This window comes from Erigeron canadensis, chromosome 6, assembly GCF_010389155.1.
Source record: "Erigeron canadensis isolate Cc75 chromosome 6, C_canadensis_v1, whole genome shotgun sequence".
Classification (NCBI taxonomy): Eukaryota; Viridiplantae; Streptophyta; class Magnoliopsida; order Asterales; family Asteraceae; genus Erigeron; species Erigeron canadensis.
This window is the reverse complement of record NC_057766.1, coordinates 12,617,426-12,761,604: the sequence shown is the minus strand read 5'-3', so window position 1 is coordinate 12,761,604 and position 144,179 is coordinate 12,617,426. Positions and strand designations below refer to the sequence as shown.

The window sequence follows — 144,179 nt, the reverse complement described above, 5'->3', positions numbered from 1 at the left end:
CTGAGTTTCAATGACATCGGTTTTCTTTTTAACTCTTAGAACAATTCTCTATTGACAAAACAGTCATTAAAATTGGTTTCAGAAAGTTTTCTCTTTCTAGCATCGACATGAAAGCCGATTGGTGTATGTTTTGTGAAGGATTTGTTGCCTTTTACAAAACAGATTCAAGTTCAATTATCGGTATTTTCGATAATAAATCCTTAAGAAATTAATTACCCAATGTTTATAAAATAAACAATTAATTTCATTAAGGCTAGGATCCAATTGACATGCAACCATTTCATCAGTTGATCTGCTAGAAATAATTGCACTCAAAAGGTAAGTGACGAGCAATAATTGCATTACAAGTGCAATTCCTAGAAAGTATGGGACCTACGTAAGACACTCGATTAATCAAGTGATCTTTTGTAGTCATGTTTTGTCCCATCTTTTGCCACGGGTCAAGGTCTCACCGCTTAAGTCGCTTTAAGTCGTCCAACTAATACGCGCAAAATTGACCACCACTGTGTACCAGTGAATGGGTTTCGCCATACAACCGCCATTTCACCACTGTGTGCCAGTGAGTAAAACAACGACCCCATGTGTCCTTGACAAATTGGATGACAAATGACTTAAGTTTATTGGGTCATTCAATTTGATATGTGATCAAAAAGTTATGTTTCGAAGATTCGTGCATATCTTCTAAACATAATATTTAATAAAATCATTTTTATAGTCTTAACAACACAAGAGAGCTCGGTAGCTCCATTTGAACGCACAAAGAAGCGCAAGGGCAAAGGTTTGCGATGAACGCAATTAAAAACCCGCCCTTTTAGAAGGCTAGCGCACTCCGACTTATACCTCTCTTAGAGTTTGTTCAAATGGGTGAGCCGGTGTATCTCAACTTTGTAATACTCCAATTTTATTAAAAAATCTCTATTTCGATATTGCTTAGTCAAGTTATATCACAATAAATATGTAAAATCATAAACTATAGCTTTTAAGCATGCAACAAGTTATGGTAGGCCACCTAAAGATGTCACTATGGTTTATTCATGTCTAAATCGTCTCCCCCTTCAAAGAAGAGGACCACATACATCAAGTTGCCTTGATTGCGTAAGCCTTGAACACATACAACACAAACAATTATCACATAATCACTTAGTTGCTCACTGGAAATTCCAGTAGCTTCACGACCTATTTAGACCTATTTCTGGTCCGATTCAGACTTCGACCAGAACTACAAAGTTTTAGACCTATGTGTTGAGCATCTACAGTTCAAAGCACGATCTCTAACTCATTACGGATTAAAAGATATGATTTTTTTAGTAAACTGTCGCAAAACAGAAAATTTACACGAAAAATTCAAATTGTCACACAATTAATTATCCAATTATCTAGCATAATTAACCCTAATGATGAAGATTTCATATCAATATATCTAAGTAAGAATCATGAATGATTTGCATGAAAAATTCATGATTTTTACTTCTTTTTAACCATTAAAAATTAAAGGTACAACATATAATTACATACAATTTATCACATAAACATGTAATTAATCAAAACTTTGATTAAGAACCCTAAAAAAAACTTTTTTTTTTCTGGAAAAATTTTTCGATCCATATATATATATAAAACCTTTTTCTAATTTAATTAATGTAATTAAATTACAAAATCAATTTAACTATATATATATAATCGAAAATTTGAAGATCAAGAACCCTAACCCCCCTTCAAGTTTTGATTTATTGGTAATCAAAAAACATACATAGTAGGCTCGTGATACCACTGTTGGGTTATATAACTATTTATCAAATCAAATCACAAAGCACGCAACGGAAGACAAGATCTATGTAGTTTAATTAATTAACCAAAGTATAGAATGTGTACCTTAAATTGGAGAGAATATAAGCAAGAAACCTTAATAAGAAGGTTTGAATTAAACCTCTCTACGATTGCACACACAGCGTTGGAATGTATGTATGCTAGTACTTGATCACGAACCGAACAACCCTTTGTTCCTTGCTCTTGAATTTCGACCCAAACAAAAACCCAAAACCCTTTTCTTTTGTAGTAGTCGACCGAACCAAGAGAGAAAGAGAGAGAGAAGAGATTTTTAGGGTTTTAGAAAACCTAATAAATTGTGTGTTGAAAACAATTAACTTAGGCCTCTATTTATAGTGTTTAGGAAACTTGATGACCAAGTTTAGGGTTTTAGAACCCCTAGGTCGACCGTCCCCTCCTAGAACATTCTAGAGGGGTTTCCTAATTGTTTTCTAATTCCAACTCTTCTCTATTAAGTCCGTTAGTTAAGTACCGTTAACTTTTAATTCTTTTAACGGACCTCCGTTAGTTTTTCGTTATCAAACTAATTAATAAATTATATTTAATATATTAATTAATTTATAATTACATTTACGTTGAGGTGTGACCCCGTAAGCTTAAATACTTTTCGGACATATATTCATTTTACGTGATCATATTTTAACACTATTTGCATGTTTTCACTTGATAAGAAAAAAACATACGAGGGTTCAGAGTATTTGTTATTTCTTTTGATATCTTTGGTCTTTTGGGTGTTACGTTCCATATTTTAGTCTATAGACATTTTACTGATTAATTATTTATAATGGCTAATGTATTTCAATTTAATCATTTATAATGGCTAATGTATTTCAACTTCCGAACTTAGGCATGATCTCTTCTTTCAGCTAAATTGATTTGATTTCGACTTTGATTTTACTCTTTTTTATTGTGTGCATTGATTATGATCATGTCATTGATTTTGGGATATTTTATTGTTTATATGGTCATGGTTTTAAGAAATATTGATTTTAAAGATTTATAGCATGTGTTTCGGAAACAACAAACTTAAAAGAGGTCTTTATGTTTGTGTATGTTGCTTCCATATTGACGAATTAAACATATCACAACTGATTTCATGTTATATGTCTGGAATGCTTAATTCCGTAAACTAAATGCGCGACTACCATTTTGTTTCTCTACGATTCAGATTTGATTTTCCATAGTTGAGTGAATAATTCAGATTTGATATACTTCACTATTCTTTAATGTGCATTATTATCGAGTTTGTAATAATTACCATATTACTATTCTATTAATCATATGCAATGAACATGTGTTTAATTTAGCTATGAAACATGCACAGACTTCGTCAATGTAATACGATGTAAACGTTCAAATACGTGAAAATATCAAGAATGCGTTGGTGACAAGCTTTCGTATATTTGAATGATTCATGGAATCAAATTTAGGATGGGCGGATCATTTTAGTGTTTTGTAGTTGATTAAATGGTATTGTTCTAGCCTATCTCATTTTATGTTTTAATTTGTGTTTGGATAATATCTTTCTTTTGACATTGTGAATTATTCACATTTTTACATGTGTATATTATTACTTTTTTTTTACTTTTTTTTTTACGCTTCTGTTTAATTTTATGTTAAATTGATATATTTGGTTTCATTTTTTTTTTTTTCGTATATTATGACTTATAAATATACCTTAATAATTTCACAAGTATCTTAATATCCTAATTTAAATCATCCTAATAAAGTAATTCGGTTGTAAATATCTTTGTAACCCTTATGAGATATGTGGTGTAAGCCTCATGGGAATTGGGATAAAACCTTGTGAAAAATGTGGTGTAAGTAATAAATGTGTTTTATTTAGTGTAATCCGAGCAACGCACGTATCATTTTTTAGTTGTTATTAGGGGGAAGGGAATATGAGGCTGTTAGACAACTAAGTAGAGTGAAAAACCTCTCACGTACTATTTTTTAAACCATAAAAATCATGGAGAACAAACATTTATTCAAAATATTAAAATATTAGTATGTGAGACGTTTTTTCACTCAAGTTAAGTGCATAACAACCCCATACTCACTTTTCTATTATTATTATTATTATTATTATTATTATTATTATTATTATTATTATTATTATTATTATTATTATTAGGGGGAAGGGAATATGAGGCTGTTAGGCACCCAAGTTGGGTGAAAAACCCTTCACACACCTTTTTTTAAAAAGGTAAAATTCATGGGGGGCCATGTATTTATTTAAAATATTAAAATATTAGTATGTAAGGGGTTTTTCATTCAAATTGTGTGCATAACAGGCTTATACTCACTTTTTCCTTTATTATTATTATTAAATTGGAGTTTTAATTACGACGTGAACATGAGATTGCACTTGTAAGTGAAGATTAATTCATTCACGCTTGTTGCCATCCTAGTTTTCTTCTTGTCGGTTAGAACCTCAAGGCACACACAACTAATTGCAAGTGGTTTTTAATAGGGATAAGTGACTAAAAATGCAGTCAACTAATGCTCAAAAGTTATTGTGTGTATGAATCCTAGGTCAGCTTTATTGTGTTCATATACCTTGAAGTTTTGGATATTGTGAACATAAAACGGGATTATGGCTATGTGAGACCGGTTACTTTCACATTGACCGGTTGACTGCTTACGTGGCATGCGCACAATAACTTTTTTGGATTAGTTTATGCATACAATAAAAAATAACAGATAATTTTTTTCAAACTTGCCGGAAACTGCAGATACTCGCCGGAAAACTTAAAAATCCGATTAAACCTTCGTTTCTTTGAGTTAGACCACGAAATTCGCACCAAAATACTCAAAAATCAGTCGCGAACAAACCCTCAACAAAAGTTAAATCGATTGAGACTTGCCGGAAAATTCACCAACTCGCCAGAAAAATTAAAATCACCATAACATTGTTGTTTATTCGAGTTTCGACTTGAAACCAACACCAAACTGCTCAAAATTGTTGTCCGAAACTCGAAGAAACAACAAAGTTATGGTGATTTTAAATTTTCCGGCGAGTTGATGAATTATCCGACGAGTCTCAATTGGTTTAACTTTTGCTGAGGGTTTGTTCGCGACTGATTTTTGAGTATTTTGGTGCCAATTTTCGTGGTCTAATTCGAAGAAACGAAGGTTTAATCGGATTTTTAAGTATTTCAGCGAGTATTTGCAGTTTACGGCGAGTTTGAAAAAAAATAATCTGTTTTTTTTTTAATTGTGTGTATAAACTAATTCCAAAAAGTTATTGTGTGTATGTCACGTAAACAGTTAACGGGTCAACGTGAAAGTGGTGACCGGCTAACTTTTGACACAGTCACTTTTGCATGCTATAGGACTATTGAACAAGTTTTCCTGAATACAATAAAGTTGACCTAAAGTTCATGCACACAATAACTTTTAAGCATTACTTGACTGCATTTCTAGGTAATTACCCCTTTTTAATATATTAGTTGCGTTTTAATAAAAATTGAGGTATTAGTAGCTAGTTACACTTAAATCCCTAAGTTCTCTAACAATTTATATAGGCACTAACATTTTAATAAGAAAATAACACATTTATATTTGCTAACTTTAAATTATTATATCATACATAAAATATTACCGTTTAAAAACCGGAACGTTACATTATCCAATTAAAATAACAACATTAACAAAGGGAATGACAATTACAATCATTTAATGGCGTATTTCAGAACCATAAAAGGAGAAGAAATTTTTAGCGTAGAAAAAGCCCACATTAATGGCTAATAAGAAACACCATAGGATCACTAATTAAATGGGTACACTATGGAGGACCACGGTTTCAACGGTTAGTCCAGGCCCGAACCCAAACAGCACACCCCACTCGAGACCCTCTCCTGTGGTATTGAACCCATCTGTAGCCGAAGAACGTCTCATTTCGTTAAGGATAAAGAGTACACAAGCACTTGACATGTTCCCATATTCGCTAAGCACGTGTCGCGTGGCTCGCAGTTTATTGGGGGTAAGGGCTAGTTTTGCCTCCACTTGGTCCAAGATTGCTGGTCCGCCTGGATGTGCAATCCAAAAAAGTGAGTTCCAATCAACTACGCCCAAGGGTTGAAAGGCTTCTACTAAGCTTTTTTCGATGTGTTTTGAGATAAGGCCCGGAACATCTTTGAGAAGATGAAATGTAAGCCCTACTTGGCGAAGATGTCCATCAATTGCTCCCTCGCTATCCGGGAGAATAGTTTGGGAAGCAGAAGCAATCTCAAAAAGTGGCTTTTCAATATCTACTAATGGGTCAGACCCAACTATGATGGCGGCTGCGCCATCGCCAAACAAGGCCTGACCCACTAGGCTATCAAGATGGGTTTCATCAGGCCCACGGAAAGTTACAGCAGTGATCTCCGAGCAAACAACCAAGACGCGAGCCCCCTTGTTGTTCTCAGCCAAGTCTTTAGCCATACGAAGGACCGTCCCACCAGCAAAACAACCTTGTTGGTACATCATAAAACGTTTGACAGATGACCGAAGTCCAAGCAGCTTTGTGAGCTGGTAATCAGCTCCTGGCATGTCAACACCACTCGTGGTGCAAAACACGAGGTGGGTGATTTTGGATTTGGGTTGGCCCCATTCCTTTATGGCTCGTGTTGCTGCTTCCTTGCCGAGCTTTGGTACTTCAACAACCACCATGTCTTGTCTCTCGTCTAATGAAGGTGCCATGTAGGCACAAATATTTGGTTTCTCTTTTAATATATCTTCTGTCAAGTACATATATCTTTTTTTAATCATTGATTTGTCACCTGAACACAGATACACAATAGAGTACAAAATTCCGTCATGCATATAACTGTTTTTTTTATCTAGCTAGGTAAAAACTGCCCTTTTACTAAAAAGAAAAAAACAAAGGATGCAGATAACATGAGTAAAAACTTACACATGCGAGTAAATTTTTCTTTGAGGTCTTTCTTGTGCTCGCTTTTGGTAATACGAAAATAGTAATCTGGATATGTGGTTTGGTCTACACAATTAGGCGGCGTAGCAGTCCCTATGGCCAAAATCGTCGCCGGACCTTCAGCTCGTTGCGCTTTTCTTAACTCCTGAATGCTAACCATTGTCGCTGCACTCTTGTGGTGTTGATCGATCTTAGAATTGATGTATTGAGTAAAAGGTTATGTGTTATTTGACAATTTATAGAACGTACGTACTCATGAAGGTCTGGTACGTAGACTGGTGGGTGGGAATATCACATGTAAAAAGTACTCTCCTTTCATTATTTGATATATGGCACGTGAACCACACTTGCCTATCAAACTTAACAATCTCCATGCATAAAACTCATATATAATTGTTTTTGGTAAATTATTGTCAGTAAAACCGATACAAATTGGGTTTGGAATTTGAAACCGACGTGTAATATATGAGACTAACTTATTGGTAAAAGTCTACCTCTATATCTCATCCTGGACCTTTAGCTCACGTGGTAATGTAATATGTGTCCAAAAAAAAAAACCTAAAAGGTCATGAAAATCGATTTGTTATAGTAATTCAAATCATAATTGAGTTTATTTCGACTTGATATTACAAAACACAAATGGAATTGACGTAATAATAATCATTATCTTTATCTTTATACTAAACATTATAAAATTATTGTCTACAAGTATTTTTAGAAATTTTATAATGTGGCAACGTCATTTTTTTATCTTGACAGATTTTCATTTTAATTATGATATCATATAAACTTTCTGATATTTTAAAAATAAAAATAGCTGTTTAATAAAAATCCTATATAATATTATAAAATAAAGCACTTTTTTTTTTTGTTAATGAGATACCCTTGTAAATTATATTCCATTACCAAAAAACATTACAAAACAAATGGAGAAGTTGAATGCACCATTCATATATATGACATGTCATATGTATGGAATCTAAAAAGTACCAGCTGTATGCTATCTGGACACTATAATATTACAAGATGAGACTAAATCAAAATTATCATAAACAAAACTTCTGCTGGATACTCGCTTTCATCTTTTAATGAAGGCTATCTCTCGTTGCACCTTCCACACTTTCAACCAATGATCAACCACCGTAGTGTTCTTGAATCGAAATGTCACTAACTTGAGTCGGATAGTAGAAATAATGTGAATAATAATCACATTAGGTGGTTCGTCTGATGAGTGAACAGGCGTATATTCCTCTCTTGCTAAACAAAGTAAGCCGTAGCCGCAACAAGTAACCTCCCAATCACATTCTTGAAAGATCTTGACTTCGATTTGATGATCAGCCAATGTAGTACATCTTCCCATTTGTTAGAAACAGATGGAACTTCAGCCAATATCTTTACTCTGCTCCAAATCTGTGAAGAAAAAGAACACTAAAAAAATAAATGATTATGTGAGTCAGGACCTTTTTTACACAACGAGCATCACATGAGATTGAAGTTAGCATTTCCATTCTTGTTCCATTGCATCAACATATCTTGGGTTTTAAGCTTTTTTCTGACAATCAGCCATACAAGAAATGCATGTCTTGGTATACTTTGAGAAAACCAAATGACGTGAGTCCATGGAACTTCAGCTTGCCTCACTCTAATAGTATCCCAACATGCTTTAGACGAGTAATCCGTAACAATACCTGCAACATCAACCCAGCCAAGCTCGTCCTTAATGTCAGATTGTAGCATTGGCCCCGGTATCCTATTCAAGATAGGATAGTCAGATCGCCATTGGTCTGGCCAATTCCATACCCCATTGTAACACAAGTCAGCCACCCTAGAGTCAAGGGAGAACCCAGCTCGAACAATTTGCCTATCCGAGATCATTGGACTCAATGGACATTGCTCAGCCCATCTATCAAACCATATGGAAGTGTCTTTTCCATCCCCGAGTTTCGACCACACAAAAGGTGTGATTCGATGACGTAGTTGAAGCATTTTACGACATCCCCAGCGGAATAAAGCACCTTTTTTTAATGTATTAATGTAATAATTGCTTTTATTTTATAAATTAGTATATATTTTGTAAGTTGTTTCATTATCTTTATAACTTGTGTGTCAAATGTTTCATTAGTTTTATATCAAATTATAATGCATCAATAACAAACATTATATATATTGTTTTAATATACCATCTTATTTTAAAATTTTTATTCACGTATACGTTTGGGTTAGATCCGGGTTGATTGACTAGTTAATAATTTATTAGATTGATCTTCTTGGCTTTTTTTTTTTAGTTTATGTCATTTTCTAATTTTTATGTTTTTGTCTAATTTAGATTTTAAATTAAAAGTAATGTAATCTTATTATTAATGTATTTGTGTTATTTTAAATTAAATGTGTTTTTTATTTAATAAACCGTATAATTTTTAGTTAACTATAATTGATGATGTGTCGATTTAAAACTAAGTTTCTAGTGTAAAAGGCTTGAAGTATAATGTTCGGTGTCGTAAAAAGTTAGTATGAAATCTGACATGATAAATTAAAATCTGAGCTTCGATACGCATATATAGTTACAGATGAGCTGAATGGTTAAATTTGAAATATATACTTGTTTAAGATTATTGATGCGTAAAACACAATAACTCAAGCACAACGGAAATTAAACATAATGGAATTATATATTTTTGGTATTTTCTGGATTTTATGAAATAAACAACAAAACAAGACGATACACAAAAGGATAAATAAAAGAATCCACCACCAAGATTCGTAAAGGCCAAGCCACCAGAATCAAGGATAAAGGAAACACTCCACTCCACCACTATTTTTGATAAAGGTCTAGCCACCATAAACACAGATAAAGGAATCAAAGATTTAAGATCTCACCACTATATTTGATAAAGAACGAACCACCACAAATATAGATAAAGGGATCACTCTAAACCATCAAGATCAAAGATCTATAAAAGTAAATGAAGATTTTGGATAAGAAATAGATGATGCTCTATTAATTTCATTCAACAAGATAATCTGATTGACAATGAGAAATACAACCCCTATTTATAGCTACATAAACTATTTCCTAGGAGTTATGGATATAATAATAAAATAATATAAAAGTTGTCATGTGCAAAGGACAACCACTAATTTATTAGCGAATGGGAAATGAACAGATAAAGCTTCTGGAAAGATTCCTTTTGCAAGAGGGCCCACAAACCGTTAGAAAAAATGTGTGCACTCATTCCCTTGTTGTCATCTTCTTTGGAAAGTTGTCATCCTTCCTTTATTGGACCCCACAAGCTTGCGTCAGAACATTTTATTAAGGTAACTGGAAAAACTGAAATCTAGACTTCCATTGGAGACGTAAATCTAAAGCATTCATCTAGAAACTGGAACTGGTCATTGGAGAGCTTCAATGGACTGGTGGGCTTCAGTGGAGAACTTAACTGATGGATTTTTGATGGTTGTATCTAGAGCTTCTTGCCACTGGAGAAGTGTTACAACTGGTGGCTGGACTGGTTCAGTAAACACTTTTCTGAAGTGGGCTATCGCTGGCAGAATAAGCATGGCTTGTTCAGATGGAATCACTTGCTCAGAATTCTGATTCAGTTCAGATGACCCCTTCAGTTCAGAAATGGACTTCAGTTCAGAATTTTTTTTTATCTTGGAAATTTTCATCAGTTCATTTGACTCGCTCAATTCACTGGTATTGATCTGTTCATTGAATCTGGTCATTTCTGCATCAATTATAAATTTAGATTCTTGGTGGTAGCTTTTAATATCTATATATATTATAAATTTTTGTCAATAAAAGGTTTTAAATCCTATAGTTTATATAAATCGTGAGGTTATTAAAATGAATGATAGATGCATGATACACTAACAATCTAAAAACTCTCAAAATGTGTAAACTGGTGAAGATGTTTTTCACCAGGTGTTTTATTTCGAAAAATGATCCGTACTGTAGACCTTACCTAAGCTTAGGAATTGCCACTTTAAAAAATTTACAAATTAAATCTTTGAATTTGATAAACATACATAGCCCCCCCCCCCCCCCCTGAATTTTACATAATCTCCCCTAAATTTTACATAATCTCACATACTTTACCTAAGATAGGTACTGCATGCTTTACCTAACCTTTCCCAATATAACAATTACTGGCAACATCCATGACACGATGAGACATGTTGGAAACAAGGTTTGAATTCATAACATCTTCATTTTCTAAAGTGCTACAATGACCCTATGTATCTTTTAGATGTGGATACCTACTTGAGCCATGCTCAATTGATCATAAATCTAAAATTGAAACAATACAATTGAAATTTGGAACGTATGAAGAATGTGACCATCCAATTGGAAGGTTTAACGGAGGGGTGTATCACATATTTCCGAATGAAACCCAACAAACATGAAGCATTTCTCGCATTGGTGCCAGTATTAGTTGTATCTCCTTCCAATAAGGTGCTTCAATGGTCATAAAGTTTTAGCAAACATACATTATGCTTTTAACACTTAAAATAACACATTTACAACTCCCCACCCCAAATCTATCGCCATTAATTATATATATATATATATATATGGGTTAGGTATTGTAAAACAAGTATTAAAGTAAAACAAATAAGACAAGATCTTGACTCTTAGATCATGGTTTAAATGATGCACAATGATTTTTATGATGCACGATTACTTTCACTAAAGAGAAATTTATTGTTTTATCTGTTTTACTTTAATAATTGTTTTATTTTACCTAAAACCTATATATATATATATATATTGTTGGTAGAGCATAGAGAAAATATTAAGAATTCTCTTGATTCTTATTGGTTAAAAAGATGATTTCTTTGTGTTATGATTGGTTGAAAGTATTTAAGGCCTCTTTAAATATAAACAACATTACCATAGTAATTGCAAAGATATGGTTGTTTTCAAATAAGTAGTTTTTAAACTGAATTCAAATTTTCCTTTGTATTTTTCTATGTCGCTAGCCACGTAATTTAGAATGCACATGTTTTACGTTACTTTCAATTTGTATAAAAATACGGAAGCATTTTAAGATGAGATATGATATAATTACGCGCAAACAACAAAACAACAAAGCTCTTCTTGAAAACTTATTCATTATAAATGAAACAGACTAAATGTGTGTAATCACGAATGGATGTTAGAGGTCGATTAACCCAGATGACTAATTATACAAAATTATATATCGTCATATCAACAAAAATATATACTTTTGATTTATATATACATTCATTTTGTCTTGTAAATAAATAAACAATCAAAACATTTAATTTTAATAATACACACATTAAATTAGACATTTATAATATATAGAACCAAAATGAGTTAAAATAACCAAACAAGAAGTTTTATAATGTTACAATGTTACACTAACCTGAACTATATCATAATGGCGAATTTATGTCCTATGTTTTGTTGCGGATATGCAGTCAATAACGAATAAAAACTGGATATATAATTCAATCTCTGAAGGCGTGTAACACTACCAAATTGAATCAATTCGATTGTTCACCCCAAATTACTCAATCGGATACAATTAGAGTATGATTTGTGTTTGAGTATGTATGTGAAAAACGGGAGAGAATTCTGAAGGAATTCATATATCACAGAATAATTGATCCCAAGCCCATAACTGCTTTTTAAGCAGTCAAACACAAAGGTAGTTACGGGTCTGGGATCGATTATTCTGTGATATACGAATTCTTTCAGAATTCTCTCCCGTATGTCACATACATACTAAACACAAATCATACAGAAAACTCTGTAAACTCTGATTGTATGCGATTGAGTAATTTTGAGTGAACTACCGAATTGATTCAATCAGATAGTGTTGCACGCCTTCGAAGATTGAATTATATATCCAGTTTTTGTTCGTTATTGACTGCATATCCCCGACATGTTTACCCGTTGTTTGAGCATAACACTCGTAAAAAAAATTTATTTTTATTTTAAATATATTTAATAGAACCAAAAGGAGTTAAAAATAACCAAACAAGCAAGCTTTACAATATTACAATGTTAGACTGACCTGTACCACGCAAATCTATGTCCCGCGTTTACCAGTTGTTTGAGCATAAAAAATGTAAAAGGATTTTATTTTTATTTTTAATAATCCTACAAATCAAATTAAGGTAATGCTAAATTCACAACTTTTTGTTATATTCAACAATTACTGACTTAGAGAGTTGTATATCAATTATTATTTATTATTTATTAGCATACTAGCTTGTACTTGTGAAAAAAAATATGGCTAATTTATCACCATAAGATTATGCTTGTGTAGGGTGTTAATGATCCGAGTTGAATTATGCAACATAAATTAGTGGGCTTCGTTAGTTTGATAATTGCTACCAATCGAATTGTCTATTTGATATGACTTGCGGTCTTCATAACTGTTTTCAAGCTCAAGCTCGAACATGAATGTTGTGTTAATCTTTGAGTTTAATAATTATTAAGTTGATTTATTGAAAAAAGCATATCAATAATTTCATATTTGAGCTGCTCGTTTACAAGTTCTATGAACTCATTATATTGATAATGAGTTGATTAACATTGTTAAGGTTTTTTTAATGAAAAAAGGAAAATGGAAAGAAAAAATTATAAAATGCATTTTTAAATTCTTTAAAAGGTGGAGAGGAAAACGAGGAAAAGTTAAGGTATAAATTATTCCAACATTTTTCTTTTCAAAATTGTGCTTATTTGTTACTCTCCTCTTTGCTTTCTCCATTAACAAAAATTAAAGAAAAGACTGTAAAACTATTATATTAACGATACTTGTTTAAGGCGATTAGCTATATAGACCGTCAATAGTTAAGCGGGTTCTTGAGTTCACAAAACTCGTTTTAAGTCTAGCAACTATGCTCAACCGAGGAATGGCGAATACAACTCTTGTGTGTCCCTTATGCGAGTCCCAGCAAGACTCGCATTCTCACCTGTTTTTTGAATGTAAGTTTTCACGAGATGCGTGGAGCATTATAAATGTCAAGCAGGTCTTCCCAATGTTTCAAATATTTGGGATGATATTGTTGATATGCTTCTCCCCAAAGCTCAAAAAAAGTCTGTACACATGATTGGATCGAAGTTATTATTGGCTGCTGCTACTTATTTTTTTTGGCAAGAAAGGAATTTTCGACTTTTCAAGCATCAAAAACGTACAAAAGATCAAGTAGCTGACGTGATTTGCACAACAGTTCGTCTTAAAATGCTCACATTCCGGTTCAAGAAGACTAGACGTGTTGAGCACTTCTTAACATCATGGGATTTACCTTTCTCATTACTAAATTAGTTGGTATTACTTACTAGCCATGTTGCCTGTATGTAAAGGTCAAATCGGGTTTTAGAAATGATCTGTCATTTCTAAATTAGGGTATGGTTCGTTGCTTTTATGCATGTGTCTTGTAAAGGTCCATCTGTCATTCAGCTAAATTGCCTGAACTTTATACTTATAATAAATATTTTGCAAGGGATGACAGGCCTTTTGTTGAAAAAAAACTATACTCAACCGAGCATAGTAGAATATGACGATGATTTCTTTAACTAGTAAAATTAACCAAATAAAGAATAAGAAACCCACCACATAATTGTTTCGGTCAAAAATTACCTAAGATAATTTTAGAAAGGATTTTAGACGACTCTGTAAGTGAGGTTTGGTGTTCAAAGATCTTCAATTAAAATGAAAGTTTTCTTAACAAAAATAATTAAAACTAAGAGTTTTGACTAAAAAGAGTTTTGAGAAAGCCTTTGAGACAGAAATACTTTGAGTAATTAAGAAAACTGTTGAATATACTATAAAACAATGTAAATCAACACTAAGATTTTAAAGAAAAGCTGTAAAGAATAACGACACCAAAATCTTGTTAACGAGAAAAAACCCTTGATCCAATTAAGTGATCTTAGGTAAAAAAAAACCCAGGAGAATGCAATCGACCCTCCAGTTGTTCTCTTGTTATAATCTTTGTTTATGAGTGATTACAATGAAATGAATGAACGAATGAATGAATAATTGCTATGTAAATAAATTGTTGTTGGTGAGTGACTGAATGCTTGTATGGAGTGTATGTGTATTCTGGATGTGATAATCATGTCTCTCTTTCTGAATGAGAGCTTCCTCTATTTATAGAGCTAGACGTTGAACTATATTTTCGAAATATCTGGGATCTTCATGGACTTGCTCCTTTTGCTGAAGAATAGGCTTAGATGATCGTTGAGGTTTATTCTTCACATGGTAAATTTGTTATCAATCCTGATTCTTGTGGATAAAGTGGTAAACTATCCGTTGTAACATGTTTTCTTTGTGTAACACGTCTTTGACTTTAGTCCTACAAATAATATCCACTATACTGGACATTTATTCGTTAGTAAAATCATATATCTTAAAGATATCAAGATCCCATTGTATCAGGATAATAATGCAACGTGACCTGGAGCACTGAACTAAGTGGGATCAAGGATCCTCCAATACTGCATAGTATCAAGTGTTTATTACGGAAGGACTAAAGTGTAAATTATATTGAGGATCCTAGTAGTAGAAATTCTACCCCAAACAATTGTCCCCAAAAATTATTTTTCATAGTAAAAAAAATAAGTTTTCAAAGTCACTGTCGGCCACAGAGATTTCTTAAGGAGACGCTATCTTTGTTTTTTAGGTTTTCATTCTTATGTTCCCTTTTATTGACTTTTGCAGTCCAGACTTATCTCAGAGGGTGAAATGTTAGTTTTTTATTCTTACTCTTTCAATTTAAAAGCCATGTCTGAAATTGATTTTCTTATCTCTTTCAATTTTTTGTATAGTGTATACTTCTCAAGTGGCAAGAGTTACGGATCCAGCCAGAAGTATTCCGCCATAAATGATTACCACTGAAGTGCTCTAGTGACCAGCTCCAGTCACCAGATGGAAGCTCCAGAATTAAAGTCTCCAGTGGAAGTCCAGATATCACTTTCCAGTTTTCCAATCAAGTTTGTTTATGTCGTTTGTTTGTGGGGTCCAATAAAGGTGGAATGACGGTTGTCGAAGAAGAAGACAAGGAAGAGAGAGTGGTCACGTTATTTCTAACGGTTTGTGGATCCTCTTACAAAGGAATCTTTCTAGAAGCTTTGTCTGTCCATTTCCTATTGGCTAATAAGTTAGTTGTTGTCCTTTACACATAACAGCCTTTTATTATTTAATATTATTTTGTTAATTCCTACGAAATAGTTTTATCTATAAATAGAGGCTCATTTCTCATTGTAAAAGCAGATTATGTTGAATTGAATGAAATTAATAGAGCAGCCTCTATTTCTTATCCAAAATCTTCATTTACCTTTGTGGATCTTTGATCTTGGTGGTTTGGAGTGATCCCTTTATCTATAATTGTGGTGGTTCGTCCTTTATCAATTATAATAGTGAGATCTTAAATCTTTGATTCTTTTATCTGTGTTTGTGGTGGCTAGACCTTTATCAAACATAGTGTTGGGTTGGAGTGTTTCCTTTATCCTTGATTCTGGTGGCTTGGCCTTTACAAATCTTGGTGGTGGATTCTTTTATCTATCCTTTTATTTTATTTGTTTTGTTTTCACATAAATCCAGAAAATACCAAAAATAATTAATTCCATTTTGTTTAATTTTCGTTGTGCTTGAGTTTTTGCGTGTTTTACGCATCAGTTTATTTTCGATATTTCCCTACACATGGATAAGGAAACTAAGAAAGTCGATGGAAAGAGAAAAAAACGCTCAGTGAATGTTAGAAAACTTATTAAATTGATGGAGATACCAGCGAAGGCTCCGTTAACTGAATTAGTTTCCCGATTACCAAAAAATGTTACCTTCGGGAGTTCAGTCAAGGATATTTCGACGGTACCAAATATTGATTTATAATTAAGTCTTATAATAAAATTTTGTTTTGGCATTGCTAAGTTTAATATTTTGATTCACTATTCTTAGGCCATCGAACACTTGATTTTAAGTTTTGGAAGGTCATTGAATGAATGGGAATTAGATGTTGAAGTTCAGAAGAAAATGGTTAATGTTGAAGAAGCAAAGAATGATGACTTATTGGCAGAAATTGAGGGTTTGAACACAAAAATTATTAAGTTGAACTATGAGCTAAGGGAATTCAAAAAGAAGAGGAGAAAAAACTCAAAACTCAGAAAGAAGAATCTATTTTAAGTGCATCTATTGCAATTCTCAAAAGCAGAACTGAAATGGCAAAAATGACTAAGGACATGGGTTGTGAACCGGCAGGTTGGAACATTAAGGCATGGGAAAAAACTTTGGCTGGGTTGGTCATTGTTATGCCTGGAAAATTTCAGGTACCAATATCTTGAAAGCCCAAGATCTTGACATCTCAGGATCTTGACACAGCGGAACATCCGGAAGATTACTAACGTATTGTTACATATGTTATTATTATTTTCTCTTGAGTTATACATACAGGGTTGATATTATTCAATGTCCCACATAGAGAAATACCTCTAACGGTATCAAATCAAGGATACACGTAAAGAATCTCTTCAACATGCAAAGAAGACTTAGTCCCCAACATAATTGGACTTCAAGTTGAATTCAGCATGAGGTAATATACACTAACGGTCACTTGACCAGTCAAGATCTTCACCAACGTTCAAGAACTGAAGACGTGGAAGATCCCTACAATATCAGATAGTTAGTTTGTCACTACCATTATAAATAGAAGAGGCTTGATCGATCCTAGGCACTTACTTTTCACCTGCTATCACTCACTTGTGTTCACACACATTGCATTTTACTCTTTTAGCTACTCACACACTTAGAAAGATCGATCAACTTGCTTCCACCAATTGTATTCATTTCAACGATAATTAATATAAGAACAAGGCATGAACGATTGTTTCCTCCCGGGGTTTTTATGCCGGTGATCCTCTAAGGATTAAGGGCTTTTCCTCGTCATCAAATATCGGTGTTCTTGCTCTTTACTATTTACTTTACGCATTATTTTTGTTTGATTCTTGCTCAATATCTTTTTTTGAACATATCTTGCATTATTTGCATTAGTTTGCGATTACATTGACCTTCTTTATTGTTTAGTAGACATAATCTGTTTTCAAAAGTCTTTTTATCAACGCATCTTTGTAACTCAACATATTTTACAAGCACACAACCTCACGAACGAAAGTTTGGTTACTTAATTGATCTAAGTCTTCGACGTAGATTATCTTAGGTGATTTTTGACCAAAACAATTTGGCGCCCACCGTTGGGCAAAAGGTGCTTTTCCATAAACCAAAATTCAGTCATTCTCTATTAGATTATGTCGACAAAACACATAAAAAGGTTTCTCAAGAACAAAAATACAGGGACATCTCATATGAGGAATGAACCTGAATTATCCTATCCTTTCAATTATGCTAATGATAATTTATTTTCAATTGTTGCTCGAACTGAACAAGAATTGGAAGAAAGAAGCTCTGAAGTCATGAAGGATCTCAAGACGCTACAATTAAGATTCTTGGAGATTCTCAAATTACGAGCAATTATACAACGATCTAGGGATTTAGATCCACAAGCAATAGAAAGCTTGCGGATTGAAGATCTAAAACGACGGAGGATAACTCGTGAGTCAAGGATTGAAGAAACCCAACTTCAATATCCTATCAATGAAACAATAGCTACAAGGAAACTATCTAAAGATGATGCATCAAAGAACTCCTACCTTGAGGTATGGAACATGGGTATGCAAATTTACAAATCGTAATTTCTTTTTGTTAATTGATCAGCGCAATCTTAGTCTTGAAAAATATTCTTAGTTGAATTTTGATTCTATAGACATTTGTTATTGTAAATAGAATCTTTGTCTTATGATTATCACGTCAACTATTGGCTGAAGGTTTCCACCTTCTCCTAAGAACATCTCAACGGTTTGGCTCTAACGCCTACATATGGTTAAAGGTTTTCACCTTTTCATTATGGAAATTCTGTTGGACGGCTCTAACGCCAAACATTTAGTTAAAGGTTAACACCTTTCTTAAATCGCCCGGTGTCGCACGAGTTAATTAGATGGTTGAAGGGTTAAATTCCAAGATCATCGAAATTAATTCTATTGGTTATCAATGTTACCATTGATTCTCCGGATATTGGCTAACCACGCCATCATTATCCATCGACGTTTATAATGGGCTAACCACGCCACTTCTATCTAAGGTACAATCGAAAAAGGGCTAGAAACGCCATCACTATTCAATTGAAAGGCTAATCTTAACGCCAATAATTTAAGCATACCATGAAGAAGATTGGGATACCATACGTATCTCATGAACTAGACGTTCAATCATAGAACTCTAAGACCTATTGTCTTAGAGTTCATGTCTTTAAACTAACGCAACTATCTACTCTGGTTAGCTATATGCAATGAATGCAGGGAAATAAATACTAATCAAAGCATTCTGAAGAAGCAAAAGAGTGATCAACAGCTAAGGAACTATGGATTGTCTAAATCATAGCCTATCACTGGGATAATTTAATGTGAAAGGTGCACGTATCATAACTTTCTCACTATTTCGATTCGGATATATATATATATATAGTCATGTACGAACGGTATATCAAAATTTTATAAGTTAATGCTAAACTGTTAAGCATAGAAAATTTAAAAATACCTGGATAATAGCGTTCCGTTGTACCTGCAAAAGGGAAAAACAGCAATGCTAAACGAATAACAAAATTAACGCAACGAATATCCGAAATACTTGCTGAAATTTGAAAACTTGTGCAAGATAGCACTGGGACAGTCACCCACAGCAAATATAATCCTAAGCTACAGTTCATAAGTCTAAAAAGTAAAACACCACCAGGGTTAATTGTGCCAGATTAACCACGCCCCAGAGAAATTGTTTTGGTTACAGACCACACTCCAAATCAAAGTATTAAAAGTACTAATTACAGCTATTAAAAACCATCAAGATGTCTTGTCCTGCTCCTGCTCTTCATCCTTGTCAAGTTCTTCGTCATCCTCCAACATCTTGTCATCCTCACCAGCTGCCTCTAGACCCACCTTTTTGATTTCCTCATATGTATCATCAACTTCATCCTCATTGATCAAACCTTCGTCCTGTTTCTTCTTCAACTTGGATTCACCTCCCAAATTCACATACTCCTGGTCAAACTTTTTGATGTCCCACTTCTTGGGAAGAACAGAACCAGCTGCTTGAGCTTCAAGTGCCATCTGAACTCTAACTCCCGCAATCGACCTCTTAGTGCTCCACTGGTTTCTGGACAGTGCAGCTGGCAGAACCATGACTGGTCACCAGACCCTGCTAGAGGAATATAGGGTGCAAGAGGGGCCCTCAATAACTTTTGGGAATGATGAAAATGAACAAACTGAGGGATATGGTGTGGTGAATAATTGTCAAGTCAAATTCACAAAAGTTGCATATTTGAATGGTTTGAAATATAACCTGATCAGTGTCAGCCAACTTTGTGATGATGGCTTCAAGGTATTATTTAAAATTTCACAAGGCACTATATTCAACAGAGATTGGAAGGTAGTGATGATTGCACCAAGGAAGGGAAACATTTATATAATAGACATGAACAGTGCTACTTCAGAACAATGTTTCTACATAAAAGCTGATGAGGACACAAATTGGTTATGGCACAAGAGATTATCCCATCTGAACTTCAAAAATATAAATAAGTTGTCAAGAAAACAACTTACTGATGGGATACCTGCAATGTCTTTCAACAAAGACAAGCCATGTCCAGGTTGTGAAGTGGGAAAGAAGAAGAGAGCATCTTTCAAGACCAAGCAAAATTTCAGAATCACTGAACCACTTCATATGCTTCATATAGATCTATTTGGTCCTGTAAACGTGCAGACAAGAGCTGGGAAGAAATACACTCTGGTGGTAGTTGATGAATATTCAACATATTGTTGGGTGATCTTCCTCAGAACCAAAAGTAAAGCTACTGCTGAAATTATTGCTCTCATCAAACAAATTGAACTCAAGCACAAGCGAAAAGTTCGTCAGCTCAGAAGTGACAATGGCACCGAATTCAGAAATTCCACTCTGGAAACCTTCTACACTGATAGTGGCATATCTCAGAACTTCTCCTCAGCCCACACACCAGAACAGAATGGTGTTGTAGAAAGAAAGAATCGTACGCTGATAGAAGCTGCCAGAAGTATGTTGAATGAATCAGGTCTTCCAAAATGTTTTTGGGCTGAAGCTGTTACACCCAGAACCATTCAATTTATGGCTCAGAATCTGAGAAGGCTTCAGAACTTCAGAAAATAAGATGGTTCAGATTGCACTTACTAAAACTCTCTCAGAATTAAATAAATCAAATCTGGAGTCAATCAGAACCTTTTATTTTATAAGTGATATCTGGTTTGCAAGTGGACACAAGATTTTACTATACAAAGATACCTTTTTGCTTACGTGTCATACCACTTGCGCCGTAAAGAAAAATGATCATTGCTTTTGCATTAAACAAGGTTGAATACTTTTGGAAAATGTGGGGTCACGGCCGTTTGTAACCAAAAATTATTTCGGATTTCAAACCCGATCAAAATTACCTTTTAATAAAATCTTATTTCTTTTAATTGGGTTTGATTTTCAAAATTCTTTTTATTTTATTTTCCTTGGAAATCCTTTCGTATTCCCTTTGAAATTCTCTTTCCAAAAAATCGATCTCACATTTACTTCATTTTTCATTTACTCCCCAATCATTCATTCTCTCTCATTCTCTATTTTTTTTCAAACACTCAAACCCTAAATCACATTCTTTTCATCTTCATCTTTCCAAAATCAAATCATCATGGCAAAAACAACCATCCTAAGCAAAATCTCTCATTACTTTCGAATATAATCCTCCAAAGCCTGCAGTCAAGGCCAGTTCAAATTAGCCAGAGAAGTTTGAAGCCAAGGCCATTCGATTCAATATGAACAATTTTAAAGTCACCCTCAATGTCAAAAATAAAACTCTCATGGGTCGAATCAATAAATTTCTTGAGGAATGTCCTCTTTCTTTTGCCTTAACTGTAGATCCAGAGATTCTTTTCCATAGATATCTTTTAGAATTCTGGTACACAGCCGAAGTAAGCAAGGATGATAAATCCATTGCTTTCACTCTCAAGGATGGCACGAAAAAATGTGTCATCACTTTGGATGGATTCAGAGAGGCCCTCCATCTAAATTATTTGCAAGAATCTGCTGTCTTTGCAAAGAGGTTGAAAGGTGTAAACTTTAGGGAAATATTGGTGGAGATGGGGCATGACAATATGGTTGATAGTGAAGGAAAGTTGAAAACTTCAAGGCATATTTTCATCTCGGGGTTTAGAAACTGTTGGAGATTTTTCTGGACTCACATAGTCGAGTGCCTAGGTGGTAATTACGGTAGCTTAGACCAGGTCTCATTGATCCAAGTGGAGATGGGCTATTATTTATGGAATGGGATCACTGTGGACTATGTAGCAACACGATTTTATCATTCGAATTCACATCAACAATGGCGTTTGGTTAGTGTGTGTTCTTGGTGTTTGTGTGTGTGTTGATAGAAAATTGGGATCAAGTGTGTGTTATTCAGGTGTAATGGTATGAAAATTGTGTTGTTGTTATGCCAAGTGTTTTTGATTTCTAAGGGATTAAGGGCTATTTATAGTCTAAACAAACTAACAATGCTAATTATCACAATTAGCCCCTCAACCTTAGAAATCATCAACTCATGACTTAACAACAAGTAAGTCTATAACTTAAATTACAATGTATCACTATTCTTGGATTTCTAACATTCTCCCCCTTAGTGATATATTGTAAGGTCTGAAGTACGTGTTGTTTTGTCTTGTAGGAATGAATTTGATGAGCCCGGTGGTGAAGACAATTGGTGTGATGAAACAAGTCTTCAAAGCTATCTCATTGTCTTTGGAGAACTTGATTCAGTCTTGGTCTTAGACTTCTTGAAGTTAAATCATTTGTTGATTCTCAATGTTCTTTTTGAACAGAGAATGATGAGTGTGTGTGTATTAAATCTTCGAGGATTGTTGAATCACAGATCAGAGTGGTCTTTTGAAATGCGGAAGATATGAATTTGTCTTGAATTCTTTAATCTTCGAATCTTGAAGTCTTTTATTTGAAGTCTTGGAATGAATTTTCAGAGATATGTACTCTCCCCCTTTGAAGTGTGCAATGTAACTTTTGGTAAAGTGTTGATGTATGACTTTGAAGATCTAGTATAAATTGAATTGATGAAGACTCTTTTGAAGCTTTTCTTCTTTGTCTCATCATCTTCAATCTTTTGTCCTTTGAAGCTTTGATCTTTGTCACATCATCTAAAGCACTTTTGAGAGTAAACATTTGAATGAGGATTTGAAAAGTCTCTTATGAAGTAATCATGCTCCCCCTCAATTCATGAATAATCACAGTCTCTTCGATTTTTGAAAAATCTCTTGTTAAATCTTGAATGTATATCCTTTTTCTTTCGAGATGAATAATCTTCAAGTTGAATTTGGAACCCTTGCAGTTTGGAATGAAATTGACAAACAAACTTTGAAGAAGAATGATGAGTTGATGTCATAAATAAAAGAACTCCAAATAAACTTGAAAACTTCCAACAAGAAGCTGAATGACAATATCTCGGAAAGCAATTGAAACAACCAAACACAAACTTTTCTCCTTGTCCTTATCAATCATTCTAATTTCTTCTCCTAATCAATAACCAATCATACTATTTTCTCCCCCTCATAATGACAAAGTTCGGAACCAATGTCATTATGCAAACATTGATTGATTCGAATGTTAAAAGAAATAATCATGACTAACATCTAGACATTATGCACATGGAGAATTATCAATAAACCAACCCAACTGTTCCTATGGGTGACTAAAATGTAAGATTGAAGTTGTTGGGATAAACATTTTAGCATGTTGTTGGTGTTTTCTGTGTTGGGGTGATGAGAAAAGAAACCAGATAAGAATGATCCGTTTGCATTCAAAAATCGAAAGGATTAATGAAATGACCGAAAAAAATGTATATCATTTATCGGATTTCCTATGTATCATTGAGAAATGCACAAAGCAAACCTCTAACATAGTTCGGTCTTTTGGCTTTTCAACCTCAAGAATGCTTCAAAGAATGTAAACCATGGTCAGTGTCACCTAAGCGTTCGATAACCATGTTCTACTATCCTTAAAGACTTTTAGGAAAAATCCAAGGTCACAATAGACTTCTTGTTAACTCAATAATTACAAAAATGCAATTATGAGACCTACTTTCAAAGCTGGAAATGATGTTAGAAATGGTAGGATTTCCATTTTGATCATCGTGAAATATCAATTAAGATATCACTACAAATGTTCCGGCTATATCACAAAGATAAGCATGTATATCACAAAGATATGACGCAAATGTGTCCTAAAGAATGAATAATGATCAAATTAATGATCAAGTATGAGAGCTCTAGACACAAAGTGATCAAATGAAGTCGGGGACTGGAGCAGAGTATCACCCTTTTTCAATATTAACGTCTTCCAAATGAAGAGTCAATAGAAATGAGAAAATCTCCGTGAGAAGTAAAACAAGCATTTGTTAAGAAACACTTGAGTGGTTAAGGCATCTTCAATATCGAGATATCAACAAATGACATCCGATAGAAATGTGTTTTACCCGGCGAGTTGAGAATTTTAGGGAAGGGTATCAATGCTTTTAACCCTTTTCTCACAACATTATCACCATAACCTCTCACTTTTCGACTTTACTCTCTCCAACTTAGTTGCACAAATTCATCATCACTCAAAAATACCCTCACTTTCTAATGAAAAAAGTGAATACTTCGGGGTTAGAACTCATCAGCGATGATGAAATTCATGGAGTATATTTTTGAGAAAAACCTAGTCGCTCATGTGCAAACTAAACACCAAACTTCCTTTGAAAAAAATTTCATCAAATGTGAAAAAAATGTTTAAACAACACATTTGAAGTTTGAAAGAGATTTGAAATCACAAACTCCCTCTTAATCTATGCAAAGATAGATCAAAAAGATTTTCATAGAAAAAGTGGAGCAAAAATGATTTGTGTGAAATCAAAACAAGTTTTATGAAAAGTGAACTCAATCAATTGTTCAAGATGAGACAACTCAGGAGTACACAAACGCGTTCAATCCTTTGCTTCTCATATCAACAATTGAGAGTTTTTTGAAACAGGTGTAACAAAATTGCAATCAACATCTAGTATTACACATATACATTCATATAAGACCATTTGGAAGTACACAAAGGCATTCAATTCCGCGTTATCTTATATCAATTTATATGTATAACAACATGAATTAATTTCAATTTTGAAACATAAATAATTTTCTTTTTAAAATCAGGTTGCATACAGAGTATATGCAAACTATTTTGAAATAAATAACACAAATAAGCACGGGCTATACACTGAATGTGCATAAGCCATGAAGTAATAAATACATCATTTAAGTACGGGTTACATACATAGCATATGTAAGCTACTTTAAAATAAATAGTTCAATGAAGAACGGGTTGCATACAGAATATACGCAAGCCACTTTGAAATAAATGAAAAGAAAAAATCTTTTTGTTATTTTTCAAAATTTTTATTTTTGTATTTGATTTTTGTTTTTCAACTTTTGAAAAATGAATCAAGAATTCCTTCCATGGTAAAGTGAATCAAGGATCAAGATTTAGCATACCAAGTTTAGAGATTAAGAAATTAAACCTCTTGTCGTCTAGTGGTTTTGTGAACAAATCAGCGAGTTGGTAGTCAGTTCCCACGAAGTAGAGTTCGATGTCACCTTTCTCAACATGATCTTTGAGAAAATGATATCTCACATCAATGTGCTTTGAGCGTGAGTGGTTGACTGAGTTGACAGCAATTGCAATGGCACTTTGAGAATCACAATAGATAGGGACACGATCATATTTCAGACCATAATCGGTAAGTTGTGTTTTCATCCATAACACTTGAGCACAGCAACTAGCAGCAGCCACATATTCAGCTTCCGCTGTTGACAGTGAAACACAATTTTGCTTCTTGGATGACCAACTTACAATCTTATCCCCTAAGAATTGTAAAGTACCAGATGTGCTCTTGTGATCAAGCTTACAACTTGCATGATCTGCATCTGAATAGGCAGTTAAATTGAATCCAGTATCCCTTGGATACCAGAGACCAAGATTGGGTGTACCCTTCAGATAACGAAAAATTCGTTTCACAGCTTGGTAATGTAAATCAGTCGGAGAGGCTTAATACCTAGCACACATACATGTTGCAAACATTATATCTGGGCGAGATGTTGTAAGATACAACAACGAACCAATCATGCTTCTATACCTCTTTTGGTCAAATGGTTTCCCATTTTTATCAGCATTAATGTTTGTACGAGCAACCATTGGGGTTGAAATTGATGAACATGTAGTCATATCAAACTTTTTCAATATATCCTTTATGTACTTACCTTGTGATATAAAGATACCAGTTGGTAATTGTTTGATTTGTAATCCCAAAAAGTAATTCATTTCCCCAAACATGCTTATTTCAAAATGATTGACCATTAGAGATGAAAAATTTCGGTAAAAAGTTTGACTGGTTGACCCAAAAATAATGTCATCAACATATATTTGGACAAGTAAAACATGTTTACCTTGCTTACGAATAAACAGGGTAGGGTCAATAGTACCTTTGGTAAAGCCTCCTTTGAGTAAGAAAGTAGATAAGGAATCATACCATGCTCGGGGTGCCTGTTTTAAACCATAGAGAGCTTTGTCCAACCTGTAGACATGGTTTGGCCTTTTAGGATCAACAAAACCTTCAGGTTGCTCCACGTAAACTTCTTCTTTGAGTTCTCCATTCAAGAATGTTGTCTTCACATCCATTTGAAACACAGTGAAGTTTCTGAATGCGGCATAAGCTAAGAAAATACGAATGGCCTCCATTCTTGCAACAGGAGCGAATGTTTCGTCGAAATCCACACCAGGTTGTTGGCAGTAACCCTTTGCAACCAATCTAGCTTTGTTCCTTACTACAACTCCATTTTCATCCTTCTTGCTCTTGAAAATCCACTTAGTGTGAATTGGTTCTTCTTTCCTTGGATTTGGAACCAATCTTCATACCTTCAGTCTCTCAAACTGAGCTAATTCATCTTGCATTGCTTTAACCCACTCTGGATCACAAAGAGCTTCAGAGACTGTTTTGGGTTCGATGTTACTCAGTGAAAGTGCAATAAGACACTCATTGACTGTAGTACGGGTAGAAACACCAGCTTGTGGATCTCCGATGATCTGTTCTGTAGGATGATCTTTACGCATACGTGACCACTTGTTGTCATGAGGAAGAGGATCTTGTTGATGAATGTCAACATTATCATCATTAAATCCAGAGTTCTGTTGAGAAATGGAATCATAGCATGGAAGAACTCTTTCCTCAAAGTTTGGATGATCAAAATCCAGTGGCACATACACATTTGGAGTATTTGATGGATTTGTTGTTTGGATGATTTGAGAAGGTTGTTCTTGAACATTCTTTTGAGAATAAATATCACTTGAAGGTGATTCTTCTTGCTCTGCAGAATTTGAAGATGATTCATGATAGTTGTCAGGAACTGATTCATTTGTTTGAATAGGGTCATTGTTCGGAATTGGTTCATTGATGACTTGAGGTTCCTTTTCTTGAATCGGTTTTGAGTTGCAGAATTCTTCGAAAAGAATATCTAGCTCTTCACTTGTTGGAGTTGGATATTTCTTGAACTTTGAAGCTAATGTAGACGTCCTTGAGGAAGCACTTGAAGTACTTGGATCACTAATTGTGGGTAGCAAACTTTCTTGTTCAAATATCATGCCAGCCATCTCGTCAAACCAAACATTCATGGTTTCTTGAATCGTGTTTGTTCGACGATTAAATATGCGATATGCAATCGATGTCTTTGAGTAACCAACAAAGTAACCTTCGTCACCTTTCTTTTCAAACTTTCCAACATTTTCCCGATCATTCAAGGTATAACAGACACACCCAAAAATATGGAAGTAATTGATGTTGGGTTTGCGTTTATTAATAACCTCATAAGGAGTCTTCTCATGACGCTGATTAATGATGGACTGATTTTGAGTATGACAGGCAGTGTCAACAGCTTCAGCCCACATGTTTGATGGTAACTTGGAATAAGCAAGCATTGTTCTTGCTGCTTCCACCAGCGTACGGTTTCTCCTTTCAACGACACCATTTTGTTGCGGGGTACGAACAGCAGAGAATTGGTGAGTAATGCCTTTTGATTTGCAAAATTCATTGAAGATGGCATTTTTGAACTCAGTACCATTATCCGAACGGATATAACGGACAGGAAGTTGAAGATTCACTTGAGTGGAAGTGATGAAATCGATCAAAATTTGAGTTGTTTCATCTTTTGAAGAAAGAAACTTGACCCAAGTGTATCTTGAGTAATCATCAACGATAACCAGAATATATCTCTTCCCATTTCTGCGTTGTACTTTCATAGGCCCACAAAGATCCATGTGAAGCAAATGAAGAGGTGCCAAAGTGTGTGGAATTTTCTTTGGTTTATGAGAAGTTCTCTTGATCTTCCCAACTGCACAAGAAGGACAGACATGCTCACTCTCATATTTGTAGTCAGGCAAGCCTATAACAAGTTGCTTGTTGACTAAAGCATTGATGGTTTCATAATTCAAGTGAGAAAGCCTTTTATGCCACAACCAAGAATTCTTTGAAGTAGCTTTTGAAACAAGACAGATATTATCAGTTGGTTGGTTATCATCAAGAATAACTGTGAAAAGATTATCTTCACGATCTCCGCATAGGATATCAATTCCATCTAGAGTTTGGACTTTGCACAGAGATTGTCGAAAAAGAACTTGAAGATTGTTGTCACAGAACTGTCCAACACTGAACAAGTTATGACTCAGACCTTCAACATAATGAACTTTCTTAATGACAATTCCGTTTCTTTCAATATCTCCATAACCTAGAATTGGAGCGAAATTGTTGTTTCCGAAACGAACAATTCCCATGAATCTTTCAACAAAATTCTTGAGCAATGATTTATTGCCAGTCATGTGCTTTGAACGCCCGGAATCGAGTATCCATACACAGATGGTTATTTCCTGCAATCAAAATTTAACCAACTTTAGGTACCCACTTAAAGACGGGTCCTTTGTGGTTAGTTAACACAGGCAGGGGGTATAACTTAGGAGATGCATACAAACATGCTTTCGAATCAACATACTTATTAACTAGCACATTATCAACAAGCATATTTGGATTAAGCAAATGAATATTAACACACGAATCAAAAGTAACATGTCTACCACCATTGAAACCATACAAATAAAATCGAGAATTAACATTGTTTACACCATCACAAGGCATTGCCTTGGCATTATTAACATTTGTTTTCAAAGATGACTTAAAAGATAAATTGTTTGAAACATCAGAAACAAGCTTCTTCTTACTACCCGCTTTTCTCCTTTGCCTTTTCTTCATTTTCTCAACTTTAGTGATCTTAGGTACTAATGACTTAGCTACCCATTTAGACTCACTAATCAAGCTCTTTCCACCTGTTGGATTGGCACTAAGAAGATTAGAACGAGAGTTTTGAAGCACTTTTATCTTTTTAGACTCTTTTGAAGGTGCAGAAACTTCTTGTTTCTTAGGTTTATCATGAGAAAACCAGCCATATCTATCCCTATATCTAGTTGCACCATTTGTAGTATCCCTAGTTAGCAAAACAGAACTAAACCTAGATACTTTAGAAGTTGAACTAGAATGAGAGCTAGATGAAGAAACATTTTAATTGATTTCCATAAGTTTCACTTTGTTGTATTTGATTTTGGGAATGGTCTCAACTTGTTTGGTTTTAACATGCTTTTCCGGGGTAGGACATTTTGTTTTTAACTTATTGATTCTTGGTGTAGTGACAGTCTTAAGTTCAGTCTTGATGAGTTTGGAAATAACCCGTTTCTTTGAATAATATGAAGTTGGAGCTTTGAAAAACGATTTTGGAGATTCCTCTTTTGATTCAACTTTGATTTTGGTAGATTCAATCTTTTTCTCAATTTCAGAATCAAAAACATATTCTCCCTCCATGAATTTATCAAAATCATTTTTGGTGAATGGTGAAACTGGAGAGATTTTTGAGAAATCAGGAGTCTTGTTTTCCAATTTCACACTATTGGTAATCTCAGGAATGAAATCAACTTGGACTAAAACATCCTTGGTTTCACAAGAAAATTGAGTAGAAGTATCAACACCTATACTAGCACAAAACTTAGGGTGAACAACTAACTCTTCAGGAAACTCACAAGTGAAAAACTTAAAGTAGTACCATATCAAAACTAAACTATGCGCAAGTTTGTCATAAGATAAATCAGATTGCACATAATCATCAGCTATTACAGTAGCAGCATTTTGACATGAACACTCAAGAGAATCAGTCAAGGTTTGGGTGGAGGAAACAGTAGATGAAACACAAGTAGTCTGAGTGGAATGGTCTACTAAAAAACTGAAATCAGTTTGAGTAGAAACATTAACACAAACTTTCTTGATATCAACAACAACTGATTCATTCTTTGAATTCGGACTTTGAGACTGTAGATTAGTAATAAGTTTTTGTTGAGATTCCACCTTTTGTTCTAAACCTTCTATTCGTTTTTCCAAAAATATGGATGGAACATACAATTTAGTTGGTTTCGGTGGGGAAACGACAGATTATTGGTTTTGAAAATTAGATGCAATCTCTTCTAATTCAAAAATTGATGACTTTTTTGTTTCGTAAGAAGTATTGATGGCATCATAATTAACCAAAAATTCATTGTTTTGAATTTTCTCAACTTCATCAGTCTCAAATTCGTCATCCAATGGACGAATGAATTGTTGAACCATACCAAGTCTCAAAAACTTTTCATCATACAAGGGTTCGATCTTGTCTTTGGCTTTTTGCAATGGAGTGATATTTTCAAATCCCAACCCAAGAAGAAGTTCTGATTTATCAATCTTTGACTTATTGAAATAGGCAGTGAAATCCAAAAGAGGGTTTTGTTCAACTTTGTACAACTTTTCTTGATAGAAAAGTATATTCTTTTTATGTTCCTCAATTTGTCTTTCAAGATTTTCAATTTCAATGCCTTTTAAAAAACAGTTATGATTTGAATCAGAAACTTTTCTTTCAAGTTCAATTGTTTTTGGTGTAGCATCTTGAAGCTTCTTATTCAGAATATCAACATCCATTTGTCTTGCATTTGCACGAAGCCATTCATTGGTCTTTTGAACTTCAAGATCTTGATTGGCTTTTTCAAGATCAAGAATGGTCTTTTCTAAATTATGACACTTTTCCAATAACTTAGAGTCAGGAGACGCATTCATTTCACATTCTTTAACCAACATTTGTTCTTTATATTTTTGAAATTCTTGTTTCATAGCATCATACTCAAAAAGTAGTTTAGAATTTTCTTCAAAAAGTTTTGTGTACTCCCTTTTTGAAAATAAAATGCTATTTTTCAATTTCTTGTTTTTGTTGGCTAAAAGTGTAATGATTCGTCAAGTTTGATAAGGCAATTCTACAAGACTCTTTATCCTTAATTCATGAAAAAGTAGAGTCGAGATTTACCTCATCATCGGGATATTCCTCGTCAGTGTTGTCAGCCTTCAACACTTTGTCTTTGCTCAACCTTGCCATGAAACATACATTGGCAGACAGATCTTCATCTTCATCATCAGTCAGTAAAAGCCACTTGTCATCTTCAGCAATCAAGGCTTGACCGGCTTCAACTTGCTTTGCCAGGAGCATCTTCTGCTTGTAGTATTCATAATTCTTCTTGCGAGGCAGCTTGCAATCCACAGCAAAATGACCAGGAATTCCACAGTTGTAACACTTTTTGTAAGATGTTTTTCCTTTCTCCACGATTTGTTTCTCAGTTTCTGCTTTCTTATCTCCTTTCTTGGAACCAGTTGTTTCACCTTGTTCAAAACTCTTGTGATGATATTGTTCCTTCTTTGGAAATGCACTTGTTGATGAAGTTCGAAGATTGTTGTTAGTTGGCCTTGCTTTGAAATATTTTTTCTTGAAATGCTTAGTTACAGCGGCAAGAGCTTGGTAGAATTCATCAGGAACACCATCTCTTGGAGCCAAGTAATCTTCTCCCTCCTCATCAGACGAAGAAACAACAGTCATTTGTCTTTTAAGAGCCTCAGAAACCTTTCGTTCAACAACCAATGCCAAAGGATCAGTAGATACAACTTCTGGCACTTTGTTGAGTGAATATTTGCTTAGAACTTGTGGCTCATTCAACTTGAAAGATTCATAAAGAGTATGAATGGTGAATTTGGTCAGATCTTGATGTTGTTTGATTTGAGTCCCATAATCTTCCCATTCGGGACCAAGTGCTTTGATAAATTTGATGTTCAGCTCAATCTCATCTTTCTTGACTTTGTTCTTTCTCAGTTCATTGATCACATTGCAAAATCTGTAGTAGACGGACTCAAGAGATTCATTTGGTGATTTCTGAAAATTGTCAAACTCAGTTAAGACATTTGTCAGTCGAATTGTTGAGGTTACATCAGAACCTTCCATTTGTCTAGCAACTTCATCCCAAATCTTCTTTGCTGTGTCATAAGAATCAACTGAGCCATAGATCTCATCAGGAAGTGCTTGATATAAGCATGATCTAGCTCTGTTGTCAGCAGCAGTACGATCTCTTTGTTCAGCATTCAAAAGATCAGGAGTCAAGATAGCACCGGTAGTAGGATGACGATGCATAGCAAGTCCATTGATGATTGAGTCCTTAAGCATGTGACCATTAGTCTGACGTTTCACATAATCCATGAACCTTTTCTTCCAAAGTCCATAATTACCACGATAAAGAACTGGAGGTCTTGTATCAGTACCTAGAGACAATGCTTCACGAGTAGTCATTTGAAATTGATTTGAATTGAGAATTGAATTGATTTTTGAAGAAGAAATTGAAATGATCTAATTTGGAATGAAATGAAACGATCTGAAACTATCTGAATTGAAATTGTTTTAAGAAAGTGAAATGAAACAATTTAGAAGAAGTGAGAATGGAACGATCTAAATGTGCAGGAATGAAATGATTTGAATTGAAACGATCTAAATGTAGGAATGAAACGATCTAACTTGAAATGATCTAAATTGAACTAGTGGTGAAACGATTTAAAATTGAAACTATCTTGAGAAGAAGAAAAATTCTAAGTATTCTGAAATGATTTGGGCAGAGTTTTGGTATGAATTGGAATGAAATGAATTGAGCAAAACCAATCACGAAGATCAGTTACCCAAGAATATTATGATTCCCAAACACAACTCTTCACAAATTACTCAAACCTGAAAGTGTTCAAGTAAAACTTGAAACGATCTAAAAGAGATCGTTCTGGTTTCAAAGAAAACTGAAACGATCTAAAAGAGATCGCTTTGGTTTCTAATCTGGATTTCTCAACAACTTGAGTATTTTCAAGAAATTGAATTGACCAAAACCGATCCAAAGGATCAGTTAGCCACAATCAACTCTTCACACTACAACCACACTTGTCAAAACGATCAAATTTGAATCGTTTTACAAGCCACACCACTGAAATGTATGTACCAAGGAAAGAAAAACTAAAACGATCTAAATGAGATCGTTTAGCTTCACACAGTCGTCTTCAACCTCTGAGAATGAACAACTCCATTGACGATTTTTAAAACTTCAATATCTTTTGATTTTCTGAGAATTGGAACATGAAACCACTTGCAAACAGTTTGTTTTCACCTCAGTAATGATCCGATTAACACAATTTATCTTATAACACAACAGAATCAAATCCCAAATTTTAGTGCCAAAAACTCAAAATTTGAACTTTTGATCTAGATCAAATTAGAACACGAAACTTCAGAGAATTATGTTATTAACTATGAGAAATCGATTGGTGAACAAACATTTGTGATTTTATGTGATTTGAGAGGTTATAATTGAATTTTCAGTGAAGAAAAAAAAAAGAACAGAAACAGGATGAAAACAGAATTAAAGGTGAATGTGTGATGATTTGTGATTGAATTCAGTTATGGATCGAGATCAAAATGATGTTTAGCTCTGATACCACATGTAGCAACACGATTTTATCATTCGAATTCACATCAACAATGGCGTTTGGTTAGTGTGTGTGTTCTTGGGGTTTGTGTGTGTGTTGATAGAGAATTGGGATCAAGTGTGTGTTATTCAGGTGTAATGGTATGAAATTGTGTTGTTGTTATGCCAATTGTTTTGATTTCTAAGGGATTGAGGGCTATTTATAGTCTAAACAAACTAACAATGCTAATTATCATGATTAGCCCATCAACCTTATAAATCATCAACTCATGACTTAACAACAAGTAAGTCTATAACTTAAATTACAATGTATCACTATTCTTGGATTTCTAACAGACTATGCTGAGATGCTTTTCTCTCAGCTGGTGGCTAAATTGAAAGGAAAGAGAAGTCCACATATCTCATTTCCCAGATTTCTGAGCGTCTGCTTTATGCATATTCTGGGAGACGCATATTCTGAAGGGGGACTTGAGCAGTCAGCCACAGAGTTCTGCAAGGATCTATCAATGCTTTCTACATCTGATCTAGAACCTGAATTTCTGCTGCAATGCTTCAGGTATTTACTAAAACTGACATAGCATGACCGGCTGGCTCAGAAAAGTCACTGGGCGGGTCGCAAAAGAATGCGAGACCCACCGGTGCACCTGGTGACAAATTATTGAGGTTGGTTAAACCCAAACCAGCCTCAACTACCCAGTCACAACCCCCATCCAATGACCAACCTGAGGATCTCCCAAAAGATCCCTCAGGATCTCCAAAGGGAGTTTTAAAATGATGAAAGTTTAAAAAGTCCTCACAGCCCAAGGATACTACTAACGAAGCACACCCTTCTGGTACCTCCCAAAAGGAACCAAAAGAATCGAGTCAAAGGGAAAACCCACAAGCAACCATCTCCAAAATTTCTGTAGGAGGAGATGGTAAAGAAAACTTAAGTGTGTTAGCCCAACACACAATAGAAGTTGAGTCTGCACTTGCACCCCCTAAAATTTCACAAATCTTACACTCTTATATTGCACAAACTGTTGATGTTTCTCAGGTGATACCCAGAGAAACTGAGGTTTCAACTTTTGCGGCCGATGAAGGGATTCTTGGATATAGCACAAGAATTACTGAGGCAACCCCGGTATCGACTATTGCAGGCGAAGATGCTACGTTGGAGCCTATCTCTATAATTGGTAACGATGCATCTACTCCTGAAGTAGTTGTTGAACCAGCATCTGGAATTGGCACTAGTGGTCAGGTCCAGGGCATATCTGATCAGGGTGAAGTCTTGACTTCATTCTGGGATGAAGATAAGCCACTTCGGGGAATCTTGATTCCCTTGCTGACTTTGAGTTTGAATAGGACTTATTGGAGGATAACCAGTCGTCTGGTTCTGAGCCAACCTTCAACCTCGCAAACGTCTAACCTCCCCCAGAAAATCCAAATATTTTTTATGAACAACCATATCGCCCACCACCAATTTCACATACACACCCTTTGTATCCTGAAGGCTCAACTCCTGCATTTATTACATCACCAACCTTCCAACCACAACTTCAACACTTACACCCACAAATTCACAATGTTCCACCACAAAGGACATATGATGTGCCAGAAGAGCAAGAAAAGTAATTGGACTCAAAAACTGAATCTGAGGGTCCAACTGATGCACAATTAGAAAGAACTCTTGCTGGCCTTCGTACTTTGCCTTTTGTTGCTTCTGCTTCTACACAACCACCACCTCCTTTGAATGTGGAAGCACAGTTAGAGAAGAATCATACCGAAGTCCAAAACCTACTTCTTAAGGTGGAGGACTTATCTAAATCTCTAATTGCCAACATTAGGTCCTTGAATGATGTGAAAGGTGAACAGATATTTCTTGGAACTGAGTTCACCAAGGTAGCTGGTAATGAAGGACTGGTGAGTGGGAAGCTGAATGAACTTGTGATGGATTGCAAGAAGATCAGTTCAACCATCAGAGAAGCTTTCAGACTGACCAAACGAGATGTGCAGAGTTCATTGTTGCGAATCTGACATCTAGTGTTGAAACTATGAAACAAGAGGTTCTGGCAGTCGGAAAAGAGGTATCTGAATTGGTGAAGCAGCCAAGTGTTGATGATATGCTTGAAAAGGTGCATTTGGAGTTGTCTTAGAATTTGGTTGCTCAACTGACAACTGCCATTGCATCTAAATTTAAGGATAGAGTCAAAGAGATGGTCGAGGGCTTCACCACCAAAGCCAATGAAAGAGTGGACAAGGCTGTTGAAGAAATTAAGAATTCTGTGTCCACTCTAAATAAAACTGTCCAAGACCACTCTCAGAAAATGGATGATATTCTGACCATCCTCAGAAAGGAACCAGCAGCTGTTACTCCTCCTCCTCCATCATTCAATGAAGCTGATAGAAAGATGTTGAAAGAGGTTTTCGAGCATGAGAAGTTGAACCTTAACTCATCATTCAGGTTAAGGGCTCAGTTTTCAACAATGACGAAGGGAATTTCTGACATTATGACACAACAAAGTTAGGAACCTCTGCAGGGCCTGCAAAAGGCAATTGAATTATAGAGATCCCCAAAGGGGGAAGTGAAGTGCCGATTGGTTTGCTTGCCAGCTCACAAGAATTAATTGAAGCAACCAAGAAGCATTCTGAAGCTGAGGGGAACTTCAGAAGAAACAAGCAGAACCACAACCTTCTGAGCCTGCAAAGAAAGATAAGGGAAAAGCTCAGTTGGTTGAAGAACCCAAGAAGAAGTCAAAAGGTTCTGGTTTAGTTGTTGGTGAGAATGTGGATGAGCAAGGTTTTCTGCTTACTGATCTTAAAGCTGATGAAAACAAGTTGAAGATCTTGCAGAAACAAGTGTCAAATCAGTTCATTGCCTTCAGGGAAAACAAGCTGAAAGAAAGAGAACAACATCAGAAGATGGGGACTCTTGATCATGTTGATGCTGCAGCTCTTGGTCTTTCATTAGAAAGATATCAGAATATCAAAGGAGATGCAAGAGTGCAGAAGGCTTTGGCTGAAATGACTGAATATGAGTATGGAGTGAATTACTCAACTCTGGAACAGAAGTTGGACCATCTCACCTTTCAGATGTCCATTGAGGGCTTGGTGAAAAATATAGCAAAGGAGATGGAAAATAAAAAGAAGAATATTATGGCTGAAGTTCTGAAGGTTGAGAAACAATTGTTGAAGCCCCCATCTGTGCCAAAAGTGACTGGACCAAGGAGTTCAAGGAAAAATGTTCGTGATGCAGATCTCTCCACTTTCAAGCCAATTTCTGAGGATGTTGCTGCAGCCCAAAAGAAACAAGAGTTGGCTCAGTATGAACATTATCTGAAGCATAGATCCCATCCTGCCAAGATCATTGATATGGAAATTCTGAAAGAAGATGGTTTAAAGTTGTTTGATCTGGTAGTGACAAGGGAAGGGAGAGCCCCATCAGAATATAACCAGGTTTCAGTTCACGAGTTTGGGATTTCTTAACAAAGAGAGATGATTCCCATTCTGAAGGCTAAGCCTAAGTCTCATCTGATTGGAGCATGGAGGAATGATATGGAGACAAGATTATTTGGGGAGAAAGACTCTTCACTGAAGAAGAAAGCTGCTGATGCACCTGAGGGCTCCAGGGCTGCAAAGAAGTAGTCTTTTACTCTGAAACTTTCATATACTTTGATGTGACTAATTTATACCCATTGTTCACATCCTTATTGGCCTATTTCCTATGCTTTTTAAGTATATTTTGTATGCATTTGGCACGTTTATGGTGTTTGTTAGTATTTACAGGCTCTAAACAGGTTACGCGTTCATTTGGTGCAATTACGAAGGGTTATTGGCCTAGAAGTTCATCTGAATGATTGATAGTTGATAAAGTTTGGAGGATTGAAGAGTTCAGCAAGCTTGATGATCGAAAGACAAATCTTGTCACCAAGCTTGTGACTGCGCCGTAGTGGAGGTAGCCATGCCCACTGCGCCGCTGTCCTTATCCACGGAAAAAATGAAAAACACCCCATTGCGCCGCAATAGGGGTCGCACTAGGCTGACTGCGCCGCAGTCAGGAAGGGATAAAAGAAGGCCGAGGAAAATTACTGTGCCGCAGTGGTGGTCACACAAGCCACTGCGCCGCAGTCAGCTGGAAGTCAAAGTCAAGATCACCTCACTGCGCCGCAGTAAGGGAAGGCTCAACCCCACTGCGCCGCAGTGGGTGCACGGGAAAAAGAAACCTAGGTCGGTTTTGCATCAGATTTTCAGAGGGTATATAAGCAAAAACCTAGGTCGAATTTCAGGCATCAAAACTCTTTCTAGGAGCTGTTCTACAAGGTTTCTTCACCCTCCAATCAAGATAATTTCTTAGGCGGATTTGTTGAAGATTCACGGGCACCCATCTAGATCGTATCTACTTACTGTCTTGCAATTTATTTTTCATCAAACGATTGGTACATCATGTTTCTCTTCTATTTTATTTATTATTGTGGATTGATCATGAGTGGCTAAACGTTTAATCATCCACCTTGATGAAACGAGACGGATAATGTGATTGCAATATTTCTAATTCAAAAGAGTTTATTTAATTATCGTTGTTCTGTGATCTTGATGATGTTAATTCTTTTTATTAATTAATTTTGATATTGGTTGCATATAATTCTTCGTTGGTGGTACCAGTTGAATATGTATGTGATTTTAAAACGGTTACTTGTCTATAAGTAATTATCACTAGTTGATGGTATGATAGTGAATATCATTTTAAGAAAAGATTAATTTTGTCAACGTGATTGATATCGGTTGGTGGTACCACGTTATTGTCACATAGGTTCAATTGATAATTTGAAGTCAATAAAACTGATTGTTAGAAGAATTGTCTTTGCCTTGGTGGTACCGGTTTGGGTAATTTAACTAGCAGTTAGGTGATTCGGTATTTTGATCACGGGTGGTGGTACCACGTGAGCATCTTAATCTTGTCACGATTATCTTTAAACTCTAGAGAATTTTTTCTTAATTAAATGCAATCACATTTGAAGTCAAGGGAAGTTAAGGTGGATGACTTTTAATTATATTGTCTGAAGTTCTTTACAAATTTATGCAATTATTTTGCAAACCAATTTTACTTTAATTGTCAAGAGGATTTTCGAAGCAACACCCGTTTTCCAAACCATTTCATAAGCAACTAGTCATTTCCAATCCCTGAGAACGAACTCAGACTTATCTCTTAACTATATTACAAACGATCGGGTCCGGGACATGGAGATGTTGTTGATGCATGGAGATGTTGAGAAATTGTCCGGGACATGAGTTAACTAACGAGAAGTATGTGGAATTATTCTTTGATGGTTTGAATAAGGGTTCTAAAAGAGAGATGGGGTATGCTTTCGGTGGAAGTTTTAGCAAGATCACTCCAAATGAAGGTTATGACATTTTGGAGCGTATGGTGAAAGATAATGCAGCCATGGATGATAAAAGATTTTTGAAGAATGAGGGCCGATTTAAGCAAAGTAAGGTTGCAAGAGCAGATGGAAGCAACAGTTCTAATGCCATTGATGAGATACAAGCTTTGTCTGCACGAATAGATAAAAGTTTTGCTAATCAAGAATCTCGGTTTGGATATCTTGAACGTGATGTGAAGGTCCTTGCTGATGGGTGTGATCACTGTGGAGAGACACACTATTCTGAAGAGTGTCCCAACCGGGGATCTGAAGATGTTAGTTTTGTGCAGAATCATCAAGGAGGTTTTCAGAGAAGCACCGGTTTTCAGAACCGGTCATCAGGTAACAATTCTTATAACTCTTCTTTTCCTGCTAATACTTCTCGTTTTTCTGGTAACAGGTGGCAAAGGAACAATTATCAAAGTCGGCCACAGTAGCAGGAGACTCAACAAAGCCAAGGATCGGGTTCTTCCTCTTCTACTACCGATCCTAATGCTGAGTTGAGAGAAATGATGAAGCAAATGATGAGCAATCAGATGGAGACAAACACAAGTATCCAGAATATAAGGGAGGATACTAGGCAGTTGAGTGAGAGGCTAGATAGGATTAATGGTAAAGTGGAGATCAATGCCAAAAATCAGGATATCAATTTTAAGGATCTTGAAAGTAGGATTGCTGCTATCACTAGGCCCCAGGGTGCTTTGCCTATACACTCAGCAGAATCCGAAGCAGAATCAAGGGTCTAACAATGCTCAGAAGTACACTCCACCGCCTGTTCGTCAAGAGCAAGCGAAGGCCATTACTACTCGTACAAGTAGATCCTATGCCCCTCCTCCTAATCCTAATGATATTGTTTCAGATGTGCAGGATACAGGAAATGAAGAACCTGAAGATGTTGATGAGGAGATTGTGATGGAAGATCAACCGACTGTGAAGACTCCGTTTTTCTCCACCAAAACCAGCTGTGACACCCGAGGCTAAGCCATATAAGCCTAAGGTTCCATTTCCACAGCGGTTCAGGAAAGCTAAGCTGAAGGAACAGTATGATAAGTTTGTCAATATGATTAAAAATGTTCACATTAATGTTCCTTTAGTTGATTTGATACAGGGAATGATAAACTATGCCAAGTTTATTAAGGAACTTGTGACGGATAAAGGAAAGATGGATGGGGTGAATGCAACTTATTTGAATGCCGAGTGTTCTGCTATCTTGCAGAACCAATAGATTCTACCCAAGCTTGAGGATCCAGGGAGTTTCCTTATCACTTGTTTTATTCGTTCTTTGACTTGTAAGGCACTTGCCGATTTAGGTGCTAGTATAAACTTGATGCCTTACTCGGTATGGAGTAAGTTGGCTTCCGGAATTTTGAGACCTACTCGCATGACTATTCGTTTAGCTGACCATTCTTTTCAGTACCCCATTGGGATTGCTGAAAACATGTCTGTCCAAGTAGGTCATATAGTTTTTCTTGTTGATTTTGTGATCCTCGAAATGGAGGAAGATACTAAGTTACCTTTTATTTTAGGTAGACCATTCCTTAACACCGCGGATGCTATCATCCGTGTGAAAGATAAGGAAATCTCTTTGGGTGTGGGTACTGATAGAATTGTGTTTAATGTTGAAAGGTCTATTAAGCATTCTTACTCTAATGATGAGTCTTGTTTCAGGATTGATGTCATTGATGATGCTTTGGATCAAGAATTTGAAGAATTGATGGAGACAGAGGTTGATGAGGAGCTCACTTGTTTAGGAGCTAGTGATATTGATGATGATGAGTTGTTTGCAGAGGTTATGGCATTGAGTTTGGATGTGACACCTCCAGAGGATGAGAGCTTTGAAAAAGTAGTTGCTGATGGAAGCTCAAGGGTACCAAATTTTGTTGATGTACCCCCTACTGACCTGGAGCTTAAGCCATTGCCTGCCCACTTGGAGTATGCTTACTTGGCAGGTAAATCCTCTCTACCAGTTGTTATCTCGTCTTCACTCTCGAGTGACGAGAAAAATCTTCTTTTGGCCGTGCTCAAAGCTCATAAGCGGGCTTTTGCTTGGAAGACTACCGACATTCCAGGTATTAGTCCAGATTTTTGCATGCATAAGATAGATTTTGTTGATGATGTTAAGCCCGTTGTCCAGCGACAAAGAAGGCTTAACCCTAATATGAAGGAGGTAGTTAAGAAAGAAGTAATTAAACTATTAGATGCAGGGATCATTTTCCCGATTGCAGATAGTTCATGGGTAAGTCCCGTCCACTGTGTTCCCAAAAAGGGGGGCATGACGGTAATTGAAAATGAAAACAATGAACTTTTGGCTACTAGAACGGTTACGGGTTGGCGGGTTTGTATTGATTACCGTAAACTTAATGATGCCACCCGTAAGGATCATTTTCCCCTCCCATTCATTGATCAAATGTTGGAAAGATTAGCAGGCAATGAATATTTTTGTTTCTTAGATGAATTTTCAAGGTACTTTCAAATACCCAATGATGCAAAAGACCAGGAGAAGACTACATTCACAAGCCCCTTTGGTACTTTCGCTTACCGGCGAATGCCCTTTGGTTTGTGCAATTCCCCGGGCACCTTCTAAAGGTGCATGATAGCTATTTTCCAGTACATGCTTGAAATCTCAATGGAGGTTTTCATGGATGATTTCTCGGTATTTGGGGATTCTTTTAGGTCTTGCTTGCATAATTTAGATAAGATGTTGACTAGGTGTGAAAGGGCTTATCTTGTTTTGAACTGGGAGAAATGTCACTTCTTGGTGACCGAGGGGATTGTTCTAGGTCATGAAGTGTCTAGGGCCGGGATAGAAGTTGATAGGGCCAAAATTGATGTAATAGCTAAGTTACCCCCGCCTTCCAATGTGAAAGGGGTACGTAGTTTCCTTGGCCATGCCGGTTTCTATCGTAGATTCATTAAGGATTTTTATATGATTACTCGTCCGATGACCCACTTGTTGGAAAAGGACGTTCCTTTTGTTTTGATGAATCTTGTTTAAGTGCTTTTCAGGTGTTGAAGGAGAAGTTGACTAATTCTCCCATTATGGTTGGACCGGACTGGAATTTACCATTTGAGTTGATGTGCGATGCAAGTGACTATGTCGTTGGAGTCGTGCTTGGGCAAAGGGATGATAAGCATTTCAAGCTTATTTACTATGCTAGAAAAACTTTGAATCCCGCCCAGCAAAATTACACTACTACAGAGAAGGAGTTGCTTGCGGTAGTCTTTGCATTCGATAAGTTTAGGTCATATCTAGTATTGAGTAAAACTGTTGTTTTCACTGACCATTCTGCTTTGAAGTATTTGTTTTCTAAGCAAGATGCAAAGCCTAGACTTATTCGATGGTTTTTGTTGTTGCAAGAGTTTGATATCGAAATCAAAGATAAGAAAGGTGCCGAGAATTTAGCAGCTGATCACTTGAGCCGGTTGGAGGATCTAAACCGGGAGGAGCTTCAAGATGGGGAGATTAAGGATAACTTCCCCGATCAATATTTAAATGTCATTTCTAACTCTGATGAAGGTCCTTGGTTTGCTGATATTGCTAATTATTTGGTTGCAGGTGAAATACCAAATGATTTCTCGGGTCAACAAAAGAAGAAGCTCATATCGGATGCTAAGCACTATTTGTGGGATAACCCATATCTGTTTCGTACTTGTGCAGATGGTATGGTGAGAAGATGTGTCGCGGGAGCTAAAACTAGGGAGATATTGGATACTTGTCATTACGGGCCAACTAGAGGTCACTATGGTCCGTCGGTTACAGATAAAAAGGTTTTTGATGCAGGTTTCTATTGGCCTACAATTTTCAAAGAGGCTCAAACATTGGTCGAAACCTGTGACATTTGCCAAAGACAAGGAAGCGTCACTAGACGGGATGAAATACCTCAGCAAGGAATTCAGGTATGTGAAGTATTTGATATTTGGGGCATAGACTTCATGGGACCATTCCCACCATCTAACAAGTTTCAGTATATTCTAGTTGTTGTTGACTACGTGTCTAAGTGGGCCGAAGCCAAGGCTTTGCCTACAAACGACGCAAGGCTAGTCATTGAACTTTTGAAGTAGTTATTTAGTGGATTTGGTTGCCCTAGAGCCTTAATTAGTAACCGTGGAACACATTTCGCTAATCATCAACTAGATAAGGTTCTCAAAAAGTATGGTGTTTGTCATCATTTTTCAACCTCTTATCACCCACAGACCAGTGGTCAAGTGGAGAATACCAACAGGGCATTGAAAAGAATTTTAGAGAAAACAGTCAAGGATAACCGCAAGGTTTGGTCAAAAAAGCTAGATGACGCCTTGTGGGCATTTAGAACCGCGTTTAAGACGCCGATTGGCACTACGCCATACAAGTTGCTCTATGGTAAGACTTGTCATTTACCGATTGAATTAGAGCATAAGGCGTATTGGGCGTTGAGAAATTTGAACCTAGACATGATGGAGGCCGGTGAACATAGGTTGTTGCAACTACATGAGCTCGATGAACTTAGGTTGGGTGCATATGAAAACTCAAGACTTTATAAAGAGAAAACCAAAGTTTACCATGACAAAAGGATCTGTAGAAAGGACTTTAAGGTTGGAGCAAAAGTTTTGCTATTTTTATCGAAATTTAAAATTAAACAACCAAAGTTAACTTCTACGTGGATAGGTCCTTTTGTGATTAAACATGTGTATCCGTCCGGTTATGTTGAACTTTTTATAAGGGATGGAAATGGGTCTTTCATTGTCAATGGTCATAGGTTAAAGTTGTATTTGGAAGAAGAGCAGGAGGAGGGGATGGTTGAAGAAATCCCCATTTTTGATTCAGAAGCTTGAATATGATGATCGAGTCTAGCTCACGACTCGTAAATAAATTAAGCTCTTTTCGGGAGGTAACCCGTGTTTAATTTTGTTTTGTCAAATTTGATTTTCATTTTGTTAGATAGTTTTACTTTGTTTTGTCAAGAATGTGCAGGTTCAAATGTGGTGTGAAGCGGATTGAGGTAAGTTTGTGTTTAAAAACAAAAAAACGAAAATTTTTTTCTGGAAAAGTCCCCCACTGCGCCGCAGTGGGGGTGGTCACCTTGACTGCGGCGCAATCCATTTCCTCGTCCAATATTGATCATCACCCCACTACGCTGCAGTGGGGGTGTGAAGAGTCGACTGCGCTGCAGTCCAAAAGCTCGGCATCACTCGCATTAAGCCTCACTGCGCCGCAGTGAGGAAGGCCTTAGCCCACTGCGCCGCAGTGGGCAAGTTGACTGGTCATAGAGGGGAGCGGGGGTTTAAAGTAAAAAAAGGAAAGAGGGAGTTGTTTTCACCACAAACTCAAATCTCAAACTCTCTTATCCCTTTCTCTAAAAAGGCAAAAACGAAAATTTTTCAAAAACCTCCAAGGACTCCGAAAATCACCCTCTAATCCACCAACATCTTGCACTTTTCTTTCTCTATTATCTTAGCTTTTCATCTTTCAATCACTACCATGGGAAAGAATGTAAGTTTCCTTGTTTATTTTCCTTTTAACATTTTAACTTTGATTTCTTGATTTTTAAGGTTTAATTGTTAAATTGTTTGGTGGGTTTCGTCAATTAAGGGGTATAGATGCTAATGTGATGTTTAATTTCACGAATCTAACACTTGTTCATCCGGATTTGAGTCGAAATCAAACCTAGGGTTTCAAAAAAATTAGGGCTTTTTGATGAACAAGTGTGGGGGAGGTTAATGGAAGAATTTGTAGTGTTAAATTGCTGAAAGATTGCTATTCAGTTGGTTTGTTGCCTCCCTTAATCTGGAAATTCATGATGAACACCAAGAACATGCCCAGAATCACTATCCCACTACGCCGCAGTGGTGAGGGGTCTAGCTCACTGCGCCACAGTGGGTGGCTTGTGACCCGCACGTGTTTAGAACTTCACTGCGCCATAGTGAGGGTTGCCTCAGACCACTGCGCCACAGTGGTAATCCTCGACCCACAGTGACTTTTGCCTCACTGCGCCTACACTTAAGTTCTGGCCAAGACAACAAGGGAGGCGGTTGAAGCGCCTACACTTAAGTTCTGGCCCAGGCAATTGAATGAGAAACACACGTGGCTTGAGTTCAGCAGGTTGAAACAACCCCATAAGAACAACTTCCTTAATAAGTTGTACTCCATCCATAAGGAGGTGGTTTGCCCTCCCAGGTATCTTGCTTCTACTGCGGCTCAACATTTCGGCATTCAAGCCGATATTAATGGATGGTTCAGAATAGAGGCTCAAGTGGGTGATCGGTTGGTTGTCAGTGACATGTGGCATAACGTGTTTAATAACCGGGAACCTGTATATAGGGAGCTATGTTTAGAGTTTTATTCAACTTTGAAGGTTACAAAAGAGTTGAATAAAGTTAAGGATATTTTTGAGGAGAGATGTGTGACCTTCTATTGTGGAGGTGTTGCTAGGAAGATTTCTATAGCCCAGTTCGGCTATTATAGTGGTATGTATACGTTGGATTAATTGAAGAGTAGTGAGTTTAGGAGTTTGTTGAGGCAGGGGTTGTATGTTAAGCAGGCTTTTGATGGTGAGTCCATTCCGCAATATTGGACTCGTATTACTGGTGGTGAAGCTTGGCCATCTGGGGGGTCGGGTAGTGTTTCAAAGATCAGGAGTGTTAGGTTGAGGATGCTCCATCGCATGATTGTTACATTTCTGGTACAGCGGTCCACTCACTGGGACAAGGCGTACCAGACTGATCTTTGGTTAATGAAGCTGTTTTCAGAGGGGGCGCCTAGGAAGTTTGCTTTGGCCCCCATTGTTGTTCTTGACAGGATGTGGAACCACTCCGACTCGGAGTTGGTATTGGGGCATTTCGTCACGATGATTTATCGGCGTATGGGTATCTTTGATACGTATGAGTGCCAGACCAATCTTTCTCCCCCGATTTTTCAGGAGACATTGAGTGAGGCTGAGTTGGTTAGGGCCAAGATTGTTAAGAAGATGACGCAGACTGAGAACTCTAGACTGTTTGATGACATTGGGTTTATTGCACCGCCTCCCCTTGTAAAGGAAGCTGAGGACGTGGAGATGAGGGATGCTCCACAGGAGCAACCTAGGAGCGGGCTCATGCAGGTATAGACTTGACCCCTTTGAGCACCCAGCTCCAGCAGATCTATGAGGGGCAGCAGGCCAGCCGCCAGGCTTTTGATGACTATCAGTGGCGTATGGATCAAGAGGTGACATGGTTAGGGTCGCAGCAGGCCCATACTAACTACACTCATGATTATTACCAGCCGATGTGGCAGGCCCAGTATACAGGGACGGAGTTTGTGAGGCCTGACCCGATTCCATGCTTTAGCCCACCACCTATCCGTGTTCCACCTTATCGACAGGATGGTGGTTCTTACTTCTTCACGCCATCCCAGATGTCCCCACGGCCCCATGACTTGGGAGGATCTCCCCGAGGGCCAGTTCAGTTTGGTCGATATATAGGTGGCGATGCTGGGATTTCCTCTTCCATGCCTAGTTTCTTTGCAAGTGCCAGCTCGGGGTTCGCGGATTTTGCTGGAGGCTCTGGAGGATTTGCTGCTGGTGGTTCTGGAAAGGCAGATGATCAGCCGGGAGGCGGCTATGGCGGTTCAGGTTCAGGAGGCACGCCAGAGCAGGCCACTAGCTGGGTGGATGATCTCTTTGGCCCACCTGGTGCTCCTTATGGCTATCATGGGCAGCAGCAGTGATGACAGTGATGATGATGACCTCCATCCGGTACTGTGGGATGGGGTCATATGTTGATTGATATTCACTCATTTTGGTAGATGGATGACTATACTAGATACATTATTTCTTATCTTCTTTCTTTATTTCTGTTGATATCCACCCTACGGGGTGATGAAACATTGTATTTGGTTATTTTTCTTTTTCTTTTGGTTGTTGCATGAACAGTAGGTATAAGTATTGCTTTGAATTCCTATGGTTTGTTTTGATGCAATATGGGCAGGTTGTTACATTTGATGGCTATAGCGCAACTCAAGTGTGGGGGGAACCCCTTGGATTCTCTTCTCATCTATTCTCTGGCATCAGTGTGTTGATTGTGTGATGGTGTGCGTATGCTGGCAGTAAGTTCAACGCCATATTTGTTATTACTATGTTTGATGCACACACAACTCCCGCACCTTCCGTTTTGGTTCAAGTTGTTTATCCTGCCAACCAAAGTGTCCTTCCTATTTTGGAAGTGCCATTTGTGACACAGGTTCGATAACTTGTTTCAAAACGGAATGTGTCCTTATTCCGGTATGTGCTCTTATTTTTCTATGTCGCTTACCCCTATTTACTTTTGTTTGACTGAATATGGACATTAAGGGCATTGTCCATCTTCAGTGTGGGGGGGTGGCAAATAGGTTTAAGCTACCGGGTTTATCATTTTTGTTGTTTTGACATTGAGGTTTCTATCAGTTTTGTTGATATGTCCATCTCGTAGGCCTTTAGATTCTATCTAGGGGTATGAGTTTCTATTTTGAACTCTTAACTGTGATGTGCATGTTTAAAACTGGTGATATTAATTTGGCGAAATAATAGAAATTGATATGAATTTTAAAACTTGAGTTGAACTTGTCCTTATGGTAAATTGCTTTTGACACTTAATTGATTACTTATTAAGAAATTTTACTACAAAATGTTTCCTTGACAAAAATTTTAATTGGCGAAGTGTGTCCTGAACGGTTATTTGGCTAGTCCTTCGGGATTGATAACATTACTTGCATACTCATATATGTCCAAAACACCCAATTGTGAGATTTCATCATTTCATATATAGTGTGTTAGGTGACGGTCTTGGTTTGTTTGCCTCGTAAATATGTCCCTCTCTTAGGCTCTTGGATTTATTCAGGAGTAAGGATTTTCATTCTGATGCCCTGTACTAAGATGTGTGTGTTTGAGGTATTTCTAAGCCATTTCCGGGTTCTTTTCTTGATAAGAGTATACCGGTGATGTGGTGATTCTAGAACTTGGCCTGGTGATCGTGTCGAGTACATTGGATGACAAATTGGCATTTAGGTTTGACCATACTTTTTATTTCTTTCTTTTCATTTTTTTCTTTTGTATATCCATATCCCTAGTATACAACCTTATACATATACTTGTCTATATTCACACAATTTTCTTTTCTTTTATACCTTAGCAATATATACACATATACATCACTATAACTTACCTTTCCATTGTATAAACCCACCTATTCATGTAAACTTGACCTAATTATACCCATAGTCTAATCTGGGGGGCCATTGATTGTCATTGGTTTGTTTGAATGGTTTGGGAGAGTTTCAGTAGGTTGATTTGTGGAATATTCTTGTCTATGAGAATATGTAAATGGGTTAAGTTATTGAAGATTGTCTTGGATTGTTCAAACAAAGAAAGTGAAGTGTTATAGGCATGTTTATCATTGTAAGAGGATATCTACTAGTAGAGTAAAAATGGTTCAAAAAGAATTGAAAAACATAAAAAAAAAATATAAGAAAAAAAAGAAGAAAGAAAGAACTTGGGCTACTAGTAGGTATTTTCATTTTTAAATGTCTAGAAAGTTGTTGTATCATTAAATTTTGGAAGATTTGGTTGATTGTAAGTTGTTTGAAGTTGATACACCACAATGGTGTCGGGCTTGCTTAGTACTTCGGAGGTGTCTGCGGAATAGCATCTTATGGGTTAGTGGTTCATATTTAATATAACTTATACTATAAATTCTTACCTTTCACTTTCATCCAATAAATCTCCCATATTTTATTGTACATATCCATTATACATAGCCTTAGTTTAACTAAACAACCACCCTTAATGCCTATTTTGACGATGTACATGATCCTTGCGCCTTAATTGTGGAGTGACGATCCTGGTTCAAGCTTATGGTAAAAGAGTATACATCACGACTGAGCTATGAATGATTCTTCATATATGCAACCCCGAAAGTAAGTTTGTTGGAGTAGAATGATATTGATAGGATCGTTTGTTTTCATTTATGCTTAGTTGATTATCGTGGCTTGCGGATTGTTCAGGTATTGTCAAACATTTCGAGTTTTCATTTAAGATTAAAACTGCTTTACCCGTTTCTTTGTCATTTGACATGCATGGTATTGTTTCTTTTTGATACTTGTCACTTGTTTGACTGATTGTCAAGGGTTATTTTTTCTTAAATGTCGGATTTGCTTGAGGACAAGCAATGCTCAAGTGTGGGGGGATTTGATGTGACTAATTTATACTCATTACCCACATCCTTATTGGCCTATTTCTTATGCTTTTTAAGTAAATTTTGTATGTATTTGGCGCGTTTATGGTTTTTGTTAGTATTTACAGGCTCTAAACAGGTTATGCGTTCATTTGATGCAATTACGAAGGGTTATTGGCCTAGATATTGATCTAAATGATTGAGAGTTGATAAAGTTTGGAAGATTGAAGAGTTCAGCAAGCTTGAAGATCGAAAGACAAATCTTGTCACCAAGCTTGTGACTGCGCCGCAGTAGAGGTAGCCATGCCCACTGCGCCGCAGTCCTTATCCACGAAAAAAATGGAAAACACCCCACTGCGCCGAAGTGGGGGTCGCACTAGGCTGACTGCGCCATAGTCAGGAAGGGAGAAAAGAAGGCCGAGGAAAATTACTGCGCCGCAGTGGTGGTCACACAAGCCACTACGCCGCAGTCAGCTGGAAGTCAAAGTCAAGATCACCTCACTGCGCCGCAGTGAGGGAAGGCTCAACCCCACTGCGCCGCAGTGGGTGCACGGGAAAAAGAAACCTAGGTCGGTTTTGCATCAGATTTTCAGAGGGTATATAAGCAAAAACCTAATTCGAAAATTCACGGGCACCCATCTAGATCGTATCTACTTACTGTCTTGCAATTTATTTTTCATCAAACGATTGGTACATCATGTTTCTCTTCTATTTTATTTATTATTGTGGATTGATCATGAGTGGCTAAACGTTTAATCATCCACCTTGATGAAACGAGACGGATAATGTGATTGCAATATTTCTAATTCAAAAGAGTTTATTTAATTATCGTTGTTCTGTGATCTTGATGATGTTAATTCTTTTTATTAATTAATTTTGATATTGGTTGCATATAATTCTTCGTTGGTGGTACCAGTTGAATATGTATGTGATTTTAAAACGGTTACTTGTCTATAAGTAATTATCACTAGTTGATGGTATGATAGTGAATATCATTTTAAGAAAAGATTAATTTTGTCAACGTGATTGATATCGGTTGGTGGTACCACGTTATTGTCACATAGGTTCAATTGATAATTTGAAGTCAATAAAACTGATTGTTAGAAGAATTGTCTTTGCCTTGGTGGTACCGGTTTGGGTAATTTAACTAGCAGTTAGGTGATTCGGTATTTTGATCACGGGTGGTGGTACCACGTGAGCATCTTAATCTTGTCACGATTATCTTTAAACTCTAGAGAATTTTTTCTTAATTAAATGCAATCACATTTGAAGTCAAGGGAAGTTAAGGTGGATGACTTTTAATTATATTGTCTGAAGTTCTTTACAAATTTATGCAATTATTTTGCAAACCAATTTTACTTTAATTGTCAAGAGGATTTTCGAAGCAACACCCGTTTTCCAAACCATTTCATAAGCAACTAGTCATTTCCAATCCCTGAGAACGAACTCAGACTTATCTCTTAACTATATTACAAACGATCGGGTCCACTGCCCGTGAGTGCGTAGTAGTGAGGTTTTAGGTAGTTTTAGTTTTATAAATTTAAAGCTCGATTTTGCACATCATACTAGTAATTATTTTTGAATTGTATGTACTTGTAACAAATTCTGAGATTCTGTACTGTATATATGTTGCAAGTCCCTAATTACAAGTAGATGATAGTTTAAGTTAGAACAATTCAAGTTAAAATTCTAAGACATCAATGATCTATAAGATGTCCTTAGAAAATTTTTCATATAGCTTAAACAAAACTTGCATTTTAGACTTACAAACCTGTATAGATAGAAGTCTAAAAATGCATGTAATATTTCAGAACAAATAGGGGAATTTGTTAGGTCGAAAATCGACCAAGTATAATTTGTTCAGAAATATTGAAGCTCAGAGAAAATACTTGTACAGAAATTCTGAGACATCCCTCAGAATTAGTTCTCTAAAGCTTCACCTTAGATCAAGATCAACATATCTGAAGACGATCATTCTGAAGTCGAAGACTAAAGACTGAAGAAGGGAAACTTCTAAGGAGCAGAACTCTGAGAAGATTCCATCTGATTGAAGATCTGAAGGCTCTCAGTCAAAAAGTATTTACAACACTTTTTCACTGATTACGAGGAAGTCTTTTTGCAGGCTTTAAACTACCTTTACCCGGTTAATAACTTTATACCTGGGATTGGGGTAGTTTTAGCAAAAGGTTGGGAATAAAGTATGTCAAGTCACATCAAAGAAACTTACATACTTTACCTTAAACAAACATGTTATGGATTTGTCCTACAAATCCATAAATGCACTCAACCATATTTGTACGACATTTGCCATGTCATCAAGACATGTTTTCCTATAAATATAAGACTTCTCACACTTGCAAAAATGCTTGGAACTTTGGCATTGCAACGTGTGATATATACTCTAAGTATTCTTACGAGTATTTCCTTGTTGTTTAGATCATTTGTATTTCTAGGTTGTTTACATATTTTCACAAGTGTGATTATCTTTGTTCCGCAACAACCTTTGTATTTTGTTTATAGCAATAAATAAAATACTTGGAAAAATACATCTTGACTCTTTGCCATAATACTTGATTATACATAGTATTTATATAGTTTCAAGCACTTGTTCTTATTTGTTCATATCCATATCTGGATTGTAATCTAAACTAGTCTTTATATAGATTAGTATTACTTGTCAGTGGGGTTACTTAATATAATTGTTATTATTATTTACACTTATTATATCCTGTATTCAAATAACATCTTGTGTAGGTGGACTTACATATATACATATAAAAACGAATTGGAGAGATTAAGAACAAACCTTACACAAGTTTTTGATGAAGAGAATGATAATATTCACTTGTTTCTTGATCAAAGATTGAAGCCTTGATTGATTGAAAGCGTTTAGAACCGAAATCGAGAGAATGATTTAAGAGAGGATTTGAAAGACAAACTCTTTTCTCTTCTTGTCTATGAAATCTGGATTTTTGTGATGAAAAAGTATTTTTCAAAGATAACCTTAGAGAGAAATCTTATGTGTGTAAAACCTTTTTGATGGAATGAAAGAACAAACTATATATAGGCATGAATATGGTTGAATTCAACCATGGTCGAACTCAACCAGGTCTAACTCGACCAAGTCGACCTCAACCAGGTCGAACTTGACCCATATCAGTAAACTAGACTCTTTTACGAAATTGTGGCCGCTTGAATCGTCAAAAACGGAGTTACGGTTAAAAAGTTATGACCAAAACAAAATCAGCACGTTTTTCAGTTGCCGACTTGTTTAATTAATTACATATACCATTTTTTGTAGGAACGACACAACTTAAAGCATGGTAAATGATATCCATTGATCCCCTTAATATTTTAAAAGTTTATTTTAGCTTTGTTTGGCATTTCTATTAGGCAACTAGTCTTCCTCAAACCCTCGTTCCAAGTCCTAGAAAGTCGAGAACACCAATACCCAATAAACATGTCTTGTCTTATTCATACTCTAACTCATACAACCACACGTCTAATGACTTAAATTGACAATCATTGACCATATACGAACAAAAATTATACTCCGACGAAGTGCTCCGATGACGGTTGTTACAATAACCGATTCCACCCTAGTTAATAAATATAATAAAAGGTCTATCAATTTATTCTATTAGGTTGTTTATAACTACATTGAGATTGTTTTGCCATACCATTTTATATATTTGGAATACACGATAAATTGGAATACATGATAAAGATAATAACAATATATGTAACTCTCTATATAACTAAAAGATGAAATGTTTATTTTTAGATGACATTTTTAGTTTTTTATCACATTGGATTTTTAATATGTTGTCATTTTTTCTTTTTGAATTGTTATTTTTTTATATATTTTTATTTTATTTATGTTATCATGTATGATTTAAATCATAAATTCTAATCCTAATCATCAAGTATAATCCTAATCATTAATACTTATTTTTCTACTTTTTATATACTATCTAATTAATAATCGATTTGGCCCTATGTTTTTAAAATTATTGTTCTTATTTTTCTAATTCGACATATTTGAATTTAAGATATGCATATGTATTTTATTCAATTCATATTCATATTTTCATATCCTATATATATATATATATATATAAGAGATGATGCGTTTTATCTTAGTTGATCATATTGGTGTTTATATGACTTGTCAATTTCTCATTAAATTGTTATATTTGAGTTATCTTCATTAATCTTAATCATTATCTTTAACTTTAACTTATAATATATGATTATTTTTATTTTTATTTCTTTTAGAAGAACGTGTTAGTTAGTTTGTTAATGGTTCGAACCCTAACAGTGACATCCAAGCGGACAGTATGCTAGTGATTGGAATCTGAAGGCACTTCTGAAACCAAGGGTGTCATAACACAGCCCGCACGCATCCGAAAAGGTAAATGCCCAAAACCATAGAGAATTGTGATTCGATCCCAAGTCTCTCAACCAACATCTCCTCCAGTAGAACTCCTAAAGAGGGAACAAGTGGCCACTTAATCTAAGACCAAGTGATTAATATATGATAATTATTGTTTTTTCAAATCTATTATTTACTTACTAATATACAGGTTTGATGATAAGCACGGATAACTTTATGATGATTCTTTTATAGCGGACAATATTGCAAAATTAAAATTTTGTAGTTCGTATTTTGATAATATAAGAACTCATAGATGTTTATATACTTTATAATGTGTCGTTTAAATTTAATGATAATTATCTTTTTTCAATTGAGATGGTTTATTATATTATGTTTAGTTTTTTAAAAAGTAATTATTATATAATATTAGCTAATTAAACCCGGGTTCAACCTGGGTTTTTGAAGTTAAATCAGCTCTGACCCAGACATTTTTCGTTCAGATCAATATTAGGAAGAAAAAAGTTGAAAAGTTCAAAATTTTTTGAAAAAAATCCGTAAAAGGTTTAATGTTAATGTTGATTAATATTCATTTATCATTGTATATATGTTTTAAAAATTATTTATATGAGGATAGAAAAATGGATGAAAGTTTAAGATAGTTAAAGGAATTAAACATGTTTAAGGTAAAAAAAAAGCAATAAGAAAATAAAAATACAAAGATTATAATGTCATATCTATTTAAATATTATGTTAGCAAAATATGAGGGTTTGTCATGTCATTCTTTTTCTAAAAATAGTTTTTGAAAACAATTTTGTTTTATTAATATAAGAGATTATAAGAGATTTAATAAATATATATTTTTTTTATGATTTATAAACATTATGTTTCATTAGTCATGTTTTAACATATTTAACGTATATCATATATTCATAAATTAAAATTTTATTGGTTGTATCAATAGTAATATGACAGTTATTTATGTTATCATAAATTTTAAATAATACGGTAATATAACTATCAGTTACTGAATTTTTTTTATTTATTACTGCATTTTTTTATTTATGTTTTTACTCAGTCCCACACAACATGTTAATTTTTTAATATTTTTAATAAATGATTGACACTTGTTTTTTATGTATTAAAAATTAATATGTGAAAACTTTTTCGTTCAAATTGGGTGCATAACAGCTGTATATTCACTCCCTTTATATATAGACAGATTTTATAAGTTTTTTTTAATTTGTAATTTGTAGGTGTAAAATTTGGTTTATGATAGAAGATAGATACATGCGGAATATAGAAATAAACCGATAGCGAAAATAATGTATTTAGTCTAATTCTCACAAAGCAAACAATCGAGATATATCAATTGCAATGATACATAGGGTTTTATTTGGAAACTAAATTTTTCGAAAACTAGAAAACTGTCAAAACACATTGTGTTTTGAATTTAACACAATGTGTTTTTAATATGTTTTTCGAAAACACATTGTGTTAACTTCATATCACAGTGTGTTTGAACAATTTTCTGATTTACAACGCTATCAAAAACACACCGTGATTTAAAACTTAATACTAAGTATTTTAGATTATACAATAAAAACACAATGTGTTTTATAAAAAACACAATTAAAACACATTGTGTTAAATTCAGTTCACAATGTGTTTTGACAGTTTTATAGTTTTCATAAAAATTTAGTTTTCAAATAAACATTTCACATGATACATATACTCGATCAAAATTAATACTATTATCTTGTTGCACATATCTTGTTATATTTATTTGAAATTAAATCATAGTTGCGTTTATCATATACTCGTAATGGCTTTTTCCACATATAGCAAATTAGATTTATAGAATAAAGTTATATTTAGTAATTTGCAATTAGTAGTAACAGTAATTAGTTAATAGTAATTAGTCATCTTAACAATCCTAATATTAGAATTTAAATTTGATTCTCACCCAAAGGTTGTAGTTTTTAAAAAAAAACATTTTAAGATGCTCTTAAAATTATTGTTAGACTCTAATGCCATCTTTCATGAGTTTTAGGTCTTAATATTGTTTTTGACGGTGTATAAGAGAGGTTGATATTTAAATGGTCCCAACGTTTCGAGAGATAAAGGCTCCTGATCCAATCTATAACGTGTAAATATAAGAGCATCTTCAATACTATTAAGTTATCAAAGACTTTATTTCAATATCCTATTATCAATATATGATATTTAATTAAAAGTGTTAGCAGAAATTATAAACTAATATTTAATTAAATGTGAATGTGTAATAAAAAGTGTATGATTAATGTCAAGTTTTCAACCAAAAAACCTTATTGTGTCCGAGTTATAAAGCTATTGAAAGACTATGGCAAAAATCATTTCTATCAAACTACCGAGTTGCTCTAATATCTATACATCACCATTATCATCATGTATTTCCCCCAAATATCTAGCCACCACCACTGACCGCCGGCTACCTACTGCCGCCGCCCCTCAGCCACCGGAAAACACCACCAGCGGCGCTCCACCACTCATCCACACCCAACCGTCGCCTTTTTTTCTCTATCTAGGAACCGTAAAAACGGATCTCCACTTGCTTTCTTTGCACAGCCGTGACACACCACCGTTGTGACAGCCTCCGAACGCCGGAGAACAACCAGCAGCGCCGACCACCACAGGATCTTTTTCCGGTCACCACCCATCCACCCTCTAAAACCCCATCTTCTTGGGAAATGATCATTTTTCAATAATAAAATTCGTGGGTATAGATCTCAGTCAACATATAATCTCGTTCTCTATCCTTTTCATCCCAATTCATCACATATTGAAGGTAATAATTCAATTCACATATATGCACTTAAGGTGTTTGATAATATGTCTCAATGAAATTGTTGTTTCTCCTTGTTTTGTCGAACATATTTTGTGCCTGAATGTGATGATTAAGTGATTTGGCATGATGATTGATTGAATACATGATTAAATCTTGCTGTCTATCTGCTGAATCAATGACTTACGTGCTCATATCTGCCATAGTTTGCTTACACATGATGGATTTAGATTCATTGTGATAGATATGGAAGAAAAAAAAATGGGTGTTTTAACTTTTTGTTGATTTTGAAAATGGTTGGAGTTACACTGCGTTGCTTAAGATTTTGGATTCATTGTGATAGATTTGGAAGAAAAAATATTGTGATAGCTTTGAAATAAAAGAAGTTATTTAAGTTGTGTTTGAAGATGGACTGATTTTAAGAATTGTTATAGATATTGAAAATCTGGAAAACAAAAGAGATGATGATGATAATAGCTGAAAGTTAAATCAAGTTTGGTTCTTTAGCTTGTGAAAAGACTCAAATACCCCATGTGTAAGTCACGTGAAAGGTTGATCGGAATCCAGCAAACGGATGTTATCTTAAAGGACTAACCTTGACCCTTATCCGCCTGTAAATGACGACGGCTGATAATATTAAAGTACAGGGACGAAAGGTGGTGATGTTGTGTGTAAACCACTGGGACGATCCGTGCATTTAACTCTATTAAGAATAGTCAAAAGTTAGCAAGTTATTGTGGCGGTGGTGGTGCTGTAATCGGCTAAGATCAAGAAAAAGAAAAGAAAAGGAATTTAGTTTTGGTAGCATAATCTAGTTCAATATTCCAATTAAGGTATGATTTCACTAGGGGCGTTCATAAGGTGGTCCAAACCGAGAAAACCAGAAAACCGACCCGGTGTTGGACCGAAACCGAATGGGACCGAATATATCGGTCCGGTCCTCGGTCCTATATATGATTGTATTTTGGTTTTCGGTCCGGTTCGGGTGTAAACCGTGAAGACACGTGTTTGGACCGAAGAACCAAGAAAAAGCATACAAGTTTAACTAAACTTGGAGTGAGATTCTAATTTTATGTATTATGAGTAGCATACAATATATACATTCTCTGTAAATAGCCTAAATAATCATATAGTCATCAATGACTAATCATTGTATTATTATCTAACTTTCATGATTCTTATATAGTAGTACTATTATTTTTCAAATTTCTAGTTTCTAAGAACCTTAGCAGTTGCGTGTTGTCATCATAGAGTCAGATTACAGTTTGTAACTATTTAAGTATGTATTTTGATAGATTCATAGAAATTACAATCACATTATTATATTATAGCAGAAACATAGTTAATAAGGTGTATGCACATGCCATGCTGCCATAGTTGTAATCTGCTATTACACTTAAAAGCTTGCATATTTTTCCAGAAGATAATATGAGCTTTAATGAAAAAATTGAGCTTTTAATTATTCAAATGAATTTGAAGCTCACAAACGACCTAGAAATTGCACAATAAGCGTGATTTTTGTGTGTAATATGTTAACGATATCCAATATTTACAATACATTTTCGGTCTCGGTCCAACCATGAAAACCCGAGAACCGACAACAAACCGAACATGAACCGAACCGACTTACTTGGTCCGGTCCTCGGTTCTACATTTTGTACATTTTTGGTTTTCGGTCCGGTCCTCTAAACCACCGGTTCTTGGACCGTGAACAGCCCTAGATTTCATTATATTGAGTTTAGGGTTCTTAAGTTATAGAAATAGGGGTTTTGCCAATTCTATGAAAGTGATAAAGAACCCTAGCGATTTTGGTAAGAGAAATGCTTTGTTGATGTTTTTGACATCAATTTAGATGAAAACCCCTTAGTTAACTAACTCATGTATATCATCTATTGCGTTTGGCTAATAATGTTATTTTCATAAGAAATAGCAATGAGATGTTATGATGCGATGAAATTATGGATGATGAAATGAATGGCGTATTAATGAATGAAATGACTAAGGATTAGCCTAACGCATTATCGAATAAGTTAGTAAAATGATCATACGGTTAAAGTCTTATGAATTTTTTAACTAATGAATTATGTGCATTGTAAGAGATTTGTTGTAAAAGAATTGTACTAATCGGTGTCGGTGGGAAACTCCCACGAACCCCACTTAGTCTTGACTTCACTAACTTAAATTTTAAGTCCAGTTATCTGGCCTTAAGTTCACTCCAGCTGTCCAATCTAGTGAAATCATTTTATGCATTTTTGTAACAAACTTTCTGGTAGCGAATGTTAGTACTAGAAACAAACTTTAACATTATGATCATATGCCATCTGCACTAAACTTTTAATATGGGATCAGTCAGTTGGGATATGATCAATATATATATATGAGGAATGGGAATATGTGGCTGTTAGATACCCTAAGCTTAGGTATAGAATCATATCTTGATTTTTTTTAATTTCTAAAAAACATGGGGGTCCTATTATTTATATATTATACAATATTTATTAAAAAATTAGTATGTGAGGGGTTCTACACTTAAGCTTAGGTATCTAACAATTCTAGTATAGGCCAAAATATATCGGATGTATCAAAGTCTCATATATTTTATATTATTATTGTATGTATCTGGTGCTACTTTTGTTGATATTGGTTGCCACGGCCCACGTGACAACTTATATGGCTGCCACGTCAGCATGAGTACAGCTGGATACATACAGTAACAAGCATACATACAGTAACAAACAGTTGAAATTTGGATTAAAGAAAAATGAATACCGGATAGTATTTCTGAATAACATACGGCAGAGGTGATAATGATATTCTGATAATTGAAATGCAAATGGATTCTTCTACTCTATACTGTTAGAAACCCGAAAGCTCAATTTTAAGTGTCACGTGTTGTTTAAACGTAGAAATTGTTTTAAAGCAAAATAGGATGGGATCCGGCGAAGTTTTGAAAGCTGTGAAGGTTTATAGAGAACTATTGAAAGCAGTGAAGAAACACATTGGGAAAGAAGAACATAAAATGCATTTCAGAGATTTCATAAAGTCAGAGTTTAGGAAATGTGGTGACGGGTTAGAAACATCGTTAGTCCAGCAGAAAATACAACTTGCCCATGATTATACTTGCCTTTTGAATAGTGTCCATCATCACCAGGTACACATTCTCCATTTTGTTGTATGTGCATGTTTACTTGTTTTCACGTTATGTCTTTTGTGGATATAGCTTGGTTTTAAAAAGCGATAGGGTCCATTTCGGAAGTGCAAAAGCGACGAGCTTTTCGTACGCAAGGCGCACACTTATGAAGAAATTTTATAAATTATTTATATAGTATAACACATAAAATACCAAAACAACATCAGTAAGATACTCGTTTAAGTCCGGTTTTGATCAAATTTGGTATTTGAAAAGAAATTCTCAAAAGATTGTTGTTCTCGTTGAGGAAAAAGAAAGAAGAGATCAATCTTGTTGAGAAAGAAGATGTAAGAAAAAAAAATTACTTATTTCTATAAATTAATCATCTTGTGTACAAAAAGCTCACGCTTTTAGCGCCTAGGCTCACAAAAAAGGCGCAAAAGTGCGCGCTTTCTGGACACCCTGCGCCTTGAGTACCAATTTCGGTGCTCTTTTAGAATTTCAGTCCAAGTTTTTGTCCCTAAATTTTTGAAATTTCTCTGATATTTTGACTTTCAAATTTCGATTGTTTCACCGATATTATCGTTTTGTTCTTTTTTGGGGCCAAACATAAACTAAACATGATAAGAAACCTAAACTTTTTAATAGCCCATAAAACCCAAACCCTAGAAAGCCCAACCAAACTCAAACAAACATTATAAACACAAACCTAATGATTGATCTGTTTTCTCTCTTTTCAACAGCGGCACCTAAGGTACGACATTGGTATTTTTTCAGCTTAAAATCTGTATATATGCTTAAAATCACTGATTAAATAAATATATAAACTGTATTATATATGATACTTGACAAAATAAACTATATTATGTAATTATTATTAGTATATTAAAATTACTCAAATCTCACCTAAATTTCACCGAGATAACCGATATTTCAAATATTGGTCCTTGACCGAAACCTACAAATTTCGGTAATACAACTACATAGGTATCTAGTAAGTTTGAAAGAATAGTTGTATAACTTTTCTTCTGAATGCACACCATTTTATTATTGACCTGAATAATTGTTTGTTTACTTTTATGTTGAACAAACAATCTGGGCAAAATTTTTAGGCGAACAACTACCATTATTGCATTACAAACATGAAGTATGATACATCAATACTTACATGAGTTAATAGTTTCATAAATATTGTTTGTACATCTTTAGTTACGAAACAAACTATCAACATTCAAGAATGACAGAAAAGTCGAATAGCACAACAATCTTTATAATCTAATGGCTGAAAACAGTTGCCATGTTATACAACTTCTTCACTCTTGTATGTTGCTACTTATAATTCTATCATCATTGATGACACTTGACCTCCTTAAGCATAATAGTAACACATCAAGTTTACTGCCATACAGCTTCATTGTTATCACAATCACAGAAAACCACTTTCTTCATTGAAAGCTATATGAGATCCTGCCATTTTCATATAAGTGATTTGATAAAGAAATTTACCAGTATTTCTTCAACAAAAGGTTAGACCAAGTGGTAAAGGAACTTTAGGTATAGAAACTATTAAATTGTTGTGATGGTGCAAAATATAATGCATCCTTTTTACAAATACATAACTGTCCAGTTATTTTACAGGATCCTTGCATTGGAACCAAACTAAATCGTACAGTTTCTTCTTGCAAATAAACGTTGCCACAGTTCTGCGTATCTCATGTTGGTTGCTTCCCCTGAGCTTAGAAATTATAAAAGATTACGTAAATACTAATTCCCCTACTCGTGCTAGCATGCCATTTACACTTTAACCCGATACATACTTAATTACCAAGATTCATGTTTTCCATGCTTTATAGTAAGTGTTGGCGTACGTTATCTACAGTCATTAAGGCTACCAGGTTCCAGAAAGTTCTAAACTTGGTTTTAAAAAGCACGCCTCACGCGCAACCTTAGAGCTTTTTTGTGAGCCCAGACGCTAAAAAGCATGAGGTTTTTGTAAACAACAAGATTTTTTTCATAAGTAAATTTTTTTTCTTACCTTTTCTTTCTCAACAAGATTGATCTCTTCCTTCTTCCTCAACGAGACCAATGGGGATCTTGTTCACCAAACATCAAATTTGATCAAAGCCGGACTTAAGGCTCTTACTGATGGTGTTTTGGTATTTTATGTGTTATACATACTATATAAATAATGTATAAACTTTTTTTCATAAGTGCGAGCCTCGCGTACGAAAAGCTCGCCGCTTTTGCACTTTGAAAATAGACTCTATCACTTTTGTGCGCCTATCGCCTTTACAACGAAGCTTCTAAAGGCAGCTGGCCTTTGCTGTTAAGACTAAACAAACCGGCCCCTTAGTCATTAAGACCCTGTTTATTAAGTTACTTGGAGAACAAGCTTTAGGGTTAAACCCTAGTTGTGTCGCTTATATATTCATCTCTTGTACATGTAATTATCATCACTCGATAAAAGAAAAACCCTAGCTGCTGCCGCCCCCTCCCGGTGGATTAGTTCACACACATAGTGTGTGTGAGATATCACGATAAATCTTGGTGTTCTTTATTTTCTGTATAAATTCCAGTTTGTGTGTAGTGTGTGTGTACTACTCAGTCTGAGTTCTTAATAGTAAGCTTAAGGGGTTGTGTGGCTGTGTCATATTCAACATGGCCTTTCATCTGATATCGAATTCATTATCTATATCAGAAGATATAAAAGTTTACATTCCCATATCTAATACATCTCGACAAGTATTTTCAAGAACACAAAATGCATTAGTCGTCATAAAGCAAAATGTTAGTTTTAGTTTCCGCTACACATAATTCAGTAGAAATTGGCAGTAACCAGAATATGTTGAAAACATTGAATGGATGAATCGACCAATTAGATGAGGATATTTATCTGATGAAAGAGTGTTGAAGCAACATTGGCAGAGGAGGAGCGCCTGAATTTCAATAGATGAGGAACCAAAAAGCTCAATTAACGAGGAGCTTTAGAGCAACATCAGTAAAAAGGGTGTGGGGTGGAAAGCGACATACGGAAAAAAGGAAGGGCCGAAGGGGTATTAAAGCGAAAGTGAGAGGTTAATTGTAGCACTGTGCCTCGCCGCCACTGCCTATCTTTCGCCGAGCAAACAATCCTTGGGCTTTACAGGGCTCAAAAATAAGACCTAAAGAACCAAGAAATCAAGAATCAAATCGAATAATCATTTTAAGCCGTTAGGCTCGAACTAAATAGCACCTAAGTTTGATTTCCATACGATGTTAACAATTCCTAGTTATCAGAAATGTCAGTTATGCTTGCATATTATAGTTGGGTTTTTAATTGCTTGAGAAATAGACGGGTTTGGTGACTTGTTATCCTTGTCTTTAAGAATGATAGGTTTAACAATGAGCAAATTAGTTATTTTAACATTAGGGCGAAGGCATAGCAAAAACTTAAACAATATAGAAACAGTTTCATCTCACATCACACCAAGTGAATGAGAAAAACAATGCCAACGGAGTAGTGTTTTGAGAGTTGCTTTATATTTTATGTGACACTTATAACTAGTGCTTGGTTTAACATTGGTTGATTTATGCAATAATGGCACAGCATTTGAATGCTCACCTCAATTTTGGGTGTGGTGGTGATTTTTTGTAGGATTTGCTATTTTCTTACAATATTGCAGTAGATAGAACAGAGGAAATGAAGAAAGTACTTGGAAAGTCTGCTGCAAGTGTGGGTCTCCAGCTTCCTGAGGTTTATCAGGCTTGAAATTTGGTATGATGTTATCCTTCTCCTAATTTCTCAAGTCATGCCTCTTATGCAAGAAGTGAAGTCTAAAAGTGATGTAATTCTAGTTTCAAGCTTCTCTCTTAAACATGATTTGTAGCTTGTTCTTGTCATCCTCTTTTTACCCATCGTTCTTATATGACACTGTTTGTGGACAGAAACTAAGTCTGAGTTTCTTGTTACCACTTGTGCAGAGAATGAAGATAGTATGGTTTGAATGTTTTGGAAGCACGAGCAATGATGATGAAGCTCAAATACATTATAATGCTGCCAATAACCACCCTTTGCATGTTAGTGGGAGTACGTATTGCAGTCATGAAGCTACTTTGATGTCATGAACTGAAGATTTTTTATTCTCTTTTTTATATGCCATCTACAAATTTCCTCCATTAACGAAATTTACATTACTAATAGGAGGTGTTAGCCTTGGGATCTTGAAACTCAAGTTACAAAATGTTTTGGATGTTTGCAATTTAATTTGTTCAATCGCTCTTCTATTTATCTTGCGTGATTGACACTATAAACAACTTTGTATTTTAAAAAAGTTTACTATTGATCTTTTAGAACTTTTTAACTCTCAATCATAGCCTCATAGGTGATGTTGAGCGAGTTAATTGTTACAACCAACAAGTATATTCAACTTGTAGTTGTTTATTCTATAGCTCCTATGTGCTTATCTATGATCCGTTAATCCAGCTTTTTCTCGCATGTTTTTGAGCTCTTTTTCCGTAAAATCTTCACATCAAAATGGCATATGACTGTTTGGTGGTTGCTCTAGTAATGCTCGAAATGGAACCTTGTATTGTAGTTCCTATAACACATATGGAGTACTTGCAAAGCTTCTAACTTTCTGATTTGAAGCTAACTGTTATACCAATCTGGTAACAAAGTTTACATGATTTCACCTGGAGATAACGCACACAAAATGACAAAAAAAAAATAAAATAACATGAATGTGGGTTCGTCTATCAGGTGACTGAACAGCTGATTGTCATCCAAAAAACATTACATGAATACAAATACCTATGACTTGGTATGAGGTCATTAGAGCCTGTTTGGCTCTAACATCCGAGTTTAAGCCGCTGAGTGCTGTGTGGTACACGGTAATTGTTAGGAACAGCCTCAGCTTTAACACAGCGGAAGCAATTAAACAAGAAGATGAAACAGAAAATATAGATAAACGCCCCAGTGGGGGGCCTAATCCACCGGCTGCGAACTAGGAATCTTTATTGATGCTTTGAACCATAAGATTTACAATTACATATGAGAGGTATATATAGGGGGATAGCTAGGGTTTCTTGCTTGTTGACCAAGGAACCCTATTTGGGCTTCCTAATCAATAAACAGAACCAGCAGGCCCATAAGGCCTTCACAAACCCAACAATCTCCCACTTGAAGGCCTTGCAATAAATTTCAGCCCGCCATTCAAACAAACAACATTCCCGTCATCTAGTAACTCCAGTAATCTTCGGATAAGCGAAATCCTCCAAGCCTTCGGTTCCAAGAACAAACTTAAACTTCAAAACAGAAGTTTCCCAAGTCTTCAGTTCTACATGAACAAGCTAAGATTTCAAGAAAAACATATAGGAACAGAAGTCTTCACCGGTCTAGTTCCCAAGAACAAACCAAACTTCAATCCATGCATCCAATGTATACCGAGTTGCAACAGCCCTTTTCATCAGTTACCTGAAAGGCCCATTGAAGCTGGAATTCGCTTCAATACAGTTAGACACAACTGACTCAGTCATGGCAAAGTCCACCGATGACTCATCCTCAATCTCAACCGGCTCCTACTCATTTCAAATACCTGCTCCAGATACTCCAAAGGAATAACAACACTCTCCACTAGCGGTAACATCACAGGAGAGATTTCATTCGGAACCCTGGTCTTGAGAACATAACTTCGATTTCAACATATGTCAACACACTCCTCGTGCTCCCACTGTTACAAAATCCCATCCAAGTTCAACCTCTGAATACGCTCAAACAGATCACCTAAAAGTCCCAGAGTCCTCTACCGCGAACCAGACTCGTATAACGCTCGAATCCGCGAGCCAAGACTTTTCTTCAAAAGTTGGTTCAATTCTTCCGGCTGCACAATCCAAAAGTCTAATCAGCAGATTAGTGCTTCACTACAGTGGGTAAAATAAAATGAAGCAAACCAGATTCTGCAACAAGAGTCTTCACTGCCTTTCAATGAGTCCCAATGCATCAACCCAGACACATTCCCATAAGCAGAATTTTATCAACATCGGGTGACTCTAAAACCCTGAGCACCTCATGCAACCCCACAAGTCAACTACGCATAACTCCCACTGTCCCTGTTATCCAACCTATGCTAAACCAGACTTCTGAGATGAACCTCCACTCATATTCTACCAGCGAAAACCTTCACCCAATACCAGTACAAAAATCCACTCAAAAGTCAAAAACATTGATCAAAACTGGACAAGAAATAACATCCACAGTTCTAGACCAGTTGATAGCAAACGATCAATAACAGCAGTAGAGTAAACAAGCGTTAGTTTGACTAACTTTTTTCACTCGTGTCGACACTAGCAACCCCGGAATAGGAATACTCAAAATATTAAGCACTCCAAACCTGCTAGCTCTATTTTCTTCCAAAACGGTACTACATTCAACTGAAATCCAATCCACTCCAAAACACCAGTATATACCCGGTCGAACAAAGGCTTAATCCTAATCAACCTAATACCTTGTTTCAATGGACTAATTTCAAACAACAGTACTAATCTTCTTTTCTTTTCTAATCGATCAAGGTAATATGATAGCAACAAACTTAGTAACAACCACCCGCAAAAAACCACATCCTAATCGTTAATCAAAATAACCCGAGATACACCTCAAACAATAATTTAAACAGAAACAGTACCTCAACACTTGATTAATGACAAACAAGAATGTGACGATGGTAACCAAGAACAGTAGCCAAATACCTTCTCGAGTAGCCAAATACCTTCTCGAATGAGAAAAACTGAAACAGTGCTTTTATCATCTTCCAATCGATCAATCAACACCAAAACGCCCAAAAAAAACAAAAACCCTAATAGAGTTCCAACGGTGGTGGTAGCTGGCAGCTACAATTGCGGGGACCGTCATTTAACAGGTGATGAAACACGGCGGAACAGCAGCAGATCAGCTGCAAACCGGAGCCACATTGAACAGAAAGAATAAACAGTAGCAACAGCAGTAATTAGCAGCGAAACAGGGGTTAAAAAAACCCCAAACGCGGCGGCTGGTGGTCTTGAACAGCTGTGTTGAACCGGCGAACAAGGGAAGGCAGAACCAAACCCTAATCGGCAAAAAATACAGCCACACAACAAGACTTGAGCCGGATCAAACCTGGAACAACAGCAACAGCTGCAACAACAGCAAACAGCTACAAATCAGCAGTGAGCAACTGAAGAAAACAGCAGCAAACGGCTGCTGAAAACTGTGAGAAAGAAAAACAGCGAACAAAGAGGCATTCAGCCCCTTAAACGCAATCAACAACATCAAATCAGCAGCGAACAGCTGCACCAGCAGCAAACCAGATCCGACCAGTAACCAATTCGAACAGCATCAAGATTGAATCAATTCAAACAGAATAAGCAATCGAATCAACTCCAACAGCAACCATGGGCGGTACTAAAGGGGGGGCAAGGGGGTCCAATTCCCCCCTCCAAATTTAAATTTTGTCATGTATTTTTAATTTTTCATAAGATTTTAAAAATTTTCTATAGGTTTTTAACATTTTGCCCATTTTAAATTTATTTTTCATAAGTTTTCTAAGTTTGGCCCCTTTGGAATTTTTTCCTGGTACCGCCTCTGACAGCAACAACAATCAAATCAATTCGAACAACAGCAATCGAATTAAACCAATTGGATCTCACAAACCAACTTGGCTCTTATACCACTTGTTAGGAACAACCTTAGCTTTAGCACAGCGGAAGCAATTAAACAAGAAGATGAAACAGAAAATATATATAAATGAGACACGAGACTTAACATGGTTCGGCCCTAGTGGGGGGCCTAATCCACCGGCTGCGAACTAGGAATCTTTATTGATGCTTTGAACCATAAGATTTACAATTACATATGAGGGGTATATATAGGGGGACAGCTAGGGTTTCTTGCTTGTTGACCAAGGAACCCTATTTGGGCTTCCTAATCAATAAAAAGAACCAGAAGGCCCATAAGGCCTTCACAGACCCAACAGTAATGTTACTTGGTATTTTGTTTTCCAAAAGTATGATGCCGGTTTTTCTAGGACTGCTTTTCTACAGCAGCTGAAAATATAAAAATATACTCTTGAGGAGAACAAAAAGGAAATGATGAAAAAAATGTCATATTTCATAGAACAAACTGGATTTTAAACTACAGATCTTTCAGTCATATTGCATCCCAAAAAACTTGTATTGTAAACCTGGAAGTGAAGATCATTGACATATATGATCGAGGAGGCAAATATTAAACACATAACACCCTTCAAACACAGTGTTGCACTGACAAGTAGGAAAACTTAATAAGAGCAAAATCATGAAAACGTTTGACTAATGCCCAATGGAGGGTGCCAAAAACACTCATGAGCAATGAACATAGTAAACTAGATCTTTACTGCCATGTATGAGTATCATCTTGATCACACAACTAAAGAGTATTGTTCAACCAAAATACTACACTAAGGACTAAGTATAATTTCAAATGAACCAATTGCAAATGACTAAGTACACTTTCAAAAAAGTGGCTAAAAAGCTAACATCAAGCAAATTTGAACATTCAGAAAAAATTTACAACAATAGTTAGATATCTAGTGAAAGAGAAACCATATCTTACCAAATGTCTAACAAGAAAAGCTTCAAGAGCAATGACATTTAGCTTGCATCCATTGGGTCTTGTAATAATGGAAGGGGCAAAGGTTTATATGAGACTAACGGGGTATAGTTGAGCTCATAATTTACATCAATCGATCCAAAAATGTTGAATTTTTCAGCACTACTATGAGCTATTTCTGCATCACAACATTTTTTGAACACCACTCTTGCACGGCCGCCCTCCTTATCAACTTCCGTCTCTGATTCCATCAATGGCCCAAATCGTCTAAACATTTTATTTAAATTATTTTCTGAAGGAAAATAAATACCCTCTGCAAACTTCAATACAATCTCTGTAGCCAAATTTTCCCGCCTCCTTTTTTCAGCTTCCCGTTCTTCCTTCACTTTTACAGTTTCCTGAATACTACTAACACATTTTTTATTTGACCCTCGACTCTTTTTTGCTGGTTTATCTAGTTCATATGCCACAACCTGATACTCTAAACCTCCATTTTGATGATCTTGCAATGACTGGTCTTCAGAAGGGTTTTGGATGATCCTGTCTGTCCAATAAGAATCATTAATATCATCAAAAACAAATTCATATTCTTCAGGATCATTCGCACTGGATTCTTTTGCTTTACTACCACCGACTTCAAGTTCATCATTCTCGATGGATGCTTTCCTTTCACTACCACTGGCTTCAACTTCTTCGGGATCCTTTTCTGTGGATGCTTTTCTTTTTCTACCAGTGAGTGGACTTTGACTGGTTGAGACTTTCTTTAGAGACTTGCTAAAAACAGCTGATCTACGATCATAAAAAAAGGGGATTATGGTATGCAAAAAGGTGTGTTCCTTCATAGGATCTTGAGCAGTTACGTGCAGCTGCAATAGCATCTCAGCTATAGATGCTTCTTTTTGAGGGATTTCAAAAGTCTGCAAAGAAACATCAGACCCGACTAATTGGTCAGCATCTTGAACATCTTGATACGCCTTCAATGGTGGTCCTGTCAGCTGGATTGCTACTCTTTGAATCATTTCACCAATTTTGAATGATGGTTTTGGAGTTGAAATTGGAGCAGTGGATACTTTATCAGGACGGCGATTTGGTCTTTTCACAGAACCATTAGAGATGATATCACGAGCCTTCCGCTTTTTGTAGTTAGATGAAGAAACTGGTTTACTGGTGTCATTGTCGCCATGTCCAGATTCTGGTGCCTCATCTGTTACATCTGATAAACTTAAGTCCTTATTTGGGTATGCAGTTTCAATCAGAATGTTCTGAAATTTATCAGCATTGCTTTTAACTTGTTCACCTGCTTCACGTGGAGCATCTTCTAACATATCTTCATAAACCCGAAATTCAGAAGGCTCCTGATACCCCTTATAACGACCATATGATGATAACTGAGCCTTAGCGATTGCAAGATCCAATTTATCACCTTCATGTGGGAACTGCGCCAGTGATCTCACATAGTCCACTAGTTTATGGGGCTCAAAAGAACTCACACTGGCAGATTCATCTGAACCATGTCTTACAGCTGCTTTTTTTCTAACTCCTCCATTTTCAATGATTTGACATTGAATCTTCTTATAGATGTCCTGAGGCACACAGGAGCATGCAAGCCCTAACTCTACTCGTCTGGTGACCTCTTCCAAAGCACATTCGACTGCATTTTTAAACGATTCTAAATTGGTTTGCTTCTCTATTTGAGAAAAGTTAGCCCGAAATGGCTTTAGGACGGCTGAATCATTCCAAGCAAAACTATGATCTCCAAAATAAGCTACCAAGAAGCAATTTTTTTTATGATACTTCATGGCCTTCTGAGATGCACCAGAAGGATCAACTATCTGCCCGGGCCACCATGGATGGCTCCTTACTTTACCCCACACCAAATCAGAAACACAAAACTCACCTTCGTTTTTAGGTGGCTGGAAATAACGTGATTGATGGAATGAAAAAGAGCTTACATTAAGAGAAGGCTCGGTAACCTTCTGCTCTTCTTCTTGCACCGGTTCCCCATCTTCATCTGAATCGGTCTCGATCTCTAAATTTTCATCTCCCAAGATAGGTGGTATAATCCCATCCATTCCCTCGTATACTGGAACCTCCACATTCGCACGACGCCCATACACTATTGGTTCTCGAGACTCGAGGTTTTCCTCTTCATGTCCAGTTAGAACTGGTTCAGTAGAAGGTTCAGGAAGTACCTGTTCCACATCAACTTCTGATTGTGCATTACTCTTGAGGTCTTGTTCTTTTCCAAGGGCACCACCTATTACAGTAACCCTTGGAATTTCATCATTCCAACCCAATACTTCATCAATGTCCACCCCTACATCATCTCCTTTCTCCATGTCAGGATCTTCATATAAAAATTCTGGATGTTGGACCACATCTGCATTAAATGTTTCCCCGTTGACTTCCTCTTGACCAAGATTAACTGTTTTCAACGATTCTGGAACCTCAGACGAATCTAAAGCCTCATCTCCTTTTCCAGTTTTCTGATTTAAAACGCCCTTTCCATAAGCTACTTGTTGAACATATTCAGTCGATTTTTCCATAATCTCCCCGTCTTTAATCAAACCCTTTTCTGTTTCCTCTTTGGCTACCATTTGAGGCTCTCCTGTTGAAGATTCAACAGCCAGATTAGAGTTATTTGACTCAACTTCACTTTTGATATTTTGAGATTCCTCTGTTATAATTTCACTTTTTGGATGAAGAATTCCACTTTTGCTCAATGTGTCAACTTCAACTCGCTCATCCAGATTTTCAGTGCGTACATTGAAGTCACCATCACCTGTTGCTGAACTAACCACCTCAGTCAATAAAGTAGCATTATCAGGACCAACCAAAGTTGGATCCACAAGAACATCACGTTGAGCTTCATCTATGCTGGCTATACCATTGTCTACAACGACTACATCAACGTCCTCAGAACCAGGATCCATTGTGGCCGAGGGTTCTGAAATCTTTGATGAATCTAACCCTTCATTACCTTTACCAATTTTCTCGTTGACCACATCAACATTCTCGGAACCAGCATCCATTGTGCTTGGTAATGCTGAAATCTTCAACCCTCTTTCAATCAACTCCTTACCATTCATCACGCCAACATCACCGCCAACAATCCCTTTATCTTTTTCAAAACCTAGAACCTTAATTTCACCCAAACCCACATCTTCTTTCGTTACCATATCACGAGCCTCCGTTTTTTTCATCCCCTTACTCTCAGAATCATTTCCCAAATTACCCGGTACACACCCATGATCATCCACCACATCATCACAACCGATAACATCCACCATCACATCCAAAACCCCCACGGTTTCAGTCACAACTTGATCAACAATAACACTAGATTTAGACTTTTCAACAGCTATAGGCAACACCCCATCCTCGTGTTCTTTCATACTTCACACAATTTACAAACCTAAAGTAAAAAACAAACTACTACCCATTAATTATTATACATACATATTCTCCACATTAAAACAAAAAAAAACCCTAAAATATAAAAACACAAGTATATCAAAAAACACATACATACAAACAAACATGTACCTTATTTTGTAGATGTTTAACAAAGTTGGTCTGTCGGGGGTGAGAGATTCTACACAAAGTGTGGGATGGCTGATTATTATTCGATTTTTGGACCTTGCGTTGTGTTTTTAGATTTGACGAAGTAAACTCTGGTCCCCAAATTTTATAAATCTATCTATATACTGAGTTTTAATCTTAACTAGAAAATTTTGGACCCACCTTGCGGGGTGTCAATTCCTTTGTTGAAACGGTTCGTTATTTTAGTATATATGTCGTGAATTTTCGACCGCTTAAATTTAAAAGTATGCAAGAAACCAAAACGTAACCCGTACTAAAAACCCGAACGGGAAGTGATATAACAAAAATATCAATATATTAATTCAGAATTCAAGCGGGTGCGATATAGCAAAATGCAATTAATGGTACGGGGTGTATCACAATAAGATTGAATGACAGATAAAAAGTGTGAAAAAAACAAAAGAAGTAACCCGTAATAAAAAATCCGAAAAAGAAAAACAAAACTAAAAAAATATAAGACAAAAAAAGCGTAACAAATAGCGAAAATAGAAATAACAAAGGAAAAATAAAAAATTGAGTAAAAGTTTCCAATATATTAATTGAGAACACAAAAGCCAAAAAATTATGATGAACACAAAAAAGAACCCAAACGTGATCCAAAATGGCAAAATCTAAATAATGATGTGGGGTATACGATTAACCAATAGAAAGAAAAAATAAAAGCAAAAAAACTATGTAATAAACAACAAAAACTGAAAGAAAAATAACCTTAACGGAATCCGATATAGCAAAATCCGAAAAAACGCGGGGTATAGGTGGACCAATATAAAGAAAACATAAAAGCAAAAAAAAACTATGTAAGAAACCAAGAAAAACCGAAAGAAAAATAACCTTAACAGAATCCGATATGGCAAAATCTAGGAAAAAACACGGGGTACAGGTAGACCAATAGAACAACGCCACGTGGCACGTGACACTGTTCATTAGGAATCTATAAGAAATGTGTGATGTGTCACTTTATAACCAATGTCACGTGTCAAGTTTTAATAAGCATGATTACTATTGATAACAATGCCAAAAAAAAAAACGAAAAAAAAACTCCAAACGGGATCCGTAATGTCAGAATCTAAATAGTGACGCGGGGTATATGATGAACTAATAAAAGAGATCATATAAGGGAAAAAAAAAGGTATAAAAAAAGCAAGAAAAACCGAAAAGATAAAAAACCTTAAAGAAGATAGAAATAACAAAGGAAAAATAAAATGTTGAGTAAAAGTTTTCAATATATTAATTGAGAACATAAAAGCCAAAAATAGATACATATGGATACACATGTATAGATACAAAAAATCTATGGAGAGAGAGTTCCGTTGGTATGGGTTCCGCCGTTGATGGTGGTCGGAGATGGTTCCCTATTCAGAGATGGTCGTCGCCGGATATGAAAGAAAAAAAGATGGTGTGTGTGACTATGTGTTGTAGTTGTGTGGGCGAACGAAGAGAATGTGTCAGGCTGTATTTTTCCTTTTAGGAAAAGACCAAAACACCCTTCCGTGTCTATTTTCTTACTGAGGATAATATTAAATCTGGACCATAGATCTCATTGATCCAATGGCCACAATTGAATCCCTCATATGCACTTAAAAGATTGTGTGCAAATGAATATACTTCCTTATAATGAAAAGTCTGGGGGACAAAGTTAACTGGCCAAAAACTATACCTAGAAATTTTTATACTAAAATAAGTAGATGGTGTGTTTTTCATGGAATTTTTAGCCATGAAACTAAAGAATGTGTAACATTTAATTATGAACTATGGAGATTAATACATGAAGGTTTGTTAGATCAAATACTTCCTAACAAAAATTAGAAATTGACTAAAAAGTGATTTCTGAAATTAAAACAAGTTGGCACATTATAATCCTAACATGAACCATTAACATGTGTTTTGTCTTGATATTCTTGTGCCGGATCATCAACATTTAGGATCTTAACGAATAGAGATCACAAGCTATTACCCTAGGTACAAATCCTGAGTCAAGACAATTTCTCCTAAGTCTAAATCCTACAAACGGATTACAGTGGATTAATCTAATATCTCAATCCTAGGTTGAAGGGATCACCTTCTCGAACAACGAGGTAAACATTATACCACTTTCGCCCGGGTCGCACGTCATAAAAAATTCTTGATTGTGGGTAGTGTTTCGGTCAAATATTACCTAAGATAATTTTAGAAAAGATTTTAGACAACTTAAGAACCGAAGATTTGTAAGTGGGGTTTGGTGTTCAAGGATCTTCAATAAAAAAGGAAAGTTTTCTTAACAAAAATTACTAAACTATGAGTTTATGTTTAAAAAGAATTTTAAGAAGATCTTTGAGATAGAAATACTTCGAGTAATTAAGAAAACGGTTGAAGATAACTAAGTAATGCAGATTAAAACTAATGCGATAAAGAAAATGCGGTAAAGAATAATAACACCAGAATTTTGTTGACGAGGAAAAAACCCTTGATTCAGTTTAGTGATCTTAGGTAAAAAACCCTGGGAGGATTCAATCGATCCTTCCTTAGTTCTTTTATTATTATTTTGGTTGATTATAATACAACGAGAATGAGAGTGGATTGATCGAGCTAATGAAAATAAGAATGTAGTGATTAAGTATATATGAATACAAGTGTGAGTAGATATCTAACTTCGATCAATCACCCCTTATTTATAATGCAAAAATCTATATAATTCCCCAAAATATCCGGGATCTTCTGTGTGAACCTTGTCAACGTGTTGAATTTGTAAAATTGACGTTGAGTCTTCTTTGACACGTTTATTCTTCAAGTCAGTTGTGATATTCTCGGGATTGCTTGTTTACTCTTTCGTCAAATAGCTGTTGACATATTTTTGACCATTGGAGATGTCTTATATATCCTGGATCTTGATGTTGAACTCAGGATCCTGCATAGTACAAAAAGTATTATCGTGTACAAAAGAAACTTATGTTAGCAATGTCCTTGGCCAAGATCCTAATTATAGAAAATCTGACCCCAAACAATTGTCCCCAAATTTATAATTTGACTTTATGCTAAGCACATATAAATTTCTTAATCGTCTTCTAGAAGAATCTCATCTAGTTTTGTAACTAGAGTCATGATCGTATCTCCCATTAATTTAATAATCAAGGGGGCGCGTTGCAGATGTCATACCCCGTTGTAGCGGAAATACAGGTTTAACAAACTAATTGCGTACTAACCATAGGCTAATAGAAATTACATCCATTTGATACCAAATACAATTCTAATACAAGTACAATCGTTCAAATGTGGACCCCAGAATACGGATACAAGTCATCCATATATGGAATTGGGCCCACCTAATACAAGATAAATATTTGGACCGTCTAGTACAATTAGAACTAAGAATATAATAGTCCTCCAATGTCTAACGCTAATTATACTTCCAAAGTCAAAAGAATGGCCCTATAATGCCAAGATGATCCAAGACTTATTATTGGTTACCTGAAAAACATAAAATTTGAGAGGATCAACTATCGAAATAGTTGGTGAGTTTATAGTGTGTTTGACCAAAGTTTAGTCGTCATTGAGAATACACAATGACATGTAGTTATTTAAGACAAGACAGCCGAGAGCAAAATCCGACAATATATAATGACAGTCCAGACCTAAGTCCGACAATATGACTAATATGCCTCGCACAGGATTTCCCGTCTAAAGTGGGGTGCGGACCAGAACCATGACAGTCAGGAACAAAATCTGACAAGACAACCATTAAAATCTCATAATGGTAATAACTACATAAGGGGAACATTTTAGTCTGTCAAAGACATAAACATTTAGTCAGCCGACAACATGGCAAGTCTAAGTCACATAGAACAAAATTTCATAAGACATGTATACACATTTTTAGACAGCCGTCGACATGGCAAAACATAAGGCAAATAATTTAAGTAGCCAAATCACATGACATAGACAAAGACAAATCATTTATAAAGTAGTCGTGTATACAACAGTACATGCTTTTCAAGCCCAAAGTAAAAAGGAAAAAGGGCGCCATAAACTCACCTTAGCGGTCAAAGAGCTAAAAGTATGAGTAGTCCGAGAAAATGAGCAGTCTAGTCCCCACGTCTATCCAAAACCTAGGATATGAGTACCAATGGTGAGGATCAAATCTCACGATGACAAGTATCGTACGTACAACTACTTAGCTATCGATCTTAGAATGCCACGATCAAGTGTGATTTAATGTTCAATATATATTTGACTCAAGTTACTAACGTCATTGACATTGTCATTGCCAAGTGTCCATAATATACACCTTACTAGTTAGTCTATATCATAACTCAAGTTTATCTTTTGTCCCTAAATTTGGATGGAAAATCAAAGTGTTTAAATGTGTGTTTTAACAAGTTTGATACTCTTTTTATGATGATATAAGACTAGTAAATAAGTGTTGGATCATTAGAAGTCGACCGATAACCGAACGAAAATGCTAAGGGAGGACAGGGGATTGGCGGACGATCTGCCGGATGATCCGCCGGATGATGTGATGAACACGGATCATCCGTCAGTTCATCAACATCGTCCGCAGATTACGAAAAACAAGAAAACAGGTAAAAATGCAGTTTTCGACCATTTTCGCCAAACCAAACCATTTTCAATTCCTTTCTTTTCCATAAGTACCAACAGGTTCAATAATCTGGAAACAATACCATTTCGCTAACCATTTCACAAATCCAATACTTTTGATTTCCAAAACCTAATTCTAATCAATTTCATTTATCCAACAAAAAAACCAAAACCCATCTCATATTCAAAGACTATAATTTCTAATTACCAAGAACTGATACAATACTAAGATTGAATAAATTCAAATCAAAGTTTAGTAGAAAAAGGGTAACTTACCAAAACTTGAAGTTTTCTTGAAATAATCTTGAAGAAGATGAAGTGATGATTCTCAAATTATTATTGAAGTTGATTATTTCCTTTAATTAATCCTTGCCAAAGCTGATTTTTGATGATGATTCGATAGAGATATTGAGAGGTTTAGAGTGTTTTGTGAGTTGTGTGTGTGTTTTTGTGGTGGTGTGCGTCGACCAGGAGGAAAGAAAAGGAGGGAAGGGTTGGGTGTTTTACTCCCTGCCTTACAAAATATTTCGGCCCATGTGGCCATAACTTGGTATTTTTAACCCTTAATTTGGTAAAATGCTTACGATTAAATACCGTATGACTGAAAGGTTATAATTTAAAGTAAAGGTATTTTCCCTCGTCTCATATTAATTAAGACAAGACAATAAAGCTTCGACAAACTAAACTTTAAAAATGTTAAGTCTAGACAGTCTATTTTTTTTGTACAAGACATAACCTTTAAATATTTATTTAAAGTTATATTTAAGACTCGGCATTCGTCTAGATAGCTAATAGTCTACGTTATCAGGATACGTCTAATTGAACTACATTAAATGTTCAATTATCTAATAATTCTCACGTCTATAATTCTCCAAATTAGACGAAATTATAATAATGATCGAGATTAGGACTAACCCGTCGTTAATAAATTTCGAGTTGTCACAACATCCCCGACTTCTAAGGATTTCGTCCGGAAATCAAGTTTTGCTCAGTAAAAAGATGAGGATACTTATCCTTCATATAGTCCTCACGTTCCCAAGTCGAATCAGGTCCATGTTTCGAGTTCCAACGAACCTTGACCAACTTGATGCGACTACGTCTAAGTTGTTTGAGCTGTTGATCTACAATTTCAACAGGTTCCTCAACGAATTGAAGAGAGTCATTCACTTGCAACTCTTCCACAGGTACAACCAATGTTTCATCAGTTAAACATTTCTTAAGATTCGATACATGAAATGTATGATGAACATGTTCTAGCTCTTGGCGTAAATCGAGCTTATATGCCACGGAACCAATCCTTTGAATAATTTCAAATGGTCCGATATATCGAGGACTAAGTTTCCCTCGCACGCCAAAACGGGCAGTGCCCTTCCAAGGTGACACTTTCAACATGACTTTATCTCCCACTTGAAACTCAAGTGTTTTTCTTCTACGATCTGCATAGCTCTTTTGGCGATCCTGAGCCGCCTTCAGTCGTGCTCTAATTTCAACAATTTGATCAGTAGTCTTCTGAACTAGTCCATATTTGTACAATCGACGTTCGCCAGCATCAAGCCAACAAACAGGAGATCTACATTTTTGTCCATACAAAGCCTCATAAGGTGCACATTTGATGCTAGTGTGATAGCTGTTATTATACGAAAAATTCAGCCAATGGCAAAAAGGTATCCCAGCTACCCTTGAAGTCAATGACACATGCCCGAAGCATGTCTTCCAACGTCTGGATGGTACGTTCACTTTGTCCGTCAGTTTGTGGATGGTAAGCCATACTCAAATGCAATTGAGTGCCTAGGGCGTCTTGAAAATATCTCCATGATTGTGAAGTGAAACGACCATCACGGTCAGAGATTATAGACAAAGGAACGCCATGAAGAGACACAATCTTTTCAATGTATAATTGAGACAATTTCCTTATCTTCTAACTCTCTCGAATTGGAATGAAATGAGCAGACTTCGTCAAACGATCGACGATGACCCAGATAGTATCATATCCTTTCAGGGTTCGAGGCAGCTTAGTAATAAAGTCCATAGTAATCTCTTCCCATTTCCAGTTAGGAATTTGGGGTTGTTGGAGCAGCCCAGAAGGCTTTTGGTGCTCCGCCTTGACCATTGAACAACTTAGACATTTTGAGACATAAGTGGCGATATCTCTTTTCATGCCAGGCCACCAATAAAAGTCCTTTAGTCCATGGTACATTTTGTCAACTCTAGGATGGATCGAATTCTTAGATCGATGACTCTCGTTCATTAAAAGTTCTCTAAGTATATTATACTTAGGAATCCACACTCTGCCCTTAACATGTCGGATTCCATCGCCATCCATTTCAAACAAATGTTCAGCATTCCACAATGCTTCTTTCTCGATACGCCCTGGCTGTAGGGCCTCGTTTTGATCGTCCAAGACTCTATCTCTTAAAGACGAGCCAAGATAAGAACTTGCTCTTTTTATGACAGATAGTGAAACTCTATCCTTTCGACTTAGCGCATCAGCAACAACATTTGCTTTGCCGGGATGATATTTGAGTTCACAGTCGTAGTCACTGAGTAATTCTACCCATCGCCGTTGTCTCATATTCAACATTTTCTAATCGAAGATATGCTGAAGACTTTTGTGATCCGTGAATACAGTACACTTGGTACTATACAGGTAATGCCTCCAAATCTTTAAGGCAAAAACAACCGCTCCAAGTTCAAGATCGTGGGTTGTATAGTTCTTTTCGTGGATTTTGAGCTGCCTAGAAGCGTAAGCAATGACCTTACCTTCCTGCAAAAGTACACATCCCATGCCCTGATGTGAGGCGTCACAGTATACCACGAAATTTTCAATGCCATTCGGTAATGCTAGAATAGGAGCATTACATAGCCTGTCCTTTAATGTCTGAAATGCCTTTTCTTGGGCATCCTGCCAAATAAATTCCTTAGTCTTCTGAGTTAACAGGGTCAATGGTTGAGCAACCTTTGAGAAATTCTCAATAAATCTCCTGTAATAGCCCGCCAGTCCAAGAAATTGACGAATTTCTGTCGAAGTCTTAGGGGCTTCCCACTTCTTTATTGTCTCGACCTTAGATGGATCCACGTGGATTCCATCTGCATTCACTACATGACCCAAGAAGTGTACTTCCCTAATCCAGAATTCACATTTTGAGAACTTTGTGTACAGTTCTTGATCCTTGAGCAGTTGCAGAATGGTCCTCAGATGACCTTCATGCTCGTCTTTAGTTTTCGAGTAGATCAGTATGTCATCAATGAACACGATGACAAACTTGTCTAGATATGGTCGACATACTCTATTCATTAAGTCCATGAACACAGCAGGTGCATTGGTTAAACCAAATGGCATAACCAAAAACTCATAATGTCCATAACGAATTCTGAAGGCTGTTTTTGGAATGTGCATCTCTCTGACTCTGAGTTGATGATACCCAGATCTGAGATCGACTTGGAAAAGTGTGATGCACCTTCCAGTTGGTCGAACAAGTCGTCAATACAAGGTAATGGGTACCTGTTCTTGACGGTCAACTTGTTCAATTCTCTATAGTCAATACACATGCGCATGGAGCCGTCTTTCTTTTTCACAAATAGGATTGGAGCTCCCCAGGGTGATGAACTTGGATGGATTAGTCCATTTGCTAACAACTCTTGAAGTTGTTCGGACAATTCTTGCATTTCTGACGGCGCAAGGCGATAGGGTGCCTTGGCCACGGGTGCAGCTCCAAGGACTAAGTCTATTCCAAACTCGACTGGTCTGTGAGGTGGAAGTCTAGTCAAATCTTCGGGAAACACCTCCGGAAAATCTTTAACTATTGGAATATCTTGAATGTCTTTACCCTCTGGCTTCCTTTCGACCACTAGTGTTAAGAAAGCAGGGTATTCTTTTTGTAAATACCTATTCGCTTTTATCGCCGACACCAAAATGAATTCCTTCCCTGACTTGTCTCCTTGCACTATCAATGTTTCGTCATTTGGCAGAGGTATTCTCACAACTTTCTCGTAACACCCAATATCAGCGCGAACTCTAGACAGCCAGTCCACACCAACTATCACATCAAAACTTCCTAGTTCTATGGGAATCAGATCTATCTTAAAGGTTTTACCAGACAATGTTAAACTACAATCTACCAAATGATCTCTAGCAACATACTTTTGACCGTTTGCATATTCGACAATATAAGTTTCTTTCATGGGGATAGCTACTACATTAATTCGAGACTTAAATTCTAAGGATATAAAACTTTTATCAGCACCAGAGTCGAATAACACAAAGACATAATGATTATTGAGTATGAATGTACCTATCACAACGTTGGGATCACGTCGTGCATCAGCAGCATCCAAAGCAAACACTCGGCCTCTACCTTATCCTCCTTGATTCCTTCCCTGATTCCCAGCTTGATTGTTCCCTGCATTGTTCCTGATTGGAACTATAGCATTGTTGTTCAGGGCTTGATTGAGTCGTGGACACGCGGGTCGCATATGGGTTTCGCTCCCACATTCGTAGCATTAACCGGGTGTCTTGTCCCTACAGAACCTTGCCAGATGTCCCGTCTTTTTACAACGGTGACAAGTAGGACAGTTTCCCTTGTGATGGAGGCCACACCTATTACACTTTGGGTCTAAGCCGGTGTACCTCTTGACATCCTGAGCAACCACTACAAAGTTTCTAGCAGTCCTAAACCTCTTGCCATTTCCACCATTGCCAAAACCACTACCAGAGGCATAATCATTCCTTTTCTTGTTCATATCAGTTCCAACAGAAGAACCAGTGGTTCTTTTCAAGTCTATTACCATCCGGTTGGTGGCACTAGCTGCCGCTTGAAGAGACAAAGGATTAAAAGCGGCTACCAACCTTCGGACATCAGGTGACAAGCCATAACAGTATCTTTCGATCAATTTCTCCTCCGTATCTACCATACGAGGAACTAGCCTTGCCAATTCATGAAAACAAGTTGTGTATTTCTCGTTGTCTAATCCGACCATACTATGATTCCAGAATTCACCTTCCATTTTCTGTACTTCTTCTCGAGGACAGTACTTTTCCATCAACATCCTTTTAAAGTTCAACCAAGGTATGCTATTAGCCGGCTCTCGACCACGAGTCCTTATCTGCTCGTTCCACGATGACAAAGTGTGCTTTTGAAATTGAGAGGCAGCATATTCCACTTTGTGCTCTTCGGCACAACGGCTAATATGAAGCACTACCTCTATGCTCTCTAGCCAATTGATTAGGCCAACAGGACCTTCAGTGCCATGGAACTCCTTTGGCTTGCAATAGGTGAATGTCTTAAAGTCACTCTCGTGCAGATGAACTCAAGGAATAAGTTGTTCAGCAGTAGGTTCCACATTGTTACTATTGTCAGCATGATGATTATTATTAGCGTTCATACTCGCTGTCATCTAAGCAACTAGAGTAGGCATGGCGGCCAATAGTTGTTGTGTCACAAATGCCGCCATATTATTTTTCACGCCAGCAGGTGGGGTAGATCCAAGACCAGTGTTCACATTTGCAGCAGCAGTTTCTGGTCCTTGTTGGATCACAGGTTCTTCCTGTTGAGTATCATTAGGTCTAGGAGTTGATCGAGTAACTCTCTTTGGAGCAGTGTTCTTAGCTGGAGTCTTTGTCTGGGTCTTGCTTCTCTTCTTAGGAGCCATAAGTCTATGACATGAACAAAAATGTCATTTGGAGATTTCCATGAGAAGTTATATAGAAAGTTGCTTTGAAATATAGATGATAGTACAAATACAAGTCAAAATCTGTTGACTTGTATGAACTCATGTACTAAACAAGACAAGAAATATGAAACATCATAATTCTAGAGTTAAAATGAACAAGTGACGTAGTTTGAACAAGTATATAAGTCAAAAGATGATCGTATTTCATTGATGCCCAAAATTTACATAGTCAGATCGATACTGTTCAAAGACATGTGGTAACTACATCCACAATGATAATTTACATAGTCGGAACAGCACGACTCAAAAGACATGTGGGAACTACATCCACAATGATAATTTACATAGACGGACCAGTACGATTCAAAAGACATGTGGGAACTACATCCACAATGATAGACTGCAACTTAGGTACAAAATATGAGTTGTTATCTGTTCTAGGCTTACAATATATAACTACTATAGATTACATCTTGATAAGAACGATGATCAGCAAAGCCATGACCAAAACCACCAAGACTGATAGTATCCATATCGCAGTCCAGATAGTCTCCTTCCCCTCCCTAGCAACAGTCATAGCATCAGAAGTACTCTCCTTCCCCTCCCTAGCAACAGTCATAGCATCAGAAGCATGCTGATAAGCTCTAGTCAATCCTTGAGCTTGATTCACAATAGCCTCTCTAGTACGGATGAGAGAGTTGTTCATCCTTGACATTTGTCGGAGAGCATATTCCGACCTATCAGCTTCAGTTGCAACAGGCATAACAAGATTGGGGTTATAAACATGCACTCTGGAGGGACCCGCAGCATACGGATTGCCCAGGAAGAATGAAGGACCAAACCCAAGGTTGTCCTGGACTGGTGCAGAAGGTACAGGAGCATTAGGATCTTGAGGAGCATAAGGCAGACGAGCTCCCTCGGTAGTTCTCCTCTGATATGGAGCTACGGTGACAGAGGTGGTTGAACATGGATAGACACATGCTCATTTCCAGATTCACTGGACGATGATACCAGATTAATAGGGTGAGATTCATTGCCCGAAGCCTCCATTGGTTCCTCTTCAGAAGAGTTAGGAACACGGGAAATAGAGTTAGCTACCACAGGAACTCGAGGAGTACCAGGAACAACAGCATAAGAGCTAGCTCCGTCCGACATGATTAGTCTGAAAGGTAGACAACATATCTGTATAAGTCTAATGGATGAGAAAATACGAGTCAAATGACTGAAACAGTACGCAATACATGAGTTTTTAAAGAGATCTTCGTCTAAATGTATACACATATGATTTGGGTTTCTATTTCTAACATACCTTCAATGTTTATATATAGGGTCACCCGCAGCCTTCCCACCACATCTATAGTATGTTATTAATATAGTCCAAATTATCATGTATATACAAAATCTAGGATATTTATTTCGAGCCTTATATTATTTTACATAATCGGGGCGTAGTTGATCAGGTTAGGTCTAATTATAGACAAATAATATAACTCTTGAATTAAGTATCCTAAACCTTAATAGACTTAGATTTCCTTTTGAAACGACAATGGCTATAGATTGAGTTTTTCCTCCGGAAAAACTCTGTATTAACTATAACCTTGGCTCTTGATACCAATTTTTGTCACACCCCGTTGTAGCGGAAATACAAGGTTAACAAACTAATTGCGTACTAACCATAGGCTAATAGAAATTACATCCATTTAATACCAAATACAAGTCTAATACAAGTACAATCGTTCAAATGTGGACCCCAGAATACGGATACAAGTCATCCATATATGGAATTGGGCCCACTTAATACAAGATAAATATTTGGACCGTCTAGTACAATTAGAACTAAGAACATAATAGTCCTCCAATGTCTGACGCTAATTATACTTCCAAAGTCAAAAGAATGGCCCTATAATGCCAAGATGATCCAAGACTTATTGTTGGTTACCTGAAAAACATGAAATTTGAGAGGATCAACTATCGAAATAGTTGGTGAGTTTACAGTGTGTTTGACCAAAGTTTAGTCGTCATTGAGAATACACAATGACATGTAGTTATTTAAGACAAGACAGCCGGGAGCAAAATCCGACAATATATAATGACAGTCCAGACCTAAGTCCGACAATATGACTAATATGCCTCGCACAGGATTTGCCGTCTAAAGTGGGTGCGGACCAGAACCATGACAGTCAGGAACAAAATCTGACAAGACAACCATTAGAATCTCATAATGGTAATAACTACATAAGGGGAACATTTTAGCCTGTCAAACACATAAACATTTAGTCAACCGATAACATGGCAAGTCTAAGTCACATAGAACAAAATTTCATAAGACATGTATACACATTTTAATGGTCCACGAATGCACTACTTGTGTTTGATTTACTAACTTATAATGTAAATATGAAATAACAAGAACAAAGACGAGAAGTAAAGAAATTAGTTTAGTTATATGTATTTCAAACTAAACGATGAAATCATGGATGGTTGTGTTACAACAACAGTAAACAAAAAGGAAAATATTCGTTAAGTTTTTGAACACACAAAAACTTAACAAATAAGCAAAGAGAATAAAGTAAGGAATGTGGAACACACCAACAAGTTGGTGGCTAGGTCAAGTGATTCCTTTTATAGGCAGATAAGGAATCACATGACAACCCTAGTAGATGTTGACACATGAAGGTTGTCAACTATCTATTGGTGGATCGTTCAGATCTGCAGAGGTCTCTTTCCTTCATCTTGTTTGTTTCCAAAAACGGTATGAAAGAGAAACTCCATTTCACAAAAATAGTACAAGGTCACATGGCTTCATCTTGATCTTACAACACGTGTCCTTGGGACCAAACTTCTATTCTTCAAATTCCCGCTCATATTTGACTTACAAATACTGGGCGATGAGTCATCGAACATATCCTTTAGACTTTGAAGATAGATTATGCTTGCAGATGCATGCGCTCGCTGAGAGCTCGCTGACCGACTCACCCGCTGAGTCTCTCAGCGAATCCATGACTCAACACATTTTGAGACAGCCGTCGACATGGCAAAACATAAGGCAAATAATTTAAGTAGCCAAATCACATGATATAGACAAAGACAAATCATTTATAAAGTGGTCGTGTATACAACAGTACATGCTTTTCAGGCCCAAAGTAAAAAGGAAAAAGGTCGCCATAAACTCACCTTAGCGGTCAAAGAGCTAAAAGTATGAGTAGTCCGAGAAAATGAGCAGTATAGTCTCCACGTCTATCCAAAACCTAGGATAGGAGTACCAATGGTGAGGATCAAATCTCACGATGACAAGTATCCTACGTACAACTACTTAGCTATCGATCTTAGAATGCCACGACGAAGTGTGATTTAATGTTCAATATATATTTGACTCAAGTTACTAACGTCATTGACATTGTCATTGCCAAGTGTCCATAATATACACCTTACTAGTTAGTCTATATCATAACTCAAGTTCATCTTTTGTCCCTAAATTTGGATGGAAAATCAAAGTGTTTAAATGTGTGTTTTAACAAGTTTGATACTCTTTTTATGATGATATAAGACTAGTAAATAAGTGTTGGATCATTAGAAGTCGACCGATAACCAAAGGAAAACGCTAAGGGAGGACAGAGGATTAGCGGACGATCTGCCGGATGATCCGCCGGATGATGTGATGAACACGGATCATCCGTCAGTTCATCAACATCGTCCGCAGATTACGAAAAACAAGAAAACGGGTAAAAATGCAGTTTTTGACCATTTTCGCCAAACCAAACCATTTTCAATTCCTTTCATTTCCATAAGTACCAACAGGTTCAATAATCTGGAAACAATACCATTTCGCTAACCATTTCACAAATCGAATACTTTTGATTTCCAAAACCTAATTCTAATCAATTTCATTTATCCAACAAAAAAACCAAAACCCATCTCATATTCAAAGACTATAATTTCTAATTACCAAGAACTGATAGAATACTAAGATTGAATAAATTCAAATCAAAGTTTAGTAGAAAAAGGGTAACTTACCAAAACTTGAAGTTTTCTTGAAATAATCTTGAAGAAGATGAAGTGATGATTCTCAAATTATTATTGAAGTTGATTATTTCCTTTAATTAATTCTTGCCAAAGCTGATTTTTGATGATGATTCGATAGAGATATTGAGAGGTTTAGAGTGTTTTGTGAATTGTGTGTGTGTTTTTGTGGTGGTGTGCGTCGACCAGGAGGAAAGAAAAGGAGGGAAGGGTTGGGTGTTTTACTCCCTACCTCACAAAATATTTCGGGCCATGTGGCCATAACTTGGTACTTTTAACCCTTAATTTGGTAAAATGCTTACGATTAAATACGGTATGACTGAAAGGTTATAATTTAAAGTAAAGGTATTTTCCCTCGTCTCATTTTAATTAAGACAAGATGATAAAACTTCGACAAACTAAACTTTAAAAATAGTAAGTCTAGACAGTCTATTTATTTTGTACAAGACATAACCTTTAAATATTTATTTAAAGTTATATTTAAGACTCGGCATTCGTCTAGATAGCTAATAGTCTACGTTATCAGGATACGTCTAATTGAACTACATCAAATGTTCAATTATCTAATAATTCCCACGTCTATAATTCTCCAAATTAGACGAAATTATAATAATGATCGAGATTAGGACTAACCCGTCGTTAATAAATTTCGAGTTGTCACAGCAGAGCTACAATAGCGTAATGATGTAAAAATTAATCTACTCGGCTATGATGAGACGTTAACTTATCCCTTTGTCTCCGATGACTCCTTATCTCCTTGTATATTTAAACCATTTTTACTTCCAACCGCCTCCCCATAAATTTCATTTTTATTTTTTCCAAAAATCTCTAAAACTCTTTCTTCTAAAAGAAAAACTTTTAACCTCGAAAAATGGCATCTTCATCTTCTGCCGCCGTTTGGAATAACAAGGTAAAAATCTTATTTTTCTCTTGAAATTTTTCTATAATGTTGTTTATATCTTCTGTATTTTACAGCATCTCGAGGAGATCACCAATCGATGTGATGAACAGTCAAAGCTAAACACCAAACTTCTCAGAGATATCATTTCTTGCTTTATGGCGTCCAAGTCTATCTGCTTATCTCAACAAGATCTCACCATTGAAATCATTAGCAAATGGGGAGATGATCTTCAGGCTCTTAAAGGAGAAATCCTTCAAACCTACGCTGAGATCAATCGGGCTCGTGAGGAACTGAAGGAAACAAAAGACGAGATCATCCATCTGAAGTCACTGGTGAAGATTCTGAAGTAGAAGTACCGTGATGACAACACCACTATTGCTAATGAGATTCTCGAAGGAGGCTCATATTTTTAAAACTTCTAGGGATAGGTGTGGAGAATAATCAAGTCCACTAGTTTTAGTTCCAGTAGTAGTTTGTATATATTTATTTTGTAAGCTACTACTTAGTTATGCTAATCGAAATAATCTTTTGTCTATAACAACGTAACTTTATTTCCATGCTTTGAGCATATCCTGCATATCAAAGATTTTAAAGCTTTAATATTGTATACCTTTGTGAAGATTGATACTTATGGAATTTCAATTCCTTGTTTCAAGACAATGAAAAGGAAATCCACGTATTTAAACCATTCATTAGTTTATTTAGCAATTCTTTTTGTCACATATTTGGAATTTAATAGACAAATTATCCCTATTCTTTTAGGTGACCGTTCATGATCACGAACCAAATGAGTTGATTGTAAATAATCAACAACCGTTTGAAAATTCTTAACCATGAGGGTTTTCCATAATTAAGAATTTATAACGTGCGACCCGGGTGAAATGAGGTGTAATGTTAACCTCGACGTTTGAGAAGGTGAGCCCTTCAACCTAGGATTGAAATTTTTGTTCAACCTACTGTAATCTGTTTGTAGGATCTTAGACTTATGTAAAGTTGTCTCGACTTAGGATCTGTGCCTTGGGCAGCAACTTGTAATCTTTGTTTGTTAGGATCTTGAATGTTGATGATCCTGCCTTAGAATGCCAAGACAAAATACAACTAGAATAGACATTAACCTTTTGGTTAATGCCACTCCGATGCTCAAGTTAGTATTATTGTTATAATGATAATAATTTTCTGTTGATAGTAAGCTTTGAGATGGATTGCATTCCATGCTCTTGGAACCATTCTACCTTCAGGCTCTTGGAGCCAATAAGATCCTTTACATACTTCTGAATGTATGAAGTAAGGAGCTTCCCATTTTTGAGCAAGCTTTCCATCAGACGTTTTCGTAGTACTTTTGAAAGCTTTTCTTAATATTAAGTCTCCAACTTTGAATCTTCTGATTCTAATATTCTTGTTGTATGCTTTTGCTATTTGATGTTGATATGCAGCTATGTGAATTTTTGTAGCTTCTCTTAGCTCATCAACCAAGTCAAGATCTTCAAATAATGCTTGATTATTATCTTGATCTGTTTGTAAACTACATCTTGCTGTTGGTATCATTATTTCTGCTGGAAGCACAGCCTTAGTTCCAAACACCAAAGAGAAAGGTGTATGGCCAGTGGCATGTTTGACAGTAGTTCTGTCAGACCAAAGTACAAATGGCAACTCTCCTGCCCATAATCCTTTCTTACCTTTTATTTTTTTTTTAAAGATTATTGACGATGATCTTATTACTTGATTCTGCTTGACCATTGGCTATGTAATCGTTTTTATGCCATAACTTTCACAAATTCCAATTGTTCTTCTTCAAATAAATTGTGAGCCGTTATCACAAATTATTTTAGCTGGAACTCCAAATCTAGTAAGTATATTCTTTTTGATGAAAGAAATTACTTCTGTTTCCTCAATTTAAACGAAAGCTTCTGCTTCTATCCATTGTGAGAAATAATCTGTCATTGCTAGCATGAATCTCTTTCCACAAGGTGCCCTTGGCATTGGTCCAACTATATCCATCCCCCATTTCATGAAGGGTCAAGAAGAAACAATGGGATACATTGGTTCAGCTGGCTGATGATATATATTACCATACCTTTGACAACCATCACATTTCTTCACATAATCTTTTGTATCTCGATCCATGGTTGTAACAATCGTCTTAGAAATGTAGTAAATAAAATCCACAAATTTTATCTAAGTTCTTGACGTGCTTTAGACTTAAGATATGTGCTCACATGAAGGTCAACTTGATCTTAAACTTTGAATTATAAGACGAGTTCATAATTTATTATAATAAAATACTAGATTTTGAGTTGCAAACGATCGTATGTATGAAAGTTCTAGCCCTAAAATATTCACAAATAGTCCCTACATTTAGTAAGATCATTAATATTGGAAAACTATAAATAGAAGAACTTAGTGATAGAAACTCATTCCTTCATCTTCTTCATCTCACCTCTATCTCTCTAAAGACACACACTTGCAGCCACCATTTTCACACACAAAATTCATCTTTTGATTTTGGATTGTTAAACCAAAATCATTTGTACTTCTAGCATCCTTGTGATAATCAAAACACATCTCTGAAATCAAATTTCAGGTAACGACAACCAATTTTGAGTTTATGATCAAAATAAAAGTGTACTTTTTCAAGTTTATGTTCTTGATGATTTGGTCCAATTTTGATATGAAAAACGTGTTAATAGTTAATGGGTTTGTGTCTAAATATGTTTTGTAACATTTTTATGAACAAATTTGGGTCATAACATGCTTTAATCTACAAAACCCATTTTTGAAAATAAGGGAAAACTTGTTCTTGATGTGCCACACCTTAATCATGTTATAGATGGTCTTGAAATCGTTAAAAGTGTTAATGGTTAGTGTTATTAGGCCGTGGTTGTCGAGAACCCTGATTTGGCCACTATCATTGCTGAACAGTTGGCGGCTTCAATGCCTACTATTATCGAACAAGTGACTGCCGCAATGGGTGCTGCTCCGAATCAGAACCGAAGAGCCCCTGAAGTTGAAGCTCTACCAGTAAGAGTTGCACCGCAACAAGTGAATCAAGAACCAGAAAATATTGACCCCGAAGTGGAGTTTGTTGGGGGAAGGTGTGTATGTGGACCCTGGACCCATAAGGTTTCCCAGGAATGAGGAGTATGCTGTGGAGAGAAGAGGTTGCAGTTACACCGAGTTTAAGAAATGTGGTCCACCGGATTATAATGGAAGAGGAGGGGCAGGCGTGTTTATGAGGTGGTTGGAGAAATTGGAAGCAGTCATGGACATAAGTGAATGTCCATCTCATCAGAGGCTAAGATTCACTGGAGGTTCATTCACCGATGATGTACTGTCATGGTGGAACACTTTGCTAGGAGCCCGTGGAAGAACTGCTACTTTGGAAACACCATGGAATCAGTTTAAAGAGATGATGAAGAACCGCTTTTGTCCACTGAATGAGATGCAAAAGATTGAGCAAGAATTTTAGCACCACACCATGGTGGGATCCGGTCATGCAGAGTATACTAGCAAGTTTCAGGAGTTGGCTAGATTGGTACCTCACTTGGTGACTTCTGAGTCGAAGCTGATTGAGAGATACATTTATGGTCTCATCCCTCAGATCCGTAACACTATGATTGGCATTCATCCTTACTCAATTGAAGAAGCCATACGAAGGACTAGTGCTATGACTGACGACTTGGTTAGGGCTGGAACACTGTCTAAGTCTGCAGAGAAGAAAAGAGACTTTGGTGAAACCAGTAGGAGGAGGGATTTCAGAACTGATAAGAGGGTCAGAGTTGGAAAGGTGTTTGCAGCAGTTGAACCGGGATAGAAGGCGTATGTTGGCCAATTCCCTCAGTGTGCTACTTGCGCTTATCATCATTCAACAGTAGTGCCATGTCGATTTTCTCAGAACTGCCAGAAGTTTGGGCATTTGGCCAGAGATTGCAGAGCAGCCCGAGTTTTAGTAGCACCACTGAATGTCGCTCCTAGAAATTTCAGAAATCCTCCAGTTAATCCAAGAGCTTGTTATGAGTGTGGTAGCACTGAGCACTACCGCAATTCTTGCCCAAGAATTGTTAGGCGACCAGCCCCAGCCGCAGCCAATCAGAATCCTCTACAGATTGCAGCACCAAATCTACCAAGAGCTAACCAAGCCCAGCAGGCCAGGGGTCGAGTCTTTGCTTTGAATGCTGTGGAAGCTGCTAACGATCCGAACGTTGTCAGGGTACATTTCTCTTAAACAATCATCTAGCTACTGTGTTATTCGATTCGGGTGCCGACTACAGCTTTATCTCCACTAACTTTGTGTGCACTATTAACGTGAAACTCATTCGTACTCATGCATGTTATGAAATAGAGGTATCTAGTGGTGGAATCTCTAAACTTAACCAAATTGTGCCTAAATGTGTGCTAACACTCAATACTCATTCATACTATATACACTTAGTCCCATTTGAAATGGGTAGCTTTGATGTAATAGTGGGGATGGATTGGTTATCCCTGGTAGATGCTACCATTGTATGTCGCGCGAAAATCCTTAGAATACCCTTAAGTGGGGGAGACTTACTAGAAATCCAAGGTGAACGACCCGAGTCTCACAAACGAATCCTAATGAGCACGACAACCGAAGTAATCCAACTAGCCGACATCCCAATAGTCCGTGATTTTCCCGATGTATTTCCTGATGAGTTCAGGGATTGCCTCCGTCTCGACAAATTGAATTCCAAATCGACCTCTTACCTAATGCAACACCAGTAGCAAAGGCACCATACCGTTTAGCTCCTTCTAAAATGCAAGAACTCGCGACACAGTTACAAGAGCTACAAGACAAGGGTTTCATTCGACCAAGTTCTTCACCCTGGGGTGCACCGGTATTATTTGTTAAGAAGAAAGACAGATCTTTTCGCATGTGCATCGACTATCGTGAGCTAAACAAGTTAACGGTTAAGAATCGATACCCCTTACCGCGCATTGATGATCTATTCGATCAGTTTCAAGGCACAAAGTACTTCTCGAAAATCGATCTTCGTTCAAGCTACCATCAACTAAGAGTTCGTGAAGAAGACGTGCCAAAGACAACATTTAGCACGAGATATGGACACTTCGAGTTTCTAGTGATGTCATTTGGATTAACAAATGCGCCTGCTGTTTTTATGGATCTAATGAATCGCGTATGTAAGCCTTACTTAGATCAGTCCATCATTGTTTTCATTGACGATATTCTAATCTACTCGAAGACTAAGAAAAAGCATGAAGTCCATCTGAGAGAAGCTTTAGAACTTCTGAGGGCTGAGAAGTTGTATGGGAGATTCTCGAAATGTGAATTTTGGTTAGAAGAGGTGAAGTTTTTGGGTCATGTAGTTGACAAGGATGGAATAAAGGTTGATCCCAGTAAGATAGAAGCAATAGAGAATTGGAGAAGGCCAGAGACACCGACAGAGGTCAGGCAGTTTCTTGGATTAGCAGGCTACTATCGACGATTTATCGAGAACTTCTCAAAGATCGCACAACCACTAACATTGTTGACGCACAAGGATAGAAGTTTTGATTGGGGAGAGAAACAAGAAGAAGCTTTCAGAATCTTAAAGGAGAAGTTATGTAATGCACCGGTCTTAAGTCTTCCAGAAGGAACCGAAGATTTTATTGTTTATTGCGATGCGTCGGGTCAAGGCTTAGGATGTGTGCTGATGCAACGAGGCAAGGTTATTGCATATGCCTCTCGCCAATTGAAGATTCATGAGAAGAATTACACGACACACGATTTGGAGTCAGGAGCTATCGTTTTTGCACTCAAATGCTGGAGACACTATCTATACGGGACGAAGGGTGTGATATATACGGATCATAAGAGCCTTCACTATATCTTCACTCAGAAAGATCTTAATATGCGCCAGAGACGATGGCTAGAGTTGTTTAGCGACTACGATTGTGAGATTCGATATCATCCAGGAAAGGCAAATGTAGTAGCGGACGCCTTGAGTAGAAAAGAGAGAGTTAGACCAAAACGAATTAGAGCCATGAGCATTACCGTGCACAACAGTCTGAAAGATAAAGTGATTGGGGCACAAGTAGAAGCAAACAAGAAGGAGAATATTGACAGAGATGGATTGGGAGGTATGATAGAACAGTGCACTCAAAGAGATGATGGAGGGCTGTATTTTGGTGAACGATTGTGGATACCGATGTATGGAGGACTAAGGAAGTTGATAATGGACGAAGCGCACCAAGCAAGATATTCTATCCATCCAGGGATAGATAAGATGTACCAAGACTTGCGAGACCTATTTTGGTGGCCAGGAATGAAGAGCGATGTGGCGGTCTATGTAAGCAAGTGCCTAACGTGCTTGAAAGGTCAAGGCAGAACACAAGAAGCCCGGAGGGCTACTAACATAACCAGAGCTTCCCAGTTGGAAGTGGGAGAAGATTACTATGGATTTTGTTACAAAGTTACCACGAACAAGTAGTGGTAAGGATGCAATATGGGTGGTGGTAGATCAACTGACCAAGTCAGCCCATTTCATACCCATACGTGAAGATTACTCAATGGAGCAGTATGCTCGTCTATATCTTAAGGAGATTGTAGCTAAACACAGCGTTCCAGTATCGATCATTAGTGATAGGGATAGTCGATTTAGCTCAGGATTTTGGAAATCGCTGCAACGAGCCTTGGGAACGCGAATCGATATAAGCACAGCCTACCATCCACAGACAGACGGACAGAGTGAGAGAACGATTCAGACACTAGAAAACATGCTAAGATCCTGTGTCATAGACTTTGGAGGAAGCTGGGATACTCACCTCCCACTAGTCGAATTCTCATATAACAATAGTTATCATGCAAGTATTGGGTGTCCGCCTTTTGAGGTTTTGTATGGCAGAAAATGTCGATCCCCGCTTGCATGGCACAAAGTCGGGGACATGCAACTAATAGGTCCAGAAATCATTCTCGAAACTACCGAAAGAGTTGCTCAAATTAAGGAGAATCTTCTGAAAGCAAGAGACAGACAAAAGAAATATGCAGACAACCGAAGGAAACCTTTGGAGTTTCAGGTTGGTGATCGGGTGATGCTTAAAGTTTCGCCTTGGAAGGGCGTAGTCAGATTCATTAAGAGGGGGAAACTAGCCCCAAGATATGTTGGACCGTTTGAGATTGTAGAACGCATTGGTGCAGTAGCTTACCGTTTGAAGCTTCCTCAAGAGTTGAGTAACGTACACGATGTTTTCCACGTATCAAACCCCAAGAAATGTCTAGCCGATGAAACAACCTATGTCCCTTTGAACGAGATACGAATAGATAGTAATCTAAGCTTCAAAGAAGAACCCATCAAAATATTGGAACGAGAAGTCAAAAAGCTCAAGAGACATAAGTATACCATTGTGAAAGTTCGTTGGAACTCCCGTAGAGGCCTAGAATTCACTTGGGAACGAGAAGATCAAATGAAGCTTAAGTATCCACACCTTTTCGCTTAACCTGATACCTCAAACTAGTGAGAAAACCTAAGAGCTTAACTCCTAACTTAACACTTGACACTTGCTATGCGATATGATACTTGAAACTCAATGTGAAGCATGCTACTTGTTATTTGTGTGTGATTACATACTTGAAACTTAACATGCAACTTAATGCCTGTAAACTTGGTGTGCAATCGAAACATGAAACCTGAAGTGTAATCCGAATTTCGGGACGAAATTCCCTTAAGTAGGGGAGAATGTAACAACCGTCTTAGAAATGTAGTAAATAAAATCCACAAATTTTATCTAAGTTCTTGACGTGCTTTAGACTTAAGATATGTGCTCACATGAAGGTCAATTTGATCTTAAACTTTGAATTATAAGACGAGTTCATAATTTATTATGATAAAATACTAGATTTCGAGTCGCAAACGATTGTATGTATGAAAGTTCTAGCCCTAAAATATTCACAAATAGTCCCTACATTTAGTAAGATCATTAATATTGGAAAACTATAAATAGAAGAACTTAGTGAGAGAAACTCATTCCTTCATCTTCTTCATCTCACCTCTATCTCTCTAAAGACACACACTTGCAGCCACCATTTTCACACACAAAGTTCATTTTTGATTTTGGATTGTTAAACCAAAATCATTTGTACTTCTAGCATCCTTGTGATAATCAAAACACATCTCTGAAATCAAATTTCAGGTAACAACAACAAATTTTGAGTTTTTGATCGAAATAAAAGTGTAGTTTTTCAAGTTTATGTTCTTGATGATTTGGTCCAATTTTGATATGAAAAAGATGTTAATAGTTAATGGGTTTGTGTCTAAATGTGTTTAGTAACATTTTTATGAACAAATTTGGGTCATAACATGCTTTAATGTACAAAACCCATTTTTGAAAATAAGGGAAAACTTGTTCTTGATGTGCCACACCTTAATCATGTTATAGATGGTCTTGAAATCGTTAAAAGTGTTAATGGTTAGTGTTATTAGGTATTTATGTACTAGTTTGATGTTGCAACAAGTCCCGAAATCGATCTAGATCTTCGTATGTTGTTTAAAGTTCGAGTTTCAGCCTGTTTGGCAGCTAAAACGATCCCCTAGGACAATCTTGGTCCTCAAAATCGTCCTGGCAGCCTTCTTAATTCATGGTTCGTGCTCGTTTGTTCTTGTGTGATGTTGTGGTGTGTTGGAATGTCTAATGGGTAACCGATCCTTTGGATTGGTTTAGCTCAAATACTTGATCTTGAAACGATCTTGTGAACTTAATTCAACTTATAAGACACTAGGACGATCTTGAGGCTAGTAGTAAGACGATCTTGAGGCTAGCATGTAGGACGATCTTGACAAGCAATGACCTAGGACGATCCTGACCCCCCTTTCTCCTAAAACGATCTTAAAACCTAAGCTAGCTAAAACGATCTTGAGCTGTTACTTTTGAAACGATCTTGAAGACCAGACACCAAGACGATCTTGAAGGCCAGTAAGCTAAAACGATCTTGCACATAAAACAGAGGGACGATCTTGATTTTTGTCCAGTGGGATGATCTTGCAAACCAAAAACCCTAAAACGACTTTGTGAACTCTTGAATCAACATGTACAACATTCAATTAATACCAAACCTAGCACATAACATTATTCTCATTCGATTAAACATATCAAAGGCTACACATTAACATCAAAAACTAATTCATGAATCGATCTAGAACAACGATTATAGTCCAAACCCTAATTGAAATATACGAGAACATGTTCTATCTTGCATCATTAAAGTACGAATTCTAAAGGCAACTAAATCACGTTCTTAAGGTTAAAAGACCATAATTAAAGGCTTATACAACCCAATATTACGATAAGTACATATATGTGAGTTCAAAGACGTTCATTTCGAGTCTAGTACATGTAAAACACTTTTGAGACAAAACGTTCAAATAATCTTTAAGGGACCAAATCATCAGTTCATCAAGGACAATTTAGTGAATAATTAATTACAAGAACTAATACATGTATTCATCTATGCTCAATGACTTGTGATTAGGTTGACATCAAGACATACTTGGATTTGAATAGATATATCTTACTTATATCTGTGCTCATACTCTGTGCTTGTAAACTACGCTTGTTGCAGATCACGGTGAGTCTTCGTAGCCCCCTTTTTTTCCCCTTACTTATGTTTTGGGGTGAAAGGAATACTATCTATGCTTTTATATATGTCGTAACTGCTTTTACTACTCTATGGCTATCTAACTACTTGTTACATATCAGCCGGTCCTGTTGAGGATTGTGTGTGCTCGCTTATACATATTAGCCAGTCCTGTTGAGGATTGTGTGTGCTCACTTTACACTATTAGCCGGTCCTGTTGAGGATTGTGTGTGCTCGCTTACTTATGTGCAAGTTGATCTTTAGCCACTACATACTACTTTATACTTGAATTCTCTTGACGGCATAAAACGCTCTCAAACAACTTGTTTATACACAAACCTACGGACTCACCAACCTTTGTGTTGACATGTTTAAGTATTCCTTTCAGGTAATCAAGCAAATCGTGGCTAGGAATGGTAGCATGGGACTTTTAACAGACTGTAGGCTAGGTTTTGAAGTTTGCATGCTCTTGTTTATGCTTGATGGCAATATGCCTAACCTTTTCCCCTGCGTGAGAACTTATCTCATTTTTATTTGAATGCTCGATTAAACATGTGTGGGATGACTTTTCTTATGCTTGTTTGACTATGTAAACGACTATTTATGCCTATTCTATGCACTCATTTAGTATTCCTATGTAACATCCATGTGCGCGTGTGCTTTATCTTACATCCCGAGTTTTCCGCCAAGTCGGGGTGTTACAATGGTAGGCCAGTAGTACCATGTTCTGATTATTTTTGCACGAAATGCCCTGGCTCCAAAATGGTTTCAGCATTCTCCATCATGTATCTCTTTCATTACTTCTTTGGCTTCTTCCTTTTCTAAACATCTTAAATATGGGCCTGCAAGTGATTTCCTGTACAACCTATTTTGTATAATAGAGAAATAGGATACTTTTGTTTTGAAGGCTCTATGATTCCCTTGTTCTGTAATAACTCCTTGCAAATATTTCATAATTGGATCAATTCAATACTTTCAATTGTCCCCAGAGCTAGATCCCTCTATCGTATGATCATCAATTTTTTTTACTTGTAAAGTTTCTATAGCCGGTTTTATTATTTTTATTATAGGTATTTTAGTATGAGGTGGGATACCAAGTGAGGATCCTAAATAGGCTAAAGCATCTGCTTATATATTTTCCCGTCTTGGAACTTGTTCTATGCTAAAAAAATGAAAATTGTTATCTAAAGTTTTTACTATTTCTAAGTAAGCTATTAACTTTTCACCTTTAATTGTGTAAGATCCATTAAAATGATTAGCTAACAGCAGAGAACTCACATAAACTTGCAAGCATTTAATACCCATACTTTTTCCTAATTCTAATCCTGCTATTAAAGCTTCATATTCCATTTCATTATTAGTAGCAATAAATTCACAACAAATGGATTGAGGTAAGATACTCCCCTGTGGCGATTTTAGTATGATTCCCAACCCTATTCCTCTTACATTCGCTGCACCATCAGTATGTAATATCCATTTTTCGTTATTTTCACTTAACATTTTGACTTCTAAATCAACTTTTGATCGTAAATCACTAGTAAAATCAGCCACAAAATCAGCTAAGGCTTGCGATTTTATAGCAGTTCTAGGCTCACAAGTGATATTAAACGCACTTAACTTAACGGACCATTTAGCCATACTACCCGATAATTCTGGTTTTCTAAGCACACTTTTTATGGAATAATTAGTTTTTATATGTATAGGATGTGTTTCAAAATAATGCCTAAGTTTGGTTGAAGCCATTATTAATGCTAATATTAATTTTTCTAAATGTGAAAACCTAGTTTCAGGATTTAATAGACTTTTAGTAACATAATAGACAGGATGTTGTTTACCTTCGTGCTCTTTTACGAGCACTGCGCTTGTTGCTTGCGAGGATACTGAGAGGTATAAGAAAAGTATCTCACCTTTTTCTGGTTTCATTAGCAAAGGTGAGGTTGAGAGGTACACCTTCAATGCTTGAAATGCCTTTTCCTGTTTTTCACCCCATTCGAATTTCTTATTTTTCTTCAGCATATCATAGAATTCTTTACACCTATCTGATGATCTTGATATGAATCTATTCAAAGCTGCCAATCTGTCAGTCAATCTTTGAATATCTTTTACACTTCTGGGGGATTTCAGCTCCATGATCGCCTTTATTTGTTATGGACTTGCTTCTATTCCTCTCTTTGTTACTAGATAACCTAGGAATTTTCCAGCACCTACTCCAAAATTGCACTTTGCTAGATTGAGCTTCATGTTGGAGCGATCCAGGATATTAAAAGCGACTTCAAGATCCTTGAGGTGATCTTCAGCCTTTTTTGATTTTACTACCATGTCGTCAATGTAGACTTCCATCGTATCCCCCGGTTGGTATTTAAACATCATGTTTATCAATCTTTGGTATGTAGCACCTGCATTTTTTAATCCAAAAAGCATAGCAATATAACAATATATATCTGTTGGAGTCATGAAGGCTATTGCTTCTTGATCCTCGGGCTCCATTTGAATTTGTTAGAATCCCGAATATGCATCCGTAAATGTCAGCATTTCATGTCTAGCTATAGCATCTACCATTGCATCTATATGTGGCAATTGAAAAGGATCCTTGGGAGAAGCTTTGTTGAGATCTGTGAAGTCCACACAGACTCTCCATTTTCCATTCTTCTTTTGCACCACTACGACATTGGCAAGCCATTATGGAAATTTGACTTCCCTTATCATCTTTGCTTTCAAGAGTCTTTCAACGTGTTCTTGAATAATAACATTCGTTTCTGGTGCAAACTTTCTCCTTTTTTGTTGTATAGGCTTGAAACTTTTATTAATTCCTAACTTGTGAGTAATAATATCTTTAGAGAACCTGTCATATCTTCTTGTTTTCAAGCAAATGTAGATTTTCTTTTGCTCAGAAACTCTATAAGATCCTTTTCAAGATCCTCCACTATCTTTCTTCCAGTTAACACCTTGATGTTAGGATCTACAGCTGATATCCGTACTTCCTTCACATCCTGATCTTCATGCTCCTCAACATCAAGGATGTTCTTCTTTGATTGCTATGCTTTAGTAGGCTTGGTTGTAGATTTCATTGACGCCATATAACATTCTTTAGCGTCCTGTTGATCTCCTTTTATCTTTACCACCCCTCACGGAGTTTGGATCTTCACACACTGATGGTAAGTGGAAGGGACAACTTTCATCTCGTGTATCCAAGGCCTACCTAGAATAATATTACAACCAGGTAAAGAGTCAATGACACAAAAATTTTGCATTGAACTTATGCCTTCAACGTAAACTGGCAATTTAATTTCGCCATAAGTATTTTTTGTTTCTCTGCTGAAACCAACGAGAATTTTGGATTTCCAGCCGATTTCTTCTTCAGAGATCCCCATCCTTTTCAGCGTTTCTAGTCTTATGATGTTGACTGAGCTGCCATTATCAATTAAGATCCTGCGCACAATATGGTTAGCCACATATAAAGTTACAACCAAACCATCATGATGAGGATCCTGTATATTATCCATATCATCTTTTTCGAAAGTCACTTTATCCATGCGTAGCACACTGGATTTTTGGGTTGGCTTATCTCCTATTTCCGATTTAGCCTCTTTTGCGTTTCTCTTTGCTGTAGAGTAAGACGTTCTGCATACTTCTGATCCACCTGAAATATAGTTAATAATTCGAGCATTAGCTGGGGGTGACTTGGGTCTAGGTGGTTGTTGGTTTAGTCTACCCAAGTCTTTGATGTCAATATCCTGAGCTTTCTTTTTGCCAAATAGTTCTATCAAATATCCCTTACCAAGAAGGATTCTGACTTCTCGTCTAAAGGCAAAACATTCTTCTTTGGTATGCCCAAAATCTTCATGATAGGCGCACCATCTTGACTTATCCTTGTTGGTGTCTGGCTTTGGATTCTTGGGGGGCCATCTAACTTTGTCCCCAAGATTCTTCATTGCTGCTACTATCCTTGCAACATTAACATAGAAGTAATATTCGGATAATTTAGGATATTGAGGATTTCTGGGTTTTCAACCGCATTATGCTATACTGATCTCGTGTAAGGCTTGTTTTTGCTTGGCCTAAAAACAAGAGTTTCTGCTCTCCTATTTGGACGATCATATGTTGATGGACCTTCCATCCTTTTTCTCAGTGGCTTGTCTTCTTCTAGTCTGATGAATCTTAAAGCGTGGTTCCTTGCTTCATCCTGTGATCTGCAGGTTGTCATAACGAGATCCTGGTAGAATAAGGATTCTTTATTCAATCCCATCTTCAGGGCTTGTACTGCAGTAGTCATATCTAGTTTTGGAATTTCTAAAGATTCTTTTGTAAACCTATTAAGAAATTCTTTTAAAGTCTCATTAGTTTCTTGAACAACTTGATAGAGGTCGCTTATTATTTTTTCGAAACCTCTACTACAAGAAAACTGTAAATTAAATTGATTAACTAGATGTGCAAAAGAAAATATAGAACCAGTTGGTAAATTAAGTAACCACTTTAGGGCTGCTCCTGATAATGTAGCCCCAAAACCTTTACACAGATATGCTTCTCTTAAGTCAGTCAAAATGGGAACTATTTCCATGCTCTCCAAGTATTGGGCCACATGCTCTTCTGGGTCTGTAGTTCCATCATATGTCTTCATATGAGGCGCTGAAAACTTCTTTGGAATTTCCACATTGGCGACGGCCGAGACAAATCTGGAAATTTTGTACGCAGACTGGTCGGCCTCCGGAATTGGCTGACAGTATCCCGGAACTGTAGCAATTAGTTCCTTAATTTTCTGCAACTCTCCCGCTAAATACGTATTTGCCATATTATCCTGCATATTGTTAGCATTATTTTCACAATTAAGAGAGGGAGTAAATAAACCTGGAACCACCGTAGATGATGGAGGTGTTTGTTCGTTGTTATTGTTGGAGCTATTTCCTGCGTGAAAGAAGGATGCAGATCCAGGTTTTGGAGGAGTAGAAAATAAATATCCCGACGAGGTGGCTGAAGTTCCTTGTGTCCTTGTTCCTCCAAAATTAATGCTCCTGTTATTCATGGGAGAATTTTCAGGAGCTTCTAGGTCATGAATTCTGATTCCTTCATTCCTAGGGCCTTGACTCCCACTTCTCGTCATTCTCGACTCCAGGCTATCGAATCTGGAAAGATTCTCTGATTGCGCTTTCGCTAATTGTTCATGCAAAGTTTTGAGCACAGAAACAACATCTGAGTTAGTATTAGATTCATTACGATGGATTCTTACATGTGAACCCGCAAACGGATCTATATAAGGTTGTGGCGCATTAGGCATCGGGCGATTTAGATCATATCCTGTCGTTGAATCATCAATTGCCTTCCCAGCATTTTTATTATAATTATTTTTTGGAGGCTTATTGATTAAATTCTTCAAAATAGTAGACCCAGAAACGGTTGAAGAAGCATTTTGAGAAGTCGACATTTTAGATCGATTTGAGAAAATTCTTGAAATTAAGAATCAAGAAAATATTGCAAAAACACCTTTTGCCCCACGGTGGGCGACAAATTGTTTCGGTCGAAAATTACGTAAGATAATTTTAGAAAGGATTTTAGACAACTCAAGAACCGAAGATTTGTATGTGGGGTTTGGTGTTTAAGGATCTTCAATAAAAAAGGAAAGTTTTCTTAACAAAAATTACTAAACTATGAGTTTAGGTTTAAAAAGAGTTTTAAGAAGATCTTTGAGATAGAAATACTTCGAGTAATTAAGAAAACGGCTGAAGATAACGTAAAGTAATGTAGATTAAAACTAAAGCGTTTAAGTGATGCGATAAAGAAAATGCAGTAAAGAATAATAACACCAGAATTTTGTTGACGAGGAAAAACCCTTGATCCAGTTAAGTGATCTTAGGTAAAAAACCCTGGGAGGATTCAATCGATCCTTTATTAGTTCTTTTGTTATTATTTTGGTTGATTATAATACAACAAGAATGAGAGTGGATTGATCAAGCTACTGAAGATAAGAATGCAGTGATTAAGTGTCACTTAACTCCTTCTTTAGACTTGCCATTTCCTTTCAAGTTTGATTTCTGGTATCCATAACTGATTTTAAAAGGCGATTAGCACTCTTAATCGTTTCATTCTTATACGTGATCTCTGCTTCATATGCATCAGATAATTTTTCGGTAATCTACAAAAATGAAATGAAAACTTTTAAAAATCAATGAGAGATTGAAAGTGCGTAATTAAATAAAACACTTACTAAAATGGATTGATCCCTAAGTCTCTTAGGTGTCCTACGTCTAGATAATTCACCCTCCATGGACCTATTATAGATATTGATAGAAAAAAAGAAGATGATTTTAATATGTTCTCTAGGTATGAAATTGTGTGTGTGAAACTTTACTTTCTTGGATATAAATAAGTTGATTAGGGAAAGGTACATCAACACAGTGAATGTTAACCGTGAAGTCAAGGCGCGTGGAAAGCATAAATTATTAGACATTGGGATACTAACAATAGCAATTAGATGTTTTGTGGTAGATATGTCTTAATTGCAGGATTTCAAAGAAGAGGAATCATAATATAATGTTTCAAATAGTTAAAGATAAAATATTGTTCTTAAGGCTAACAAAAGATAGAAGATAATGAGCCTATCAGAAAACGTGATGGAAATCAAAATTGTGAAAATAAAAAAGATCCTCCTAAAAATATTGAAAAGGTATGCAAATTCATAAAATTAAAATATTCGTTTCCAAAATAAAAGAGTACAAAACGATTAAAATGTTAGTCTCGTCGATCTCTGGGTGTAGTCTTTTGTATTTAGAAATCACCGCCTGAAGAACCAGTACATTCCCTTTAGCTTTTTTAAGTTCCTCTTGAACATCATCTAGGTTTCCATAGGCGACGATTAGTTCTTCTCTTAGGGTTAGCATGTCTTCTCCCCATCGACCGATGACCTCTAGGGTTAGTCCCTGATGTTCGTCACGGATCCGTGCTGAAAGTGATAAACACTCCCCTAAATCCTTAAAAAGTTTATCCTGTTTTTCGGCAAGTTCTTCAGAAACTAGTTTGAATTTTTCAGAGGCCTGTACATATAAACAAAATATAATAATAACAAATAAAAATATAGGTATTGTTAAAGATAGAAAATATATGTATACAATATATGTATATATATATATAGGGGGATGGTAATATAAGGCTGTTGGGTATCTAAGCTTAGGTGTGAAACACTCACATATTGTTTTTTTAATACATAAAAATCATGGGGGCCCATGCATTTATTCATTAAACAATAAATAGTAAAATATTAGTATGTGAGGGGTTCCACATCTAAGCTTAGGCCTTATATATGGTAGGGTTAACGTGAGAACCATAAATATGGAGAGAACCGTAAGAACCACTAGTTTCTCTCCCTCTTTCTTCTTTTTTTGTATGGTTTTTTATTTTTGTAATTTTTATTTTTCATTTTATGAAACTTTTTTTTGTTTTTGTTTTCTGGTAAAGGTCGTCACCCCTAGTCAGAATATATTAATATGAAAGAAAAGGCAACATAGCTGAGTACTATGTTGACTTTACAAATCGTCCATGCACACCAATGTGCAAAAACAGATTACGTCCAAACAAGCAATTAACTAGAAAAACAAAACATAAGAAGCATAACATAGCCAAAAAAAGACTCTAGTGATTAACTAATAACACAGGAAGATCCCAAGCCGCAAGAAATCTCTCCACATTCAAGCTTCTTCTGTATCTGAACGTGAGCATCTTGAGTCGAACATTTGACATAATAACATCAACTAATGTATCCACCGATCTAGATTCATGTTTGAACAATATAACATTCCTATTTTTTATTTTCTTTTAACAAAAACCCATTCCCAAATTTTTTTTTCTTTGTAATAATCATATGGGTTACGTGTTAAGAAAACATATGGATACGGTACGGGCGTTGCCCTACATCCGTTCTAAAGGGGTTGTCACCGGACGCATATGGGAATGGTATGGATTTGATGGGCGGCGATCCAAGAGATGGTGACAGTTGTCATGGTACGGGCGTAGCCCTTAATGCTAAGGGCAAAGCCTTAGAGATGATTTTCCAATGGTTATCACGGTTCTCACCATATATGTGGTTCTCACTTGATCCCTTCTCTCTATGTATTTATTTTTTTTGGTTGATGGGATATTCCCTGTGAATTTTATACCATAACCAAAGCATTACAAAACAAGTAGTATGGCTAGAATACCATACTAGTTCATATGCATGACATGCCATGCAATGTTACAAGCGATAACGCATACTATGAGACTATGATCAAAACTATTAGCTAGCTAAATCAATATATATAAATATATAGCAGTAAAATCAGCCTATTAGCTAGCTAAACCTTAAAGATTAAGGTTTGTATATCACCAGCCCTCTTGGCAAGTTCCACGCCTCCACAAATCTTCCAACTTGAGTCGAATTCTAGAATCTCAAAGTGACAAGCTTTAAACGAACACTTGTAGCCACTAAGTCTCGAATCTGATCTTCTTTTCTTACTTCATTAGAGAATAATCTTCGGTTCCGCTCTTACCATATAAAGTAAGCTGTTGCAGCAACTAGTAGCTTCCCAATTACACTCTTAGCCGGTTTGGATTTAGCTCATTTGATAAGCCAATCGTCAATGTCATCCCATTTAGAGCTCACGTGATGCATTTGAGCTAAATGGCGTACTTGACTCCATACCTGCTTAGAAAAATTACAATCAAAGAACAAATGGTTATGGGAATCAGGTCCTTGTCTACAAAGGGGGCAACACACGAGATTGAAATTCATGTTTCCCCTAGTATACCACTGCATCATCAGGTCTTGCGTCCTCAATTTGCATCTCATGATAAGCCACATCAAGAAAGCATGTATTGGTATCATTTGGGGAAACAAAACAGCCTTATGCTAAGTGACAACCTCCGGCTTGAAGCGTAAAGAGTCCCATACAACACTCGAACAAAAAGGTTTTTCCATGCCTTCTACGTCCTTCCAAATCAAAGAATCATGAATACCTCTTGACAACTGAAGCCAGGCAATAGGCCATTTCCAAATACCATCATCAATAAGGTCTGAAACAGTGGACTGAAGGGAAAGACCTGCTCGCATAATATCTCTAGGTGAAATAAAGTTGCGAATTGGACATATTTCAGACCATTTATCAAACCACATAGAAGTATTCCTACCATCACCAATTTGTGCCCAGAAATGGGGCCTTATATGATGCCGTAATTGCAATATTTTCCTTCATCCCCAGGTGCAATTTTGTGGTATTGGAACATCCCAGAAACTTCTGTTTTTTAACTTGTAGGAGTGGATCCATTTAACCAACAAAGAATGCCTGCCGGTTGATAGGCTCCACACATGTTTAACCATTAGAGCTTTGTTAAAATCAGCGATCCTAGTTATGCCAAGCCCACCTTCCGATTTCGGTACACATAATGATTTCCATCCAACTTTAGCTTTACCTTTAATCGTATCTCCTTGAATCCATAGGAACGCCTCATTTTGCTTTCCCATTTATCAATTACTCGTTTTTTTTCGGTAAAAAGGTCGTCACCCCTTATTAACTTGTATTAAAAACAATAAAAATAGGCAACATGGCTAAAAATGCAGTTGACTTACAAAACATCCATGCAAAAGCACAACCCAAAACATGAGTAGATAACCACTACCTAATACATTACCCAACTGTAAACATCAAAATAATAAAAACTGCTTAATTAATGAAACAGGTAAATCCCAAGCCGTGAGGAATCTCTTGACCCGCCTCATTTTCTTGAATCTACATGTAAGTAGCTTAAGTCAGACTGTATGAATAATAACTCCAATCAGCTGATCTTTGGACTGTTTCTGTTGACGAAACAACCTGAAATTGCATTCTTGCCATATAAAGTATGTTGTAGCAGCCAAAACAAGTTTTGACACCACAACTTGCATTGATTTCTTGTTCGCCTTTGGGAGCAAAGCAGCCACGATCGAGTCCCAAGTATGTGAGACAGTAGATAATTCAGCTTTCACCTTAACGAGTTCCAAACCTGTAAAGAATAAAAACACTCAAAAAAGAGATGGTTATGTGAGTCCGATTGTGAGTCGCAGAAGGGACAACTCAAAGCACCGTTCAAGCCATTTACATCCCATTGTGCCATCAGATCTTGTGTCTTAAGTTTGCGCCTAAAAATCAGCCACATAATGAAAGAGTGCCGAGGAATATGTTGACTAAACCAAACGATCGGGTACCAGGGAACATAGACATTCCTTGGCCTAAGATCTTCCCATGCAACACTTACAGAAAACTCCAAAAGATTGTTATTACGGTCTCTCCATAGAAGTTTATCATGAACATCATTTAGCAATGGGACTTGTAGTCCATGAAAAGCCAATCCCAACCAGCAGGCCATTTCCAAGAATCATTACTGATAAGATGAGAAACCTTATCATAGATACTAAAACCAGCTCTATTAATAGTCCTAGCAGATACATGGTTAGCAAGAGGGCCAATCGGACACCAAATGTCATACCAAGCCGATGCAGTTAATCCATTTCCAACAAAAAACCACAGGTGGTTATGAATAAGATCTCGAACCTGAAGTATTTTCCTCCAACACCAGGAAAGTGATCCTTTAATAGGAATCTCCCATAATGTCTTTCCTTTGAGCTTATAGGAGTGAATCCATCGAACCCATAAAGAATCCTTTTTTGCAACAATGTTCCAAATATGAGCAGAAATAAGTGCAATTTTAAAAGATTCAGTACCTCTAATACCCAAACCGCCCTCCTCTTTTGGAAGACATATCGATTCCCAAGCAACCTTAGATTGACCCCTTCCACTTTCTCCACCCTTCCAAAGAAAATCTCGCATCAATCTTTCAATTTCATGAATGACACGTGCCGGGAGAATGAAAGCAGATGACCAGTAGACGTGCAATGAAGCAATAACCGAGTTAATAAGATGTAGACGACCTGCAAAGGATAAAAATTTATTCTTCCAATTTTCAAGCCGATTTTGTACTTTATCAATCAGCTCTCGACAATCCCGATATCGAAGTCTAGAAGTCACTAAGGGAAGTCCCAAATACTTTACCGGTAATGTTCCTTGCACAAAAGGTAGAACATTTAAGATCTCTAGCTTAATATGATTTAGTACATTACAAAAGTAAGCAGTACTTTTAGGTAAGCTAGGCGCTAAACCAGAAACCTGTTTAAATTCATCCAAAGCTGGAGCAATCACTTTAGTAGAATCAACATCTCCATGCATGAATAGAAATAGATCATCCGCAAAGCATAAATTGATAATATGTTGATGCTCACATTCTTTATGATAAGTAAACCGACCCGAAGTAAGAATTTGGCTCTTAGTGATAAGAGTTAAAACCTCCATCACCAAGATAAACAAATAAGGTGACAAAGGGTCTCCTTGCCTAAGCCCTCTTTTCCCTTGAAAAAAACCCGTGAATTGAACCATTTATACTCAATGAAAAAGAGACGATGGTAACACATTCCATAATCCAAGAAACCATACGTGGATGGAAACCAAAACAAAGCAAAATTTTTCTAAGAAAATCCCAGTTGACAGTGTCATAAGCTTTCTGAATATCCACTTTAAAAGCACATCTAGGCGTACCTCTATCAAGATGGTAGTTGTGCATAAGCTCTTGTGTTAATAAGATATTATCAGTAATCCGACGCCTAGGAATAAAAGCAGATTGGTTGTCACAAACTAACTCATTCTAACAATCTTTCATCCTATTTGCTAGAATTGTTGTAATGCATTTGAACAAAACATTACATAAAGCAATAGGCCGATAATCAGTAACTTTAGATGGAGATTGTACCTTGGGAATTAAGGCAGTAGTCGTGTGATTTAGATATTTAAGTAAGTTACCCGAGAAGAAAAATTCTTTAATGGCTTTGATAACATCCGGTCCAACAATATCCCAGGAAGCTTTAAAGAAACCTGCAGAAAAACCATCTGGACCAAGAGATTTATCATCTATCCCCTATAGAAAACATAGCATCTTTAACCTCCTCATCAGAAACATCTCTGATCATGGCATCAGCTTTTTCTTTAAGGCCCGCAACAGAATGGGTTTGACCAAGAAACTGTGTATAGTGAGCAAGAAAAACATGAATCACATTCTCGCCAGTAAGAAAATTACCCTCTGAATCTGCCACCATATCAATACGATTCCTTGCAGCTTTACTTTTCAAAACTTTATGAAAATAAGCTGAGTTTCAATCCCCCACCCTCAGCCACTCAACTTTCGCCTGTTTTAACAAGCGTTCTTCATTAATTAGAGCATCATTGAAAGCTTGAAATTAGGCAGTATGTTCTTCTTTCAGTGTGATAACACGATTTGAGCCTCGAATTCACAGATTCAATGGTGGATTTGTGTGTGTGTATGTTCTTGGTGTTTTAGTGTGTGTTTCTAGAGAGAGAGAGAGGAAAGATTGGGATTAAGTGTGCGTAAATTTACAGGAATGAAAATGGAATGGGAAAAGGCTTATGATTTCTAAGGTGTTGAGGGGTATTTATAGTCTAACTATACAATTAAGCTAATTAACACATCTAGTCCCTCATCCTTAGAAATCATTTATCTATGACTTTACAACAAGAAAGTCCACTAACTTAAATTACAATTTATCACTATTTTTGGATTTCTAAGATTCTCCCCCTTAGTGATATATTGTAATGAATGAAGTACGTGTTATCTTTGTCTTGTAGGAATGAATTTGATGAGCCCGGTGGTGAAGACAATTGGTATGTAGACACAAGTCTTTGGCGAACTTGATTCAGTCTTGGTCTTGGACTTCTTGAAGTTAAATCATGAAGTGATTCTCAATGTTCCTTTTTGAAAAGAGAATAAAATGTGTGTGTGAGTCTTGTATCTTTGAAGATTGTTAAATCATGAATCAGAGTTGTCTTTTGAGGTGTGGAAGGTATGAACTTGTCTTTGATTCTTCAATCTTCAATTCTTGAAGTGTCATTAATTTGTACTCTCCCCCTTTATATATGCATTGGAGCTTCTTGAACAAGTGTTATTGTATGACTTTGAAGATCTTCAATGAAGTATGGTGATGACGACTCTTTTGAAATTTTACTTCTTTGTCTTGAATCTTCCAATCAATCTTTCAACCTTTTTGTAGCTTTGATCTTTGTCACATTTAACTTGAACACTTTGGAGAGTAAACATTTGAATGAAGTTTGAATAAATCTCTTATGCAATAATCATGCTCCCCCTCAATCCATGAGTGTAAACATTTTGGAGCATCTTTGAACATTTGTTCCATCTTGAGATAATATCCTTTCATCTTTGGTCTCATTCTTATCTTTGTAATAAATGTAGATTTCCTCCTTTTTCAAAATCAAGAACTCAAACAACTAAAATCTAGTGAGAATCTGAGCTCAATTGACTGAAATGTTTTGAAAATCTTTGACTTAAAAATAATCATTCCAATTCACTCTAATTATTTTCTCTCAACTCCATCTTCAACCTCCATACACCCGATCAATACAACCTTTTATCCTTGCTATCTTATTTCTTCCCCAATTAATCAATCATAATCTTTTCTCCCCCTCATAATGACAAAGTTGGGAACCAATGTCATTATGCAAACATTGATTGAGAAAATGTCACAAGAAATATGACAAACTAAAACTAGATACACATGGAGAAATATCAACCATCAACGTATCAACCCAAACCATTAGCCCAACCTAAAGAATCCTAAGGTTAACTAAAAGTAAGGTTGAAGTTGTTGATACAAATGTTATAGAATGGTGTTGGTGGTTTTTGTGTTTGTGAGATGAGAAATGAAAACTGGATAAAAATGATCCGTTAACATATTCAAAAATCAAAAGGATTAATAAAATGACCGATAGAAAATGTGTTACATTTTTCGGATTTCCTATGTATCATTGAACCATGCACAAAGCAATGTTCTAACATAGTTCGGTCTGTGGCTTTTCAACCACTAGATTGCTTCAAAGAATATAAATCATGGTTAGTACAGCCGAAGCATTCGATAACCACAATCTATTATCCTTAAAGACTTTTAGGTAAAATCCAAGGTTACTGTTAGACTTCTCGGTAACTCAATAATCACATAAATGTAATTATGAGACCTACGTTCAATGTTGGAAAAGATGTTAGCATTGGTAGGATTTCCATTTGATCATCGTGGAATACCAATTAAGATATCACTACAAATGTTCCGGCTGTATCACATAGAAAAGCAATAATATTACAAAGATATGACTCGAATGTGTCTCAAAGAAATGAATAATGATCAAATTAATGATTGATCAAGATAGCTCTAGACACCATGTGATCAAATGAAGTCGGGGACTGGAGCAGAATGTCGCCCTTTTTCAATATCAACATCTTCCAAATGAAGAGTCAATAGAAAATGTGAAAATCTCCGTGAGAAATTAAACAACTATTTGTTAAGAAACACTGGAGTGGTTAGGTAAAGATGTGCATCACTTCACTGGGTCCATGAAGTCTATATCAAGATATCAACAAATGACATCCGATAGAAATTTGTTTCACCCGGCGATTTGAGAATTTAGGGAAGGGTATCATTTCTTTTAACTCTTTTCTCACAACATATCACCGTAACCTCTCACTTTTCGACTTTACTCCCTCCATCCTATTTGCACGAAACCATCATCACTCAAAATACCCTTACAATCTAATGAAAGAATTGAATACTCTGAGGTTAGAACTCATCGGCGATGATGAAGTTCATGGAGTGAACGAATTGCTCTAGTGCAAACTAATCACCGAACTTCAATTGATGAAAAGTCATTTGAAACTCATCAAATGTGTATGAAAAGATTTAATAACACATTTGAAGTTTTTGAAAGTTTTGAAATCACAAACTCCCCCTTAATCTATGCAAAGGTAGATCAAAATGTTTTTCATAGAAAGGTAGAGAAAAAATTTGTTTTTGTAAAATCAAAAGAGTAAAATCTTTGTTGTGATATATACAGAAAAATTTGAGAGTCTAACGTGAACAAGATTTTAAGAAACACAAAGTTTTGCTTCAACAACAATGATCATAGTAAGACTGCTAGAGAGTACACAAAGGCGTTCGATCCTTCGCATCTTACATCAACAAGTTGGATGCAATAAAACATTTAAGCAAATTTGTTTTGTAATCAATCAACTGCTATGATACATACATTTTGATATAAAATCACTTAGAAGTACACAAAGGCGTTCGATTCCTTGTTTTCTTATATCAATCTATATGTATAACAACAGAAACGTAAAAATGAAAAATTCATGAAGATTTAAAATTTGATAAATTTAAATAAAGTATTTGAAGAGCGGGTTACATACAGAGTATATGTAAGCCTCTTTGAAATAAATAAAACTATGAAGCACGGGTTATACACAGAGTATGTATAAGCCACTTGTGATATAAATAAATCAGTGAAGCACGGGTTACATACATAGTATATTTAAACCACTTTGAGATAAATAAAACTAAAGAAAATATTTTTGTTATTTTTCAAAGTTTTATATTTTTGTATTTGATTTTGTCTTTTCAAATTTTGTACTTTGTTTTTAAGAATGTATCAAGAACAAAATAAGTTAAGGTTCAAGATTTAAAATGCCAAGCTTGGAGATAAAAAAGTTAAACCTCTTTTCGTCCAATGGTTTGGTGAACAAATCTGCAAGCGATAGTCAGTGCCCACAAAGTAGAACTCGATGTCACTTTTCTCAATATGATCTTTGAGAAAATGATATCTAACATCAATATGCTTTGATCGAGAGTGGTTTACTGAGTTGACAGCAATAGCAATGGCACTATGAGAATCACAATAGATAGGGATATGATCATATTTCAGACCATAATCAGTTAGCTGCGTCTTCATCCATAACACTTGAGCACAACAACTAGCCGCAGCCACATATTCAGCTTCAGCTGTTGATAGTGACACAAAATTCTGTTTCTTGGAAGACCAACTCACAATTTTATCACCTAAAAATTTTAAAGTACCGGAAGTGCTCTTGCGATCAAGCTTACAACCTGCATGATCTGCATCTGAATAGGCAGTTAGATTGAATCCAGTATCCCTTGGATACCAGAGACCTAAATTGGGTGTACCCTTCAGATAATGAAATATTCGTTTCACAGCTTGAAAATGTAAATCAGTTCGAGCAGCTTGATACCTAGCACACATACATGTTGCAAACATTATATCTGGGCGAGATGCTCTAAGATACAACAACGAACCAATCATGCTTCTATATCTCTTTTGGTCAAATGGTTTCCCATTTTTATCAGCATTTACATTTGTTCGAGCAACCATTGGGGTAGAAATTGAAGAACATGTAGTCATATCAAACTTTTTCAATATATCATTTATGTATTTACCTTGTGATATAAAAATACCATTTGGTAATTGTTTGATTTGAAGACCCAAAAAGTAGTTCATTTCCCCAATCATACTCATTTCAAAATGATTAACCATTATAGATGAAAAGTTTCAAAAAAATGTTTGATTGGTTGACCCAAAGATAATGTCATCAACATATATTTGGACAAGAAGAACATGCTTACCTTATTTGCGAATGAACAGGGTAGGGTCAATTGTGCCTTTGTTAAAGCCACCTTTTATCAAGATAGTAGTTAAGGAATCATACCATGCGCGGGGTGCTTGCTTAAGACCGTAGAGAGCCTTGTCTAACCTGTAGACATGGTTTGGCCTTTTAGGATCAACAAAACCTTCTGGTTGTTCAACGTAAACTTCTTCTTTGAGGTCACCATTCAAGAAAGCTGTCTTCATATCCATTTGAAACACAGTGAAGTTTCAGAATGCGCCATAAGCTAAGAAAATCCGAATGGCCTCCATTCTTGCTACTGGAGCAAAAGTTTCGTTGAACTCAACACCAGGTTGTTGGCAGTAACCCTTTGTAATAAGTCTAGCTTTGTTCCTTACTACCACTCCATTTTCATCCTTTTTGTTCTTGAAAATCCACTTTGTTTCGATTGGTACATCTTTTCTCAGATTTGGAACTAATCTCCATACTTTCAGTCTTTCAAACTGAGCGAGTTCTTCTTGCATCGCTTTCACCCATTCTGGATCACGAAGAGCTTCAGAGACAGTTTTGGGTTCGATTTTGCTGAGAGAAAGTGCAACAAGACACTCGTTTACTGAAGTACGAGTAGTTACTCCGGCTTGTGGATCTCCAATAATTTGATCAGTTGGATGATTTTTCAGCATACGTGACCATTTGTGATCATGAGGAAGAGGATCTTGTTGTTGAACATCAACATCATCATCATTAAAACCTGAGTTTTATTGAGAGATGGAATCATAGCTTGGTAGAACAGCTTCCTCATAGGATGGATGATCAAAGTCAAGGGGCACATACACATTTGGAGTGTTTATCGGGTTTGTTGTCTGAGTAAATTGGGTAGGTTGTTCTTGATCATTCACTTGAGAAGAATTATTAGGAGAGGGTGGTGAAGAAGAATTGTTAGAAGAGGATGAAGAACTACTACTAGAAGATGTAGCACCTTGCTCAGAAGAACTTGATGACGATTCATGATTGTTGTCAGGAACTAAATTATTTGTCTAAATTGGTTCAACGATGACTTGAGGTTCTTTATCATGAATCGGTTTAGAATTGTAGAATTCTTCAAAAAGAATATCTAATTCATCACTTGTTGGAGTAGGAAACTTCTTGAATTTAGATGCTAAAGTAGAAGTCCTTGTTGAAGTACTTGAAGCACTCGGATCATTACTTGTTGGTAGCGAACTTTCTTGTTCAAAAATCATGCCCGACATCTCATCAAACCAAACATTCATTGTTTCTTGAATTGTCTTTGTTCGGCGATTGTAGATTCGGTATGCAATTGATGTCTTGGAATAACCAACAAAGTAACTTTCATCACCTTTCTTCTCGAACTTTCCAAGATTCTCCCTATCATTCAAAGTATAACAAACACACCCAAAGATATGAAAATAGTTGATGTTGGGTTTGCATTTGTTAATAACCTCATAAGTAGTCTTCTTGAAACGCTGATTGACTGTAACAACTTGTGCGCGAGAACCAATTCCCCTTATTATAAACTTTGGTCTTGACCTTCTCTCCCCAATAACAACACCAGCAGCAGAAGTAGTAGACACCGAAACAGGAACATCAGAAACTGAAGCTCTTAAAGCAGCAACCAATGGAGTATCACCAACAGTAGATGCATGAGACCTCTCCATGGCTTCAGAATAAGCAGCAAACTCTCTATCAACTTCAGCTTGAGATCGTGCATGTCTTCTTCTTTGCTTTGGCAGTTTTTCTTCCTCTTCTTCATCTTCTGAATCCTCAACAACATTAACCGGGACTTCAGAAGGACCAACATCAACATGAACTGGAGCAGAGGTAGAAGTAGAAACTCCAGTAGATGGTGGTACAAGATTTGTAGGATCATCAATATCCTCCATGAGAGCATCCATATCTGAATCATGCTCTATATCTCCAGCATACAAAGGAACATCATTGAGTCCCTCAAATTGATCAGCTCGCTCTTCTTGAGGATCATCTTGAGCCTGATCATCACCACCAGCAGCAGCAGCAACGGGTTTTTCATCTTCCCAACCCTGTCGAGGTGCAACATAGTTAGGATTAATCAAATGTCCGAACAGAGGTGGATTATCAACCTCAATCGGAACATTTCTTCCCGACACGTGCTTCAAACTTTCAACAAATGCCTTGTAAGTAAGACGACCTAAATTGAACGTAGGACCGTCAAATGGCAAATCAGCTGCAAAGTGACGAATTATGATCATCACAAATTTTGGAAACAGAAAGAATTTCTTGTCTGTACCAAATGACCTCAACTGCTTCTCCAGGTTATCAAAAATGTACTGAGAGAAGCTATATGGCTTGTTCAGCACCAAGGCAACCATCTGAGAAGCATTCTGTATATTCATCTGGTCATAGCTTGTACTCCGATGACTAATAGCCCTCAACAAATAGTAAGCAAGAAGCTTCCATTTGCCACGAAGATGATTCCTGAAGTATGGGTGAGAAATAGCTCCAGTATACCCCATACGACGTAGAGCACCGTCGCAGAAATCCTCAGAAAACTCAGTCGGACCTTGCTCTATCGCGACATCACCTAAGTGTAATATCGTCCGTAAGTCTCCAGCAGAAAATGAGAATGAACATCCTCCAACAGTAGTGCGAATGTATGTATGAGCACCCATCTGCACTGAACGGGCTGAGTTCCAAAATTCTCTAATGAGACTTATCACCAACGGAGGGTTCTCTGTCACAGCAAAATGAACACGAGAACGTGCAACAAACTGTAGGACACCGTGAAACTCTGCAGTGCATCCTATCTGCGTGATGCTGAGATCGAGTGCAACATTGTGCTCCTTAACGAACACACGAGCATTATTACCCTGTCCTGCCATACCTGCACGAAAACAGACAAAAACGACAAGAAAAAAAACAAAGTTAGAATAAACGAAAATAAAAATTAGGGTTTTAGCTTTCTGCTTCGTGATGACGTCATCACGAGGAGGATTTCCCTCATCATGACGTCAGCACGAACCAATATGAACCCAGAAACACAGAGATCAAAAACATCTCCATATGATGTTAAAAACGATCAAAAACATCATTGTGGACTTGTTGATGGTTCGTGTATGCCCAGAAACCAAAATCGAAACGAAATCGATGAACATGAAGTTCGTTGGTGTTCTTCGTGTGAATAATGATCGAAACACAATTTTCTTTGATTAATCTTGATTTAACACTTGTTTACTTAAAGTTTTGTTAGATTTAACATGTTTAAACATCAATTAATCCAATTTTAAGTCCAATTTAAGTCCAAATCATCAAAAATCAAAGAATTAATCCATGGTTCGTCCTAGTTACTGTTCACACGAAGAGAAATCAAAATTTGGGCATTATAACGACATGAAATCGTTAGTCCTTATAGTCAAAACATCAATAATCAAACATAAATCGTGAAAGTACCAACAAATCTAAGTAACAAACACGAAAAGAGGATGAAATCGATCGAAAAGGGATACGAATGAATAGTCGCACGAAGGAGAGGAAGTTCGTGTGGTAATTTAGGGTTAACTTTTGATTAATGGTAATTAATGAATAGTAATAACCCATATATATATATTCGAATCCACATGGGCCGGGCCGAAGGACTAACTTCGTGGGCTTTGTGATGACGTCAGCGCGAGGCATGCTGACGTCAGCACGAGGTGATTTCGAATTTCCAGATTTTAAACCACATAAGCTTCATTCCTTAGCCAAATTTCGCGAATTTTCCAGAAATGTAAACAAGGAAAAATTCCAGAAATTTCAGAAACATAAATCTGTAGATACTCGTTACTAAAAACCTGTATCTACTCGAATTTGCTATCGAAAATCATCCGTACTAACTTGTCATCACAATAATGTATTAAATAAATCTTACATTATTATCTTGACATAAAAATCGATCATTTCGTCATTGATGTTCAACTCAAACACATACAAACGTACATCCAAACACATTTAATATATAATGTATGACATCAAATTATCATATCAACAACCTATCACATTACATCTTAGGTTGTGATCTTAATAACCTATCACTACAAGTCTTAGGTTATTAAAGCAGATCATCCTTGTATCACTTGTAATCAGTTTCGTGGCGGAACTTTAGGGCACCCTTGGGGAAATTAGAAGCGCCTATGATAGCGTATGATTTTTCCCATATGCCGGCCATCACTTATATTTATCGGATGGGTGGGCGAAGGTAAAGAAGTGCTTCAAATCATTGCTATTTGAACACCTTTTATTGTCCGTTGCAATACAATTCTATGGACTGACAAACAAGCGAAAACAATTCTGCCTTCAGTTACAATCAAAAATGTTGATATCATATAAAATGAGTTTATTATCTGTAACCTGCACACTTAACAAACTTCATTAATGCATCAAAATTAACAAAATATCATAAATATGCAAAACAACCAAAATCTTAACCTATCGATAAAATAAAATCTATGGCAAGTCAAATCTTTGTCAAGCATACTTAGCAACCAAAAGCAATTGAAATTTCAAAAATTTACTTGAAACACATTCAAAAATATTTTGACTTTTCAATTTTCAAAACATTTCATTTTCTAACCTTAAACAACTTATGTCTATATTAGAAAATCCATTTTTAAAAACACTTATACCGTAAGCAATAAGACTGATACAATTCATGAAGAATCATATAGTTTTATGCTTTATCAAATCTCTCGTGCAATAAGAACTAGTTTGACACACAAACTGATACTAATTAAAAAAAAATAAAAGAAACAAAATAAAATAAAAAATAAAAATAAAAATAAAAATAAACTAAGCTACTTTATTTACTCACAAGAAATCTAAGTTTCTGCAGATTAGATCAGATTAGCATTTACATAAGTCTGCAAGTGAGAAATAATTCTCTTATTATTAGTTATGAACAGTGATTCAACCACGATTACCGGTATATTTGTCCTCTTAAACACTCGGTACTTCCAGTTTCCTTTGAGTTATGACACTTTCGACATACCCTGGCCAAGGACAGTCACCATGTAACCCGAGTAGCCTAATATGCCATTGAATAGTTTGCGAACTTATGTGACCCAGATTCAGATATACTTCCGTAATCGATACAAACTAAGATAACAAAAATTCAATGTATATTCAAAAACATCCTTAACAAATCATGAGACACTTTTTAGATAACTGAATTAATTACTTTGTGATTTAAACTTATTTGCTTTTGCATTTCATTATTTATAAGGAACCCGTGATTTTCTTTGAGACCCATGTAGCGAACTTTCTGACAACCTATCCCAAGTTGGAAGCTTTAGGTAGGCTAGGTATACAAAGACACCCAGAGGACATACTTGTTTGAATCTTAAAGACCACATTAGCCCCTTAATTTTCATTCATTTCATTTGCATAAACAATATCACATTTAACTTTAATGCTCATGATTGGTAGAAGTTTTTGCCTATACATTGAATAAATCTTATAGTAATGCTAGATCTTTCACAAAATTTAAGGACTAGATCAATTCATTACTGAAAAGCAAGCATTCTCAGCCATATATCTGAATATGTTTCCCACAAGAACATTGTATAATTTAAGTTCAGATTAAGGAAACCTTCCTACTTTGTGTCTACCAATATATCCCAAATTGTAATCACTGAACTAAATAGTTATATTATGATTAAGCAGACTTAAAAGCTAAGTATCCTCACTTCTAATCATTTTACAGCATTAACTTAAATCTCTCCATATTTTTGTCATTTTCTCATTTTTCACATTTTTATGGTTTTCATGACACTAAGAACTTTTTTTGTATTTTTATGACTCTAGTTATTTACAGACACAAACTTACAAAATTAGTTCTTTGAGAGATTTAATATGAATCGGCATTCTTCATCCCATTGAGAAGAATTAACTTCTCAAATCGAAACTTATCAAAAGCTTTGGTATACAAATCAGCTAAATTATCATCGGTTATAACCTTTTCCAAATGAATTAACTTCTTTTGGGCACAATCACGCAAGAAATGATGTCTAATATCAATATATTTGGTGACCTTATGCATGACAGGGTTATTTGTAATGTCTATAGCTGACTTATTGTCTATTCTAATAGGAGTATCAAGAAAATCCTTACCGTAGTCACGAAGTTGTTGCTCAATCCACAATTGGGAACAACAGCTACCAGCAGCCATATACTCTGCCTCACATGAAGACTGAGCAACACATGTCTGCTTCTTGCATTGCCACGATACTAATCTCCCTCCTAACAACTGACAACCTCCAGTCGTAGACTTTTTGTCATTGTTACAACCGCCAAATTCCGAATTAGTATATGCAACAAAATCAAACGTTCCTCCCATTGGATACCATAGACCAAGCCCTTGGTTTCCCTTAAGATAACGTAGAATACGTTTTGCTGCAGTCAAATGTGACTCTTTCGGACTAGCTTGAAATCTAGCGCAAAGACAAACAGCGAACATAATATATGGACGCGAAGCAGTCAGATACATCAATGAGCCGATAATAGCATGATAATAAGTTGCATCCACAAGTTCATCTTTCGGATCAAGCACTCCTAAACCATGATTTTGCTGAATAGGAGTACCATATGTCTTGGACTCTAGCATTTGAAACCTCTCCAAGATGTCATCGACATACTTAGACTGATGAATAAAGAATCCATCTTTCCTTTGATCTACTTGTAGTCCGAGGAAAAATTGCAAATCCCCCATAGCACTCATTTCAAAAACATTTTTCATGCTAATTTCAAACTCTTTGCACATCTTTATATTAGATGAACCAAAAATGATATCATCCACGTAAACTTGTACAATCAGATAATCTCGCTTCTTCCACTTGATAAACAATGTGCTGTCTATCGATCCTCTTGTAAATCCATTTGTCAACAAATGCGTCGACAATTTTTCATACCACACTCTGGGTGCTTGATGCAATCCATAAAGAGCCTTATCCAGTCGATATGCTCTTCTTGGATAATTCGGATCTTCAAACCCCGTGGTTGGTAAACATACATTTCTTCTTTAACTTCTCCGTACAAGAAGGCACTCTTAACGTCCAACTGATACACCTTTATACCTTTGAAACTTGCAAAAGCTAAAAAAAACCTTATAGCTTCAATCCTAGCAACTGGTGCAAAAGTTTCGTTATAGTCATATCCTTCTCGTTGTGCAAACCCCTGAACAACCAAACGTGCTTTATTTCTAGTAACGATCCCTTTGTCATCTCGTTTGCATTTATATACCCAACGAGTTCCAATCGGTTCTTTACCTCTAGGCACATCTACTAACTCCCAAACTCCAAGTTTTTCAAATTGAGCTAATTCTTCTTGCATAGCTTCAACCCAACATGGATCTTAAAGTGCTGCCTTAACATTCTTAGGTTCTACTTATGAAAGGAAACCAGAATACAAACACTCAATTATCAAACCAGTGTCTTTCACTTCACAGAACAAACTAGTTAGATCCTTATTCAACTGATTTCTAGTTCGAACAGGTTTTGTAGCATTTCCAAGAATATTTTCAACTGGGTGATCCTTATTAATCCAATATTGAGGAACCGAATCAACATTCAAACTTTCTCCTAAATTTGTTCTAATCCGAAACTCAGGAGAACTGAAATCATCTTCCGATTCTTCAGAAATAGGATCATCATCAGGCAGTGTAACCTTCAATGGAGTAGGTGGTGTAGTGTTTGCGGGTTTATTATTGTCTGAATCTGGTGTCTTATCCTTGTCCTTACCACTTTAATCAACATCAGTAGTAGACTGAACGTTGGTTGAAGTAGTATCGACATTCCGAGTAGGCAGAGATATAGGAGTATTATCCATGTGATCTCTTAAAATAATCACATCATCAATTGTCTCAGGAGCTGAATAAGAATCAGGACCATGTAGTGAACTAAACACACTATCGTAATTGAAGTTTTTGCCACTTCCAGAATGTATAGCGGGCTTATGACTGACAATCTTGACATTTGTTCCCAAATCAACTTTGCCGGTTTGTTGTAAACCCGTCGAATTGATGTTCCCGGTTTATAACCCATGAGGAATCCCTCTTCAACCTTTGAATCAAACTTTGACTGAGGTAGATACTTCAAGAAAGTACACGGTACACCAAATGGTTCAACATTCTGTAAATTCGGTTTCTTTTTATGTAGAAGCTCATAACATGTCTTATTATGACGCTTAACTACAGTAACCCTATTCAAAATATGACAGGCTGTATTCACCGCTTCCGCCCAAAACATAGTAGGAAGCCCTGAATCTGCAAGCATAGTTCTGGCTGTCTCGATTAGAGTCCTATTCTTTCTTTCAGCAACTCTATTCTGTTGTGGTTCATACGGAGAACTGTATTGATGTTGAATTCCCTTTGACAAACAAAAGACATCCATCACATTATTCTTAAATTCAGTTCCGTTGTCACTCCTGATTCTCTTAACACGAACTCCATAAATATTTTCAGTTTCGACAAAGAAATTCATCAAAATCTGCGGAGTTTCGTCTTTCGACTTAAGAAAGAATACCCATGAGAATCTCGAGTAATCATTAGTAACCACCAAACAGTAATACATCCCACCGATACTTCTTACATTTACTGGACCAAATAAATCCATGCGAAGTAACTCAAAAGGATTGGCAATAGAATTTTCTTGTTTCAGTTTATGAGCAGACTTTTGCTGTTTACCTTTCAGACAAGGTACACATTTGTCTTCCATTCCAAACTGTTTCATGTCCCATTCTTCTATGCCAATGTCATTCATCTTTCGGAAATTGATATGTCCCATTCTTCTATGCCATAGTAACGATTCAGATTTGTTTGCTTTTGATAACAAGCAAACAGACTCCTCTGGATTATCAACACCTAACACAAAGCCATAGATGTCTCTCTTCCTAGGAGCTTTCAGCAGGATCCAGTCTTCAGGAATAACATATCCTGGTTTCAATATAAGTGCTTCTTTCTCATTAAAATGGACAGTGTTACCCTTGTCACAAATCTGAGAAACACTTAATAAATTATGTGATAACTGTTCCACATAATTGACCTTTTCTAGCGTAATCTTCCCATTGACAACATCACCTTGGCCCGAAATGTTGCCGCCCTTGGGACCTGCGAAACTAACATACGACCCATTTACATCTACATAATTGGACAAAACGTTCTTGTCCCCTGTCATGCGCCGAGAGCATCCACTGTCAACATACCAAAGACTAATAGGCTTCCTTGGTTCTCCCTGCACATTAGACGATATGATGGTTAGTTTCTGAAGGGAACCCAAACCTTTTGAGGTTTAGGTTTGCCGAATTCATCTCTAATGATTAATTCGGTCCAATATCCATCGCTCTTTAATGGAGCCTTGGATGAAGATGATGTCACAGACTGTTTCTTAGGTGAAGTGAAACGAGTCTTAGGAGGTGAATTCCTTGGTGAGTGAGTACCAAATCTAGGTTAACTCCCTAATCGATCATAGAATTTAGACGAACTATTAATTCTAACAGGAGGGTATCGATTTTGTTGAGTCATCTTCCTAGGTGAATTACTCCTTTGAGGTGTACGAAAACGACTCGGACTTACACTACTAAAAGTAGTAATCTGTGAAGGTCCCTGTCGTTTCGGAGTCTTAGATCTATTATTAATAAACCTTTGATCTGTAATAGTAGACTCTCCATATGACACATTTCTAAGTAGCTTAACATAATTCTGTGCATTTTTTATTATCAGGATGTCTTTTGGCATATTCCTCATAATAATCCCTTTTATATGCACTCATAAATTTTGGTGAAGCTACTTGTTCAATTGGTTTACCCTTCCCTTTAGTATTAGGAATATCACTAACATCCCTTGACTTGACTTGACTGTCATTCTTAGGATTCTTGACCTTCCTATTTGGACATTCAATAGCTATATGGCCTTTCTCATGACAAGTATAGCACTTATTTACTTGTTGTTTTCTAGATTGACCATTCTCTATTTCAGGGATTGGTATACCATACTCCTTCATTTCATTTATTGTATCAAGCGTCTGTATTGCTTTTTCCATATTTGTTATTGGTTTAAAAGGAGCATAATGTTTATCCTTATATGAAATTTGTTCAGCTAATCATTCTTCTTTATTTTCCACACACCAAACTTTATCAATTCTTGATTTAGGTTCGATCCTATTTATAGATACTTCTTTATCATAGAAAACTATATCACAGTCTTTCAAAGTATAGTATACTACTTCATCTGGATTAAAAACTAATTCAGTTTGTTGGTGATCTTGTAGAAGTAAATCGGAATCTTTAGACACATTACTTTCCTTTTTACGGATAACATTTTCAGCAGTTAAACTAGTTGAATTTTCTTTTAGTTTCAATATTTCTTGTTTTAAATCTAACACCATTCTACATACGTCAATTATAGAAGATAAAGAACATGATACCTTCTGATCTGCAACCATGCAATCTGCCATGTATGCAACAAAGTCTTTAGTTGTCATACCTTCAGGTATCTCAATGTTCTTCATCTGTTCTTCAATGCTCTTCACAGAAATGTCATCAACAGGATTTGATGACTCTTCCTTTTCTTCAGATGCTTTTACTGCAGTCATTTGTTCACTCTCAGATCTTACTATCTCAGCAACATTACACATATTCTTCTGAAACTATCTCAGATGCACTTTCTTCACTTGAGTACACAGCATAATCAATTGTTGCAACTACCTCATCATATAATTCTACCATGTAGGCATGATTCGAGGTATCATCGGATTGTGTATCCCATTGATAAGTACCATCTGGATTTTGAACAACAATAGCCTTTGACTCCGAAAATGGTGACGAAACTGGCTGCTGTGGAGTAACAGGATATGTAATCATCGCTTGCGTCTTATGATTATTCGGTGTAATACCGCCTTGATTGTAATTTTGACGACCAGCAACAGTATTATCAATCCTCTTAGGTCGCTGACACTCTCTTGCAAAATGACCAAATCCATCGCAATTATAACATTTTACCTTAGATTTGTCAAAGCCTTCAGTGCCATTACCTATAGGTTTACCAGTTCTCTGAGTGAATCTTCTGACCTTAATAGTAAGCATAGTAAGCTGCCATTGTAGATCCATTTCTTCCAAATCATCAGGATGTATTTGATTGTAATCCTCATCAATTACTGCAGGATCACTAACCTTTCCCCCAATAAATGCTTCATGAGCATTACAAAAGGCTGAGTAAATACTCATACTCATTGGCATAGAGTGGAAAGATTGTACATTGCTCTTAACATTTGAATTTGTATTGTCATAAGCAACATATCCGGCAATACGATCAGCATCTACTATTGGTGTAGCTTCTGCACCACTTAGAAATGCATTATTTCCTAAGCAGGAACTTGCTAAATGAACAGACTTAACATGATATAAGGATGGATCTTGTGTAAAATCCGAGTGAGTGTCTTTAATCCTTCTTTTCATGTCTCTGTTCTTCAGTTTGGAGACTACCTTCTCAAAATCCCATGTACAATATTCCTGATCATCTTGAAGTTGATGAACATAATCAGTCCAAGTTTTAGGCAGTGAATCCAGAAACTTATCAACTAGCTCAGTTTGAGGATAAACAACTTCAAAATATGACAATTCAGTGGTCAGATGACTGAATCGAATAATAATCTCATCAAGAGATTCCCCTTTCAGTCCATTAAAGGCTTCATATTGGCGCTTGAGAAGCTTGATACGGTTTTTCTTCAAAGTTACATCGCCCTCACAATATCTTTCGAGAGCATCCCATAAATCCTTTGAAGTAGTGTATTTTTTAAACAGATGTACACTATCTTGAGGCAAGGCCATAGTTAGAGCAGACAATGCTTTTCCCTCAACAACGTATCTTTTACTTTCTTCAATAGGCATATCAGCATAAGTATACCTACTGATTACTCCGTTCTTCTCATATGAAGGCCAATCAAAACCTTGAGTTATTACTAGTCACATTTCCATGTCAGTGAGACGAATGTAGTCTTCAAAACGTCTCTTCCACATCCAATAATTTTCCATACGGAAAAGCTTTGCAGGTGTATTACCCCGACCAACCTCATGATCATGCATCATCATCTGGCTGATAAGTAGGGCATTGGGTGAGTTTGCGGCAGCTGGTAAAGTCGTCATTTCGAATCTTTTGAATTCAAATAAAACGAAATACTACTTAGTTCGTGTAGCACGAAGAACACGTGACACGAAGTTCGTCTAGCTTACATGAAGTACACGTCACACGAAGTACACTTCACACGAAGTGAAACACGAAGTACACGCGTCACGGCCTAAGTCACGAAGGGTAGTTCGTGTTGATTGTGGCACGAAGAGCAGTTCGTGCAGACGTGGCACGAAGTAAACACGAAGTTACTGGATGATGTAAGCACGAACACGAAGTACACTTCGTGCTGACATAAGCACGAAGTGACACGAAGAAGATTACGAAAATGGTAAATAACACGAATTTCAAACGAATTTGCAATCAATAGCCAATCAAATGATCTTAAACCTTCTGGTAATCAACCTTAGGGCTCTGATCCACTTGTAAGGTGCCCTATTATTGCGTGGATCGTAATAAGACGTGATTCGTTATGTCAAGAGTGCGAAATCCTCTTGAGATAACTAGATTACTATTGCCTTTTGTTGATTAATAAGCAATTAACCAACCCAAGGAGATGCACAATGTTTGTCGTTCGTGTATAAGAACACACAAAGGAACATATAACCTTAGCTCGTAAATTCGTGAATAACTCTCAAGAATTTGTAAATCATTCACCTAATTTCGTAGATTAGGTCTTGTATCTATACTAGTTAAGTATTGGATCGTGTAGGCTTAGGCCTTAATTACGTATTAGGCCCGAAACAACAACTAATTGATTTGCCATGTGGTGACGTCAGCACGAGGTTCATCCTTCACACTAATGACGTCAGCACGAGGGACGACCTTTAGTTCTTTGTTTGGCTCGTACATAACATCCAATCACCGTTCAAGTGTTCTACGACACTTATAAACCTTGATTCTATGTTCTTGTACCTGCAAAACAATATATAACACACAAACACAATACAAAAAATAAACAGATATAATATTGAAGTTCAAACGTAATCATTAAATATCAACACAAGTTCTTATTTAAATGATTACAAACAAGTTCCTAAAAACATAAACGATAATCAAATCTATGTTGCGATTGTCACACCGAATCTGCATCTACATGTTCGTTTAGTTGACTTGATTCTATGCCAAGTTTACCAAAGAACTTGTGACGGATAAAGGAAAGATGCATGAGGTGAAGGCTACATTTTTAATGCCGAGTGTTCTGCTATTGTTCAGAACCACATTCCACCTAAGTTGGAAGACCCAGGGAGTTTCCTCATCACTTGTTCTATTTGTACTCTGACTTGTAAGGCACTTACCGATTTAGGTGCTAGTATCAATTTGATGCCTTACTCAGTCTGGAGTAAATTGGCGTTAAGAGCCTTGAGACCTACCCGTATGAGCATAAGGTTAGCAGACCATTCTTTTCAGTACCTCATTGGGATTGCTGAGAATATGACTGTCCAAGTAGGCCACATTGTGTTTTTGGTAGATTTTGTGATTTTGGAAATGGAAGAAGACACTAAGGTACCCTTGATTCTAGGTAGACCATTCCTGAATACCGCGGATGCTGTTATCCGGGTAAAAGATAAGGAAATTTCGTTGGGTGTGGGTACCGATAGGATTGTGTTTAATGTTGAAAGGTCCATTAAGCATTCGTATTCTACTGACGAATCTTATTTCAGGATTGATGTTATTGATGATGCTTTGGATCAGGAATTTCAGGAGTTGATGGAAGCTGACTTAGAAAATGAAGAGATATCTGATTTAGGTTCGGGTATTATTGATGATGAAGAATTGTTTGCAGAGGTGATGGCGCTCAGCTTGGATGATAAGCCTCCGGAAGATGAGAGCTTTGAGAAGGTATTAGCTGATGGAAGCTCAAGGGTACCGAGTTCAGTTGATTTACCCCCTACAGACTTGGAGCTTAAGTCGTTACCTTCGCACTTAGAATATGCATACTTGGCAGGTAAGTCCTCTTTGCCCGTTGTTATCTCGTCCTCACTTACGAGTGACGAGAAAAAGCTACTTTTGGCAGTTCTTAAAGCCCATAAGCGGACTTTTGCTTGGAAGACTATTGACATTCTAGGTATTAGTCCCGACTTTTGCCAACACAAGATTGATTTTGTGGATGATGTGAAGCCCATTGTCCAGCGACAAAGGCGGCTTAATCCGAATATGAAGAAGGTAGTTAACAAAGAGGTAATTAAATTGTTAGATGCAGGAATAATTTTTCCTATTGCCGATAGTTCATGGGTAAGTCCGGTTCACTGTGTGCCCAAAAAGGGGGGCATGAATGTAATTGAAAATGAGAATAAGGAATTGTTGGCTACTAGAACTGTCACGGGTTGGCGGGTTTGTATAGATTACCGTAAGCTAAATGATGTCACCCGTAAGGACCACTTTCCCCTCCCATTCATTGATCAAATGTTAGTAAGATTGGCAGGTAATGAATATTTCTGTTTCTTGGATGGGTTCTCCGGGTATTTCCAAATACCCATCGACCCCAAAGACCAAGAAAATACTACTTTCACATGCCCTTTCGTTACTTTTGCCTACCGGCGAATGCCGTTTGGTTTGTGTAATGCCCCGGGCACCTTCCAAAGGTGCATGATAGCTATATTCCAGGACATGCTTGAGACCTCAATGGAGGTTTTCATGGATGATTTCTCGGTATTTAGGGATTCGTTTCGGTCTTGCCTGCATAATTTAGATGAAATGTTGACACAGTGTGAAAGGGCGCACCTTGTGTTAAATTGGGAGAAGTGTCATTTCATGGTCACCGAGGGAATAGTGTTGGGGCACAAAGTGTCAAAGGCTGGGATAGAGGTTGATAGGGCTAAGATTGATGTTATAGCCAAGCTACCCCCGCCTTCCAATGTGAAAGGGGTGAGAAGTTTTCTTGGACATGCTGGATTTTATCGTAGGTTTATTAAAGATTTCTCCAAGATTACTCGTCCTATGACCCACTTGTTGGAGAAGGACATTCCTTTTATATTTGATGATGCTTGTTTAAGTGCGTTTCAGGTTTTGAAGGAGAAGCTGACCAATTCACCCATCATGATTGGACCGGATTGGAATTTGCCATTTGAGTTGATGTGTGACGCAAGTGACTATGCCATAGGAGCAGTGCTTGGGCAAAGGGTTGATAAGCATTTCAAGCAGATTTACTTTGCTAGTAAAACCTTGAACCCAGCTCAGCAGAACTACACAACTACTGAGAAAGAGTTACTTGCTGTTGTTTATGCTTTTGATAAGTTTAGATCATATTTAGTTTTAAGCAAGACTGTTGTATTTACTAATCATTCGACCTTAAAGTACTTGTTCTCGAAACAAGATGCTAAGCCTAGACTTATCCGTTAGATTTTGTTATTGTAAGAATTTGACATAGAAATAAAGGATAAGAAAGGGGCTGAGAATTTGGCAGCCGACCATTTGAGTCGTTTGGAAGATCCTCACCGGGAGGAACTTCAAGAGGGGGAGATCAATGATAGTTTCCCCGATGAGTCGGTAAATGTGATCTATAATACTAATGACGGTCCTTGGTTTGCAGATATTGCTAATTATTTGGTTTCAGGAGAGATACCCGATGATTTTTCAAAGCAGCATAAGAAGAAGCTCAGGACCGATGTTGGGCATTACTTTTGGGAGTCACCATACTTGTTTCGTATTTGTGCAGATGGCATGGTCAGGAGATGTGTAGCTGAAGCTGAAACTAGGGAGATTTTGGACGTTTGTCATTATGGTCCATCCGGAGGTCACTACGGTCCTCAAGTTACCGGTAAGAAAGTCTTTGATGCAGGTTTCTATTGGCCTACAATTTTTCAGGAGGCCCGGACTTTGGTAGAAACTTGTGATGTGTGCCAACGACAAGAGAACATCACTAGACGGGATGAAATGCCTCAACAAGGAATTCAGGTATGTGAAGTGTTTGATATGGGGTATAGACTTCATGGGACCATTCCCACCGTGTAATAAGTTTCAATATATATTAGTTGTTGTTGACTACGTGTCAAAGTGGGCTGAAGCCAAGGCTTTGCCTACAAATGATGCTCGGGTAGTCATTGATTTCTTGAAACGTTGTTTTGTCATTTTGGTTGCCCTAGAGCCTTAAATAGTGATCGTGAAACACATTTTGCAAATCATCAACTAGCTAAGGTACTCAAAAGATATGGTGTTGTTCATTATTTTTCGACTTCTTATCACCCACAGACCAGTGGTCAAGTAGAAAACACCAATAGGGCATTGAAAAGAACTTTGGAAAACACGGTCGGGGATAACCCCAAGATTTGGTCTAAGAAGCTTGATGATGCCTTGTGGGCATTTAGGACCGCCTTTAAGACACCAATTGGCACCACGCCATACCGGTTGCTCTTTGGCAAGACTTGTCATTTACCAGTTGAATTAGAGCACAAGGCGTATTGGGCTTTGAAAAATTTGAACTTAGACATGATGGAAGCCGGTGAACTTAGGATGTTACAACTCCATGAGCTCGATAAGCTTAGATTAGGACATGAGAATTCACGGCTTTACAAAGAAAAGACCAAAATTTACCATGACAAAAGGGTTCGTAGAAAGGAGTTTAAGGTTGGTGCTAAAGTTTTGTTGTTTTTATCAAAGTTTAAAATCAAACAACCAAAGTTAACTTCTAGGTGGATAGGTCCTTTTGTGATTAAGCATGTGTATCCATCCGGTTATGTTGAGTTGTTTAAACGAGATGGAAATGGTTCTTTTATTGTTATTGGTCATCGTTTGAAGTTGTATTTAGAAGAAGAGCAGGAGGAGGGGACAATTGTGGAAGTCCCCATTTTTGAACCGGAAATTTGAAGGATGGTCGAGTCTAGCTCTAGACTCGTAAATAAATTAAGCGCTTCTCGGGAGGCAACCCGTATCTAATTTAGTGCATTTAATTTTCATTTTGTTAGTTACTTTTGATTTTTTGTGTTGTCAAGAATGTGCATGTTCAAATTTGGTGTGAAGCGAATTGAGGTAAGTTCGTAGCAAAAAACGAAAAAATAAAAATTCTGGAAAAGTCCCTCACTGCGCCGTAGTGGGGATGGTGATCTCGACTGCGCCACGGTCCATTTCCTCGTCCAGATTTGACCATTACCCCACTGCGCCACAGTGGGGGTGTGAAGAGCTGATTGCGCCGCAGTCAAAAAGCTCGGCACCCGACTACAATGAGCCTCACTACGCCGCAGTAAGGTAGACCAAAGCCCACTGCGCCGCAGTGGGCGAATTGACTGGTCAATAGGGGGAGCGGGGGTTTAAAGTAAAAAAGGAAAGAGGAGTTGATTTTTCACCACAAACTCTAAAAAGTTCTTATATTTTTCTCTAAATAGGAAACACCCGAAAAACGTCCTCAAGAACACCCTTTGATTCCGAAAATCACCCTCTAATCCACCAAAATCTTGCACTTTTCTTCTCTATCTTCTAGATTATCATCTTTTCATAGCTATCATGGGAAGAGGAGTAAGATTTCTTGACTTATTTTTTTTCTTTTCTTTAATTTTTGTTTTTCAATTTTTAGGTTGTAATTGTTAAATTGTTTGGTGGGTTTCGTCAATTAAGGGGTATAGATGCTAATGTGATGTTTAATTTCACGAATCTAACACTTGTTCATCCGGATTTGAGTTGAAATCAAACCTAGGGTTTTGAAAAATTAGGGCTTTTTGATGAACAAGTGTGGGGGAGGTTAATGGAAGAATTTGTAGTGTTAAATTGCTAAAAGATTGCTATTATGTTGGTTTGTTGCACCCCCTTAATCTGGAAATTCGTGATGAACACCAAGAACATACCCAGAAAAACCATCCCACTACGCCGCAGTGGTGAGGGGTCTAGCTCACTGAGCCGCAGTGGGTGGCTTGTGACCCGTACGTGCTTAGAACCTCACTGCGCCGAAGTGAGGGTTGCTTCAGACCATTGCGCCGCAGTGGCGATCCTCGATTCGATTTGACTTGGCCTCACTGCGCCGCAGTGAGTTGGTGTCTGTGCCCACTGCGCCGCAGTGAGGCACATCCCTGCCCAATTTTAGTTTGTTTAATATATGGTTTCCGTTTGTATCCCTCGTTTAACATGATTGTTGGTCTTATGGTTTGTGATTGTAGGATGCTTCGGGGCCCGATAAAAGGAAACAAGTGGAAGCGTACAAAAGAAGCGGGTCAGCTCAAAAGCAGGCCAAGGCAGCAAAGGAGGCGGTTGAAGCGCCTACACTTAAATTCTGGCTGGGCAATTGAATGAGAAACACACATGGCTCGAGTTCAACAGGGTGAAACAACCCCATAGGAACAACTTTCTTAACGAGTTATACTCTATCCATAAAGAGGTGGTTTGCCCTCCCATGTATCTCGCCCCTGCTGCTGCTCAACATTTCAGCATCCAAGCCGATATTAATGGATGGTTCAGAATAGAGTTCCAAGTGGGTGATCGATTGGTTGTCAGTGACATGTGGCATAATGTGTTTAATAACCGGGAACCTGTTTATAGGGAGCTATGTTTAGAGTTTTATTCAACTTTGAAAGTTACAAAAGAGTTGAATAAAGTTAAGGATATTTTTGAGGAGAGATGTGTGACTTTCTATTGTGGAGGTGTTGCTAGGAAGATTTCTATAGCCCAGTTCGGCTATTAAACTGGTATGTACACATTGGATCAGTTGAAGAATAGTGAGTTTAGGAGTTTATTGAGGCAGGGGTTGTTTGTTAAGCAGGCTTTTGATGGTGAGTCCCTTCCGCAATATTGGACTCGTATTACTGGTGGTGAAACTTGGCTGTCTGGTGGGTCGGGTAGTGTTTCAAAGATTAGGAGTGTTAGGTTGAGGATGCTCCATTGCAATATTGTTACATTTCTAGTAGAGCGGTCCACTCACTGGGACAAAGCGTACCAGACTGATCTTTGGTTGATTAAGCTGTTTTCAGAGGGAGCGCCTAGGAGGTTTGCTTTGTCCCCCATTGTTGTTGTTGATAGGATGTGGAACTACTCCGACTCGGAGTTGGTATTGGGGCATTTCATCACGATGATTTATCGGCGTATGGGCATATTTGATACTGATGAGTGCCACACCGATCTTTCTCCCCCGATTTTTCAGGAGACACTGAATGAGGCTGGGTTGATTAGGGCTAGGATTGTTAAGAAGATGACACAGACTGAGAACTCTAGACTGCTTGATGACACTGGGTTATTGCACCACCTCTCGTTGTGGAGGAAGCTGAGGACGTGGAGATGGGGGATGCTCCACAGGAGCAACCTAGGAGGCGGGCTAATACAGGTATAGATTTGACACCTTTGAGTACTCAGCTGCAGCAGATCTATGAGGGACAGGAAGCCAGTCGCCAGGCGTTTGATGATTACCAGAGGCGCATGGACGGGGAGATGTCTTGGTTAGGATCACAGCAGGCTCGCACGAGCTATGTTGTAGATTATTACCAGCCTCTCTGGCATTCACAGTACACAGGCATGCCGTTGGTCAGACCTGACCAGGTCCCAGATTTCACCCCACCACCAGTTTATATTGCACCACATCAACAGGATGGTGGTTCATTGATATGTCGTATTTTATACCCATTTCCTACGGTTTATATAGTTAAGTTAGCATGTTTAATGAGTCGTTTTATATACATTTGTTGCGTTTATGGTATCTGTTAGTGTTTCAGGTTAGTAGCAGATACTTGAGCGTATTTTGGAAGAAAACGACATTCTTGGGGTGAAATAAGTGGTTACGGATGATTTCCGGGTCGTTTGGATGAAGTTTGGTAAAAGTCAACGAAAGTCAAATCTGGAGCTAGGAGAGCTGCGCAGCAGCTTAAAAGCTGCGCAGCAGCTACAAAACAGAAAGCTCAAGCTGCGCAGCAGCTTAAAAGCTGCGCAGCAGTTGTAGAACAGTGGACTCAAGCTGCGCAGCAGCTTAGTAAGCTGCGCAGCAGCTTGCCTAGTGAATTTCCAGCGAAGTCAATGAAAGTCAAACGGTCAACCGCGGTCAGAGGGGAGCTGCGCAGCAGCTTATAAGCTGCGCAGCAGCTTATGTCGACACCTGCACAACTATTTTTGGGAAACATATAAATAGCTTGTTTTTCACCCCAAAACCCTATGTTATGTTTTCCAGCCGTTTCAAGTACATTTTTAGGAGACTTTTGATCAGATTTCTCATTTTTGAAGATTGATATTACAATTGGATTATCCTCGTTATTTCCGTTCAATCCTTTGTACTAGGTAACGATGAATTCCTTCATTTTGTTTTGTTATTTGTATTTCAATATGAGTGGCTAATCACCTTTTCATTCATCTTGATGGAGTGAGACATTATGTGGGGATTGCACAATATTTATTAATTCAAGTGATTTGATTTAACATTTTGTCGTGAACTTAATCTATTAATTCTTTGTTATTCAATTATTGATTGCGGATAATTTGTGCTTGTTTCTTAGTGACGACTAGGATTTGGGTACAAGTTATTTTGATTGTTTTGCTAGAAGCAATTGGTTCTATGACGGGTACGGTAGGGGGCAGTGAATATTTGATAAGAATTGACGGATTGACGGTTGGGTACAATCGATTAGGCAAAATTGTTATCTGAAATGATCAAAACAATTGTTTAACTAGGGAAATTATAAAAAGGCGTCGTGGGGTACCGGTCTCAATAACGAACCTAGTTTATATAAGAGAGTCGAATAAGTAGTTAACTTGACGGGTACGGAGTTAACGATTAATTTGAGTCTCGGTCATTAAATCACTAAATTGAATTTGAACTTCATCAAATGTGCAATCCTAACATTCTGTTGAGCGAAATCAAGATGGGTGACTTTTAAATTTTTGTTATAAACTATAAACTCTTTTTCGATTAATCCTGTGGGATTACTAATTTCCAACTGACTATTTGCATCGTGGCAATTCGGCCACGAAAACCCCCCATTTTACTTGAATCATTGAACGTCTTTACAAATGCTTGTTTAAGTCCTTGCGAACGATCTCGGCTTACCAGTTATTCACTATACTGCATACGATCAGGTACACTGCCTGTGAGTGTGTAGTAATCAGAATTAATCGGTAAATCGTGTTATAAATTTAAAGCTAGATTTCGCACATCAAGTTTTTGGCGCCGCTGCCGGGGACTTAATTTAAGTAATTGTTAGTTTTGTGATTCGATCCTCCCTTGCAATTCAATTGTGAGGAAGTTAATTGTTTTTCATAGTTAGATTTTATTTTCTTTTTGTTTCAGTTTCATTTTGTTAGTTTCTGGTGCGGTTAACGTTTCCTTGTGGTGTTTGTGCAGATGCTTTGTAGTTGATGAACACAAGAACCTCTGGTAGACCTTTGCTTAGTCCTCAATCTAATCCAGGGAAAGCCAGACGACGCTTAATCAGATTAAACAACACGGAGCCTTCAAACACCGAAAACCGTGACCACCCGGACGTAGACTTGGATAAATATTACTCAAAGGAAGGCTCAACGTCCGGGGTGCACTTAAGTCCTAAATTCTCCGAAGGTAGTAGTTTGTTCAAAACTGGTGATAGTTCAAGGGAAGAAGATAATCAGGATAAAACTGAGCATCAGGATTTAACCGAGATTCTTAAAGAAAATCCTCAGCCAACTCAACCAGTCAGAGCCAGGAGAATGGGTGATAGAGAGCCGGAAAACCCCAATAACCGTCTTTACGGTGACCGTAGGAGAAATGTCCCCACAAATAGGGGCACCCCTATTCGCCTTCCAACCACCGGAGTAAACTTTTCTATTAAAGGAAGTCATTTGAAAAGTGTGGAGGAGGAGAAGTTCGATGGGGTGACGCATAATGATCCGTATGGGCATTTGGAAAGGTTCGAGAAGATTTGTAGGTTCTATCACTATGGCGCGAACCAAGATGACAATGTGAAGCTTGAGCTTTTTCCACTCACTTTATGTGGAGGAGCTAAAGCATGGTTAAAAGAGCAGCCAGATGATCTGTATACCACATGGGACGAGCTTCGTGTTGGGTTCATTGATGAGTTCTACTCTATAAGGACTCAGAGACAGTTGGAGAATAAGATCCGATCATTCACTCAAGATCCAGGGGAAGATGTAGTGGATGCCTGGAAACGATATAAGGAGATGATCAGGAATTGCCCAGGAAACAATTTGAACACGGAAGCAGTGGTTGAAATTTTCTATGATGGGTTATTAAAGAGAACTAGAAGGGAATTAGCCGGGGCATTTGGAGGTAGTTTGAACAATGTCACCCCAGCTGAAGGATACAAAATTTTAGATGATATGGCCAAAGAGTTCTCCGATCGTGATGAGGTTGTAAGTAAGAGAACTAGTGGAAAGACTGTAGCAAAGTTGGAGAGTAGTGAAGAATCAAGCTTGGTTGCTGAAGTCAAAGCCCTCACGAAGCAGATGAACGAGAGGTTTGACAACCAAGACGTGAGATTCAAAAGCATTGAAAGGGATGTCAAGGTGATTGCTGATGGGTGTGACTACTGTGGGGACATGCATTATTCAGAAGATTGTCCGGATAAGCCAGCTCAGGAAGTTAACTATGTCCAAAATCAGCAAGGGAACTTCAATCAGGGTACCGGTTACCAAAATCGGTCATCAGGTACTTCTTATCCTTCGTCCAATTTTAATGCTAATAATTCTGGTTTTGTTGGAAGCAGGTTTAGTAGGTTCAACAGTCAACAAAATGCGAATTCGGAATTGAGAGACATCATGAAAGATTTGGTAGGCGCTCAGAAAGCTACCAGTGAGAAGATGTCCTCTCAATGGGATGCTATGACTACTAGGTTGGATGGGTTGGCGAGTAAGCTTGAGCAAAGTTCGAAGAGTACTCAAGCAACGTTTCAGGATATTGAAGCTAGGTTGGAAAGGCTAGGAAACTCAAGCAGGCAGCCCGGTACCCTACCGAGCAACACTCAGCAGAACCCGAAACCTCAACAAAACAGCCAAGGATCTGGAGCTAAGTACAACCATCCGAATGCAAGAAATGAGCAAGTCAACGCAATCACGACGAGAGCAGGTAACTCTTATAACTCTGCAAATGTTTCACCTAATGTTGTTACTCCTCTCGTGCAGATTGAACCAGAAGTTGCAGTTGATGAAGAGATCGAGATGGAGCCAATCCCGGCCATTCCATCTAAGAAAGCCGAGAAACCTACTGATGAGGCACCTCCCGTGAAGCCTTACAAACCGAAGGTGCCTTATCCTCAACGGTTGAAGCAAGGGAAGATAAAGGCGAACTTCAAGAAGTTCGTTGATCTGATTCAGAATGTTAACATTACTGTTCCATTAGTTGATCTCCTTGCAGGTATGCCCAACTATGCAAAGTTTCTCAAAGATCTCATTTCGGATAGGAAGAAACTTCAAGAAGATAAGACGGCAGTCATGAGTGCCGAAGTTTCAGCAATAATAAAGAACGAGATACCTCCTAAGCTTGATGATCCAGGGAGTTTTCTTATTTCTTGTTCTTTTGGTCTTGAGTTATACAAGGCATTGGCCGATCTTGGGGCCAGCATAAATCTAATGCCTTATTCAGTTTATAAAAAGTTGTCTCTGGGTGCATTGACCCCAACCCGTATGAGCATTAGGCTCGCGGATAGATCTTTCCAATATCCCATGGGGATAGCGGAAAATTTGCAGATTAAGGTGGGTCATTTGATATTCCCGGTGGATTTTGTTATTTTGGAAATGGAGGCGGACATCAATGTGCCTCTAATTTTGGGCCGACCATTCCTCATGACCGCGGATGCCATCATCCGAGTCAAAGCTAAGGAAATTTCCTTAGGTGTCGGTAATGACCGGGTTATGTTTAATGTTGATAAAGCTCTTAGGCACCCTTACTCTTGTGATGAATCGTGTTTCAGGGTCGATGTGGTTGAAGAGAAAGATGCTTTGGAGAAGGAGCTTATGGACTACTTAGATATGGAAGATGGACAAGCAGTGTTAGCTTGTAGTGAAGAAGAGCATGAGTGGGTAGAAGAAATGATGCAGGAAATCATGGCTCTTGATGTTGATGAAACTCCACGGGAGGATGAACCTTTCGAAGAAATCAACAATGGTGAAAGTATCCGAGTTCCTACATCGGTTGAAAGTCCTCCCACCGATTTGGAACTTAAGCAACTTCCGGATCACTTGGAGTATGCATATTTGGAAGGTACGTCTCTTCTTCCGGTTGTTATCTCATCTTCTTTGATGGAGGATGAAAAATCTAGACTTATTACTGTGTTGAAGGCCCATAAAAAGGCCTTTGCATGGAAGATTTCCGACATCCCGGGTATAAGTCCAGAATTTTGTAAGCACACAATTAACTTTGTCGATGATGTTAAACCTGTTGTGCAAAGACAACGGAGATTGAATCCAAATATGAAGGATGTTGTTAAAAAAGAGGTTTTGAAATTGTTAGATGCGGGAATCATATTCCCCATTTCTGATAGTTCATGGGTAAGTCCGGTACACTGTGTACCGAAAAAGGGTGGGATGACTGTTGTTGTAAATGATAAAGATGAATTAATTCCCACAAGAACTGTTACGGGGTGGAGGGTATGCATCGATTATCGGAAATTGAATGAAGCGACCCGCAAAGATCATTTCCCTTTACCATTCATTGACCAAATGCTCGAACGGCTCGCCGGAAACGAGTATTTCTGTTTTTTAGACGGGTTTTCTGGGTATTTCCAAATACCCATAGACCCGAAAGACCAAGAAAAGACCACCTTTACTTGTCCCTATGGCACTTATGCCTATAGGAGGATGCCTTTCGGTCTTTGTAATGCACCCGGTACTTTCCAACGTTGCATGAATGCAATCTTTCAGGATATGCTAGAAACTTCCATGGAAGTCTTTATGGATGATTTTTCTGTGTTTGGTAGTTCATTTGAAAATTGTTTGAAGAGTCTTGACAAAATGTTGGAAAGGTGTGAGCGGGCACATTTGGTTTTGAATTGGGAGAAATGTCATTTCATGGTCAAGGAGGGTATTGTTTTGGGACATAAAGTTTCTAGAGAAGGGTTAGAGGTAGACAAAGCTAAAATTGATGTAATAAGCAAATTACCTCCACCTACAAATGTTAAGTCGGTTAGAAGCTTCCTTGGTCATGCCGGTTTTTACGGAGGTTTATTAAAGATTTCTCCAAAATCACTAGACCCATGACTAAGTTGTTAGAGAAGGATGTCCCGTTTGTTTTTGATAAAGACTGTCTTGATGCATTCAACTTGCTTAAAGAAAGTTTGACCAATTCCCCCATTATGACTCCACCCGATTGGTCCTTACCATTCGAGTTGATGTGTGACGCTAGCGATTATGCCTTAGGGGCCGTTTTAGGCCAAAGGGGGATAAGCACTTCCGCCCTATTTCGTATGCTAGCAAGACTTTGAACCCAGCTCAACAGAATTACACTGTCACTGAGAAAGAGTTGTTAGCTGTGGTGTATGCTTTTGATAAATTCCGTCCCTACTTGGTCCTTAACAAGACAATTGTCTACACTGACCACTCTGCCCTTAGGTACTTGTTCACGAAACAAGATGCTAAGCCTCGCTTGATTCGTTGGGTCTTGCTTTTGCAAGAATTCGACATTGAAATTAAAGACAAAAAGGGAGCAGAGAATGTGGCAGCTGACCATCTTAGTAGGCTCGAAAACCCTCACCGTGAGGAGTTACAAGAGCATGATATTAATGATGATTTTCCTGATGAGTTTTTGATGAAGATTGAAACAGGTCCTTGGTTCGCCGATATTGCTAACTATCTCAGTTCAGGTGTAATTCCGGAAGAAATGTCAAAGCAAGAACGGAGGAAACTTCATACCGAGGCCAAACATTACTTTTGGGAAAATCCTTTTTTGTTTAAAGTTTGTGCAGATGGGATGATCAGGAGATGTGTAGCCGATAATGAGACACGCCAGATTCTCGATGCTTGTCACCATGGGCCAACTGGGGGACACTATGGAGCATCCGTCACTGGTAAGAAAGTTTATGATGCTGGTTTCTTTTGGCCTACCGTGTTCAAGGAAGCACAAACCTTGGTAGAGGTTTGTGATGTGTGTCAACGGCAAGGTAATATTTCCAAACGAGATGAAATGCCGCAAAACTTTATTCAGGTATGTGAAGTTTTTGATGTTTGGGGCATAGACTTTATGGGACCTTTTCTCCCATCGAATAGGAATTTATATATCCTTGTTGCCGTTGATTATGTTTCAAAGTGGGCCGAGGCGAAAGCCTTGCCAACGAATGATGCACGTGTGGTCATTCATTTCTTGAAAAAGCTTTTCTGTAGGTTTGGTGTGCCTAAGGCCTTAATCAGTGACCGCGGAAGTCATTTCGCGAATCACCAACTCGCTAAGGTGCTTAAGAGGTACGGTGTAAATCACCGTTTTTCAACCTCATACCACCCGCAAACGAGTGGCCAAGTGGAAAACACGAATCGGGCACTAAAGAGAATTCTTGAGAAGACCGTAGGAGATAATCCGAAGTCTTGGTCCACCAAGCTTGATGATGCTCTATGGGCATTTAGGACCGCCTACAAGACACCAATTGGGACTACCCCATTTCGGTTGCTTTATGGCAAGACTTGTCATCTGCCTATCGAAATTGAGCATAAAGCCTTTTGGGCGCTCAAGAATTGTAACATGGACCTAGTCGAGGCTGGTGAGTTGAGATCTATGCAATTAAATGAACTAGATGAACTCAGGTTGTATGCTTATGATAACTCCTTGTTGTACAAGGAACGAACTAAAGTGTGGCATGACCGTAGGCTTAGAACGAAGGATTTTAAAGTAGGAGATAAGGTTTTGTTGTTCCTTTCTAAGTACAAGTTCAAGCAACCCAAGTTGACATCTAGGTGGACCGGCCCCTTTGTGATCAAACATGTCTATCCATCTGGTTATGTGGAATTGTTTAAATCGGATGGCACTTCTTTTATTGTCAATGGTCACAGGTTAAAGTTTTACCATGAGGAGGAAGAAATTGTGGGAGTCGTCGTTGACGAGCTTCCCTTTTTCGACATGAAGCAATGAAGAAGGACGTCGAGTCTAGCTAGCGACTCGTAAATAAATTAAGCGCTTCGCGGGAGGCAACCCGTGCTTCTCGTTCTCTTATTTGTGGTTATTTTGTTTATTTATCGTTGGTATTGTGTTTAATAAGAACTTACAGGTAGAGTCCGCTGACACTCCTTTCGGTAAGTCGTTTCAAGAATAAACGAAGGTAAGTGTGGGGGGTTCTTTGTCATCTGCTGTTCTTCTTTCCAAAGTTTTGTTAAGTTGTTCGACAGGTATGTTGTTGTCATACAACTTGTGTCGTTTTGAGAAAACCAGAAAATCTAAAAAAAAAAAAAAAAAAAAAAAAAGAGAAAAGAAAACTGCGCCGCAGTCCTCAAGCTGCGCCGCAGCTAAACCTTTCTGTTTGAAAACTGCGCCGCAGCCATCAAGCTGCGCCGCAGTTTAACCGTTCTGTTTGAAAACTGCGCAGCAGCTAGGAGAGCTGCGCCGCAGCCCGTCAGTCAAACACAGTCAATTTTTTTTCTTTTTTTTAGTCAATAAATAAGATTGTGGGGATGTTTTTCTTCACACACATATTAATTCTCTGAGTTTCCTTTTCTTTTCCCTCTCTCTCGATCGGCCATAGCCACCTCCCACCAACCTCCTACTTCAATTCTTTTGTTCTTTTAATCTTGCAACATGACTAGAACAGGGAAGGTATGTTTTTGTTTCTCTCCTATTTTTAAAATTCTAAATCATTAAATCTATAATGTTCTGTGCATTATTAGTTTTATTAGATTCTTAAAAATAGCAAATTACTGTTGAGAAGATTAAGAACAAAGAGTAATTAGTTGTACTTTGATGTTGAAACTTCATGGAGCTAGTTAATCTAGTTAGGGCTTGATTCAAAGGTTGTTACTTTTAAGTGAAGATAAACCCTAAAATTTAATTAGGATTTGAATGTGGAGAGGCTTTGTTGTTCTGGTGGAGAGGCTTTGTTGTTCACCTCAGCTGTTGCTTGCATCTAGTCGTTTCAGACTTCAAAACGGCCAAGCTGCGCCGCAGCTTAAAGCTGCGCCGCAGCTATCATCCAGAAACGCCAAGCTGCGCCGCAGCTAGTTTGGCTGCGCCGCAGCTGCTCTGTTTCATCACCTGACCTCATTTTACTTCATATACGTTTAAGTTATATTTGGGGTTGATTGTTTTGATGTTTTCTTGTTTGTGTAGGATGCCGCTACTTCTAGCCGCTCCGGCCGAGGGGGTTCTCGTGTTTCGTCCGCAACTGCAGCTCCCGCCACACCTACTGTTGAGCTTACCCCCGCGGCTGTCGCTATGGGCGTTCCAGCCCATCCGTGGCTTCGATTTCCACATCTAACTCCGGAGAACAAGAATAAATGTACCAATCGATTGGCTACCTTGTACAATAAGGACATTACTGAACCTAAGTTCATGGAAAGCAGTATGCTGAGAAGTTTAGACGTGAGGACTGAGATCAATAATTTCTTTACTCTTAAGCATGGGGGAACCGATTCTGATGGGAATCGAATCGATCGAGATTTTAGTATGTGGTTTGATATCTTTAGTATTAGGGAGAAAGTATAAGGAATGGTGTTTGGAGTTCTATTCTACCATCTCTGTTGATGACATTGATTCCGTAAAGAGTGTGTTTGAAGGTGAGGTGATTCATTTTAGGTGTGGGGGTTTAAACAGGCATATGACCATCGCTGAATTTGGGGTGTGCACGGGGATGTATACTCAGGAAATGCTAGATGATCCTTTTTTCTGTAACCTTTGAAGCATGCTGCTAGGACCACTACTGGGTTTCCTCAGGGATCGGGGGATTCGCGAGACTATTATACTCGCATCTCTGGCGGTAAGACTTGGAAATCAGTTTGTGGGGCAAACACGATTAAATCACCCCTGTTGAGATTGCTTCATAAGATGCTTGTTCACTTTTTGTCCAGCGGACACACCACCCGGACAAACTGTATGTTGAGGATTTGTGGTTAATGAGGATTTTGCACGAGGGGAATCATGTGATGACAGCTTGTCCTCCGTATGTGCTTGCTAAGCACATGGGAACCAAGGGGGTGAAGGACTCGGGGTTGGTTTGTGGCCACTTTGTCACAAAATTGTTCAACATTTTCAGCTGGAAGATGATCGGGCAAATGTAGGTTTTAATCTGAATTGGAAACTGATGAAAGCTTTTACCTTCACTGAACTGGCTCGTTTTGGTTTGCTTCGGCCGAGAAAGAACGGAATGAGCGTTACCAATTGATTGCTTATGATGAAGGTGACAGGGGGACGATGACGAGGATGATCAAGAGGCCAGTGATGATGATGAGGAGATGGCTGATGCACCTGAGCAGCAGCCCGAGGCTACGCGACGCCCTAAGCGTCGGGCCACCTCTTCTACTGCAGGAGCATCTTCTTCATTTGTAGCTCCGGAAGGCTCGTTCGATCTTTCTCCTTTACAGGGTCTAGTTAATCAGATGTTGACATCCCAGCAACAGTTCCAGAATGACATGGCTGGATTCCAGACAAGGATGGATGACTTTCGACATCAAGTGGGCGATGATTGACCTATATGGTTCTAGTTTGGGGAGAGTGGTTTATGACTCTCGACGTTATCAGCCTATGCTAGAAGCACAGTTCACGGACAAGAGTATCATCCGCCTACAGTCATTCCAGCATATGATCCGCCGAGTATTTTTATTCCTCAGCAGCGGGTTGGTGGCGGTTTTTACTTTCCACCAGAACGCCAGTTCGAGATGCCTCCTCACCACGATCCTGGTGCTTTAGGGCCGGATATGCGGTCCGTTTTGGTCATTATGCAGGTACCTACGCCGGGACGGATGCGGGCGAGACAGGCGCTGCGGAACTTCTTTTGCTGAGCAAGTTGTTGGATCTTTATTTGATGTTGGTAACATTCCTGGTACCGTCCGTACCCACCTCATCCACCCCAGTGAGCTACTTTTGCGCTGACGATGCTTGTAACCATGATCCGTTCAAGGTTTTGATATGTATATGCTGGCAGTAAGTTCAGCGCCATATGTGATTGGTATTTTTGTTGCACACAAAAACTCTCGCACCTTTCATTTTGTTATTCCGGTATGTGTTCTATTCTTGCTTTGTCGCTTACCCTATTTTCCTGTTGTTTGACCGATCTGGACATTGAGGGCATTGTCCATCTTAAGTGTGGGGGGGTGGCAAATAGGTTTAAGCTACCGGGTATATAACGTTTGTTGTTTTGTCATTTGATTTCTATCGGTTTTGTTGATATGTCCCTCTCGTAGGCCTTTGGATTTTATCTAGGGGTATGAGTTTCTATTTTGAACTCTTAACTGTGATGTGCATGTTTGAAACTGGGTGCTATCAATTGGCGGAATAATAGAAGTTAATATGATTTTAAACTTGACTTGAACTTGTCCTCGTGGTGAATTGCTTTTGACACTTAAGTTCATTATTATTAAGCAATTTTACTACCAAATTTTCCTTGACAAAAGAAATGTTTAACTGGCGAAGTGTGTCTTGAACGGTATTTGGCTATCCTTCGGGATTGATAACATTACTTGCATACTTATATAATCCAAAACACCAAATTGTGAGATTTCATCCGTCAATATAGTTGTCAAGTAGCGGTTTTGGTTTGTTTGCCTCGTAAATACGTCCCTCTCTTAGGCTCTTGGATTTATTCAGGAGTAAGGGTATTCATTTTTTGATGCCTTGCACTAGGATGTGCGTGTTTGAGGTATTTCTAAGCCATTTCCGGGTTCTCTTCTCGATAAGAGTGTGCTGGTGATGTGTTGATTCTAGAACTTGGCCTGGTGATCGTGACAAGTACATTGGAGAATGATGGGGCATTTAGGTTTGACTTACTTTTTCTTTCTTTCGTTTCTTTTTCTTTTCTTTGTATCTCTATAATCACCTATACAACCTTAT

At 37.1% G+C, this 144,179-nt stretch overlaps 4 protein-coding genes and 1 pseudogene across 6 annotated transcripts; 2 read left to right on the top strand and 3 right to left on the bottom strand.

The window, feature by feature from the left end:
• Positions 1–5,433: 5,433 nt before the first annotated feature.
• LOC122603111 (chalcone synthase 2) lies at positions 5,434–6,945 on the bottom strand. The gene is made up of 2 exons (XM_043775729.1): positions 6,728–6,945; positions 5,434–6,593 (listed from the first exon to the last, which is right to left on the bottom strand). Exons 1-2 carry the CDS (start codon positions 6,903–6,905, stop codon positions 5,602–5,604), a joined length of 1,170 nt encoding a protein of 389 aa, XP_043631664.1. The 5' UTR covers positions 6,906–6,945; the 3' UTR covers positions 5,434–5,601.
• A 1,279-nt stretch (positions 6,946–8,224) lies between these two features.
• On the bottom strand, positions 8,225–8,731 carry LOC122604320. Its single transcript, XM_043777210.1, has one exon. It carries the CDS (start codon positions 8,729–8,731, stop codon positions 8,225–8,227), a length of 507 nt encoding a protein of 168 aa, XP_043633145.1.
• Positions 8,732–39,055: 30,324 nt separating this feature from the next.
• LOC122604319 lies at positions 39,056–140,276 on the top strand (annotated as a pseudogene).
• On the top strand, positions 56,148–63,995 carry LOC122603845. Of its 3 annotated transcripts, none has more exons than XM_043776670.1 (4): positions 56,148–56,582; positions 59,508–59,730; positions 63,344–63,463; positions 63,670–63,995. In XM_043776670.1, the coding sequence occupies exons 2-3, from the start codon at positions 59,509–59,511 to the stop codon at positions 63,455–63,457; spliced, it is 336 nt and encodes a 111-aa protein (XP_043632605.1). In that variant the 5' UTR covers positions 56,148–56,582; position 59,508; the 3' UTR covers positions 63,458–63,463; positions 63,670–63,995. The 3 variants fall into 3 exon arrangements, with proteins under 3 accessions (XP_043632605.1, XP_043632604.1, XP_043632603.1); XM_043776669.1 differs by having other exon boundaries at positions 59,500–59,730; XM_043776668.1 differs by having other exon boundaries at positions 59,486–59,730.
• On the bottom strand, positions 68,165–71,961 carry LOC122603844. The gene is made up of 2 exons (XM_043776667.1): positions 71,855–71,961; positions 68,165–71,723 (listed from the first exon to the last, which is right to left on the bottom strand). The coding sequence occupies exon 2, from the start codon at positions 71,701–71,703 to the stop codon at positions 68,350–68,352; it is 3,354 nt and encodes a 1,117-aa protein (XP_043632602.1). The 5' UTR covers positions 71,704–71,723; positions 71,855–71,961; the 3' UTR covers positions 68,165–68,349.
• Positions 140,277–144,179: the final 3,903 nt, after the last annotated feature.

Bases quoted from the DNA above. Each gene is read 5' to 3' on its own strand.
- LOC122603111 (XM_043775729.1), bottom strand. From the start codon at position 6,905: ATGGTTAGCATTCAGGAGTTAAGAAAAGCGCAACGAGCTGAAGGTCCG. The intron at 6,594-6,727 runs GTAAGTTTTTAC...ATCTGTGTTCAG, and splicing joins AGAAAAATTTACTCGCATGT to GTGACAAATCAATGATTAAA.
- LOC122604320 (XM_043777210.1), bottom strand. From the start codon at position 8,731: ATGCTTCAACTACGTCATCGAATCACACCTTTTGTGTGGTCGAAACTC.
- LOC122603845 (XM_043776670.1), top strand. From the start codon at position 59,509: ATGGGATCCGGCGAAGTTTTGAAAGCTGTGAAGGTTTATAGAGAACTA. The intron at 59,731-63,343 runs GTACACATTCTC...GATTTTTTGTAG, and splicing joins ATAGTGTCCATCATCACCAG to GATTTGCTATTTTCTTACAA.
- LOC122603844 (XM_043776667.1), bottom strand. From the start codon at position 71,703: ATGAAAGAACACGAGGATGGGGTGTTGCCTATAGCTGTTGAAAAGTCT.